The sequence below is a fragment of the Pezoporus flaviventris genome, unplaced genomic scaffold (genome assembly GCF_033815535.1).
Source record: "Pezoporus flaviventris isolate CSIRO_AGI_PZ_B2104156 unplaced genomic scaffold, CSIRO_AGI_Pfla_v1 ptg000025l, whole genome shotgun sequence".
Classification (NCBI taxonomy): Eukaryota; Metazoa; Chordata; class Aves; order Psittaciformes; family Psittacidae; genus Pezoporus; species Pezoporus flaviventris.
In genome coordinates, this window is record NW_026892573.1 from 9,010,346 (window position 1) to 9,154,524 (window position 144,179).

Consider the following 144,179-nt stretch of genomic DNA (forward strand, 5'->3'; position numbering starts at 1 on the left):
GGGAAAAACACGGTGCTGCTACCGTGCTGAGTGCAGCAGCTGCCAGGCTGCTCTCCTCATCTGCTGCAAGATGATGCCCAACATGAGTGTTCAACAGCTTTCATCGGTCTTTCATATGACTTGGGAAATTCTTGGCCTTTCCCCCCCCCCAGTTGATTCAACCAAGATATGCCACCAAGGTTTTGCAGAAGAGGTTTCCAGAAACTACTTTTTCATGGCAGGGTTGCCTATGACAAGAAGTGTAAAAAGTCTCTGCAGATCAGGAAACTTACTCCGCGGTGCAATCTGTGTCGGAAAAAGTTCATTCGCCACTTTTTGTGCTTGGCTCTGCCAGGGCAGATTCAACATCTCGCAGCTTCAATTCCCGCAAAGCACTCTCAAAATATTTGTCACAGGCTGCTTTTGCTTGAAACCTATGAGAGCAGAGCAAGCTGTGCAGCACAGCATGCCAGCATGCTTGTGAAAAACCCCTTCTGGGTGCCTGTCAGTGCTCTGCTTAGCATTTACCTTTGCACTTGCTCTAGCCATTTTCTTGACCTTGTGTTTACCTTCATGGCTCTTACCACTTCCTGGCTCAGCTGCAGATCTTGTTGGCTGTTCAGACATTGCTGCACATGCAGCAATCTGTCAGCTAGAGAGTAGCGCCACTGAGGAAGAAATGTGCTGATTTCCTCTGACATTGGCACATGAATTTGATTAAAATATCAAAGAAATCATCCATTGATGTAGGTGTTTTTTAGACCCATTTCCATGACTCCACAAAGGTGCTCAAATAGATGTTTTTTCTGACCACCATAAGAAAATCTTGGGGTTTCTCATGGAGGCAGTTGCTACCCATGCTGTAATAGCAGTGTTTGGGATGAAGAGTTATGCAATCCATGTGCCAGTGACCCACAGCTGATGATTTGCAAGCCACCCATCAGGCCATTGGGCTACTCTAACTGATGATTTCACAGCACCAGCAACCACTGAGTGTCCTTTCTCACCTGCAGCTGGGTCAAGCTGAAAACTGAAGAGGGAATGGAAGTGGTCTGCAGGGACTTTCTTCTGTGCTGTGTTGGGCCACAGAATACTGTCCTATCCCTAGAGAAACAAGAAATAAGGGGAAAGGTTATAATGGAAATTTGTAATGCTGCAAGACTGCAGGAAGACAAAGGCATATTCCTGAAAACTGTCAGAAAAGGAAATAAAACCAGGAACTGTCCTGGTGAGTCACAAATATTTGGACATTACTGTCTGTAAACTACAACCCTTGATAACCAGTCATCTGCTGAGAAATTCAGTGTACTCAACGGTGAGATTTACAATTTCCCCTCTCAGCTACCACATTTTGATAGCTTTTTAGGAACATGCTGACATCTTTTGGGGCTTCTTTGCCGTTGTCCTCACTCTTTGTTGTCTTCTCCTTCTCTTATCCTTCCCACCCTTCAAAGAGACCTCTATAAGATGACTGAACGCCACCGTCTTCACTCTTTCTCCTCTGTCCAAGTTGCCAGATGTTCAGAACTGGTTCACGCTGGTACCCTGGAGGGTCTGAATGATGCAGGGGCTAACACCATAAGACAAGAAGCGTCAAACACAGTTATTGTCCATCAGTCAGTCTAAGGGTGACCTGGAGACTGCTGGTGACAAACCAGTTCATCTCCCAGCCTTGGGCTAATGCCTCTGTAGCTTCCTTCTCCATGGCCTTGGAGCTCTGGAGAGGGTAAGTCCTTTCCTCACCTCTGTGCTTTCTGGCATGCTGAGGCATGGAGCCTGCCTGGTTTGGGAAGCTGACTTCGGATAGGTTACATGTGCTGGATTGTGGGTGTTGCCCTGGAGGAAGCTGTGTATCTGCTTCACACGACGAGTGCCTCTCTGCTGACAGAGAGCTGGGAGGAAGGATCTAGCCAGGGTCAGACTGGTGCCTGTATTCGCACTCCTGATTTAGTTCCAGTATTAAAAGAAAACCCCTACTCATTAGATTCATATGAAGGAGCAGCAAAGAAAGTGCCTATTTATGGAAGCTGAAGAGAATCCACAGAGATGTGGGCTGCTGTTATTTGTCTGAATGGCGCCTCCTGACATCATGGGTGACTGGAAAGGCTTGCTCAGGAACAACAGAGAAGGCAGCTCTGGCTGGCTGTGTTAAAGCCTTGACAACGCTTTCAGCATTTATCATTGTGTTTCTTCTTTTTCATTACGGAATTCTTATTTTGCAGGAAGCTTGATGTGCAGAGAGGGCAATGCTTTTTGAGTCTTGTGGGAAAAGTATTCTTGCTTGTTTGCAAAGTGACTTTTCAACCACACCACAGAGATTTTATATAGGGTAAGATAAGGTGTACAAGTAGAAACGAGGAAAAAGCTGTAAGGAAAGGTTCAGTAAAGAATAATTATAAGAAGATATCAACTGGAAGGAAAACGTATCTGGTTGGTCTGGAAGAGATATAAGCAGCCCTGCTTTTTGGCACCAAATTTTCTGTAATATAAAAATACAGTTTTGCGATGAAACTGTACAAGCCTCAAGTTTTTAACAAACTCATATATGTTAAAAATTCTTCAAAATTAATTTTTGCCCCTTGTCCATTTTATTTTGACTCCCGAGTCCTTCTCAGTTTTTTATCCAGACACTCAGAGGCCATCACTGCTGGGTCTTCCTGGGCAGAACGCTGGCAAGAAATGCTGAGGGTGCCTTGGCATTTATTCAGGTGGGTCAAGGAGAGGGCAGCTGGCTGCTTGATACACCACTTCATCAAGAGCTGTCAGTCCCTGGCATCCCCGAGCCTGTCAGTCAGAGTGTTGTGCCCGGCTGTTCCGGACAGAGCACTGCTGGGTGAGGGTTCCTTTGCCAACTCCAAATCTCGTGACTTTTTGCAGCACTCTTGGGAACACCACATGGAAACGCAGCCCGGGGGTGCTTACTTGAGACTTGTGGGTGTTGCAGGGCAATGTCAGCCATTCCCCAGGATTAAAGGGAAAGTAAATGCTGACTAGATGATGCATAACAGAAAGGAAGGCGCAGGACCAACTTTGCAGTACACACTCAACCAGCTGAACTTCACTGCAGTGTAAACTGGAAATGCAAAATTACTTCTGACTGCACCAGAGGCAAGAGCTCTGGATCCATTCTTCCATTGAATCTCTGCAAGGTGGGGATGTGAATGTGGCCAGGGTGAGCCCTCTAGAAGACATCCATGCATACCTGCCCTGGATACTTGCGGAGGTTGCCAGTTGTCCGTTAGAGCCACAGCTCTGGAATAAGAGTCCTTCAGTGCCATGTAAGTATTCTTGTGGGTGGTTTGATACATGTTCTCCTTCTTCATACATTGCCCAAGTCTAATTTATTTCATTGTTTTGTGCTCATTTTCCTCCTTTCTATTTTTTCTTCTCCTTTCTCACTTTTTTCCCCCTTGTTGTGACTTCTTTTTCTGGTTTCCTTATTTCACCCACCCTTTCTTTCTCTTTTTATCTCCACTCAGCCCTTCCCTTCTGACCCCTTCATTGCATTTTCTATTCTCCAGCAGCTCTGTCTCTCATCGGAGTGAATGAGGAGTCCCTGTGAGTCTGTGCCTCAATGAACTGATCCCCACCTCAGCAAAAAGGGGGTACAAGAGAGTCCAGTTGCTGCCTGAGACTCTACTTTGGTTTTATTTGCTTGGTGTTTTTAGGGGTTTTGGGTTTTTTGTTGCAAGCTGCTTCACCAGGCAGCAGGGTTGGTAGCCACAAGTGGAGCAAAGAGTGAAAGTGGGAGGCTTTCAGGGAGCCACTGCTGATTTCTTTGCATCTGCAGCAGCATTTCTGTAAGGTGTGGGCGGATGGGTCTGAACAGCCCTGCTACTTATCCCTTTGCATCCAATGCTTTTCTCCACCTTCAGCCCCCTCCTAAATCTCATCAGAGATCCCCATCTCCTTCTTGAATAAAAAGAGAAGCCACCAATCTGTTGCCTGCCACGTGCCTTCCTATTGCTGGTCACATGTCATGAGCTCGTCTCATCCTGGTTGAGGTTCACTATTCTGGGCTTGGCAGATGCAAATGTAAAATTGAAACTGCTGGTTGCTCTTCTTATCTGTTTTCAGGGCAGTACATGGTGTGCCTTTGCCTTTAGGTACAACCTGCCACTGGGACCTTGCTGGTTTCAGTTTCATCAGTATATTCTTCTTGCAGACCAGGCATAAGCAAGGTTTGCATTGGCAGCACCAGATCTCAGAGCACTTCTTAAACTCTTAACCAACAGGGCTGCACTGGGCAAATATTTTTATACCTATTTTACAGAGAGGTAAAAAAGGCAGCACAGAGTTACTTCATTTCACAGAAGAAAGAGGATGTGGCTACCTAGTGTCATCGTCCTGCTGTGGACATTTAAACCATTTATACACTACAGACCTTACCTATTGAGCATCCTCCCCAAACACTGCCTCCTGCACTGTGTTAGTCACCAGCAGCACAGGAATATATGCATGTATGTCAAAATACTGTCTTATTATTGTTGTCTCACCATGTCTGCATCTATATAAATTTAGTGTAAAATATACATAACAATATCATGCATATGCATTTGTGCAGCGTATACATAATGCATTCATTTGTATGAAAATACAGTTGTACACGTATAGAAATATGCTTTTGAAGCATGAATTCAACAATGGAGAAAAATATTCCTTTTAAAAAGTAAGTTTTTATTATACCACAGCCCCTCTGTTGGTTCTGGCTATAAATTATTTTTCTTGTTGATGACAGGTAGCTATCAGTTTTCCAGTGAAACAAAGGAAAGGAAGATGAAATAGTTGTCAAGCACTGCATTGTACCAAGCAGTGAATTTTCCTTCCTACAGGCTGAAGAGAAGCCACTGAATTATATTGTAACTGTCAAGCGTCCTGCTTTTAGTTTATTCCTCAAACACAATAAAATTATTTAATATACAAAAGCTATCATGCGAAGCTAGTCAGTTTTTCCTCCAGCTATACATCAAGGAAAACAAGAAATGAAAAACGCACCTGAAAATGTTGAAACATTGACAGTAGGATGTGGGAGAATATTGTAAGAGATCATATTTACGACAAAACAGAAACCCAACACCCTGGAAAACGTACACACCGCTTGAACTGTGTTTACTTCCAGGCACATTGGCCTTTGCATAGGGGTGGGCCGGGTGATTCAGCTGAATCTGAAACCTGATAAACTCTTGCCTTCTGTTTTTACATCACAGCTAGTGATTGTACATGACACATTAAAACCAGATATCGCTGCACTGACACTACCTTTGGTATTTATTGTATCCATCCTGGTAAGGATTGTTTATTGCCTCTGTTCTTCAGTCTTTCACTTACGGAGGTGTATACAGGATGCAAGAAGGTATCTATTTAAATAGGAGGTGTTGAGCCTAGATTGGGAGAGTTGAGAGGTAAGCTTCTGTCAAATACTTTCTTCAGTTTACCTTCTTCTTCTGTTCATGAAATGTGGCACCACACTGGTTCCTGGTAACTTATGCCTCATTTGAGCTCATTCAGTGAATACAGTTCTGTCCAAATGCTATTAAGAGCTACATTTAATAGGAATTTGAGACACATTAACCAGAAAGTCCTCTTATTATTTCTTTTCTTTGACTGGAAAAGCATAGGAGTGCTTCTGACATGAGCTCTTGAACAAGGAAACTTAAAATTCTGATTCTTTTAAACAGCACAACTTAGAAATGGTTTCCATGAAACCCTGCCCTCAAATCTTGTTTACATTTTTGCAGATGCTGAGAACAAATGAGGTATGAACAACATCAAAGGAAATTGTCCAAAAATACATAGTAAATATTTTTACTAGCTATTTTTAATGAAAAAAACATTTTATTAATGCTAAATTATTTTTTAATTGATGTAACTAAATATTTATTGCAGCATTTCTTTAAAGCCAGGGTGGTCCAACCTCAGCAGCCAGTAGGTCTGTACTGAGATTTCTCTCCTTTTCCCAGTCTGGGAAGCATTTCCCACCTTCACTCCTCTTGATGGCTCCCTTTTGCCCCTCCTGGCAGCAGCGCCCACAGATAGCTCTGGCCACTGTCTGCCGCTGAAGATACTACAGAGAAATCGGGGAAGGAGGAGGTTTTTAGCTGCAGGTTGTTGCTGTCCAGTTTGAGGACTCACTGTCAATTGCTGGTGGTGAAGAAGAGGAGGAAGAGAAGGAGGAGCAGGAAGAGGAGGAGGAGGATGCAGCAGCTGCTGCGAGAGCCCCGGTCACAGCAGCCCAGCTCCCTGCTGCGGGTGGTAAGGAGATGAAGGAGATGGTGTTTGGCAGCTCTCCCACCATCAGCCATAGTTCCCCCTTCCCTCTGAGAAGGGATAAGCTGCCTGGAGGCTTTCTGGATGCTGGAACTGCACCACACTGTGTGAGGATCTGGCAGTTCCCGACTCTGAAACATGTCCAGTGGGGCAGGCAGCCAGCACAGCCAGCGTGTGGCCCTCATTTCAGTCATACAGATGTAAATCTAGAAGGGCCCTGCTGCCTCTATGGGGAGCATTTGGGATTTTCCCCTTTGTGTAGCAGGAGATGGACCTGAGGCAAGGCAGCTTCAACCCCTCACCAGCAAGCACCCTATCAGCTCTTTGGTGACATTAAGTTCTTGAAACCTAAGGTCTGGGTCTTGGCAGACCTTCAGAGTCTGTCTCTGCCTGTGTGTCCTCCGTGAGGTCCTCTGCACATTATGTGGGTTCATGGTGGCCCAATTTGCCCCCTGAAAAGTAGAACTAATTGTTTTGCCTTTCTTTCGCTGTCTCTCCACAGTGCTCAGTTAGCCTGTTAGCCTGATGCTGTGTGGCACAGCCTTTTTCTTGCTGTTCAGCTCAGGAGGGCTGCAGCTCTTCTGTGGTAGATAGGTGCTAGTGTACAGTGGATAACAAGAAATAACGTAAAAGTTTGTGTCAGGCAGGCTGAGCGCTGCTTGTTTTGCTTGAGTAAGTGGTCCCTTCAGATTAGATTCATTCTGCCCTTTTGGCTTGCACTGAGCCACTGGGCACTTTTAGAGCCCCGGAATCTTGGGAGTATGATGGCAAGGGAGTCAGATATTGCACATTTTCCATGTACTATAAAATGAGGGAGGTGGAATCTGCAGACCTGAAGGTAGCTGGCTGGAAATGAATGTGAACTACTCACAGTAAGATCCTGGCATCCCCTTGACTGGTCAGCTCCACCATCTGGGGGGCATATGTTTCTCTCCATTGACCACTGAATGACCCTAAGTGTGACACCCACCTCTCCCTGGGCCAGCTGGACCCCAACCTGCCTTTGGGTACTGCTGTGCAAGGCAGGAGGTGAAGGACAGGATGAAAAAGGAGCAGAGGCATTATCACTACCAAACTGTGGTGAGGGATTACCAGGTCCATAGATTCCCTCTGTGGTTTGTGGGGTTGGTGGGGAGTGATGCCCCCTCCTAAGAGGTAGCTCACAGCAGTACAGAGACTGCCTTTCTCCAGTGGCTGTGTAGGAAGCCTCAGACCAGTTGGGAGCTCTTCAGACACTCTGAACTCCCTTAGAGGGGCATTGTGAATTCTCTGCCTACCCAGGACATGCCCAAACCCTGCTGTGTGGGGAGGCCCTCAGTCAGACTAGGCAGGGAGGTGATGACTGAGGTGCCACACCACCCTTCTGGTACCCAAGCTCCTCGGAAACATGGACTACAAACCATAGTTAGTTCCTTCTGAGAGATGTGAGAAGAAACTGGAGGTACTGAACTCCCCCACCCTTCCTCAGAAAATAAGCTCTTATTCTCCCAGCTCTTATGATACCAGGTGCAAACTGGCATTTTATGATTGCTTTTTGTTCTGTTAAAATGTTTGTACTCCCTCAACATGCACACACATGTAAGAAAAAGCTGTACATAGAGTATGAGTGCTTTCAACTTCATGTAATCTCTAGCTGAATTTGATCAAAACCTCAAAAAATGCATTATACAGACAGTAGTAAAAAGACAGTACAGATCCTTTATTTTGGCTGCCTCAAACACAGTATATGAATAGAAGGCTCTGCTTTATTCCAGTGATGATAAAAGGCAATCTTCAAGTCTTTAATTTGGAAAAAAAAAAAGAAAAAAAAAGATACAAGTCAATGCTAAGGATGATAGGAGATATTGTATTGTAGAGGAGTGGAAAACGGGAGCAGGAGTAGGAGTAGCAAAATGAAAAGGTGGAGTGTAGGAGGAGGGCCGTGGGAGTAGAAAATGAATTGTGGTGCATCCATCAGCATTTCAGCATTGTGGGAGATGAGATAAACTTAACGCTGTCATTTGTAGATGCAGTAAAATTTCTTGTACTGAGCCACTGCTATGCTGAGATGTTTTAGGAGGAGGAAGCCTCCCTTCAGCAGCCAAATGGATGGATTTGTTCACAGCAGCATGTTCTAAGGGTGGTCAGTGGTGTTGGCGTGTACTGGGAGAGAGGGGCTAGAGCACACAGCTCATGTGACCCTCCTGGCATATGTGTCACTTCGTTGCTTTTACTCTAAAATTGGTTGACATGAAGGGATTCAATCCCCAAATACTTGATGGGGAGAAGAAATCCTATGAGGAAAGAAGAGGATCACGTATGGGTGGACAGGGGCCTTACAAAAGGGCTCACTCACCCAGGCGGTGATGCTGAAGTCAGAGCAGACTGTCTGGGTTACTCATCACAGGCAAGTGCACTGCGTTGTCTCATCAACTTTCATCCTTCCTCCAACCCTCAGCAGACCTTGGCCCAGCTGATAGCATGCAATAGTCAAAACCCCTGCTGCAGTGGCTGTTGCATTGTGAGCCATGGGGCCCCACTTGCCAAGAAAGTGCAGCATTTTGAAGGCTCTAGTTTCATTACTTTCTACCCCATGTCCCTCACCCCTCACTGAAAACTGCTTTCTGTATCCACTGCTATGTTTTGAGCTGCAAGCATACCAGTGATGTGGGGCACAAATGTAGCAGAGCCCCCTGAGAAGGCACAGTGAGCAACGGCAATGCCATGTAGGGTAAAGAAAGGGCAATACAGCCCTTACCCTGCAGAACAAGCCAGACTGAACTAGGAACACACCAGTGCTGAAATCCCTTAGCAGTAGCTTTCTTTCCAGTTTCCACCACTGGCATATGACAAAGGAAAGCTGGGGTTTTTTTTCAACATCTGCATACACCAGTAGAGGTCAGGGAATAACATTTCTACTTTTGACAAAGTAAAAAGCAAGGAGTGCAAGACTTAAAAAAAACCCTCATGAGAAAGCCCAGGTAATAAATCCATTTCCTTTCACAGGACAGGTGCCAGCCTGGCTCTTAGGCTGGGTTTGGTTTTTTTTTCAGACACCAAGGAAAGAAAAAGAAAACGTTTCAGTGTTCTTAGGCAGTTCTTTTGTTTTGGCTCCCATTTAAACACGTCCATTAGCGGCGCGTCCCTGGCTGCTCCTCACCATTATATAATCTCTGCTTCTCCAAGGCAGGGTGCTCTCCCTCAGTGCAGGGCAACTACTGTAGCTGAGTTGTGTAATGCTGCCAGATAAAGCTGTTCCAAGCTGAAACGTGGCATGCAAGTTATTAGGTTGAACTGGGGCTGCTTTTCTTTCTCTTTATTTTTTTCTTTTTTAAACTGGAAAAGGGGGTTTCTAAAATCTGTGGACTAAACAATGCACATTTGTGGGTTGAGTCCTTTAAAGGGTTTGGAAAACACAGAAATGACTTACAGGCAAAACGACTCTGAAATTTGACAAGCGGCCAATCTATAATAAGGTATAATCACCTTTGGTATTTGGGAAAATAAACATGACAGAAACAGTGCTTTACAATTTGATCAGTTACACCGCACTTCTGCATATGTTGCACTGACTATGCAGTTAGGTGTCATCACATGTCTTAAAAGGTGTTTTCATAATAGACGGCGTGTGCATGTAGATGTATGATCTGTCATTAAATTACATGCTGTGGGCCTAAATCCAGCCTCATGCTCTCTCTCCTTCATTATTGTTACTCACTTTCAGAAAATATTTTTATGGGAACAATGACCACATTTAAATTCCAGTAACACTCCCTGCCTTGATGCAGAGAGGAGGGGAGAGTAACAGGTTTGCTGGCTCACCGGTGACAGTTACCTCGCTCCAGTGGTTCTTCGACAGGCAACATCAAATGCCATGGCTGGTTGTGAATTCTGTGACATACTAAGCCGTGTCTGAGGTATGTTTTCCCAAAAGCACTCCCTCTATGGAAACAAACCAGATTTTCTGAAAACGATGGTTTGCCAGTTTGAACACGGTGTTGAGTCGTGCTTCATCCCTGGGATCGTTTCCCTAGCGTAAGCAAATGTCTTCCTTTTAACTTTAAATGGAGTAACGCTTCTGTGTTGCCTCAAACATCTATCTCTTTGCACGTTTATGGGGTCGGGAGGCAGAGGTGCCTGTCCTGTAACTTCTGCCCCTTTGGAAAGACGGAATACAACCCTTACTTGTATTCCCAATGTGTATAAGTCTGAAAGTCCCATCAGTATACAGTATTTTCCCGAAGGCCAAATAGCGTGGCCTTGGGCTTTGCCGGGAAAATATATAAAGCATGTTTAATAGTTGACTTACAATGAAATTATCCCGAGCTCCCGTGCCTGCCCACGGAACAAACCACCAGCTCCCGGTATGAAAACACGCTCAGCCGAAGAGGAGGTTTATCACTCCGGGAGGCACACACGCTCTCTGGCGAGGAGCCGTCCTGACAGGGAAGGAAGGGGGGAGGCAGGCAGGGAGGGCAGCTGCCGCAGCCCACGGTTCACGGTCCTAGGGGCAGGCAGCCGGGCTGCTGGGGGATTAGCGGGGAGCCGCCGGGACCCGACCACGTCCGCCGTGCACCCCCTCAGCAGCCCCGTTGCAACCCCGGAATGCCCCCAGATTCCTCCGATCCCCGGTCTCGGCGGGCAGCGGGGCCGTCGGTGCGGGCGGTAGGACCCCACCGACAGCAACCAAAGTAGAAACACTCCCGGGGGCATTTTCAGCGGCCCCCACTGCAGCTGGCCGTGCGAGCAGTTACTTCCCTGGCTCCCGGCGGCCGCAGGGCACTCGCTCTCCGGAGGGGCAGGGGAGCCCCGCACCGCCCCTCCGCGGCGCCAAGACCGGGGATATGTGTGCGTGTGAGGGGACTCCGCCGACCGGCCGCAGCTTCCCAACCCCTCCGCCGCCGGAAAACAAAAACCACCCAGAAACAGCACGGGGGCATCGGCACCCTCCTGCCAAACCGGCCCCGCGGCGGGAGGCGGGCGGGCGGCGCGGCGCTGCCATTGGCGGGGCGCGGGCCGTCCCACCCCGCCGGGAGGAGGAGGAGGAGGAGGAAGGCTGGAGGCGGGCCCGCTCAGGGCGGTCGCTCTAGTCGGTGTGCGCCGGGCGGCCGGGTCGTTGCTGCTGTTGCTGCTACCGCCAAGGAGGGCAGGGAACCGGGAGCCGGACAAGGGCAGGGCGGCGGGGCCGGAGCCGCGAGGGGAGTTGGCGACCGCGCTGTCGGGGCCGCGCCGGTCCACGCCCGGAGCTTGCATGGGGCGGCGGCTCTGAGCCCTGCCGCCCCACTGCCGCCGCCGCCGCGCTCCCGCCCCGGCCCCACCATGGCCGAGGCACCGCAGCTGGTGGACATCGACCCCGACTTCGAGCCGCTCCCGCGGCCACGCTCTTGCACCTGGCCCCTGCCGCGGCCGGAGTTCAACCCGCCCAGCTCGGCCACCTCCAGCCCGGCGCCGTCGTGCGGCGGACAGCCCGATGGGGCGGCCGGGGCCGCGGCTAGTGCCGCCGCCTCGGGAGCGCTCGGCGCCGACTTCATCAGCAACCTCAGCTTGCTGGAGGAGAGCGAGGACTTCGCACCGCTGCCCCCCGCCGCCGCCGCCCCGGAGGCGGCCTCCTGCCGCTGCGGGGACTTCCCAGCGCCCGAGGCCGGCTGCCGACTTCACCCGCCGGGACCGCCGCCGGTCCCGCCGGTGCCACCACCCGTAGCCGGTCTGTCGCCGGGCCCCGTGGCCGGGCAGCCCCGCAAGAGCAGCTCGTCGCGCCGCAACGCCTGGGGCAACCTGTCCTACGCGGACCTCATCACCAAGGCCATCGAGAGCTCCCCCGAGAAGCGGCTCACCCTCTCCCAGATCTACGAGTGGATGGTCAAGAGCGTCCCTTACTTCAAGGATAAGGGCGACAGCAACAGCTCTGCCGGCTGGAAGGTGAGGGGCGGGTGGCAGGGGACACCGCACCCGAGTGGGGCTCCCGGGAGAATCCGCCGCGGCGGTGCGGGCGCCGTGCTCTGCGCTGCACACGGTGCCACCCGGGCACAGGGAGCCGCGGGGCTGCGAACTGCCGAGCGCGCTACCCGCCGCGCACTTTGCAGCGCTCCAGCTCCGTGCTGCTGCTTTCTTTCCTTAAAATACGACTTCACCCGTCCTCAGCGACAAAGCCGAAGAGGATAAAAAAAAAAGAGGTTTTGCCCTCCCCCCGGTGGGGCACAGGAGGGGCTGGGGCTGCACCCCCCCCGCTCTCCGTTCTCCGCCTATCCCCCCCTTCCCCCCCCTGCCCTGCCCCGCCGAAAGCAAAAGTTCACGCCGTGTCACGGCGCCATCCCCGGGCAAACCCGTCGAGAACACCGCCGCCTCCTGGTCCCCCAGGGCGGCCGCCGGGGCCGGGGTTCAACACCCGTGTCCAGGGGTGGCCCTGGGCTCCGTAGGGGCACCATCGCGTCCCCCTGGGGCTGGCCGGCCCCGATGGGGGGTGAGGGGCGGCCTCGCCAGCAGCGGGGTTTGCCCTCAGGTGACGGAGAGGGGGCAGAAGCAAACAGGGATGGGGAAAGACCGGAGGCAGGACAAGGGTTGGAAAAATACCGCGTGTTTAATGAGTAAGCTGCTGTATTTGTCTTGATGGCTTTGTTAAACCTTGGTTGCGGGAGCGTCTTTCTCCTGTTAAATAGTGGGACAGAGTTTCCTCCTGCAGCGCAGTCTGTAGCCGTAGCAGGCGGGCAGCAGTAGTAACCTGTTGGCTGCAGGGATTTGTGCTCAGACCTGCACAGGCTGGGTCCGAGAGGCTGCGTCTGCTCAGAGTCAGGCTGTAAGGCCGGCTTCTGAACGCTGCTTCACCCCCAGGTCCTGGGGGAGCTGCTAGCTGGCCACTGTCCTGGGCACATGGTGTTGCTTCGCGTGGGTCTGTGAGGCCACACTGGCCTTTGCCCACCGTGGTGGTGGCATTGCGAGGCCCGTGGTACCCTCTAGCTCCACATCCCTGTGCGTGGCAAAGCCTTGATGCTGCTGCGAACAAACCGTGCTCCTCGGAGGCCTGTGCAGAGAACGCATCGCTCACCTGTGCCCCTGCTCACAGCGGAGGCAGGCGCGTAGTTCTGCAGCACTGTTGTGTGGGAGCATTGTCAGAATGAGCTTCAGCCCTCTGTGTGAAGACAGAGACTCCTCCACCCTTCGAGGGATTAAATGATGGCAATAAATGTGTGAGCTGCACACATAGCATCGGAGCATTCTGGTGTGTTCGTGACAGTTTCAGTTAGGGCCAGCCAAACTCTTTGCTTTGCTTCTGAGGATCTGTATTACATGCCTTTTCCAAAACGGTGTCAATTCAAACCCTGTATTTGTGTATTTTTAATTGCACATCTGTTTTTAACTGTCACATCATTTTTTTGTAAATTTAATTTTTTAGAGGTAAACAGCATTCTGCTAAGGAAATGGAGTTAATCCTAAACTAATTTTTAACTGGAGGCTTTTAAGCTTTTTTAGGGTAATTTGTTAGTTTCTGTTAATGTGTTTGACTAAAAAAAATGTAAAGGCTAATTGTCTAAAGACATCTTTCATGGAAACCCTTAACAAGAGTGAAATGATTGATAGCTGGCAACTTTTAAATAAGGTAACTTGTCACTTGAAAAGGGTGGTGTTTTTTTTTTCCCGTTGTTATTTCAGTCTCCTTGAAAAAAGCCAGATGCATCAAGTGCCTTTTCAGAATGAGTAGAAGAGAGCTAAAAACCAAACCAACCAAAATAAAATCAAAGCAAAGAAATCTCAAATTCAAGTGAGCGAGCTCCACTAGCTGTGTAACTTACAAGGCACTTCTTATTTTATTGCTGCTTTTCCTGTGGTGCTTTAGCAACTTTTCCACGACTCCCTCTGACAGATTGAGCTCTTCCTTTGCCCACATGCCTCTGCTGTGACAGGGAGAGCCGTTACTGGCATGTTTTTTGGCTGGGCTACCCTCTGGTAGGGTGCAGGACGTACCCTGCCAGTCACTGGTGGCCGATAAATACGCGTGTACTCGCCTATCCAAATGAAATAGTTCCTGTGTTTTACCTTGGACACATGTTGCCCTAAGACCTTCCTTTGGTTGTGTCAGTGCCAGGCTGCTCAGAAAGTTACACACTTGGAGCTTCTCCCACTTCATCGAGGTAAGTGCAAGGTTTCTCAAACACGTTTTTTCAAGTTCAGTTACTTGTGGCCGCTGGGTGTCAATGCTATAGCTGGTCTGGTTGAAACACGCAGCCCGTGCACCTGGTTCATTACCATTTATCCATCCAGCTCGGCTTGAATAGGGATTATTTGTATTCTTGAGTCTGGGAGCTGTTGATTTGCTCGTGCTCTGGTGGCTGGGGGGACCCGCTGTAGGTGCGGGCACAGGGCTGGGAGCGAAGCCGGAGTCAGGTGAGGGCCCGGCAGAGGAGGAGCGTGGCTCCGGCGATGCGCACAGATCAGCGTTCGACTTTCTGCTGACAGAGGGAGCGCGGGTTCGCGTTAGAGCCTGGCACTGACTTGGGGCCGGGAGTGCATTGTGCACGGATGTTTTGCAGTCTGAGAAGGAGGGTGGTTTTAGTCTTCTTTTTCCCTTAAATGAATCTCTGAGACACTTCACTCTGTTGGAGTTGGCATATTTGTAAGTGCAACAAGGCACCTTTCAAATTATATGCAAAATCTAAGAAATACACAAGAAATGAAGAAGAATGTGCACTTTCTGTATAATGGCAAGACTGTGTTTCTCACCCAGATGTTGAGGGCTAACTGCTCTAATGCTTGTGAGTTATGCACTGTCCTGATTTAATATCTGATGCTGAGCTGCTTTTTAATTTTCCACTGAATAATATTCAGCAATGTCAACATTATCTGTTAGGAGCTCAAAATAGCATCTAGGTTCTTCCAAATAATAACATTTGAATAAAAATAGCTTTTCAAATAAGGGTAGTAGCATAGTAGTTACTACCAAAGGTAGTAACATAAAATTATCAGTAGTATCTCATTAAAGTAGGTACAATTGTTCTCAGTTATACAAAGTAGTTTATTCCAGTCTTTCTTAGCAGAAACTCTATGAACAAAACCCCCATTGAGCCCTAGGGAAGCAAAGACTGCATGACCTCTGCAGTGGCTACCTTGAATGAGACACTGAGGTGTGCTCTGCCAGATCTGCACTATTTGTTGGTTGTGAATGAGTGCCAATAGTGGCTGGTGTTGCTCAGACAAAGCTAAAGCAAGAACAAGATCTGTTTCTGAGATAACAAAGAAATTGTTGTGAAAGTTGCATGGAAGAATGACACTTTTCTCCTGGTAGTCATCAAGTGAAAGCAACTTTTTCCCTTACATATGCTAGTGGGAGACATAGGGCTTTAGACAGCGTAGTCCCCCAAGAACTTCACCACAGCTGTAGGTGAATCTGATAGCTTTCTGGCTAATCATTATCTATATAAAATTTGAAGCATCTGTGATGTGCATGTTTCATGATGTCTTTGCTTTATGGCAAGATAGTTGAGATGGATTGTAATGGAGTTATCACAGTTAACCTTTCTTGAATGGTCTCATCCTTTTAGCCTGCTTTTGAAAATGGGTTAGAATAAAAATGTGTAATTTTTCTTGAGTAGAAAATGCAGAGTTTTGGTGTCATTCATCTGGAGGTGGCTGTGTTGTTTATTCTTCACAGTGGCGGGTGTTAAGGTCACGTGTATCTACACCTCCTTGACTTCTAGTCCGAAGAAAACTCGGTCACCTGGATTTATTTGTTGCCGTTGCTGAAGGAACGAGAATAGGTGATATCTAGCTGCAGAAGAATGAATGGATGTAAGCCTGAAATGCTGAGGACAAAAGAGGCATGGAACTGGTGCTTTTGGGTGGCCTTAAAATAGGAACACTGTGGTCATGACTCTGTTTAGTAGTGATTTGCTCTCCATGCAAAATAAATTCTGGGTTGCTGTGTATTTGATTTGAAAGCCACATAGTATGAAGTGTTTGAAGGACTTTGAGAGGACAAGAATAATCTTCACAGAAGTTGTTTAAAGCTTTTGATTCTATATCAGTGAACAATCTAAATCATGGAAATGCATACAATTTATTTAAGTGAAATGAATATGTCTTTGTGAGGTTTTTATTACATGTTTTTTCTTCTCCATGGAAGTATTACAACTGAAGACTGTCTTGAAGAGTTGCTGTGTGTTCCCTCAGTGGTGGTACATTTATCTCAGTCCCTTTAGATGCTTCCCTAGGTGATCTGTGGACCCCTAGAATCATGCATTATATTATACATACACACACATAAGCATATATAAGTATGTATGTTGGGTTTTCTGTTAATGGATTCTGCCAAGTTAAATGCTGTTACAGTCATATCTTCTTATGTGTGGCACTAGTAATAGCCTCAACAGCTGGAAGTTGTAGTTGCATCTGCTTTGCTGGGATGCCTGGTCTCAGCTGGGGCCAAATCAGTTCCAGCTTCTGCCCACCCTGTTGTGAGTTTTACTATTTACTAGCTTGCATACCTGATCACTGCCACTAAAAGTCCTTTGTAGCAGCCTTTGTTGTTTGTCTCTGAGTCACAGGCTTGCATTTTGCTTAGTTTCAGATATGAAAGTTCAGCTTAATCTTTACAGGTGTAAGGTGCTTTCCTCGCCTGAGCCCAAGTAACTCATGGCAAAGCTGTATCAGAATCCCAGCCCTTACCTGTTTGTTCCTTTAAACTTAATTCATTTCTCCTTTTATATTTGCCTTTTTAACCTTGCCCTTGCTTAAAGGAAAAAGCTGCTTCTGAGCTCAAATCAAACACTGCCTGGTTTTGGGGCAGTGTGGGGGATTCCCTGGCCTCATTTCGCAGGCAGGTTGTGCCTGGGAGGGACCAAGCCACTTCTCAGCAGCTGGAATGCTCGTGATGTGCCCACTGCCAGTGGCTTCTTTTGTTTGGTGTAATGTGTCCCAGTGTTCATCAGGGTTTTGAGCTTCCCATCAGGGCCTTGAGAGGTGCTTTGGAAATACTGTTTGTTTTGTTTGCCCATTTGCTATTTGTTCTATCTGTTCAGTTACTTATATAATTACAGGTAAAGATTAAACACCAAAACACAATGCCTGAGTGGCTTTGTATACTGACATAATGAACTGAATTTTCCGGATGTGCCTGATTTTAAAGATCATACAAAACTGAGGTAACTGCTCTCTTTGCCACCTTATTCCTTATGACATGCTCAGCTGCTTCCTTAGTATCATAATTTTTGTATTACTTAGTTTTACAAGTTGTGACCAGTGAAAGTTGGAGGTTTAGGGAACTGGGGCTTTTGATGCCTGGGATAGAAAGGGGAAGCAGTGTGGTACAAAGGGATAAAGATGTTTAGGTGAGGCATGTGAGGGTTTTGTTGTTTTTTTTTCAATATGATGATCAACAGTAAAACAGGCATTGTTTTTTTGTGTTTAAGTTTTTTTTGTAAGACTTCAGAAATGATGTACTCTTGAGATGTCTGTTCTGACTTTTTCTGTTTCCGAAGCATAATGCTACCTAAATATATGCTCCTGTGTTTACACAACTGGTGAATATTTCGTAAATTGAGCACTTGGCTTTTGGAACAAAAATGCTGATACATTTTGCAGCCACAGATTTGTGAAGTATGTAAGGCTGTGGCTACAGAGATTCAACCTTCAGCCCCTTCTGTTTCAGGAGAAAGTTCGTATGTAGCACAGGGATTTCTAGTGGAAGTTATTTTGTAACCTTGAGTAATGAATATTGACATGTGATACAGTGAAGAAACCTGGTATATAGTTTATTGGTTTTCTCTTTCAGAAAGATGTAAAACATGGATATATTTACTTTAATGTCAACTCCTATGTAGAAGGAACTATAAATTTCCTGATGCTATCTGCAGCTAGTCATAGTTAAGGATATGGTAGTGCATACTAATATTTTAATGAATTTTGTAGCATTTTATTTGTAAATCTGGTTTCTGAAATGGGTTCTAAATATGGGGAAACACCATTCATCATAACAGCCTGTACTTTAGAAATGAAGTGCACTGGGAAGAGTCACATTTTGAAGAACAGCATTTGCATGTTCTTCATGAATTAAATGTGAATAGCACTGGTCCTCTGAGATAAATTTAAGTATTATTTCTAAATATACTTATTAATGTTATTCATGTGTTCATCAAGAAAAGGTGCTTCATTCCTGTACTGTAGTTTGTGATATACAGATGTCTTAAGTTAGCAGTGCAGCAGCTGTATCATGATGTTTCCTGGTAGGTCTCCATTCCTAACGGAGGTGGTGGAGGAATAAAAAGAATAAATTGATCATCTTTTACTGGATTGATGATTATCTGCTCAGAACTTCATTAGGCCTGATGCTCATGCTAGATTTCAATAGTGGGTACTGATCTTTACCAGATCACTTAAAGGCGCAAATGTATTTAGTTTTGAAGCACTTCTGCAGTAAATGGGAAAGGTTTAGCATTGCTCTGCTTTGTGGTATATGGGACCAGAAGTGGCTGGCTGGGTTTAAAAATGTAGTCACTGAAAACCCCTGGGACTCTGACAGCTGCTGCATCAGACAGAGACTGGAAATTTGCTGGAGGAGGGGAGGGCAGCACTCATTTTGCTCACACAGCTTACTGTTGTTAAAGGCATCTTGCATCACTGCACAGTATCAATGATGTTATAGTTCTGTTTGAAAATACGTCTTATTCTAGAGTTGATTAAACTTAAAGGTACAAGTCTTCCCTTGTTCTGGTCTCAGAAACTTAATTTTTGGGAATGCTAGGAATCCGTGCAGCTGGAATTGCATTCAGTCCCATTGCCACTTCAAGCCAGCATGCCAGGGATGGCTGTGATTGCATTTCTAAACAGCCCATGTTTCTCCAAGTGTTTTGCTGGTGTGTGCAGACCAGGCTCATGTTGGTATGAGCATGTGGGGTTCTTTCTTCATTTTGTTCAGGCTGTTTTTGTGGCATAGGTCTAAGGGGTGCAAGTTCTGGGGCCTGGCACATGTGTGTTTGAGAGAACATACCGGGTATGTGTGGGACATGGTCTCTAAAGCAGTAAATATTCAGGTTTAAATTGAGCTCATTGCCAAAAAAGGGCTTGCAAGCAGAGGTGCCCTTAACCCATAGCATTTGCTGACTACATTGTCTCCTGGCTGTGCTTTATAATATGTAAAAGCATTTATTTAATTAGCTTTTTAATTTAATTTTAGTTTTTAAATATCTATCATTTAGAGGCCACTTTGTGCTGGGCCTCCATGCTTCTCTTGTGCCAGGATGTGAAACGATGGAATGGGCTGGTTTGTGTTTCTTGCATTTTGGTGTTTCCTGCTAAAAACAGTTAGAGACACCTCCAGTTGGTACTAGAACGAAGTTTTCGTTGTGCCCAGAAATCAGGAAATTAAAACTTTTTTTTTTTTAATGAAATGAGTGGTGTGAGTACATGAAGGAGTTCTACGTGTAAGCAGCCTTTATGCTCTCCATGGAAACTAGTTTCGGGGAATGTTGAAAGTTCATAAAGACAGGAGATGCAGGGGCAGCCACTTTCTGGTGATGCTGATTTGTAGCTCAGTAGCTGAGCAGCCAGGGCACTGTTCTCTTGCTCTGCTGTTGATGTTGCACAGGAGGAGGGTAGCAAGTAAGCAGCACTTACCCCCCACCACTGCTGCTCACCTGGAGCTGGTCTTCAGTCTCCATGTGTGGAGGGGCAGCCGCTGCTACATACAGGCTGTGTCCCTGGCTGCCCCACTGCCCTTTCTGCTGGCAGGTCCACCTCTGGGGAATCCCTGTTCTTGCTGATGGTCTCTGCTTTAATGCTGCAGTGATCTGTGTCTCCTCGCACAGACACGCCTTGTGGCTGTTTTGTTTATATGCTGACCTATTTATATGTGTACAATATAATTCATTTTACTTGTTTTCCTACTTTTTTCCCTCACCGTTCTTTTCAGCAGCTACCGTGAGCAGGCAGCAGAGGGTCTTTGGTTTGTTTTTGCAAGGGGAGCTCTGGAGCATTGGAATATGAGCGTTCATTTTGTAGGAGAAAATGAAAGTGTTTTTTCCCCTTCCTGAGTAAAGGCTATACACATAGTTCAGGATATGGACTCCAACTGTCAAAATCCTGTTGGCAACCCCTCCTGCAATGAGAAGACTGCAACTTCTTCAGTTTTCTTGTGCTTAACTCCAGAAACTGTGACGTGGGTGGAGTTTCACTTAACCCGTCACTGACTTTTCAAACTGCGCAGTTAGATAAGACTGAAGCAACTTGCTTAAATGTGGTGACTTGTTAGACCGCATTTGTTGTGCAAATGAACTTACAGCCTGCAAGATCAGCAGAAACACTTAATGTTTGCCTGGATGGAAATTAATTAAAATTGGGCGACTGAAATTAAAGGAATGGATTTGTTGCCCGTTGTGTTGTATGAAGCTGCCTTTCAGTTCCCACAGTGAGAATTAACACAATTGCAAATGTTTTTTTTGGCATATGGGAGTTTCAAGTCCAAGTCGATGCTAAGTTCTGGCATCTGTAGCCTTCTTAGATTTAGACTAAACTTGTTTCATTTTGTCTGTTGCCCTTTGATAGATGTTCAATGTATTTGAAGCTACTAACAGGAGTAAGGATACTAACCATCTAAAAATATACTGTTGTGGTGGTGGTGAAGGCTGATTTGCTTCCAGTTTGCATTTGCTTAAAACTGATTTGAGTTAATCTGCTAATTTGAATGTAATTGCTAGAATTAAAAGAAAAAAAGTTACCTGTGCCATGCACGTCTTGGATATATATCCAGATTTAAATTTTGATTGCTAAAAGCATAAAGACTGAGAGATCTTTTGTGTTTGCCAACTAAATTATATCTTATAGTGATGCTTTGCAATATATAGAAACTCCTAATTAGATATTCAGAAAATGAAGATGCTGTTATTCAGAGATGCTTCATAGCAGGCCTCCGCAGTTCTCCCCTGTCAGGATGTGAAAGGATTATGTTGCTCTGTGCTCCTGCTCACTGTTAACGTGTTGATTTCTCTTTCCAAAAATATTCTCTTCAAATGTGAACCTTCAAATTAAATGTCATTATTTGCAACCCCCACAAACCCTTCTCCCAGAAAACTGGGCTCTGAAGACATCCTGGTGGCACGCTGAGGGAAGAGGGATCATTCCTGCTGATGTCTCCCTTCTGGAGATGCATAATTAGCAGGTGTAGTTTGTAACTGTTTGGTTAGTGCCCCTCTTCTTGCTCTCATGCCTCCCTCCCCTGAAGGACAGCCCTGTGAGCATCCAGCATCAGAGTCTCTGAGGATGCTCCCAGAGACCCTTAACAGCAGTCCTCTCAGATGCAAATGATGGAAGGTGTGAAGAGGTGGTGAGATGTGAGCAGAAGGCTTTCTGGGGAAGACTGGAGCCTGGCTTCTTCCCTGGCACTGGCGAGGTGCTGCTGTGCCCATCCCTTGAGGTTTTGGAGCCTCTGGTGGGGTCTTGCTGAAATACCACTGTCTCTTGGGCGTGTTTGTGGCTACTTCCCTGTTTGCTACTCAGGTGTGAAGAGGAGGTCAGGGAAAGCAATCTCATTTCCTCTTAGCAGTTACAGGGAGAAATTTGCAGTGATTCACCAAGGAGGTTACTCACTACTTAAAGCACATCCCTTGGCCTCTCGGGAGGATACTGTGCTGCTGCCTTTTTTCCTCAGTGAGATCTTTCAGTGTCTCTAGAGGTTCAGGAGAGGAAAGCAATGCTTGTGCTAAAATGAAAGGTTCATGATGGAAGTTGTTGTTCCAAGATTAATGTTTATTGATTAGCTTCAGTAATACTACTATTTTATTTTTTTTTAATGAGCTTTATGGTGGTGTGAAGGAAGTTTAAATTGCGAGAGCCAGATCTGGCTCAGGTATTTGCAGTTGCTGTTTGCCTGTCACCACTGCTACGCTTGTCCTGCTTCAGCCCTGATCTTGGAACTGAGCTCTGCAGCTCAAACCAGCAGCCATTTGAAATTCAGGGTGAGGATACAGCCTCATGTGTGATCTGATCAAATTGTGCTATATAATTCAAACATAAATAAAAATGCAGTACATGGTTTTATCTGGCTGAGTGTATCTAGATCTTGATTAATATCTAGAAATCTATACTGAAGGAAGCAATACAAAAAGAAGGTGTATTTTGGGGTGTTTTTGGATGTGAAAATGCAGATTGTGACTGCAGGATTAACTCGGAACAGTTTCACTTTTTTTGTAGTTGTTATGGTGTCATTGTCCTGCTGTCCTTGGGATGGTATTAAGGCAGAGCTGGAAGGCACCTCTGTGCTTTAAATGCTCGGAAACCTTGGAGAGGGATGGAGAGGGCTGAACCTGGAGCTTTCTATTTCAGCTCAAGATGGGTGATTTTTTTATCTTGTTTCCCTTTTTTTTCCTGATGAGCATACAGCCTCTGAGTAAAACTATGGTGTCAGATCTTTATGATTGTGGGTTTGCCTTTGCTGCAAGAGCTGAGCATCTCTCTTAACATTGTGAGTGTATATTCTAGTCACTGGAGTATTAATGCTGGTCTAGGGTCTGGTCGCTGGTACTATTGGTGTGTTGTGTCCTTATCTACAAATGTAGTAAATCTAGTAAATGCCTTCTTGAAATAAAAAAGAGGATGGGAGTTTAAAGCAGGATTTTAAAATGCAGCCTGTTGCGATTGATTTTGGGAAAATAAAGAGATGCTATCTTAATGCAGACTTTTCCATGCTTGTTAGGAAACTTGAGTCACCCTTGAATAATCCAGTTTGTTCAGTCTATGAAAACCTGATACTGCACTCTTGCCTATTTCTTCTTTACAGTTCTGTGGCAATAACATAGTAATAAGTGTTAAAAGGAGAAACCATAATCTTTGCTTGCCGTCCAAGCCAACACTAGTCATTCACTGATGCTATGAAGTCATTCTTTGCTTTGAGGTTTCTAAGACTGCTCCCAGCATCTGCTCTGGGTGAGCAGTGGTGGCAGTAATGAGAGTCCTGGTGCCCTCACACTGCCTCCAGCCCCTCCAGACCACCCTCCTCTCCCTGAAGAGACCAGTTCTGCAAAGTCCACCCTGTCCTTTGACAATGATCCCTCCTTCCCCCTCCTGGAGCTCGGGAACAGAAATGAAGATGTAAATGAATTTGCCATGATTGCACAATCCAGTTATGCAATGAGGCTGACGTGGTAGCGTATACATATGTAGAAAACGCCTTTTTGAAGAGATGACATTAAGCACAATTTCATCACCTTCTCCCCAAAGATGAGGGCAACTACGTTACTGGCTTCAATCCCCTGGTTGGTTAACTTGCATATCAAAGAACACCAAATATTCAGCTTGTGCTGACTGAGTATTACTGTTGATGGAGCAAAAAAAATAAGTTGGTTCTTGTGGGCTGTTTATTTGGGAAGGAGATTTTAGCTTGGGGCCCAGAGTGAAGGCAATTAATGTTACAGTAGTCAGTCCTGGGGCAGTGGCCTGCACTGTAGTGAGTTTTTGTACTGTCAGCATAAGCTGAACCATCTAAGTGTGTGTTTTGTTTCTTTTTTTCAAACGAGTGATGGAGTTTCAGTTGGAGGCATTGTGTGCTAGCCCAACAGGTCTGTGAGCAAGTGCTCAGCGTTCCTTGCAGCTGGGATCCCAATTTTAATTTCTCTGGAAGACTATGTGCAACACTGCTGACTCCTGTCTTCCATGTGAAGGAGGGGGGCTGATGGCACAGTGCTCTAACTGCGTTTTTTGGGCAGGTAAGGTTGTCTTGACACTGAATGTGATGCTGGAATTTGTTTTCTCCCTTCCCTGGTGAGTTACCCTGTGTGTCACACAGGCTGGTGGGCAGTGCTAGCTTGGGAGCCTGGAGTGAGACTGCAGCCGAGCAGGGGTGTAATGCCCCTCGCTGTGTTCACTCACTCCCTCAGGGCTGTCTGCTGGCTACACATGTCCTCCATGGGCCTGTGAGTGAGCTGGGGGGCTACAACTGGAGCTCGGGGTGGCTCCCTCGGTGGGTGTTCTTACCAAGCAGTGTCTTGCAGATGTCTTGGACATAATTGCTTATGCCCTGGGACAAGGGAGAGAGTTCCTGTCCGTGTCTTCAGCTGAGCATTTACATTGAGCTGCTGGACCTGTAGGAAATTGTTCTTCCAGTTAAGATGTCTCTTAAAAACCGAATCTATTCAATCATGCCAGAAATGGCTCGTGCTGTCATTAATGTGCTTGGCCTGACTTCGGCTGGTACTTTTTTAGTTACGTGTAGTAAAATAAACCCTTTTGTCCCTCAGTTGCTTCCCTTCTTTCTTCTGTATTAATTCCTGGCAGGTAGAACAAATAAATTATATCATCTTCATATATTATGCTTTTTGCTGATTGAAAGAAAAATTCTGCAGACTAAGCAAGTAGACTGACCTGATGACTCCCCATGACAACTGCCTAGTTTTAAGTTAGCATTCAGAATATTTTTATCCTAGTTTACTCCTTAGAGCCTAATAGAGTGCTGCTGGAGTAATTTTCAGATGAATCATGCCATCTGCCATGTCTGCTTTGCTGTTTCAGCAGTAGGGGAGGAGAGGGAATATATACATAGAGTGGTCTGAAACATTCATTGTAAATCTTACTTAAGTTTTAGAGTTACTTTTTTCTTCCTAGCAGCACTTGATATTTCTTGCTTTGGTTATCAGTTTAACATGCAGCTTCAGCACTGACGTTGCTCTCTTGGGTAGTCAGTGCTAAACTTTTGCAGACTCACAAGGCACAGGGCACACTTGATCTGGTCTGCTAGTCAATTGAAATGGGAAGTTCTTGTTTGAAAACACAATTCAAATGCTGACCCTTAGGGCTGCCGAACTGGCCAGCTGTAATTTGCACCCCCCTAAAAATAAATGATAACAATAAAGTCATAGACAAATGAAACTGGATTGGGTAGTCTGGCAATGCGGAGGGAAGGGTCACTTGTGGAGTGAGTTCTGTAGAGCTCATATGTAAGACCTGTTCTTCCAGGAGCAATCCTGAGCCAGGGGAGGAGTGTCCCCAGCGCCCAGCCGTCTTGGCTGTGGGGAAGAGAAAGCTGTCATTTGAAACTAAAAATTCATAACCACAGTGGAACACTGGACGTGTTGTATCCCATCTCGTGTTTTGTCCAGAAGCAATTATTTCGGAGACAAGCCAATCCGTTAGTAAGATTCTTGGGTCTGGATTTGGGTTTGTAGAGGGCTGGAATCATAATCTTGGAGTTTGTACTTCAACCCTATCCCATCTTTGAGAACAGGGTATGATATTTGATAATGCTTTAATTGTTACCATGCAGAGTAAGTTCTTCTGACATACCAAAAATCTTTCCTTGCTGCCTGCCCTAAAGGTCTAATTTTCTCATAGACTGATCTGGCTGGTGACCTGTTGCAGGGCGAAGTAAAAATAGATTTTGTGTTTTGTTCGTATCTTTAAGCTTTTTACAAGAATTTTAACTCATGTGCTTGGTTCTAGTGCCCTAAAAAACTGTATTTGAAGAAACTGAGAGTAGAATATTGAAGTGTGGCGCAAGTAAACTGTTTTCCTCTCTTTTCATGCAGTTCTCCTGCTCTCCTCAAGGGAATGATATATCTGGTAAACTCCAGAATCAATTACGTAAGGTCAGTTGAAGGCCTGAACAATAGCCTGCTCTCTTTTTCAGGCAAGAAAGGCAATTTTTAAATGCCAGGAATTAAAAGCAAAGACTGCTTGCCTATGGAGAGAAGTTTTTGCGCCAGATATTGAGCTGACATGCAGGCAGATCTCTGCTACCCTTAGATGAGCATTAGTTTATGCCCTGAAGCAAATGGGTTATTAACTCTTGTAATTTTATTTTAGCATGTTTAACAACAGATACGGTTGTTTATAAAACCCATTTAATCCCTTTTTAATCACTGCAAGTTACTTTCCTGCAGCCATGGGTTCCAATGGTTAGTTACTTATGGGGCAAAACAGCATTTGTCTGGTTTTGTATGTAATTTTTTAAGTAATTCTTTAATGCCTTGGGTTAGAGTTAAAAAAAAGAAGGAAAATAAAAGGTTAGGCCTCTACTTCTGTTGTGTTCTTCTCCCTCTTCGTTCCTCAGCTCTTCAAATACCTATAGCAGCCCCTTCCTTTTACTCTTCTACTCTTCGGACCCTCTTGGTTGCATCATCATTTCCCTTACCTTTCCCCTGGCTGCTGCTGTTGTTGATGTGAAACACCAGCAGAAAATCCTGTCAGGTTTTTGTTAGCTCAGGCTTTGCTCTGCACCTCAAGGCATTTATTGATAAATAAGGGCCTTGTATTACGGGATATATAAAAAGGAACATGTGACTGCACTCTGCATTGGATTTGGGAACGCAGGAAAAAGTGGTGACGTTGGTGGCATCATGGTGCCCTTAAAAGAGGCAGTGCCTTTTCTTAGAGCCAAGGGTACCATGGGGGAAAGGCCAGCAAGCTTTCAGGTGTGCAGGAGGTTCTTCACATGTGAAATAAAAGCTGTCAAACTCAAAACTATTTTTGCTTTCAAGGGAGATTAGATCAAGAGCATTTTTGGCAGGTGTAGAGAAGGGGCACATGGGGAGATGTAAGTCTGAGTGGCTCTTCCAATGGATAGGAGATATGGAAGCTATTGGAGCTTAGAAGGTCGGTGGGAGGTGTGGAAGAGAATAACCCACTGTAGTTATTGGTTTAATTGCTGATCTTTCCCTCATGTTTCCTATCTACTCCTGGGGCAGGCTGCTGCAGTATGTAGCACAGATACTCAGCAGACGAGATGATGCTGCACCCTGTCCTTTGGAAACCAGGCTAAAGCAAAAGCACACCAAGCACCTTAATTTTAAAGTTATAATCCAGGTTGAGACGGGGTAAGAAATAATTTCACCAAAATTCATTTACTAGGTTAGGTGTCTTTATCTAGGCACATTGTGTAAAAGTAGCAGCAGATGATGGATGCATAAAACACAGCTCACACTCTGGTCTTCAGGAATTTACCTTAGCCTGTGAGCTAGGGCAGTGCCATGGCTGAGGATATTTCTTCCGAGGTAGCAGTTTCCAGACTGCCTCAGTTGCTCTACTGAGCAGCAGGGTTTAGTAACACACCAGCTGAATGTGCAGCTGTGGCCCAGGGCGGTGTTTTGTTTTCATGAGCCAGCTCTTGGGGCGGTATCCCTGCAGGGGCCCAGCAGTGAGTGTCCCTGCCTAAGGGCAGCTCACAAGGCTGAGGACATGGTGTCCCCATGACTCTGCTGTGCTGCCCTCTGTGAACTTTTGGGCTGACTGACTTGAGACCTGTCTCCCTTCCACGCTGGTGGTCAAGAAAAGTGGAAAGGAGAATTTTGCTCTTCTGGACAATGTATGTTTGGATACACATGGATGGCCCATCTGCTCAGGAAGAGGGGTGGAGAGCACCAAGCCTTTCCAGGTTTTTGCTCAGTCCTGGGCACTGTGCTGGTATCTTTGAGCATCTTGCAAAAATCTGTCCTCTCTGTGCTAGCCACTGGCAAGCAGTGCTGCCTTGCACACGGGGATAATTCTGCGCTCTGTCGAGTGTGTGAAATGGGTGCATATATATGTATAGAAGCCATTTCCCAATGTAGCATGATAAGGCAGTGATAACATTTATATCTTTCTGACTGTTAGAGCTTTGCCTCTTGGCTCTGATTAAGCCAGTATTTAGCCCATAAACATTTTTTTCTTTTAACGTTGGGAGATCTGCTATTGCAAGAGATTTTGCCATTGGGGCTGGGTGGCATAAAGCAAATACCTGACTGACTTGAAATAATTTGATTAGTCTGTCTTTTGCTGAGAGAATCCCTTGCTGAGGCCTATCCTAGGGATAAATATGAATCATGCAGAGGAGAAATTGAAATTGTCAACCAAGGCTTTAAGTTTGTTGCTGTTAAATGACTGTTAAATGAGATTTGCTGTAGGAAACATGATCTTTCCTAGAAATGTCTTTAATATGGTCTGAATTGTACTGTAATGTGGAACTTCCTTCCAAATTTAAGGAGGAAAAAAACAAAACAGAGGGCAGAACGTGCTTTTATTGCCAAAAACTTCTGTCTTATTGCTTGTGCTGCTGATTTTTCTGAAGTACCACTTGCACTAAATTTTATTACCTGAGGAATAGAAATAGAATAGCAAACCATATATGTACTAACCTGAATATTCCTTCTCCCCATTAACACCTTTTTCCTCTGCCATGTAAATTTTGCCTTAATTTTCACATGGGTAGCACCAGTAAGAAAAATGGATCTTGCTTACCGTATAAGATTTGACTTTTCATCTTGTATTGGCGACCTAAAGATCATGCGTGTAACTGCTGAAGGAACTGGTTGTGCGAGAGTCTGATGAGGTTCTCGGGTTCCTCTGCAGCACTGAAGGTTCAAAGGAAGAAATAGAGGTTTCTTCTTTGTCCCTGACTGATTAGCTGGTGTGTAGACCACAGTCCTCTTCTGAACTCCATGTGAGGTTGCCTGAAGTTAGACAGCCTAATAGTTGCCTTTAGTTAAGCTTAGTGGTTCCTTTCCATGTGTTGACTTTTGTGATTCAAAGTACCTCTTGGTGTTGCAAGGGAAGCCCTTGGGTAACAGGAGAAGGGAAAGAAGACAGCTACATATGAGGAGAGTTAGGTAGTCTGCTTTTAGTGTAGGAGGTTGGTCTGTTTGGGCTAGGTAGTCGGTGAAGAATAGGTTCTTGCTCTTAACTGTTCACAAGGAGAAACTTCATCAGGCATGGTGAATAACTCCCTAGAAAGGAGGCAGCCTTTGTGGTCATCCCCAGAGGTCCTTTTAGGCTCGGATTATGAGACACCATCAGTTTAGGGAAAAGGCCAAGGGACAGTTTCTAGTGTTGACAAAATAACCTCATCAAATACAAGCCTGTAGTCCTGGGTGCATGGGATTAACATGGTATCTCAGACCATGTTGTTTCTAGTTCATGTGAGGACTTTTGGCCCAATTTGCCCTGTTGTGCAGATGCTGAGATTTTAGGAATCTCTGGGTTTCTCTGTACAGATTGTATTTTGGCAAACTAATTTGGAACCAAAGCTCTAGTCGCTGTCTTGTCCATACCACAGAAGCCACTAAAGGACTGGGAAAAAGGTTCTCTAAGAATGATTAAAAACGCAAGCATCTCCTAATTTGTAGATTAGGAAGTCATGGGTGTCAAATGTAGAAGCAACACTCTGCTCCTCCAAAGTAGTAGAAAGGTGACAATCTTACATGGAGATTAACCAGTGCCTGACTCCCTGTTTACCAGCACTGGGAGGTCTTAAGTCTGGTTTCTTAAAGACTGAGCACAGCCACACAATTCACACATACTGTTGATGTATTTTTTCAGATAAATAGCACAACTTCCATGCATTTGCAGTCTGAGAGGGTTCCTCCCCTCTTTCCATTTGAAAGCAAGGCCAGGGATACAGAGCAGAGTGCTTACATCCCGGTTACCTATGATGAAATATGCTCTTTGAGTCAGAGATGGCCATGATGTCTGTCAGTCTCAGGGTTGCCCACTCCCTGGGCAGACTTAAGAAATATCTGAACTGGAAGTTGTTTTGTGCTTCCTAGAAAGCCTGCAGAGTCTGGATGGTTTCAGTACAGGGACAAAGGCCATGATGTGCCGGTAACCTCAGTGAGTTGCAGAGAAATTTCCTCATACTTGGGAGTAGTGGAGTTTTGAAAATCAAAGCAAATAAATGTGTTTTGTTTGTGGTGTTTATAAGAAAAGGCAAGAGAGGAAATGAGAAGACTTTGAAGTGTGAGTTAAATCATGAGTGCCGTGAGTTGTTGTGTTCTTGTTTTTGCTTTGTAAAATCCTGCTTTCTCTTGCTTTACTGTCTAAAGAGAAGACAATGTGTGTCACAAAGAAAAGGAATATCTTAAAGGTATGTAATCTGCTATGTAATGGAAGAGCTTGTTACGGAGAAAAACTGCAACAGTATGACATGATAGAATTTCCTATTAGTTAAAAAAACACAATCTTTACCTGGAAGCATGAACTCCTGTTCATGTTGTTTACAATCACATTGTAAATGCAGATGAGAATAAAAGAAAAATATACAGAATTAGATGAGTGTTATAAAAAAGCTGCAATTAATAAGGAAGATAACTTGCTGTGATTTGTAGTTAAGAAAACGGCTATTCACATGCAGAGAATTAAAATACTTCAAAGAGTTAAAGGAAGAGCTTGTGTAACTTGAAAGCTTCTGTGCTTTTTCCAACTTGGTTGTCCCGTTCAAGTTATGATGCCTGTCTGCAAGTCTCATCTTTAGACACATGTATTCTTTTCCATGATCTTTGGGTCAGAAGAAAGAGGGTTTTTTGCTCTTACTGATGTAGGAAAGAGCAGACTTTTGCTTTCAGAAGCAGTGCTGTGTAATGTCACTGAATGGATCTGTTCACGTCACAAGCCAAAATGGGAATAAATAATAATAAAAAAATCCAGAAGCTTAAAATGAACCATTCTTCTTGCATTTTTAAAGGTTGAAATCCAAAGTGTGAAGGGGATTAAAAAATTTTTAATGTTTCTGTGGAATATTTAAAAATCCTTATTTCTTGCCATTCCAAATGTCGGATGCTTGTGCTTCCCCACCAAAATTGTTTTGATTTGTAACACTTTTTGAAGTGTAGCTCTGATGTGGAATGTGCCCCCAAAACTATGGAAACTTTATCCAGTTTAGAAAAAACTCCAATGAGTCACAAGGCAGTAATGAATCCAGCTTCTGTGCTCATTACTGTAATATTCATATTATGGCTGTCACAAAACGTCACACAAATAAAACCAAGAACCCCCCCGAAAAAAAGAAGGTTCAGTTCAAGAGTTAAGTATCCTTGCTTGGGATCTTCTGTTCTGCTGCCAGGGGGTAGCAACTTGCTGGCCAGTCCATGCACTGTCGTGGACCTGGTGGACTCTCTAAGGGACATTGTTTAGGAGGGGGCGAGGGGTGCTGTTGAGTTCAGGGGTTATGTACTGGGGGCTTGAAGTATTCGGGGGCTGCAAAAGATAAAGGAGTGGAAGTGGTTAAGTTAGAGAGTGTGGATCATGGGGTTCAGGTTATGCCTGTGGGAAGTGTGGCATATGTCAGTGGGAGGTGAATCTGCAGAAAATCAGGCATGGCTTGTGCTTTCATAGCTTTAGTCTATGAACCTTTCACTTGCCAATGTTCTCACTTATATTGATATGTGTTTGTGTTAAGGACAGCAAAGAGGAGCAATTGCAAGCAAAGGCAACCCTGAATGTGTCAGAACCACCCACAAAATAGTCTAAAGCCTTGGGAGGCCCAAGAGGAAATGGGTTTTAGCGTCCTCACTGGCAGCGGTGGGGCAGCTGAGGAGGAGCATGGGTCAAAGGAGAGTGCTGGAGCTGTGTGGGGGCTGGTGGTGGAACCTGAAGCTGAATCTGGGACCGTGAGTCAAAGTCCCATGACTCCATTGCAAGACCATTAGTCCTTTTAAGTAGCTGCCAAGAATGAAGGCTGATGGATAGCACCAGAACAGAACTTGAATTATTCAGGGTTTTCAGCTAGAAAGCAGCATGGGGTGGAAACCAACACTGCAGTGTGTCTCACTGGCAAGCTCTGGCACAGTAAAACGTGCATGGGAAGAAAAAGTCTGGCCTGCTGCAGCTGTTGCTCTGAGTCCTGGCCACTGTTACCCAAAAGATCTTGAAATTTTAAAGGTCATGATGAATTTCAGTTACTGAAGCATGCATAAGAAGCTGCAGAAAGGATATGCCAGAAGTGGAAATTGTTCATTTGTACATTTAAACTGTACATTTAAAAAGCTTGCTGTCAAGAAACACCACTTTAAAAACAACTTTGTACTTTTTATCTGCGTTTTTGGACCAGTATTAGACTTTTGGTCATAAATAACAGTTACCGATGCCCAGTTTATTAGCAGGAGTACTCCTGGAATTAACATTTGCTTTTTGTACTCTGTTCTAAAGTATTAGTTTACAATTTGTTTTTCTACATGTAATTGAGAAAACTGTAACATTTTTTTCCTACAGTGAAATACTGGAGAAATTTTATATTCTCAGTACATGTCATTTTAATGTAAAGATTTTTGTATACTTTGTATGTCTAATGTAAATTATTGTCTATTTCAAAGTCATAGAGCCTGCAATTCTTTGGGACAGATATTTTCCTTGGAAACAATCAGGGCTGTCTTTGATACTCACCCCAGATTTTTTTTCCTTTTACTGTTTGTGCAAATACTGATCTACTTGTGTTTCCTCTTCTTTTAGGTATTTTTCTTTAAAAAGGATGCTGCTTAAGACTTTGATATATAATTTCTTTATACATTTTTCTATCTTGCTCTGTTTTTTCTATGTTCTTTTAAGTTTTCTACACATGTAGGCCACTCTCTGTGTGTATACAAATATATGTGCTCTAAATTTGAGCTTCAAATAGCCATCTTAGTGCATCTGTGCTTTTTGCCAAAGTCTGTAAAATAATGATGCTAATTTTTTTTCTACTTGTTACAGTTCTTTTAGTTTGCAAAAGGTGTAAGGACTGATTGCACCTTGCTTGCATTACTCCTGCTGTTATGTATTTCTGTTTTAGGTAAAGGATGAGTATATTTGGGATGCTGGTGTTTCATCTGTCTCTTAATACTTTTTGGTGGGACATTTTGCATGATTTGTGTGTAATGTTTGGGCAGACCTGCCAGATGTAAGGCACTGACTGAGCAGTTGTGAGCATGCTATGAGCAGTGGAACATGATTAAAGACAGCTTCTTGGGAGCAAAAGTGTGAGCGAGGTTAGAGCCTAGACCTTTTCCTCAGCTCAGGCAACCTGTTGTTTACAGGAGCAAAGTGGTGGAATCACTTTGGCAAAGAGGCTGTTTGTCACGAATTTCATATTCTTTGGCTGTGCAGTATTTTTTTTCTTCTGTATTTTTTCCTAAGGTATTGTTTTTGCAGACCATATTGAAAACATGCTGCTTTTTCTTTTCTAATTTGATTGTAATGAGGGCTTTGTTAATCAAAAATAAGTGCAATAAGGCAGAATGACTTGGTTATTTTTATATTTTCCTGTTTAAAAAAAAAAAGCCTCAGTAAGTGAGCCACAATGAGCTGTGATGTATTTCCTCCATCAGGATGGAGAATAAGCCATTTATTATTTCAGCTCTGACTCACAGTGAACCTGCTGACACTGAGACATTTTATAATCATAAAGAACAGGTTAGGGCAGTAACTTGGACGCCAGGCTGGGGATTACCTACTTATTACAGTGTTTTACAACCTGGATGCTTTAGGTTTTCTGGCAGAATGTCCTAAACCTCACACTAAACACCACGTTGTTATTGTACAATTACTGCTTGCAGGTCTTGCTGTAGGTGGTGCCAGCTAGACAGATGCTTTCGTTGTAATTATCCTTTTTACTATATATAAAGATTTCATCCCTTTAATCCATGTAAATTTTACTGCTCTTGAAAGTGACACTAATAGTTATACTTCTCGCCCTTCCTCCTTGTCCTGTGCTGTTCCCAAACCAGCCAGGGCTGGGCTTGCTTAATCCAGAAATGGGAGATTTCCAAGGAGAACCCGGGTTCTGCGGGAAGTGGCGCTCATGACTCAGTAGACAGCACTGGTGGTCATTACATAGTCCCCTGACACAGCCTGCAAGAGCAGCAGTGCTAACTCCAGTGTCCTGGCCAAACTCCAGCTGAATAATTACTTTCTGCCTGCCTCAAATTCCTCTGCAGCTTCAGCTGGAGAAGTTGAGCCTCGTTTCCCTTCTCATAAACAATCCTGTAGTGTTCAAGCGGAGCGGCTGCTTTGTCTCACTTTGGAAGTAACAGTATTTTGACGGTGGGTGAGTGACTTTATCCTTTCACTTGTGTGTGTAGCCCGAGAAATGCTCTGGTGCATTTCTGGATGATAAATCCTGGCTTTCATTCTTTGCATTTGTGAAAGCATCTGTCCTGTCATGTTTGGTGCTTGTATAACTAACTTCAAAATACATGGCCTGAGAATAAAAATAAGCAGAATTTGAGTGTCTGACTGGCCAAAGCAACTCCTAAAATGCTCCTTTAACTATGAATTGTGTGACATCATCTTGTACTCTACTTTTTCAGTAACAGCCTGTGAATACTATTGCATTTACTGATAAATAAGGGTGTCTATGAAATTCATGGCCTTTTGATAGCTAATTGTTGAAATATAACTGGTAAAGGAATATTGAGATCCTCATTACTAGATGAGCTAAGGCTCTTCCCACATAGCTATTTAAGCTTAGTAGGTGGTCTCTTGCTCTTTGATAAGCATCACAGTGGGCAACCTGTACTTGGATGTCTCTAGTCTATTCAAAGCCGCAGCTCCATATATATAGTGAATCCGAGAAGTAGGAGGGTAGATCAGAAAGTCATGTCTACTTTGTGAGTGTCTTCCAAATCAGGAGCATAGTCAGTACTCTGCTCTGGGCCTTGGTATTCAAACAACCTCGTGCTGGGAGGAAGGCTGGCTTGCTCAGTGAGAGGGACCAGTCATGTGTGCAAGTGGGTACTGTACCCCTTTCCACATATGGGGGCTCTGCCATTCTTTCATTACTCTTCCCTCTAACAGCAGAGAGTTAAGGTCTAGTGCTCCTGAGAGAGGAGGTGGCTGGTGATTCCACAGATTGTTTTTTGCTGGTCAGTTGGTTTAATCTGTGTCTGGCTAATGTGTTCCCTGAGCTGCATAGCTGAAAGAGTCTTGTGTGAATTTGATTTTTGAGTGAGAGACAAATGGAATGTGATTTGGATGTGCTCTTACACATTTATATCACTTGCAAGAGGCAAGCTACAGGTAGAATTGGTTGACATGACTGAAGATCTTGGCCCCTTGTTTTTTTTTTGTGGGGGCTCATATACACAAGAGCTTAAACTGCTTTTTTTATGAGGAAGATGGAGAAGTTAACCTCAGACTTAAATTTATGCTGAGATTTGCTGTTGAATTCATCTGACAGAGACTGTATGATCTTTTGTATGCTAAATACTGAGTACATGTTTGAGTATAAACAGTGAATTAAGATGCACTGAGACTTCCTATGCATATATTCTGCAATTTATTCTCCTAAAGAAGTTAGGCTTTGCATGATCCACTCTTAAGCTGCCCTTTAATTGCTTCATCCCATCTCTTCTTGACAAGGAGACTGCTTATGTCTTCTTGAAGCTTGCTACTTATCATCATTCCATAGTTAACCATCAAACCCTCTACTCACATATTTTACCATTTTGCCTTTTCCCTCCCTGGGTGCTCAGAAAGTACACTGATGTTACAGCATTTCTGTCTCACGATACTGGATATATGCAATACCAGATGTTTGATGGGGGTCAAAATAATTGGTTGATTAACCAATGCAGGTTGTCCACTTGGCTGCACACAGCAATCTGAGGAAGGCAACAGAAAGACTGCTTGATAAGTTTCCAGAACAAATTCTACTTGGTGGTTTGGTTTTAAATGCTTTAGGAAGCATGTGGTACTTAATGTGTTGTCAAAATCAGGAATCAAGAAAACATATGGATTAAAACTTAGCAGAGAGAGCCTGATAGCTTCAGGCTTCTTTTAGAAATGGCAAAATTGGAGGTACGAGCAGGTCATCATAGCAGTCTAGGAGCTTTCACGAACTGTATTGAAGCTTAATAAGTAAATGTTAATGCCAGGCTTCATAACTTGTATAATAGAAGAGGCAAACGAAGTTATCAGTCTCCTTGCTTTCCTTCTTTTCTTTTTAATTTTTTATCTTTGGAGGCCGAGCAGCTCTGTGTATGAAGTATTTTAAGCTGCTGCTTTGTAAATGCATAAACTCTGCATTTTTGCACACAGAAGAAACTCAAGTTTACAAGCAGTGTAGTTCTCCTTGAACTGTCCAAGGATCCAAATTCTTACTTGGTTTTCTGTAGGCTTGTAGCTCCCAGTGCCATGTGGGATCTTCCAAGATGAAGAGGAAATACTAGATTCTAGGCTAAAATACTGGCATATCTAATCTGACAAATCACAGTATGGAAACGGCAGAATACATGAGCAGAAAGGTGATGTGGGCCCAAGGAAGAATTCGTATTATGAAACCTTTATTTATCATATGAACCGGGTTTGTAATCAGTAAATTTATTTATTTATCTATCTACCTATCTATTTATTTATTTATTTATTTGGCTTGAATTCATGTTGAAGGGAAAACTGGAAGGCACCAGTTCAGTTTTGAACATATTTGGACTATGTTGTTTGCAGAACCAGGGGGCTTCTCCCAGAAGAGGATTAACATGTGAAGGGCACTGCAGCTCCTTGTGAGAGACAGGTACTAGGTATGGAGATGGAGTTGTAGTTGGGTTGGGAGGTGGTAATGTGTATGTGTCAGTCTGATTTAAATTTAGAGTAAGAAATTAGCCTGTATGTGTATCAACAAAGAATGTGTAAGTAGGTGTTCCTTGGGAGTTACAAGGTGTTTTTTTAGTAGATTTTTGTGTTGCCAAAATACTTTGTATTTTCTCCGCTATTGTTACTTACTTTGGCTGTAGCACTGCTTCGCTTATTAGTTACCACACGTCCTTTTCTGAGCAAGGCACGTATCCAGCTAAGAGAATTTTCTGCTTGATACTTTTCCTTTCAACTTCAAAAGACTGATATGAATAATTATTTATGAAATAGCAAAGATGTTAGTGCACATGTTTTGGGAGGAAGATTGTTGAGATAAAAATGAGTTTCAGGACTCAATTCTAGGTACCTAAATCCAGGTTAGTAAAGAGACATACAGGGGTTTACGTCTTCCCTTACATGCATAGTGCTGGATAATGAGCAGCTTTGTAGTCATACGGCAGGAATGCACTGATGATTAACTCTACACATGTCAAGCCTCTTTCTACTACAGTTATTTGATATTATTAGCTCCACACTTACTGTGAAACACTGGTTTAAGGCTAACAATGAATTAAATCCTCCTATTCCCATATTACCATCAATTTATCAAGCTAGGTTTGTATGAAGCTCAAGTGTGTGGACCTCTTTCAAACTATTTGCTTTGTAATAAGAATTTTTGTTGACAAACTGTAGCTGAATATATAGACATATTTTACTGTATATTACTTGGGAAAACTTGGGAGCATTCACTAATAAAAATTTTAATTTTTCCTCTAAGAGCAAGTATTTATAATTGGGTCGCTTCTGGATTTGTCTTAAGTAGAGACTGAAGAGGTTCTGTAAGCAGTGTTTTGCTATAGCCTAATTGTGGTAGTTTTTCTAGGAAGCATATTATTTCATTAAAAAGACTACAGGGAGGGCACTGAGCTCACAGTGCAGAGAAAACCCAAACCATAATGTGTCAGAAACAGTGGTGTGATCCTTACTGCCCCCGGGTCTCCACTCACCTCATTTCCTTGAGCACTTGTTTGCTCACCACTAAACATCTAAGAGGCCTTTGCCCCCCCCAAGATGATATCCATGGAAAATCAGAGAAGGCAGCAAAGAAGTCTTAAGCAGTTGCAGTATAGGATGCATTTAGGTGTGGCTTTGAGTCCTTCTGGGACATGGAAGCAATCCTCTATGAAGTGTATTGCCTGCACATAGTGCTTTTCTTGGGATGGAGAACCGCATTACTTTGTGTAACCGTACCTCATTCCTTCCCCTTGGACAGATGTCGTTAGTTGAGTCTGGGTCTGAGAAGATAGAGGAGGGGCATGCTGCAATGGGACTGTGTGTGAAGTAGACAGATGGAGGATGTCATGCTGCAGGGAGTGGAAAACAGCTTTTGGGGGCTGTTCTCAGCTTCCCACTTACCAACCTGGTAATGCCACCAGATTCAATTTTGCCTACGCTGTTGAGAAACCTTGAGCTGGTCCTAGGCAAGTATCAGTCACACATACTTTGTCTGGGTGAGGGTTTGGTGCCAGAATTGCTAATCGGATCAGGAAGTCTGGGTATGCTTTTTTCTACAGTGTGGGCAGAATGCTGTGCCTCCTGCTCCTGAGGGTGATTGAACTTGCTGGGGTTTATAGCTTTGAGACTTTGGCCTCTATCACATGCATCAGCATGGAAGTGGTGCCAGGCTAGAGCTTCTCAAAGAGGCGTTTATGTGAGGAGGCTGAGTTCAAAACCACCCTTTGAGTCACTGGCTGCAGCAACATGCTAGAGGGGCTGTAAAATAGAAGGGAAGCTGTTAGCAGAAGTATGAGAATATGCACAGCCAAAGTCCGATGTTTCTGCTGTGAATGGCCTGGGCAAACAGAAATGAGGTAGAGAAACAACTCAAAGTTGTATCTTTATTTCAGTATATATAGGCAAAGGAATCAGAAACACTGCTATAGCCAGGACGGGCAGCTTTTAGAGGGTTTTAAGCTTATGTTTATATTGGAATTTGAAAACATATAAATAAATGGCATGAAGTTAGAAACGTGGAAAACAGGGTAGACACATGACTAAGTGTTTATGAACATCTGTCCCGTCCCAGACCTGCAGCACAGCATGTGATGTTGTTGTTTCTCCTCCAGCAGAAGGTGAGAGGAGAAAGAGCAGTCACTAGAAAGAGGTGAGCAGAACTTGGTTTAACACAATCAGAAATCCTTCCACAAGGATTTTCTTTAAATTTAGAGCACATAGTGCTCTGAATCATCTAAACCAAATGTATTTCTTTTTCAAAGATACTTTTTAGTTCACTCTTATTGCACAGTTTCTGTTGTAGTCAATGTTTAATGGTGTTGGAGATTGCAGCAGCTCTCAAATACACCCTAGTCCCTTGGAAGCCACAAGTCTCTGTTTTGGTTTGGCAGATGCTTTTGTTTTAAGGGCTAACTTGTTTCCACTGTTGGAAGTCATCTTGGGAGCCAGAAAAGCCCTTCCTCTGAGGGGGGTGGTGTTGAAATATTTTCCAGCTTGGGTGAGAGAGATGCTTGGATTCCTTGCATGGTGCCAAAAGGCTGTGGAGCAGAGCCTGCTGCGAGTTTTGCAGCAGTTCAAAGCCACGCAAAGTGGACTTTTCTAAGTGTGAATCGAGGTCTTTTGTAAATGCAAACGTCCTTCAGCCTGTGCTGCACGGCGGCTCTATGCCACCGTGTCCTTTCATTCCTTTAAAATGGTAAAGAGCAAAATACATTTCCTCCATCCCTCCAAAACTTGCAGCCTTGAGAGGCCCCTTGCCAGCTGGGGCAGGGTCCTGGTCTCAGCATCATTTCCTGCGTGACCCTCTGCCCTCCCATCTCAGGGCACCATAACTCTGCAGCCAGGCTGTCACAAGCTCTCTTCCTGTGATTGTTATCCCAGCATCTCCCCTCCAGTTTGTTTTACAGCACAATGATAGCAAATGCAGGGAGGAAGGAGCTGGGAGGAGCTCCAGTTGTAAAAGGTTTTCTGCCCCTAGTATCGCTGTTTGTCCAGGGAAGGCTATGCCTGGCTTTTTCACCCACTGGGGGAAGGACTGCTGTACAGGGAGGAGGCAGGCATGTGCCATGGCAAGGGATCCATGATATGGAGCTGGTGAGAACAGATGTTTGACCCATCAGGCCTGATGTCACAATTAAAAACAACTGATCTGAGTGCACTTATCACCACCTGCCTCTAGGCTCTGTTGGCTACCTGACCACAACCAAATGATGTTTTATAAGTGAATTTCAGCATGTAAAAATGGCCTTTCATGAATTAGGCCTAAGTTCCTTATACTCCAGTCTGGTCTGTCTCTGGGGCCTATTGTGTTTAGAGTTTAAGATCAAGGCATGCATCCATCCAGTGAAGCACCTTCACATTCAAGAAAGGGCTTTGAATTTATTTTGTGGAAAGCGTGTAATTATAACTTAGATAGGTAGCTGGAACACACTGAATTTTCAAGTTACACCCGTATCTTCATAAATGTGATATTTTCATTTTCTTAATTTGTCACATTAGATTAAATGAACAGAAAATAACGCTAACGGTGTCACATTGGGCTCCTAAAATATAGTGCAGTATTACTATCACTGGTGTGCATAAAATGCTTGTTAAATTTTACAAGCTGAGAACCTTCATCAAGAAGGTACTTGCTGCTTTGAAGCTTTCAGTCATATTTCTTGGTAAGAGGAAGAAATCACAACAATATTAAATAAAAAAAAATTGGACCCTGCTGGCTGTCTTAAAAAAATCACGCACTCTGAGGGTCTCCAGTCTTTTAGATTAACTGTCATTAAAACCATTATAACTTAGAAATGATGTCTCGTGTATACTACCTCATGTCCTGCAAGCAGGAAGGCAGAATAAGGCTGACTTGCATGTGCAGACATGCCTGCAAATAGCAATAAGGACAGAGTTCACTCATCAGCTGTGAACAGGACTTGTAAAGGCAAATTAAAACACTGGGTTAATGAAGTTAAACCTTTGGTTAAATATGAAGTCAGAGCAGATGTGGTACACAAAAAGGAATTGAAAACACATGCCAGGCAAAAATAAGTATTCTAGAATTTGTGTGTTGGTATGAGCTTTAGATAAAGTTATCTGAGCCTGCCCCAGCTTATTCCTTTGGGAGTGGCGAAGGGAAAAAGGAGGTGTTACCAGCTGTTGTGCAATGTAAGTCTGCAGGATGCCTCATCTAAGCCTCTGAGGATATATATACACATACACACATATAAGGAAATATCTATATAAATATTATATAGATATGCATGTAATATTTATATATAAAATGTCGGTGGTTTGCTAATTTGCATATGATATGTTTATATGTAAAAACCCACATAGAACTGCCAATGCACAAATAATGGTGCTGGTGCAAAGGCAGATGCTTTACTTCTATGGAGTCTTTATTGTCTCCTGCAATTCTATGCAGGAGACATGTAACATTTGTGCTAAAATTCTGTTTATGCAGGAGTTACTTTCACGTCATAGCTGTGAAGGTGGAGCAAATGCGTTATGTCATTGTCTAAAGATTAAGGTGGATCAGACTTAAGACATTTTTATTGTTGATGAGGTCTTTCATTTCTGTAGTCTTACTGTGAAGTTTCCACACATAGTTTCTTTTCGAATAGAAGCATTTGTTGGTCCCATCTTTTGTCTGGACCATGGGCCATATTTTCAATCTCCTTTAATAAAGCCCACTTTCATAGGAAGCCGCTGAGTAGGAAACACTGTTTGAAAGGTAAGACTTGGCTGTGCTGTACAAGGGGTTGTTTTCTGTTCTTAGGAGGTTGCTACTGTATTTAATGCACACCCTAGGAGAACTACTTTCAGTAACATCTACGTAACTGACTTGGCTTTACCAGTGTGAATGGAACAGAGGTATTCCAAGATGCAATTTTGTGCTTAATCCATTTCCCTTACTCATTTTTTCACTTGGTTGTTAGGGCTAGAAAATACTCTGGAAACAAAATAATATTTGTGGAATTGGAGGGAGGAAGAGGGATTTTTGCTGGATCATGGGCTGTAAATAAGAGTACGCTATAAATTTTGCAGGTGGAATTATATGCAAAGCCAGAGCAGACTTTTAAAGGAAACATTGTAGGAAACAAAGCTTCAGTGTGTGGTGCTGTTAATGAAGCTGCTAGCTGTTATGTGCAGAAAGTGAATGCCCAATTTGATTTTGCCTTTGAAGTGTGGTTTTCTGATGCATAAAGAAGAAAATATATTGAACATAAACTAGTCCTCTCTGCCCTGAAAGTCACTATGGTTTCTCGGCACAGTGGGAGGCTTTTGCAGTGCAGATCCTTCCAATTATGGCTTGCAGAAGTCTTAATGGGTAGATGTAGTGTATTTGGGAGAAGGACTTGTTTCCAGTGTAGTATATACCCTCAGTCTCTTTTCATAACCTGGTTGTCCTGGGCTGTCAGCTCTTTGGGTCACTGACTCTAAAGTGTCTGTGCCTGCCACAGTGAGGCCCTTTCTGCTCAAGGTCTCTGGGTGCTACTGCAGTACAAATATTTAGTGATAAAACATACTTATCTCCCGCCAAAAATCTGGCAACATCCCTATCGAGATATTATTAAATTGTCAGTTCAACCATATGCCGAGCATTTTAGGCGAACAAATGTTCACGCTGGCTCTCACGCAATCCGTGAAGACTTGGAGAGAGACAGGTGGCCATGTTTACACCATCGAGTACTGCCTGGTTCCTTACAAACAAAAACTTGCATTAAGCGACTCTTGTTTTATAGCCACGTAAAAATTTATGGACTTGATACGCTCGAGACCGTGTTAATTTGATTGCACTTAAAATGTCAAGTGTAGATTGGTGGAACCTACACAGTGTGTGTATTAAGGATGTCTCTGCATTGCCCACGAAAAAGAAGTAGGAGAAGTAAATTTATCAGACTGTCCTCACAAAAAACCCCACCCTTGCCAATGATAGTGCAGTTTAAAATTTAATGGTATTTTTTTCTGAGTAATTAATTAAAAATGCCTTGATAATAAATTTCACTGTTTCTACTATTTGCCTTTGATAAGTGCTCAGGAAAATCCTGATGCTTTTTTAGACACTGTGTTCCATATTTTCATCCGCTTTCTCCAGATGACGTCGCATATTATCACACCTTGGTTCTTGCAGTACATGAGCTTTAAGATTCAAGAAGTCATTTGTCAACTCCTTCATTCTATCTTCTGTTTGTCTCCTTTTTATGAGTGAGAAGTGGGGATGTTGTACTGTCACTGTACTAGCATTTTTTCCCCCACACTTTTATTCTTGGAAGGTAGCCTGTCTGGCAAAAAATCAAAATAGGCTGATTTTTGTGAACATGCTTGGAATTTTCTTTCAGAAAACTGTAGTAATATTGCACAGCCTTAGCTGTGGTTAATCAAAATGATGTTTTGATTCATTTCAGTGGTGAAGGTTTTTTTTTCTTCTCTGCTTTGGTCTTGCTTTAAATATGTATTAATATATTAGTCCATTGTTCAAGCTATCTAATATGACAGGTGTTTGCGTTACTTTCATTAAGACTTGTATTCTGTTATGGGTGCCTGCTAGAGCTGTGGGATTTGATTGCCCTTCTTTTATCTTTCTTTTTTTTAAGAATAGACTTTGTACCAAACTTCTGTAATGATAAATGAGAGAAGAGGGAGATACTTCTGCTTTCTTGCTTTTATTTGTTGATGGCATTTGAATGCATTGGGAGGTAATGAGCTAAAAATGAATTAGAATTTCTACTGAACATTTTCTTCAGAAGAATAAATGCTTTTAGAACACTTAAAGCATATTAATTTGAAGGAAATTGCTGATCTGTTTTTATTGATGGATATTATTTTATAATAATTCTGCTTTTTCTGCCTGTGTAATTTCTCCAGGAGAGAGAATTTCACACACCAAAAGAAGTTTGTAAGTACAAACATCAAGAACATTAACATTTGCAATCTTTGACACTGCTTTAGATGAGCTTCCCATACTTGAAGCACGAATTGCTTTGCCAGTGTCTTCATTATCTTTTTGACCCATGTGTTAGTCTTTTGCTGGAATGAGAACCTATGACCGTAAAGCTGTCCTGCAGCTCCAGAATACCAGGAACAATGTTACCCAGCCGCCTCCTAACACCTTCCTTGCAGGTCGAAGCTAGAAGACCTAGACACCTCCATTGACAACATGCACTGGGTCCTCTCAGGGAAGCCTTGTGGTTGATGGACATCCCCAAGGGCACAGAGGGAGCAAGGAGACACTGCTGTTTTGAGCTGAGCTCCTCAGTTGCATACCCATAGCTATTACAGGCCCGTTATAGGTGAATGAAACTTTATACACAGTAGCTGAAACACAGCTTACAGCGGCTATGTCTGAGTGCTGTCATCCTAAGTAGAGAGATGGTAACATCTCCTCAACCCCTCTGCTCTTCAATCCATTGCGTGCTCTATGGAGAAGTCATTGTTTGACGACTGTATTCTGCATGGAAAGTCTATTAACTCTCTGAAGCCAGCTCCAGAGCAGTGTAAACCAAAGCTGAGCTGGGCCAGGTCTGTTTCAAGGGGTGGGTAGAGTACATTGGAGCCGCAATGTCATGGTTTTGGAAGGTTCAGACAGTGATGAGTCAGTGTCCAAGATGGTTTGGGAACACGAGGCCCCTTGTAATTTTCCATTTAAGTATTTGAAAGTCTTCTATGCTTTTCATAAAATACAGAGAGTGCAATTCCTTTGGAATCGCTGTGGACCAGGCTGTCAGAAGATCACAGAGGCAGTGTGGATCAAAGTGTTGTTTAAGATGGGGTACATGGCCATCCCTCCTGTGGCAGTGTTAGAGCCTCCAGGGTATACAAGAAGACCATCAGTGGAGATAGTCTAAGGGAGGGATCACAGAATCACAGGGTAGCTGAGGCAGGAAGGTACCTTTGGGACATCATCTAGTCCACCCCCTTGCTCACAGCTAGATCTGCTAGGGCTGTGCTCAGGACCAGGTCCAGTTAGGTTTTGAGTATCTCCAAGGACAGAGACTCCACAGCCTCTCTGGGCAACTTTTGCTACCGTTTTACCACCTTCACCGTAAGGGTATTTTTCTTGAAACAGGGAAAAGGTAATCCCTTAGGGAAAAGGGGAGATAGTCCCAGGAACCCGATGGGTTGATGTTATGAAAGCAAATGACAGCTTTCAATTTTGCTAGCGGATCTGAAGCATGTTTCACACAAATTGGAGATCACTCTTGACCATCTAGAAGCTGCTCTGAGTTTGCACTGTGCTTCTAACCATGAGAAAAGCACCATGCTCATGTCCCTTCACAGTGTGGTTGCAAAGGTGGTACCTGTACCCCGTACTGGGCCATGCCACATCCTGCCTAACTACCTCCTCCCCTCCTTCTGTCTGTCATGTCAGAGCTGAGTCTTTCATCTTCACTTTCAGGGCCTCATTTAACCTCCTGTTATTTTCCCTTCCACTTTTACTCATTCCTGTGATGCTCAGGCCAGCCTCTAGTTTGACTGCAGTATCTTTTGCCTACTTGATGCATCTGTACTAAACCTGTTTTGGTGGTCTCTTATTGGAGAGAAACCATCTATGAAACTGCTTCATTATCCTCATTCAAAAGCCTATTTCAAGTCTTTGTAGTGTTTTAAAGATCCTGGTAACAAGCTGGGTTGATTGCTTCTACTACTCCCTTGCAGATGCATGTTCCTTCCTTGATTCAATGTTATATTGCTCCCATACTGGTTTTCTGTTGGTATATTCCCCTATCTCAGGTTGTAACCCTCTGCCTTAGAGGTCACTGTTTTGTTCCCTCTGCAGAATGCCCAGTAGAGTGGGACACAATCCTTATGTTGAGAAGATCATAGAATCATAGAATGGCTTGGGTTGGAAAAGACATTAAAGACCATCTAGTTAAAACACCCCTGCCATGGGTAGGGACACTGTCTACTAGACCGGTTGCTCAATCTATATATAATTCATAGCAGGAGAAAATGATGGTAGATCTATGATGTAGAGGCCTGATTTGTTATCTAGGTGAACTTGGATGAACAGCTGCCTTGAGCAGAGTGCCTTGTGGTCCAAAGGGTCCAATCAGCTGGTTTTAAGAATTAAAATGAAAACACAGAAAAGGGGACAACAGAAAAATCTTACGTATTCTTGTGAGGTGACCTCTGTTTGATGAAGAGGCTTGAACTTTTAAAAATGCCGCAGCCTGGCCTTGATTTGGGTGGGAGTGGAATGTTTGTGGGGTGATTTGATCTATGCAAAGCTGCTCTGCATCAGTTTGGGCAGGATTGTCAGGGAAGATGAGCCAGATGAAGCCCAAAGAAAAAATAAAGCAAGGCTGGTTGCTGAGAATTTTGGCATAACCCCACATCTGTGCTCCAGTGTACTCTATCCCCAGCTTTTGGGTAGTAAACTGCCCTAATCATCCTTGTGCTTGTGGTGGCAAGAAGCTGCCTGTGGTTGGGCTGGAGGCAGGAAAAAATAACAAAGCTGCTGATGGGTTGGCCTCGGTGTCATGACCTGCTGAATTTGGGGACCATTGGTGTTGCCCTGTCTTGCCTGTGATTATGTTATAATGGAAAGCACCCTCCAGCTGGCAAGATTAACTGCTGTAATAAAGTTTCTAGATGATGCTTTTCCCCTTTCAAGAGGTGTAATAGTGGTAACCACTATATAAAGTGATTGGTCTTGTTGCACTAATACAAAAAATGATTTTTTTCTTCGTAATATATCATCTTCCTGTGCCTAAAGCAGAAATGTGTTCTTGCTGTGATTGTGATACTACAGAAGTAAAAGACACTGAAGTTAAATGAATCAATTTAAAGTCAAGTCACCATTACAGCTGGATGCACAAAGGTGTCTCACCACAGCTATGCATAGGAGTTTTACTAGCAGTAAATCAAACTTCAGGATATTTTACTAGTCATACAGGCACCACAACTGTTCAAATGTTGCTTGTGAATATCTGAGCTCTTTTTTAAGGGTTTCTCTTCATTATGAAATGACTTCTGACTGAACTGAAGGTTAGTAGTGCTTTATCATAAGGTTACTGCTACACTGATGGCTCCAAAATGCTAATTTTAATGTACTTATTATTTTAAAAGGTTTTCTAAGAAATATATTATTCTTGTTATTTTCTATTCTCACTGCAATGCTCAGATGCAAAATTAAGAATGGGGGTAGGTAATTTGCTGTTAGAAGTTAAGCATGTAGGAGCTCACTTGCTTGTCTTCAGCCAGTTCTATGGACAGGAAGTTTCAGGATGAGTGTGAGGCTGCTGGTGTCTTCTTACACCTAGTATTCACATGCACATGCATTTTTTAGGGTCTGTCTTTTGCCTTTCCTTGTACCAAAGGAAGTCATCTTCAGTTTACCACTTTTTAACCTCATCCAGTTTTGCTGAACTTCAGCCCTAGGTGAGATAGGAAAGGAGCAGCGTGCAATAAGGTCTTTCTTGATCATGTTGCCAACAGTATTCTTATCAGAGAACCTCCTTCCCATTTCCCTTGAAATCCAGAGCTTCTGAAGCAGAGCTTGTGTTTCCATGGAGCTGAGGAGGACTGTAGACTTCATTTTGGTTTGTCACTGAATGGCACTTCCCATGCTTCTCTTACAAAGAAAGAAATATCAGGTGGAGTTGGACTGTTTTTCACTGGTCCTTGAGTCACTGCAACTTCTCTTGTGCTCATATAGGTTGTTTCCTTATTTCTTATTTGAACTGTTCAAAGCTGTGTGAATTTTGTCACCAATTTGAATTGGCATGTATACTGCCTGTCCTGTGTAAGCCGGGTGTTTAGTAGATCCAATGAACACTCATTTAGATACAGTGAGTATTTGTGGCAGAGCCTTGCCAATGAATTTAGGCATATCTCTTGTCAGCAGTAATCTGTACAGTTATCTGCAGATTCTGTCCAGTGATTTGACCTGCTCAAAATAAAGTTACATTGGGTGAGCATTAGCACAAACCTTCTTGTGTATGTGTCTTTTTTTTAAAAGAAATTTGCAGTGCAGCTTAAATAAACCTTAAATGTGTTGAGGCAATGAAAATTGCACGTGGCTATCCTATGTGAATAAATGTATTTAGTCAAAGTAAGATGAATATGATGGAGAGCCATTAAAATACTGGAAAATGGTTGAATTTCTGAAGTTACCAGCTTGATGCATTAATGTTGACTTTTTGGGGGCCAGAGATTAAGTTTTAGTCTAATTGTCATTTCCCAATGTTGAGAATGGTGTATACTGTAGATGGCTGCTGTGATAACACCAACAGCTTGGTGTTTTCTTGAAAACTCAGGATTGTAAGTTGGAAGTTTACACTGCTAGAGAATGAGTAAACTTCAGTGTGTGGCTTTGTAGTTGTTACCGCTGAAATACAGGTGTGTACTGTGTCTGCTGATCTTATGAGGTGTTGAGTTTTTCTGTTCCTCATATCACATTCCTTTGGGCTCTATTGAGTAAGACAAAGCTTTTAGTTTAAGCCCTGGCTTTTATGTCATTTCTTAAGCTTATAGAAAACCTGTTTCATTAACTTCATATATAGAGGGAAATGGGGAGTGGATGAACGGAAAGGGAGGGCACTCTTTGGTTATGTACACCAGACTGTAATGCTCTCTGTTATCATGAAATGCCATTATCCCATTCTTGTTTCACTTATCTTTCTCTGATATCCATATTATATTTTAAAGTCTTTTATGCAAAATACATCAAGCCAGTTATTTAATCATCTTAACAGAAAAGTTTGGTCTCGGTCGAGTGCCACATTTCAAATATTTGTATTGGCTTTTTTCGTCTCAGGCTAGAGTGTACCCAGCTCCTACCAAACATCATCAGCTTTGCATAGCCTTTATGAACACTATTTATATATATGTAGTTGGTTATTGCAAAGGAAGACAAGCTAGTGGTGGAAAGGCTGTTGAAGGCCCTAGATTCTAGGGATTGGGAATATATTGACTAAATATGTCCTTTAAAATAAGGTTCCATTTTCTTATTCTTGTTTCAAAATATCCTGGAATTCCCTGTCCGATCAATAGCTATTTTAAAAACAAAAGATGTACAGTAAATGTGGCTAAGTAAGGTTCTCAAAGCCAAACAGAGCATTGGAAGCAGTCATGTCCCAAAACCCAGGAATTGTTTGAAGAAGGTCGGTACCATGAACCAATGAACTTTGCTTCTGATTCCTTTTGAAAAAGGGGAAGAGGAGAAATACCCTACAGATTTTAAATTTCTCCATCCCTATTTATAAGAGTAGTCTCAGACATCTGTTTCTGCTGTGGTGCAGTCATGCTCCAGTACTCCCCCCACCAAAGCATGACATGTCTCAGTGCCTCAGTTCACATGGTGCCTGCCCCAGTGGTTTGGGGAGGGTGAGCGTTTTGGAGGTGGTCCCAGCTGTGCCTTGTCAGGCTGAGACCTGACTGGCATCCCCACATCTCCAGCCGTAGGCAGAGGTGTTCCTGGCCCTGCTTGATAGGATGGTTCCTCTCCTGCTACAGCTCCAAGCCTCTGTAGATGGTGGCTGCACTATCCTGGCTCTGTCCTGATGCTCAAGTTTGAGCCCATCAGCAGTAAAATGGCTGACCACACCATAGTGTGCCATTTTCTGGGTTACACGGACAGGATGTTGGACTCGGTTGCATGTTCCCAGTCTTGCATATTTAGCTGAAGCTCAGATTTCGGAGGCTTGTGGTTAGCAAGTGTCTTGTGTGTGGCAAGGGTGGGACCCTGGGGAAGGACTGCAGTGCCCTGCTAAGTGAACATCCAGTTTTTGTTTGAATTTAACTCTTCTTTTTGGAACCATGGGTGACTTATTCTTGGAACCCCATTTTTCAGAAACCCATCTGCACACAACGTTGCCAGGATTTCTGGTACAAATATTTTGTCATTTGCTCTTGAGACAATCTGTTGTTTCAGTCCTGGATGAAGTTTTGTAATATGTTGCTTGAGATATCATGGAAAAATATCTAAATGGTGGTGTAATCTTCTAGGTGAAAACACGCAGTCATAGATGATTTATATTTTTTTATTAGTAGAAAATTGATTATTTGGCTTCATCAATGAATAAAATCTATAAAAGCTTAAAAATCCCCAACTCTAGTGGACCTGTTCTTTCCTTAGCTGATTGCAGTAGTTGAGTTAGAAGTGTGCCACCTTTTCTTTTCCAAGGAATATTTGGAGTTCTCACATTTGATGCTCATTTTGCTCAATCCTTTCTCACCAATTTCACATGCTTAGAATATTCATTGTGCCTGGACCAAGCTCATTTGTTTAATTTGACTTTTTTTCCTCTGAAGGCAGACTTTATTCACTTCATGAGTACCTCCCTTAGTGTACATACAAAAGCCTGCCTTCGCTAGACAATGATATAGCAGAAGAGTTGCTGAGAACTTTTAGAAGTTGGAGGCTTAAAAATAAGGCTCAATCTTTACTTTTGAATGACAGTTCTTTATCAGATTTACTTGTGTGGCACTGGACAAATCTCTCAATTTCCCCCATATCTATGTGTACAGAGATAGGTGGTACTTTGGTGTGCTGTTTTGATAACAAATGGCAGTATGCTACACCTAAATTTCTTAGGGAACCTAGTCTGAATGCTGAGTCTTACAACCAGCTGTGTTGGGTTGTTAGTGTTGACCCATCTGGTGTTACAAACAGTGTGATCTCCCCTTGAGCAGCCATGTAGGGGGCACAGGAAGATACTGTAGGCTGATTGCTCACAGTAGCACCATGAGTAGCTATCTAGCAAATGGTTTAAGATTTCAAACAAATGGAAGAAAATTCTCAGTCTTCCAAAATAGCCTTCTGGAGGCGAATCTCATGGAACCTGCAGACAGGCAGGTCTAAAACCTCAGCAAGCAGCTCCAAGATGTTATGGGAGAAAACTCTTAATGAAGAGTTAGATCAGCTTTGTGCTGATAAAGCTGTTGCAGATGAGGTTTCTAACTGTAAAGAGAGAATTATCTCCTCCCACTCCAAAACTGGAGCATGAGTCAAGTGGTTGCCAGGTTTATTTTGGCAGAAGAAGCATTGGAGGTGGTGGCTGATGCTAAAGGTGTGCTAAGAAAAGCTTCTTTCCATGATGGGTGACTTTGAAAAAGTTTCATGTACTCACAGAATTCATGTAGAGTCCTTACGAATACTGTACCTTTTGGCACTTGCTCCTCTTCCCATTCCTATAGTCGGGCCTAGGAGAAGGCAGGCAGTGCTTCTCCTTGCATGGCCATTGCCAAGCAATTCTTTCTCCTGGTGCTTTGCTTGTTCTTGTCTTGCCCTCTGGATACCATGTGCTTGGCAAGCTTTCAAGCACTGGTAGCTCCTCCATGCAGGAGAGATGGGCAGGTCTGACAGCACGTAGCTTTGGTGGTGTACTTAACTTTCACTTGTCTTCTCCCTGCTAAATAAATAAAGAATTGACGCGTGAAGGGGAAAAGCGTGGGAGGAAAAATGTCAGGAAATTCAAAGGTGAAGCTATTTCCTCCCTCAGTAATATTTTTCTTCTGCATGTTTTCTTCTCTTCAAACAATGGGGTGAGTTTGAATCCATTCTTAACTATCAGCCTTGCCATTGTTTATTTAAATCCTTTCATGTGTGTGACGGACCTCAGGAAAAACCCACACTTCCATTGTGAGTCCTCTGGGCAGGCTCTCTGTAGTATAGTGCCAGTACAAGAGGGCTCCAGTTGTCCTTTGGGATCCCTGAGTGCCAATGATTTCATATTGATGGGGAAGCATATAATGGGTGTGATTTAAAGGTGTAGGATGTGAAATTTGATAACTCTGGCAAAGCTTAGTTTTTTCCAAAAGCAAATAAATATTCCACATGCTCAGAAGGAGGATTTCTGATGTTAATCATTTAAGTGTAACAGTGTTAAATTCTTGCGTGCGTTTGTGTGTGTACACACACACTTGCTTTTGGGGAGGGAGTGTTTTGCTGAAACAGGTGAAAGTTGGTTCTGTAGTATAAAACAGGAAGCAGATGGGTACTAATTAAAGCTCTGTTGATGATAAGAGGGTGACTGAGCTTTAGAAGCATCTGCTTTCCTAATTTTATATATAGCTAGTACATACTTTATATAAGAGCCAGCCTCCCCACACTTCATTGTTTTTGTGAAGCTGGAGGAAATGCGTGTGCATGTGCGTGCGTGCTGCATGGCTGAGGGATGGCGCTTGCAGCATTTGCTGTTTGCTTCCTTCTCTGAGCTAGAGAAAATGGTGTTTTCTGAATAGCTACCAAAAATGCCAGCCACCTTTTCATCTTCCTGCTCTTCTCCCTCCACCTTTCCACACGCAAATAGGCAGTGGGCTGGCAGTGGTGCTGTATGTAGATAGGAGTGGGCAGCTTACTGTGTGTTGCAGGTTTTTGTGTCTCAGCTCATCGGGGAGAGCTGCATCTGGGAGGGAAGGTTGTTCTTCATGGCTGTTTGTTATTGCTCTGTTAAGACTTTCACAAAGTGGTTAAGAGAGTCAACAACCAAAATAGCAGTGGGGATGTCAGCCTCCTCTGTGTGTGACCTATGACCATCATTATGGTCTTTAATCTTCACAAGTACTCTTTATACTGCCTTTACTGCGTTTTTTCTTACCTTGAATCTTATAGGACTCATCTTCCAAAAAGAAAGCATATTGTATTTAAATGTAAGCAAATGAAGAATAACACCAAAGCAGAGCAGATCTTCATATGGTTGAAATAGCAGCAGTAATTATAATATTTTAATAACCTCAGTCGAAAACTGGACATAGAGAAATAAATGGAGAGTTTCTGCTAACTTGAGTAGTGTAAGTTTTGTCCCTGTGTTGAATCACTGAAAACTGTTTACTGGCAGGTTTTTCTGCTGGGAATTGGTGTGGGGGAATGGTTTCCTTCTTGGGAAAAGTGCCAGTGTTCAGTCCTGGGGTTGGAGATGTCATCATTCTGGTAGAAACAGAGTAAACTTAATGTGGGCAGGAGGAGAAAGAGAAGGAGGAAAATTTTGGTCAGCAATGGGCCTGAGTCCAGTAACATGCAGATTCAGGGCATCGCAGCTAAGGTGTGGAGACGTATCATCTGTGTGGCCACATTTCTCGGTGAGCAGTGCTTGAGAAATAGGATTGTGTTTAGCTGAAACTCTCATAAGGATGCTCTTCAAGTGTCTAGTTGAAGAAGTAGCCTTTCTACTTTGAAGCTGCTGCTGTGGCTGCAAGTTCCTGATTTCATTTGAAGCAGAAATGGCTTAAGTTGAGTGGCAGCCTCTGCTCCTACCACCCTGTTAGGCCCATGACTGTCTTGGAGGAGATGGAAAACCCAAAGTAGGGAGTTATTGCCCAATTGGCAGCTCCTTCCCTTGGTGTCAATGAGCAACTGGTATCTACTGTAGCTTGTTGAGCAGCTACAATGGAACTGCTGTACAATGAGCCATGGTATTTCAATCCTTCTCTGTTAATGCTGTTAGTGGGGGTTATTCCCCCCATGTCTTTTTACTCTTCTGGGAAGATTACCACAAACTAGCAGAGTTTCCAGACCTGGGACCTGCTCTTATTTGTTCCCTGCAAGTGAGGAGTGGCCAACAGGTCTTTCCATAGGAATGATACCAAAATCTTCTTGCCCTTCATAGTAGGAATGAGAAGAGGCAGCCAAGTTCACCTCTTTCTCTGTCCCTTGCTAACATTGCTGATAGGTTTTGCATGTCCCCTTCTAAACAGGGCACTTCATTACTACATCTCTCCCTGGCTCCTTGCAGCTGAAAGGAGAACCACGTGGTCCCAAAATGCATGGAACAATGGCAATGTCACCTTCTCCATTGGACAATATGTCTCTTAGAGGATTTTCTTATGCCGAAGTCATCTGGGTTGTCTGCATTTCTAGTTACAGGAGTTTGTAATACAACACAGCTCAGTTGTGCTGCAACCAAAACTACGTGCTGGCATTTACCGGGTGCCAGAACCTGGTCCAGGAGAACTTTCCTGCATGCACAGACTGCAGGGTTATGAATTATCTTCTGCAATACTGGTTTCTTAAATGTTCTGGGTTTTACAACCCCACAGTGTTTGTCAAGAAGCATTTGTTGTTTGAGTGTACTTTGACATCATACTTGTGATAATCTCCTTTGGCTTACCTTTTAATCAGCCTTTTGACAGTCTGGGGACTGTGTTTAATCTTAGGTGGTTCTTGCTCTTTTCCTATAGTCAGCAACTTAAAATTGTCTGTTTTCTTCCTGTGGTGCAGGTGTATTTAAGCCAGGATTACAAGAAAGCCAGTGCAATCAGAGAGAGGACATTTGACTGCCACTACCTCCCCTAGCTGCCTTCTGAAAGATTGTGGAAGTATTTAGGAGGCCCTAATAGTCTATGTGCTTCAAGATGAGAACAACTACAGTTGAAAGGATACTATTAGACTTGATTTAAAAAGTTAAAAATCTGCATGCTTAAGGCTATTTGAGAAGTGGTGATGCAGAGGCGTCCATGTAAGCTGGTGCAAAAGGGCACAGCCCTTTGCTGTGCCAGGAAGCCAGAGTTTTGTCACTGCTGCTCTCTGGCAAGTTCTTGCTTAGGGTAGAGGGCCTTTAAGCCTTTTTTAAAAGTGTTTCTGTGGTTTTTATTAGCCAGCCATGCTGTGTAGAAATCGCTGCAGCTGAGGGTTTGTAGGAATCACATGTAGGTTTCTCTACAATTCTCCTTAGGGGTGAATGTTTATCTTAATGCTCTGGTTGATCACACTCAATCTTGAATGTTTTTGTGTTTGAATACTTCACACAAAAATAATGAGAATTGGAAAAAAAAAATCATATTTTCTGTTTATAATGTCACTTAATATTTTAAAGATCTGTAGAGCACTGAGGTTTGTCTTTTTGTCAAAATTACTCATCTACTACTCTGCTTGGAAAATCAGTCAAATGTGTTGAATGTGTACGTGTGTGTGGGATGGCTTCTGTTGTTAGGCAAACTTTGATGAAGGTAATGCTCAGCTTCCTTATCAGATCCCCCAGAGATGCCTGGCATTGAAGGAAGCAGGCAGCAATGGAGGAGTGAATGAGGGGTCTTTGAATAATTGACAGAGAAGGAAAAAGGAGGATTGAGCCCATGTATGTTTTTGCCATTGCACACACCAGGTTCAAGTAATGTGTTTTTAAGTGGTAGGTCCTGAACTCGGCTAATGTACTGAGAATTTCATTAAAAGGAGTGTCTAGGGGCTACTAGACTTTGTTAAATTAATAACTGATGCCTAGGTATCTTCTAAGTACTAGGTCCAGATCCTATTGCTATGAAGCTGAGTTTTGGATGTACCTTTTTACAAAGCCAGTTGTAGAAGAAACGTTCTTTCCCTCAGCTCCCTCTCCTTTCTAGGTAAATGAGGAACATGTAGTTAAATCAGAGCAGTTGTTAATTGTAGTTGCTTTAAAAGATATATAAACTTGATCTTGTGGCAAACAACAACTAGCTGGTAAGTGCTGAGATCAACACTGCCCTCTGAGCAGATAATTATTCTGTTGTTGTTTTCTCTGTTTTTATTACTTTTATTCCAGGGGAAATAGGGAGTAAGGGAAGATGGAAGGATGGAGAAAGGGTAGAGGAGGTAAGCTTTCCTTTTATTATTTAAGGCCAAATATTGTGGAATAGATACATTCAGTGTTGCTCAAGTATAAAAGCAGATAAGCGGCAATTATTTATTTACTCTCAACTTCTACTACCGTTTTTTTGAAACTTCAGGTATGAAGTTCGTCAGACAGAGACTCCATTACAATATTGCTCTGTTGGAGAGGCTTCTTTGTGACTTTGTCGAGCTGGCATCCTTCAGTATAAAATAAAAGTAGGGGAGGGTGATGCCTGGTGTCAAGCCTTGCATACATACACCTGGCGGTGGGAGAGAGAGGGAAGAAAAATTAATTGATGCACATAGTTTTATCTTTAGGAAAACTGTCTTTGTCAAACTATTATTGCCCAGTTGTCAATAATTTGACTTAGCCCAATCCGCAGTTGCTAAGTTTCAGGGGCTGACATAGCAACTTTGGACATTTACAGCTCAAGAAGATCCATGAGTTCTTCTGATCTACAGACAGGCAGATCTGCTCTTTCTTGCACATCTTCTTGTACTCTAATTTACTTACACACTTCAAGTTTGGGGGTGGGGGGAAGGAATTCTTCTGATGTTGCTGGTTTGACAGAAATGTTCTGTAGGTAAGTTGGTACATGTGTTCCACCTCCAAAAGAAGAATATTTTTGGATGGCTGTAGCACACTGAGCTTTGCTTGGGTAGACTGTAGATGTTTGTGGGGAGAGGGAGTTATCTTTCCAAGCAAGTTTATTTTTGAGTCAGAAGTCTGTTTTCCTAGAAAATTAAATCTTTCAAAGTTCCTGTTAGAGGGATCCAAAATGATGTGCTTTTTAGGTGGGGTCATTCACTTTGCCTTTTGAGTACAGAAATAGTTGAGGGTATTTTTTTGAGCCTGTGTGTTTGGAGGACTTGAGGCATGAATATGATGTTATGTCAAAACTCAGACTCTTAATTTTTTTCACAGAGATGGCCAAAGGAAAACACCTAGTGAAGTACTCATGTTTATTTCCTCTTATTTATTGGGATTCCTATGAGTTCTGTAGTGGAAGAGAGGCAGAAATCCAGCTACATGAGAATTAAATGCTTGAGAGATAATGTCCAACTTAACCTTATATAAAAAGTCCTTGAGAAATTCCTGAAATTTAGCTCTGTAATTTCTACTTTAGTGCAGAGACTGTGTGAATTGTGTGACTTTTAAACAATGTGTCTAATCCAGAGGGCATGTTCTTGGGAGTCATGATGTAATTGTAATTGTGTCTGCAGCAGACCATGATCCGGATGAACAGTGGGGGTAGCATGTAGTTCAGAGTTTCTTTTCTAACTCTCTGCCTTCGTGTTAGGGTGAACATAGGCAAACAGTGCCTTGCTGGGGCTCTCTCTCTTCATACTGTACCTGCAGTGTCTGGGGGTGTGTGACCTGACTCCAGAAAAGCTTTGTTGGTTTTCCTATGATTTCAAAACCAAATTTAAGCAAATACAGTTACTTTATATTCCTCTCTTTTTAAAACATCCTGTTTCTTGTCTATGTTTTTGTTTGTGTTTTGTTCTGAGCATGCTTGTGAATCAAATCATAGCTGTGTTTGTAGGTTGCAAAGCTGTGTACAATTATGAATTATCTTCTTGCTGTTGTAAGTCAACAGTGGACAGGAAGAAAGCTGAAAATACTGAATAGGCAGCATATTGCTGTGTAGGCACTTAATGTTGTTGCAGTGGTGTCCTCAACATAAAAAGGACATGGAACTGTTGGAACAAGTCCAGAGAAGGGCCACGAGGATGATCAAGGGACTGGAGCACCTCCTGTATGAAGACAGGCTGAGGAAGTTGGGGCTGTTCAGCCTGGAGAAGAGAAGGCTGCGTGGAGACCTCATAGCAGCCTTCCAGTATCTGAAGGGGGACTGTAGGGATGCTGGAGAGGGACTCTTCATTAGGGACTGTAGTGACAGGACAAGGGGTAATGGGTTAAAACTTAAGCAGGGGAAGTTTAGGTTGGATATAAGGAGGAAATTCTTTCCTGTTAGGGTGGTGAGGCACTGGAATGGGTTGCCCAGGGAGGTTGTGAATGCTCCATCCCTGGCAGTGTTCAAGGCGAGGTTGGACGAGGCCTTGAGTGATATGGTTTGGTGTGAGGTGTCCCTGCCCATGGCAGGGGGGTTGGAACAAGACGATCTTAAGGTCCTTTCCAACCCTGATGATTCTATGATTCTATAAGTTGAAATATTGCTTATTTCCTCTTTGCTGTTCAAAACAACCTGAGCATGTTATGACCAGGGTCTAAACAATAACCGAAAAAGTAAAACCAAACGTTTTAACAGAGAAGGGCATGGCCTGCCAAATATTCTGCGTGATTTATGACTACATGAATAATCAACAGACAAAATACTTGAAAACACCTGACTTTCTGGGGGAAGACTTTAATTTCTTTTTAAAACAAAATGAGAATGTGGAAACATTCCCTGTAATATCTTCAAAACTGAGAATAATCCAATATTAAATAAAAGCAGCAAGGGCTGCAGGGTCGGCTGGAGTTTGGCAGCAGTTTAATACTGCTGGATGTAATAGATGTATCAATGAGAAATCATTATAAAACTTCATAAACAAACTTGATGACATAAATAATATTGGAAAACATGCCTTAGTAAACACACTTGCTTTTTATGTTTCATCCCTGTTTTTAAAGAGGCCATTATGGGATCCACAGAATAAATAACTTCCTGTGTCTTGATAGCTATTGCAAATGACAGCTCCTACTGCTGACATTCCTGCTATTTTTAATCTGATGTAAGGTTGTGTCCTGGAAATTTTTTATTTATTTATTTAAAATGAATGTCCCTTTCTGACCTACAAAGCCAATTTGCTCAAGAAAAGAGCTTGTGCATCTTAGGAGCTGCACAAGGGGCTGTGTTGCTTCTCTTTCTGTGAACATTTGCAAAAGGGAAACCTAAACTGTGGTACCTAAAAGAAGAAAAAGCTGTCAGAAGGAGAAAATACTGAGTATGCCCCTGTTGAGTGTCTAAAGACTACCTTGTGGCAGCCCCTTGAATTGATTTTAGGGCATTTTAGCTCTCTCAGCTCTGCTTTTGCCATAGTGCTTTAGTGCACATCTGGGGAAAGCTGGAGGAGATCTCCTCATCTTTGGGCAAACACATGGGAGGGATGGGAGCCCCATGGCAGTCTTTGTGGTTGCAGAGTTGGATTTTGCAGTCCTTACATCTGAATAACTAGCCAGGCAGGCTCAGGCTGCCCAGTTACCCATGGGCTTTTCATTGAGGGAGCGATAGTGGTGAAGTTTGCACCAAGCGAAGACTGTGACCTCCAGAAGGAGGGAGCCTAATCCAAAAGCTGATAAGAGTTTTTTAGTTTGTGGGATTAGTGAAGGGGAGTTGGAGGCTTTTCAAAACCAGTGTCATCTTCTCTGAACTGATGAGAGTGATGGCAGCATCCTTCCTGGGACACCTTCTTTTGCAGTGCCCAGTGCGCACAGACCCTCCTTGTGTTCAGGGGCTGTCTGGGACAATGAGAGTGAGATCTGCTTTGAGTAGTTGCTGCGAGGCCAGCCTCCTTGTGTATATCAGATTGAGAGAAACAGTAATCAGGAGGGGTTAATTAGACCTACTTAACAGTAGAAAAATAGCACCCAAAATGTCTAACAAAGCTTGGTTTTGCATCCCACTCTGGGAGCTGTTTCATTTTGTGTGCAGTGTGGTCCTGCATCTCTCTAGCAGTGTTGTGTATGTCAAAAGTACCAAGCCATAGTGGTGTGACTTAGTTTCCTTTTTATTGTCCTCATTGTAATATTTTACCGTTTTTTAAAATAATTAAGTTTGGGTGTTGCGATGAATGCTGGTGCACCAGAGCTCTTGCGCCTTACTCTTTACTTTTCTTGTTTGGGAAAGAGGAAGGCAAGTAAATGCAGAGCTGATGGTTTAAGTCACTGTTGCCAGATGACATTCTATGGGAATGAAGACTTGCCAGTGTGTAGATTGTAAATAGTCCTTTGCTTTAGTAAGGGTCTCTGAAGTACAGAGCACATCCTACAGTAGTGAAGGGACAGGAATATTTCCAAAAAGGTTGTGAGGGAAGAAATTACCCTTTAGATTTCCCATCTCTATGTATTCAGCTTGCTCTTAGAAATAGTACTGTGCCTCCCGTGGCCTACTGAAAGCTGTGAGCATGTCTGGGGCTACCTTGGTTCAGGGTTGGTGCTACACTTTTTGCAAGATTGGGTGACTGTTGCTTTATAATGCTGAACAGATGTCATTAAAAACAGTGACAAGCGCCAGAGTTCCTTGAAACTGCAGCCTGGAGAACATCACAGAAAGAGTGTTCAAGAGGAAGACACTGGCATGAGCAGCGCAACCACCCATCAGGAGTCCTTCAAGTCCCGAGACCCTCTTGTGAGAAACTAAAACCCCTTTGAGTATAAACCACACCTTATGTGAAAGAGGGTGACCGCAGCTGGCTAGACAGTGGTGAGGGGCAATGTACACTGGAATATAGCTCAAGGCTATAATGATGTTTGGATGAGGGTTTTTTTGTGGGCACTGGAGTAGTAAATCATGTGATGTAAAAGCATCTAGGCTATGGGAGCAAGCTTGAATTGGAAGGAGCTCTCCTGTAGAGAGTGTGCTGGTGGTCTGGCATGTTTCTGTGGTGAGGGGAAAAAAGTACCAAGGCAAACTGTCCAAAGAAGCTGAATAGAAACACAATACCTGGTATATGTGCTGCCTCTCTAGAATATACAATATATGGGGAATTGGTACTTGCTTCTTGTAACTTTGAAGTAAAGGACAAGTATGAAAAACAGAACACACAAAAAAATGAACAAATATTGACGACATAAAGCAATGTACTTTATGTATTTCCAGATGATACAGTAAAAAGAACTTAAATCTGATCCTGTTTAAACTCCTTTATAAAAACTTAAATCTATTTTTTGATAATATTTTCTTTACAAGGGAATTATATTTCATTTTCTTTTTATATGTGAGACAGGTTAAGAGAGAATTGGCTAGAGGAAAAACAAGTAGTGAAAACACTTATACAGTGGACTGTATTCATATACAAAATAAACTAAAGATAAATGTCCCTGTCCTCTTTCCCCAGTTTCTCTTGGTTACTATAGCAGCATTATGTATTTACAACATTAGGTGAAATCCAGAAGGTGGTTGTTATTTTTAAGCTGACACTGTCCCCTTACGAATGTGAAACCTTCAGCATCTTTAGTACTAAATGCAGTAAAGGGTCTCTAAAGATGCGCTAAATCAAACAAAGCCCCCACTCAACTCCATTTTGTTTTTCTTTGTGTAGTTTTGGAGACTATACTGAAATTTTGCTAGGCTATCCTTGCACTTGCTGTAGTCAAAATAAAAATCAAACACACAGTGAGATGTAGCGTAAGATACCATTCAGCCTGTAAATGCAAGGCATTGCCCTTCTTGTTACAAGACTTGCAGTTTCCTTCAGCCAGGGATTTCCTGTGGGGCACAACTAACCCTGCTGCAAAGGAAGCTTGCTGCTTTCATTGACTCTATTTCTGAAAAACTAGTATTCAGTGTCACCCATGTCTGCAGAATCTGAGTCCTTTGCTTGCCAAAGGAGAGGCTCCCTCTATGCTAGTACAAGGTATTAAGGAGATGTATTTCCTTTTTTTTTCTTTTCTATTAAACTACACAAAGACTCGGTCAACCCAGCTTTTAATATTATTGGATCTGTACATCCCCTCCTTGTATGTTTCTTCCCAAGGTAAGAGATACAGACATGCTTGGTACCTTTCCAGCAAACAAGCAAACACCTCTCTGCTGCCTTTGTCAAACGAGCTTGTGCATTGTAGGAGTTGTGGGTGCAGTGCTGCAGGTGCACTTGGCTCCATTTGTGGATCCATGGCTGCAAACTGGCAGCTGCTACTCCTCGGTGTCCCTAAAGGGAGGTCTGTGGTCAGGCAGTGGGCTTTGTTGCAGGTGAATTAAGTCCTCAAGCCCCTGCAGCTACAGCTAGCCTGTGGGCAGCACAGCGATTGGGGTGTCACAGACTTAGCCAACTGAGGCAAAGGAAAATGAGTTAAAACTGAGGCTGGTAAAGCAAAGCAGTACAGCTTATTGTGGGTAGCCCATTGCTTGTGAATCCACTAGGTTGTGACAATCATTCCAACCTTTCAGGTTATCAGTGATTTTGTGAAAGTAAATAGTCTTGATCCATGAAGAGGAGATGTGTGGCACCTTAGTAAAGCATCCAGCTGAAGCCAAGCATTTAGGGTTAGGTCTGCTTGTGCCTTTACCTAGGCAAGTGGCAATTGACTGCTTAGGTCATTATGCAGGACTTTTAGCATGTAAAGCATACGTGACTTCTCAGGGAGGGATATTTGCAATTGTTTCACTTATCCTAGTAAAGCTTTTGGAATAATCATGTGGTCACAAAGGCCAATGAAAAAAATGAGCCCCATTTTCCAACTGTGATGTTTCTCACCTCTGTGGTTTACACTGAGACTTTGGCCTATTTCTCACATTGTTGCTTCTTACCGGTGAGAACATCTTCCTAGTGATCCTTTAAAGATTAGTTGCTCGTCTAATTAGTATTGATATATTTAGCATGTATGCACCTTTGTACCTCTTCATTAAAGCTAACAAATGTCAATAAAAGGCAGCTTTGTTTTAGAAAGAAAAAAAGAGGGAAACTTTCTATAAACAGAGCTGTAGTCTTCGTGATGAATTGGGTGTAACCCTGGAGAGTGGCAGAGGTGAAACAGGCTGTCTGTTAAACAGGAAATGAGTTATTAACAATTTTTGTCCTACTGATCGTAATTATTCCTGCTGGCTGAAAAAAAATAAACACCCCTTGGTCTTTCTTTATTGTAGTTGCAGAATAAAATTTTAAGCTGTTTGTCATTCTGGCACTGTGTGGCTGAGCTGCTACTTTACTACTCCAAATTTTTACTTATTTTAATAAACTTAGATTAGAATTGTGACTCTTGCTTTCCTGGCAGTAACCTGCTTGTGCCCTGCATTCAGGGACAAACTTGCTTCAAACTGCTGTGGTGGCTGCATCTCCTATATGGTCGCATTCCTGGTTGCTGCGCTAGAGCCTGCAGTGCACAATTGTAAGAGGGCTACCCATCACGAATCTCAGCATCCTTCCTCATGGCTTACTGCACTACAGATAATTTTAATGGTTTTAATCCCTTTCAGCACACGTTAGCAGTAGTGCTTGGTGCTAATATTTGCTGCGTTGTCATTCAGTGTGGCAGTGGCCTATCTGCAGGTGTTCTCTCACTTACCTTTCTTGAACAAAAGATGTATTTTTCTTGCACACATGATGGCCTATATTTTTGGGGGACTATTTTGAAAGACATTAATTATATGCCTGACCTTTGATGGTTTATTAATTGCACCCTTTATCAGCTTTTCTATGATCGCATCTGAGACTGAATGTCAGGTCATCCATGTTATGCATGGGTCCTCCTGCTTTGCTCTTTTTGCATTACTGACATAATTGCAGCACAAGCTGCTTGAGAAGGTCTGAGAATGCTTAAAGAGGGAGGAAAAGCGGACCCAGTTTTAAGAGCATCCTGACTTTGCAATGTTCTTCTTCAGTGAAGGCTCAGCGTTGGCCTCCTGTGTCACTAGTGAACTTGGGAAATGCTTCTTCAGCATTAAGCTATGCAGACATATGGATATATATGTTCCCTATCTGTGGAAACCAGAAATGTTTATTTACAAGTATGGAACCCTTATATTTGTTAAACACTAGCTTTCCATCTGTTGGAATAGAAAGCTTACAGCATCAGTTTTGTAAAGGCACTATTAGGATTTATCTGGGTCACCAAATACGTAGTTATCCCTGCTAGCTTGGAATTCTTTTAGTCTTCCCTTATTTTCTACACTTAACAACTTCTGTTTTATCCTGATGGCTATTTGCCTTTTTTTTTTTTTTTAATAATACTGTGTTGCCTTCTTGCTATTGCCTTTCCTTCACCCCTGAAAACTGATCCATTTCAGACAAACCTGTTGGCTGTTTTGGCTTCCCAGATGATTTTACCAGAGAGGGAAGAAGTTCCATTTGACAAATCCCTTTTAAAAAAATCTCACCATTTTCTTATGCATCTTCGTCTGTTGTTTTTCCTAATCAGTGTCACTTAGTTTCCTTGGCTTTGAAATGCTAGCAAATGTTTATATATTTGGTGTATGCTGTGTTGATACTATATCATGCCTGTATTGTGGTTATAGAAATAAATGTAGTTATAAAATGGAGTATGGGCACTAGTGATTGTTAACATGGTCGTGGTTATGTCTCTCTTGGAGGTACAGAAAACATAAGAGTGGTCGTAAGCAGTTTTGGTTGGGGTCATCACATGTGGAAGAGTATCCAGGTGTTTGCTTATGTTGTGTGTACAGTTCTTACACTGTGTTTTACTTTGCTCATGTTTTTTATACTCATTCTTTCTAAATGCCTCTGTAGGGAAAATAAGGAGCTATTACTATCTCATTAGAAAATCTACACTGCTTTTCTGGGAAAGTTATGCAGAGGATTCTGCCTATAATGAAAAGGAAGGTGTCTGGGGATAGCAACTGGGAATTACTCAAATACATGTCAGTAGAGTTGCCATTTCTGAGATGTAAGTATGCATTGCCAAGTCCCTTAAACATCAATGTCTGGAGCAGTGCATGTATTTTCTGTTACTACATACTATGTTTCAGAGGAGAAGGCTCCAGTGTTTGTGAAATACTGTCCAGCCCCTGGCACCACGTGTGGTAGCAGGATGCAACCTGGAGGATGGCCAAGCCCTTTTGATGTCCAAAGATTTTTAGTCTTCTACATCTGTGAGAAGGAAGTGTATGAGAGTATAAATCTGAGGAGTTAACTGCAAAAGGCAGAACTGAGGTTAATGCCACTGACATGGTCACAGGAGAGCCCCTTTGTGCAGAGAGACATGTATATCAATCATATAGTGATAGCATATAGTCTGTCCCATTCTTGTACACTCATTCATGGAACAAGGGCTTCATTGCCAAAATCTTATCAAATGAAACAGTCTTCATGTTTGCAGATAACGTTTCATGGGTGGTGATCTGGGAAAGACTCTTGCTATGCCACCATCTGTAAGGAAAAGCGCAGAGAAACAGTGAAAGATGCCCCTAGTAAGACTGAAGCGTTTCTGCACTTTTTCCAGCTGACACTTCTTAACTGTGTAGGAGTACAGGACAAAAATGAAGTAAAACAAAAGCACCCCCCGAAGAACAAAGGACCCAAAAAAGCATGACCTGTTTGGGAGGAAATCCTGCCTTTCCACCATCTTGCAGCTGCAGGTGGCAAATTGCCAGCATCTTCTAAATATGACTCTTTGACCTGAGGCTAAGTGACACGCTTTCTGTTCTTGCTCTTATATGACAATGGAGAAGGTTTCTGAGCTGTAATCAAAGAATGTTACAGTTGGGTGGCAAAGATAGCTATTTCATTAGCATTTGGAACTTCCAACAGTGCAGCCAGATATGCAGTTGTATTGGTGAGCATGGTATTACCAGGAACCGTTTAGAGAGAGAAATGTGGCTAAGGCTGTCTTATAACAAGTGTGCTATCTGTTGACCCAATGCTTTTGAGTGTCCAACACTAGCTCTGCGGCAAACCGAAGCTCCTTGTGCAGCATCTGCTTCTGAACTTCTTGTATCTCATAGTCATCAGATAAGACAAACAGGTCTGCCTTACAGTGGACTGTTTTACCAAAGGAAAATGTGGTACATCTGGAGTTATCAATGTTCTGTTTTCTTCTTAGCCTCCTCATTTTGCCCCTGCAAACTTGGCAGGATGATTGGAAACCACATCAAAGTGGGAGCAGGCAGTGTAACTATTCCAGGTAGACCTGCCTGTTTCACCAGGCATGGTCTAACTTAGTCTTGGATAGATGCTACGTGGCACCACTTGCCACAGTTAGATCCTGCTGCTACTGTCTGGCTTGTTAACGCTGAAGGAACCCTGGGGATATGTGCTGGTGAACTTCCTGTCCTTTGCATACTTTCCTAGGAGGTTTTTTTAATGACTTCTGTTCAGAGTGCTGCTTGCCACTGAGGCTCCAAGAGGAGGGTGATTTGGGTGTCTGGACCTGCTGTAGAATCCCCATACACAGACCTTGAGTGACAGTCTGATGTCCTCTGTAACAGCATATAGAAATCCTGATGTCTTCCCTTTTCTGTTGCCAAGCTTTTGCTTTGGTGTTGTTTCCACAGAGGGACTCTCATGATTCTGAATCTGCTGTAAGCTGTCAGTAACAGGACACACTAACACAGCTGGCTTGTGCCAGCCACCACTGATGACAGCAGACACCTCTCAACAGTTATGATGTTAGCTGATGGGTCTCTAACTTCTGTCCTACCAGTCCTCAAATGTGACTTTTTTTGCCAGGCATGTTCCTATTGCAGTATTCTCCAACTATCAGTTAAAATAAATAAATAAGCAATCTCACCCACTTTTCTTTCTTCTACTTTTTTTGAATTGTCAATATTTTAAAGGGTCATAGCAGAAGCAGTCTTGCGTTCCATATTCCCTGAAAGTTTCTCTCCAGCTTCCAAATCTGTTTCAGATATTGTTTGGTGAGATCTGAGAACTATAGGCAGATATTGTGCACCAGTCTGTATTTACAGCCATTCCAGCTGACTAGCAACATGTGTAGACTGTTTCCTTGGATGAGGTGCAGGAAGCAGTGAACTGCTGAGATGTCTTCTGAATGAAGAATTACTGGGCAGCCATTAGACTGTTAGTTTTAATTGAAATGCTTGACCTGTGCATTATGGACGCAGTCTTGCTTTTACAGCCTTCCACTTTGTGTTATGACTGCATCTTTCTCCAGAGGCTGACTCCTTCTGGCTTTGTTACTAGTTACTGGTAAATGTTTTCTGAGATGCCATGGCATGCTGCATTGCAGTGCCATCAGCGTATGCACCTTGACAGCAGATCCGCTTCTTTTTGTAAAATATATTGACTGTTGCATCTATTCCTTGCTCTTCCTTTTGGTGGCTGTCACAGCACTGAAGCTGAATGGATGATGCCCAGGCGCAAGTGTTGAGGGTATGAGGGTGGAAGAGACCATGGACACTCTTAAGCGCTCTTACAAAGTCTGGGTCTTGCAGCTCCCCAGATACTCACAGATCCACAGCTAGTTCCTGCTTGGAGAGGTTTGCAGTGGGGTTAAACAAGAGGTCTGCAGCAGGAACTCTGCTCCGCTTTGCTCTCCTTTGTATGCTCCAAGGGCTGGGCTGGAGGAAAGATGGTTAGTGTGACTGTATGGTCTCACTTCAGGTTTACAAGGTTGTCAAGTTTACAGCGCAACTCTGGCTTTGGGTGTTTCTCCTTAGTAAAACACCAAAACAATTTACTGAAAAAGTAAATACCTTAATATTGCAAGTAAAGAATTGTAACAGGAGTATGATTTTTTTTTTTTTTGCAGTAAGGTTAAACTTAAATTGCATTTTTTAGTGCGTATATCTTGGTTTAAATGCAATATTAGGTATCAGCAGAGTTATTTACACACAGGGATTAAATGGCTGAGACTTTTATTTCTTTAATTGCTTTAAAATTGTAAAGGAGTTTGAGGTTTCTTGTTGCTTAGAGGAGTAGCAAGAAGGGCATTCTTGTAGCAGTGGCAGTCTGGCTGTCGGAAATGTTGGAAGTGTAGCTGAATAATATATGTAGATTTAAAGGAACCATTTTCTTGGTTTTATAAGTTTTATTAGCTGGTCTGTGCTCATCAGATTGCATTTAGCAGATAATGGGTTTGCATATTTTGTCTCTTAAATCAGTGAGCAGTGATAAGCATATCGACAGTTCCTGGTCTATATGCTGAGGTATGGCATGGAGTCTGTTCAGACTAGGCGGGAGTGGAGGCTCTCTGTGCCTTATCCAAAGGCAGAAACTCAATCCCAGGAGACACCCCACAGGTGGCAGCAGCCCTGCTGCCGTCCTGACAAAGGTTTGATAAAATTCCAGTGTGGATGCTCTCAGAGCGAGCTGGCACGTGTCGCTGCTGCTCACAAACCTGCCTCAAAACGCAGCCGGCTGCTTTTCACCTCATTCATGCCAGGTTTTTGGAGGCTTTGCTTCGAAGTCCCACCAAAAGCCATGGCTAAAAGCATCTCGCAACATGCTGGGGCTGGTGGTGCTGCGGAGCACCCTGGCTGCTGACAGCCGTGCCACTCCTCCAGCTGCCAAGATCCACTGCTGAAACTGTACTTTTTTATCAGGTCATGTTTGTGTCTGGCAAAGATTTGTAGACACAACATCATTAACAGCAGCGCATATTTTCACAAGATTTACCTCTTCAACACTTTTTCCAAGTTAGTAAATCATAGCTTCTTTAATGTCCTGCTGGCTGCGTGAAAAACAGGAATTTATGTAACAAGCTCCAGGCCGCAAACCTTTTCCTGTTAGGAAAATTTTTTTTGCATTGCTGGCAGCGTTAGGAGACAGCTCTGTTACTCAAAGAGCGACCTCAGATGTCCTCAGTACAATAATACCAGATTATAACATTTTTGATGACTAAGGAATAGCAGTAATTTCTTAAATATTTAACTCTTCTGGTGCAGAGAAGAGGGAACCGAGCCTTAGCACAGTATTTTCTCTGCCGGTGTGTTTTGTGTGTTTGATACACCTATTTTGATAGTAAACAGTGGGCCTGAGCCAACTGGGTATGTTTACAAAATACTGTAAAAAAAAAAAAAAAAAAAGAGAATGAACTGGTGCAGGAGGTTTTTTAATCAAGAGAACAACTTTCTTGCGACATTTCTAGAGCTGGACTTGGGTCAGCTGGGGATTCGGCTGTGGCCCTTGAGTGAAAACAACAAGCTGCGCCAGGGCGGCCTCACAAGGCTTCTTGGTCAGCCCTCGGGGCCACGGGCAAGTCCAAAGATAGATGTTTTGGGCTTACCCTCCCAATGTGTGAGCTGCACCTGATGAATACACAATTTCAAGGCCTTCCCTGCTGCTCTGTAGTAGATAGAGGATGAGATTTTGATGGCAGGGTTACGTGCAGTGAAGATGTACATTCCTACTTTAATTAGTTAATATGAGAATGGCTTCCTTTCTAAATTGAGTAAGGAAGCACTCAAATCATCACTGGTGTTTGTTTTACTGGGATAGTTTATTAAAGATGGTTCTTTGGAGGGGAAGGAGATGTTGGAAAGACTCTGAGGTTAGGCACATGGTTTCACTTCTTGTGCTGGTTGAACACCAAGCTAGTTGAACATGAGGCCATGTTGTGGCATCTTCTGCTGTCAAAGAGCGCTTTGTGCCCCTGTTTGGGGTGAAGCTGCTATCCTGTGGGGGTAGTCCCAGAACACTGCTGCCTGGCTGCCCTCATTTGCAAAAGGACTCCTCTTCAACCCCAGAATAACCTTTCCTGTTGAGCTCTGTAGATGGCCAGGCCTTCATTGGATGGTTGGCTTCCTGTAGTCCACGATGTGTCATGGCCCTTGCAGGTTGTTTGAGCCTGTTGTCCCTGGTTTGAGCTGGGCACCATGAGATGACTGGTTTCACCTGGCATGCCTCCTTATGGTCTTTGCTCCTGTTCTTCTGTCAGCTGGATGTGTAAGCAATGCGGAAAGATGGGCATCTTTGAGAAAGCAAATGTACACAGGAGAATGGGTAGAGAAGGTGAAGGAAGATATTTCTGGAGATGCTGCTGTCACAGGGTTGGGAAATACAGCAAAAGCAGCCAGAGCAGTGGCTGTGTCCCTTGTCCTCTGGTTTGACTCTAAGGCATGCAAAGTGCCATGAGCTGTATCATCTTCTTAGTTTGGTGTTGTAGTGTGTCCAGGGTGTCAGATTAAAAACATAATTAATAAGAAAATTAAGATAGAATGGGAGGAGGAAGGTAGGAAAACAGGGAAGATGGAACTTTTGATTGTCTTGATGTGCTACCAGGGGTTTTGTAGATCTGGCAGCCATTTAGTGTTCTGAGATAAATGGCCTGATGGTCAGGATCAACTTTACTACTGCTTTCTAGAAAGTCTTTCTGGTTTTGCTCCCCTAAATTTATTTTTAAGACAACATGCTAAGAAATGATTATGAATGGAGGCCAGCTGCTGGCTCACTAATTTCTCTGCCACTGAGGTCTCATTTCTGGTTTACTTATTTTATGCGTTGTTTCGTGTTTCCCTCCTACTTGCTCTACATGAATTGCAGTCCCAGCACAGACCATGGGTCCCCATGTAGACTGTGCTACCATCCCACCACCTTCCTACCAACGTGTATGGATGCCTATTTCAGCACTCCTTGAGACTGAGACCTTTTGTTAGCAATTATGTCAAAATATAGGACAGCTTTTCTGTTGATATAGTGTTCTTTACATGTGCTCAGCAGAAAATTACATGAAGAAAAAAGTGTTTATCTACAGCTTGGTAATGCAAAGGGTAGTCTCTTATTAACAGGTCAACCTGTGGGCTTGGAGTTTTGATTTTGAGATTTTTTTCTTTTTTGTTTTTGTATGTAAGAACAAAACGTGAAGCTTGTGACTGAGGAGATAATGAAAAGCTTCAGTACCTCTGGTCAGTCTTGGCACAAGGTATCTTGTGCCCTCTGGTATTAGAAGAATCAACTTCACATATTAAAATGTTAATTTTGAAAGAGAGAGATGGTTTTCAGACTGAGATTTTAAATGCAGTTTTGTCTATTTTTTTTGTCTGTTTGCATTCCTTTCTCCCTTATGATTTCTTAGGTAATTTGTCATGTTTATTTATAAAACTTGGAACTTAATCCTCAACTGATTTTCTATATATGTTTTCTCACGTAACACAAATAATATAAACCTTACTAATGCTCAGTGGCAATAATCACAGGCTGGCATGTTTGCAGGGTTTTAGGGATGTGCAATGTGAAAACCTAATATAAGGACCATAGAACTAGATCTAGCGTTCCCGAACTTCATGTAAAATAAAGAAAAATAAGTAAATCCCTAAATGCAATCAAGTTCATTTGTTAGAGTGAAGCTGTTAATGAGATCTTCAGTCATCTCCTTGGCCTTCTAGTATATTTTGTCTCCTTTATGAGGAATTTGTATTTCAAACCAGCTCCTTCAGTGTTTAACCTTTTATAGTGCCAGATGTGATTGGGCCACGTGACAGTCAAACTGACATAGCAACTCACTGCAAGCTCATGTCAGCCAGTTCTGAGTGGTGAGCTGATAAAAGATATTTCCAGATAGGCATGGTTTTCCATTTCATGATTAGGCCTATGTTTTCTAACAAAATTAAAACATATTTGGAGTGACAAATATTTAGTATGTCATAAAAGATGCATGTTTTCTCTATTTCTTACACCTTATTTTGTTTTTCAGAATTCAATCCGTCACAACCTGTCTCTGCACAGCAAGTTCATCAGAGTGCAGAATGAAGGAACAGGGAAGAGTTCCTGGTGGATGCTCAATCCTGAAGGAGGAAAGAGTGGCAAATCTCCTAGGAGGCGAGCGGCGTCCATGGATAACAACAGCAAGTTTGCCAAAAGCAGAGGCAGAGCTGCCAAGAAAAAAGCATCCCTTCAGTCTGGTCAAGAGGGAAATAGTGACAGCCCTGGATCGCAGTTCTCGAAGTGGCCTGCAAGCCCCAGCTCTCACAGTAACGATGACTTTGATAACTGGAGTACATTTCGACCTAGAACTAGCTCTAATGCTAGTACGATTAGTGGAAGACTTTCTCCTATTTTGCCAGAACAAGATGACCTTGGAGATGGGGATGTGCACTCCATGGTATACCCATCACCAGCCACCAAAATGACTTCTACTCTACCCAGCCTTTCAGAGATGAGTAATTCTGAGAACATGGAAAATCTTTTGGATAACCTTAATCTCTTGTCACCTAATACGTCAATGACTGTGTCAACCCAGTCTTCATCTGCTACTCTGATGCAGCAAACACCAGGTTACTCTTTCGCATCCTCAACCACAAGTATAGGTTCACCAAATCCAGACTACAGGAAATTCACGTATGCTCAAGCTAGCATGAACTCTTTGCCCCAGATTCCTATGCAGACTCTTCAAGACAGTAAATCAAGCTATGGATCGATGAGCCAATTTAACTGTCCCGCAGGGCTTCTGAAGGAGCTACTGACTTCCGATTCTCCACCGCACAATGATATCTTGGCATCGGTAGATACTGGTGTTTCCCAGCCTGGTGGCAGGGGGCTGGGCCAAAATGTGCTGATGGTTGCTAACTCAGTGATGCCAACTTATGGCAGTCAACCACCCCACAACAAAATGATGAACCCTAACACCCGCCCTCACCAAGGACATAACCAGCCAACACCTGCAGTTAATGGTCGTGCCTTGTCACACACGGTGAACACCATGTCACATACATCAGGTCTAAATCGCTTGTCGACAGTGAAGACTTCGTTACAAGTGCCTATGAGTCACCCAATGCAGATGAATGCTATGAACCCGTACGCCCCTGTTAGCAGTTGCAATGGCTACGGAAGGGTGGGAATTGTTTCCCTCCACCAGGAGAAGCTTCCCAGTGACTTAGATGACATGTTAATTGAACGGTTGGACTGTGACATGGAGTCGATTATCCGTAATGACCTTATGGATGGAGAAACATTAGATTTTAACTTTGACAGTGTATTGCCTAACCAAAGTTTTCAGCACAGCGTAAAGACAACCACACACAGTTGGGTGTCAGGCTAGGATGTAGTAGGAGGTAAGCTGTGCTTTTTATAATAAATCTGAAAACCACTAAAGGGAAAAGAGATGTCAAAATGCATAAAATCAGGGTGTCTTCTGTGTTGGCATGTGAAGTGCCTTTATTAATCAGTCACTTTCCAGCCCTTTGTTAGTTTCCACCGGTGCATTAGGATTGCCATGTACCAACTGCTGTTACTTCATGTGGAGCACTAATATTTTGCCATTAATACTTTAAACAAAAAAATTGCTGGTAGCTAGCAATTGCTGAATACTTTTTTTCCCCACCATTTAAGGTAACTTAAAGCTAGTTTTAGCATATTTTAATAGATTTAATCTTTTGGTGTGAGTGTTAATTTGTTCTTTTTGTTGTTTTTTTCTTTCTTCCCAGGCTACGGTTAAATTCTCCAGACTTGTCTGACAGCAGGAACTGAGAAAAGCAGTACAAAGATGTCCTTCACCTTCCTTTTTAATTTTCTTGACAAAGCTGTGCGCTTGCACTAGCTTCTCTTGGGGGTCTTTTTTTTTTGTCTTTTTTCTTCCTTTCGTCAGAGTTGGCAGCAGACAGAGTATTTTCCTGTACAGGATGTTTGCCCAAGATTTGCAGGTTATGTGCTGCTGTAGATAAGAACTGTGCCATTGGAAATTTCATTACTCTGAAGTGCCAAATTCACTACACCATGTAATCACAGCAAAGACTCTTAACTTACATCATGTTGTGCTTTCGGTTTTGTACAGTATGATCTGTAGAAGAAGAATTGTTTTTTAAGACTATCTGTTTTGGTCCAAGAAAAATTTATAAACTTTTGTAAGAATACTGTGATGATCTCATGCCCTAAGTAAGTTTAACCTTCATTGATGTTACCTGTGTTTTGATGAATTGAGATAACTGTGGACTTGCCTTGCAGCAGTACAAACTGCATTATTTTACTCAAATTTGCCATACATTTCATATGGGAACAGAATAGCCTGTTAAATATGATCCTAATAAACTCACTATTCAAAGCAAACAGTAGGTTAAATGCCATTTGATAAGTTACCTGTATTCATGTAAATTTATGCAAGAATATATTTGGATTTCATTGTCAGACTAATGACTATTGTTGGACTTAAGATAATTTTTGGAATACTTTCCAAGCTATTTTTCTTATAGTTAAAGTCTACTTTTGTTACATAGGCAACCTAAAAAAGATAAAAAATATCTGAGATCTGGCAGCATTCATAACCTCTTCATTTTGTACAGTATTTTAATTGGATTAAGTACATGTTTTTATAGATTTCCCTAGCACTTGGGAGTGCTAATAAAGGAAAAGCTTAATAAGGATCTTGAATACAAAACATTTCTGTCCCTTTTTTGTTGTGTGATGTATAAATATAGACAACTTTATGTTTAGGAAATATTTAATCATTTTTATATATGCATTTTTAGAAATGTCATCTGCTTCTACTATCATTTTAACTCTGACTACCACAAAGTGTTAAGTATTCATTGTTAGATGCTTGTACAATGCTTCACATTTATATTTATTTCATGGAGGTCTCATAATGTTTGTGCACTCAAGAGCAGGACCTTTTGGAGAAATTCCTCATTTTATTCGTATATTATTATCAATTTTAGTAAAATTGATGACAAAATTGTAATTTGTCTTAATTAGCGCTAGGTTTAAGGTTTGTTGGTGTTCCTGTTGTCAAGCAGTACATTTGAAGAGGCAAAAATGCTACTTTTGAGTGGGATACTAAAACTTCTGTCATGCCCTGTTGCAGGACAAAATATTATTTTTTTTTTACATAAGAAAGATAAAGTAAGTTGTGAAGTTATACAAATAGGCGAGTTTGAGGGTAGGGGCGAGCATTAATGACAGAGGCCTTGTTCCTGTGGGAAAACCTGGTCTTGCTGGAATAGGCACGCTGACAGCTACCTGAGTGTTTTCAGGATTGGGTCTCGAATAAATGGTTTCTGATTTTTTGACGTTGCACAGTGCAATTTTCATGGAGGTGTGGATAAGAGGCCTCATCTGTGTTTTCACTGGTTGCTAAACACCACTGTGTTAGAGAAATCCTTGGAGCTTTTTTATGCAGTGACAGGATGAACATCTTTTGTGCTAGGACTGGTTGTTGTGAAGAAGGGGAGAAATAGATATTTTTCCATTGATTTTTCTTTTGTCTACATAACCCACAATTGGAAAACATTCTAATTGAAACTTATCTTCCCTGTAGTGATGGCATATGGTGGAGAAAGAAATGGGATGTGCCAAGAAAATTAAGTTTAGTAACAAGCCATATATTTAATGATCCTGTTATGACTTTCCTATGGCTCTGCAATGTATTATTGATGTGCTAACATTTAGCTCCCTTTTGGCTTATATCACTACCAATTACAGCTGATCCTGCTTTTTTACATATCCTACTACAGTTGTCAGCAGTTCCAGAGGCTGATGTTGAGCTGTCCTGTGATACAGGTCTTCCCCAGCATGAAATTGGTCTTTGTACTTTGTTGAGCAAAATGAAATATTCTTATTGCTGAAGCCTCAATGAAGCTGCCTGCTTTCACAGGCAAGTATCTCTAGTAGCATCTTCACCATCGAATTCATAGTGTCTGAAATGTGACGAGAAATCCTGGCAGTGGAGCAAGCAAGAGGGCTCACATATGAGTTTCTGGAGATCCGTCTTTCTGCTGCATGTACAAAAATGTTTGTTCCTAAATGGGCTCTGATATGCATAGGTCAAAGCAGTTGTAAAATTCACCTCTGCATGCAAAGCAAGCATCTTAATACTAAACGCCATGGGGTTACAGCTGAACATGCTACATTTAACAATATACCTCCTGGTTTTTATTTACTGCTACTGTATAACTTCCTGTATAGAGGTATTTTCTTAATTCCCTTTTATAATTATGAATAACCTGAATGTAGCCATTCCTTAATTACAACAGTTTGCAGGAAGCCCCTTTAAGTATTGTGAGAAAGCAGTTGTAGATAATCATAGGTTTGGGCTGTGTGGTCATTTTTTTGTTTGTTTTGGTTTCATTTTTCCTTGTTTTCTTTCTTTCTTTTTTTTTTTGTTTGTGCCATTCTAATATTTTGCAGTTGTAATTCTGGAATACTGTGAAGTCTGGTGAAGAGGCATGTTGTCGGCCTTGAAAACAAACATTATGTGACCTCAAATAATAAATCCTTTTTCAGTAAAAGTACCAAGTTTCTGGAGTAACTTAGTTTGTCAGAATTGTTGTAAATGATTGGTTTGTGAATTGTGCAGATGATCTTACCTATGCAGCCTTGTTTTTGACTTTTCTCTGGTTTGTACTGTTATTAAAAGTTTATTGTATTATAGAGCTGTTCAGATATTTTAAATATAAAGATGTATTGTTTCCATAATATAGCTATATGATATATGTTTAGGTAGTAGATGCATTAATTGGAAAGCTCTGCTTTGATAAACTGACAATTTGCCTACACTTATAAGCAAAAGTTATATTGCTTATTATTGGCTTAAGTCAACAGAGCATCCCTAAGAAGAGAAGTTAAAATTGGACCAATTATAAAACAGTATAAAATTTGCACTTGTTAAACCACTGGATGTATGTTAGTACTTTTTTATTTTTTTACTGATTTGAAATTCCTATTTTCATGGTGAAATTGCTAGGATCCTTAATTTATGACTGATTTTAAATAAGGTATTCTCATTATTATTATTTTGGTAATCATAATGTAAAATGAAGCATGGTTTATGCAAGCAAAAAAAAGCAAATTACTTGGCGTTAAAACTGGCCTCCTTTTTTGAGGGTGTTCCACAAACCAGCAATATCGAGAGATTGGCATGTACATACTGCTAGTTCTATTTGCGAATGGTGTGACAGCTCTTCAACGCTTCACTGCTCTGACTTAGTCACATTGCAGGATTAAAATTCATATGTGGATATTTTCAGCAAAAGTGCCTGATGTACTTCTACAGACACACGAGAACAATCCCTGACAGTTTGTTGTATAAAGCCATAAATGTATATAAATTATGTTTAAAAAGTTTTGTGTCCTTTTTTGTATACAGAGAATGAGATTTGTACCAGGATTCTACTTGTGATTAGTAATCCTTCTACTCCGACTTTGTTGTAATCACTTTCCTTACCGCGTAATCTTTTTAATGATGATGATGATCATTATCCGTTTGGACAATCCTGATGACATTAGCAATTTTATATGGAAAAATACTTCATGGTACCAAGTCTTGCCTGGCAAGATGATACCATATTAATGAGCGAACACTAACTGCAGAATAGTTAACAAATTTTCCATTACTTGCTATAAAGGAATTTCTCTCTCTTGGCATTGCTTCTGGAATTGGAACCGTAGCAGGTACAGGAACCTAATAGGGCTGTGTTACCAGTGTTTTATCAACATAATGTGCTAAAAGTAACTTGTTTACAAGTCTTTGAGACTAAACACAAGAAGAATCCATGCCTGACTTGTAGGCCTTGCTGTGTAGAGATGCTTTGTTACTGGAAGCTGCGTTAGGCAGCATCAGACCGTGTTGCCAGTGCTTCGAGAAGCGTAGTTCAGAGAAAATGACAAAAAAACTCCTGAAATCTTTTCAGAATGGGTATTTGTAAGTATAAGCTCTTAATAAAATTGCTATGACATGAGATGTTAATTAGTGTATCAGAATGTTATGTAGTACATTGTTAAAGAAGGAGAGGACAAAAACCACCAAGGGACGCTGACATACTTCAAACCACAGGAAAGAATTAGTCATTTAGTCCAAATTGCATGTTAGATCCTAATGCTGTTAAATGTGGGAGAGCACGGGCTTGGGAGAGACACCTTTCTCTTCCCACCACTCCCCCTGTTAAGGTGAGACAGTTCATGAAGTCCTCTCATCCTTCTTATCTTCCATTTTCTCTTCTTGCCTTCCTCTGCCGTTCCTGTCTTCCTGAAGTACATACCTTTTCTTGGAGTAAGAGTTTTTCATTTGCCAAACACTTGGTCTATATAGGCCAGCCTGCATGGTGCTGCTCCTTTCACAGTCGTGCTTTACACTGCAACAGCAGGAGTGCTGATGTGAGTACAGAAAGGAGGAATGTCTAATTTTATATTTTTTCCCTTTTTTTTTTTTAATTTAGATTGTGTTTCAAAACAGAGCTGAAAGAAAGGAGAAGAGGCTGCCAAAACAGACAGCCAATAACACCCACGCCACAGTAGTCTTGTGAGGCCCAGATCCCTGCTTGCCTGCAGGTGGGGAGGGAGAGGAGTGGCTTTAGATGAGAGAGAGCAGGCTTTAGATGAATTGCTGGCAAAAATGCTAGTTTGATCTTAAAGTGAGCAGAGGTAGACCTAAAGAGCATGAAAGAATACATTGTGCATAAAAATAGAAACATTTAAAGATATTTTAAAAATAATTCCCCCTTGTACTTTGCAGTTCCATCTTTATTTTAGCTAAGCTTTTTTTTTTTGTAATTCAGCGTTCATTTCTGACAGGTTTTTGCACATTAGGGGAAGCTGAGGATATCTTCACATTTTGGAAAGCCTGATTTCTGGAATCAGATGGGTGTAAGTTCCAAAGATACTCTCTTTGGGTGTTTGTGAAGCCATTGTTGGAAAGGATGCACATCTGATTGGTACATGACTAGTTATTGCTGTCAGGAGAGAAAGTCAAAGCTTGACTCTTGGGAAGGGGCTAGCTAGCATTTATGCCAATCTGTCACCAAGGGATTTGAATCTGCTGATCAAGGACCGAAACTTCAAAGCATCTTTGTGCTTTGAGTCAGTTCGGCATCAATGTAATAAACATGTTTTTGTGCAGAAACATCAACTATTATGTCAATTGATAATCCAATTAAAAATACAAATAACATTAGATGTCATGGCCCTTTGTTGTGCAGCTGGTGTGCAAAGATGGATTTTCTGAAGATCCTCAGAAGGAATAGCTTGCACTGATCAGTGTCTGTGGTTATGCCCACTGCTGGAATTGCATGCAAATCCTTGTTCATTAGTCAGTGATGTTTTGCTTGGGGTAATGTTCTGGCATGTGCCAAAATGATAGCTAAAATGAGGAGGCAGGAACAGCGCCCCATCTTATTTTGTGTTTTTCTACTTGCTGTTGGACCCTGGGGCATTCAGAAATTTTGCATGTACTTTTTTGCAAGTAAACTTCTTGTGTGGGTGTTTATCACTGAGATAATGGGAAAAGGTGTGAGGGCTTCGTGCAGTACAAGGAGGAGCACTGCAGGAAGCTTCTGATGGCTACAATAGGGCTGTGGAGCAAAGAATTGGACCAAGAGCTCATTCATAACTTGGAACTGCAACATTTTACATCCTTGCTTTGTGCTCATCTATCATTGCTCATGCCATCCTTAAATGAAGAGGCCTTTCCAAGCGAAGTAAGTGTTGGTCTTTTCTCCCAAGTAACAAGGGACAGGACAAGAGGAAATGGCCGCAAATTGCACCAGGGGAGGTTCAGATTGAATATTAGGAAAAATTTCTTTGCCAAAAAGATTGTCAAGCATTGGAACAGGCTGCCCAGGGAAGTGGGTGAGCCCCCTTCACTGGATGTATTTAAAAGATGTTGTGGATATGGCATTTAGGGACATGGTTTTGTGGTGGACTTGGCAGTGTTAGGTTAATGGTTGGACTTCATCTTAAAGGTCCTTTCCAACCTAGACAACACTAATATTCTATGGTTGCATTTTTTTCTCAATTCCCTAGAGCGATGCCACCTGAGCAGGCAACTGCCCAGATCTTGCACATGAGTTTTGCTGGGTTTAACTGTGGAACTGTGTTTGGCAGGGATATCTACATTTTTTTGGAAATATTCCATCTGCTTAGATTTTACTGAAGTCAGAGGAGTTCATGGAAAAGTCCGTTATAGAAGTACATGTACGTGCATTGGAACGGGAGAAATTCTGCAGGTATGAGCTGCTTCTAGAATGCCAAAGCAAGAAAAGTGATTGCTTTGAAGGGCAAAGGAAGCTGGGGTAAGGGCTCCGTGTGGCAAAAAATAGCTTCATTTCTCTTTGATTTTGAAGTTGTGTCCGGTAGCAGTCACAGACAGCACAATGTCCTTGCCTGATTTGTTGCTTGGGTCTTTCTGACCAGGTGAAAACAAGTGACAAGCTGTGAAAGCCTGTGAGAACTGGAGTTTCATTTCAGGAGTCCAAATAAGTTACCACTTCCTGCTCCTCCCTTTCTTTCCACTTCATCCCATCAATTTGCAGCACTTGAGAAGAGTGTTAGTGTTTGGGTTTTATTTTTAATATCTTTCCACCCGGCTCAGAGGAGCTGAGCTAGGCAATGTCCTCTGTCCTTATTTCAGCCCCGGTGACAACGGCTAAGGAGGTTCTTTGCCTCTTCCTCCTCTCTCAGCCTGTACAGCAGACCTCTCAATGCCCAAATGAGACCCAAAGCCAAAGCTTATTTACCCTGTGGATGGCCCCAGGAGCTCTATGAGGTGGGAAGGTTCATCTGCCTGAGGCTCTCCTGCTGGGCAGCTTCTAAATTAAAAATAGTCCTGGGATGGCAGGGTAAGTCCTGGGAAAGCGGCTTGTCTTGGAGCCATGCAGCTGCTCCACCATGGCCCTATCCCACTCTGCTTCAGCCTCCTTTAACCCTTCCACTGAGCCTTGTTGGTGTGCAAGGCAAGGCTTTCACAGGAAGCCTTTCTGAGCAGCTTTTCCCTCAGCCCAGACGTCCCATTCTGCCACAGGCAAACTGCTGGTGTAAGCCCATGTGTCTGGAAGTTTATGTTCAGCATAAAATAAGTGAAGGCTTCCTGCCTACAGACTCCCTCAGCAGCTTTAGTCTTCATCCTAGTGGTCTTGGTGTGGTAGGTGCAGAAAGACAAGAGCCTGCTGGTGATTGAGCAGCATGCTAGGCAGATGGGGCTAGTATTGACTCCAGAAATAACATTGAATAATAATATTCAATATAATTATATTGAATGTGCTGGACTCCAGCATAACTGCTAGGGAACCTGTTGCTTAAACAGGACTTCTTGCCAGATAAGTTAAAAAAATGGTGTACTGGTCTTTGCAAGAGGTGGTAGCACAGTCGAAAGAGGTGTGCTTGACTTCCACACCGGGTAACTTCACAGAACATGTAAAATGGACTCAGCATGGAGTGACTGTGAGGACAGAGTGGCTGTGTCCCTGCTGAAGAGAGCTGTGCTTCACAAATGGGGCTAAGTCAGCAAGCATGGACACAAGTGATCAGTGTAATCTGTTTGGGCTTTCAGTGGCTTCAGTAATTTTCCTCATTGAGTTCCTGGGACAACAGGGATTTAATGGACATCCTCAGTGCCTACAGGCCATTCAAGTGCAAGTAGCACTTGTCTTTTCCAAACTAGGGAAGCTACCATTGCCTACCCCCATGGACCTGTGCTGCTCAATGAGTTTAAACAACCATCAGCAGAAGCAGTTGATGACCTGAATTGCTGAGTGCACCGTTATACAGCATAGTGAAATATCAGGCTGTGCCAAGAGCTATGGCAGGGTTTCAGCATATTTTGTGCCTAGCTGATAAACCTGCAGATATGATTAAGTGTTGGTAAATGTGAAATAATGCACAAGGGAGAGGGGGAAAGTGAGTTTAGTGCATATGGATGCATAATGAACCCTGGATGATGTGCTATCACCATGAGAAAGATCTTGGAGTTGTTGGAAGGTTTTTTTTGAGGTCTCAGCTCACAATTAGCTGTGGGCAAAAAGAATAGAAATAAGAGTAGGAGAAGAGAATGGAAAACCTCTGTTGTACTACTGCTTGCATGCAAATTGCACCTGTATCAAAAATATTACATGTTGTTTGGCTTTCAAAGAGAGTATTGCAGGGCTATTAAGAGCAGAGCAGAGACTAAATAGAAAGGATGAGTGAGGGTGGGTATAGATGAGTGAGGTGATAGAGGTTTGTAAAATTTTGGATGCTGTGGAGAAGGTGACTAGGAAACGATTAATCAGTATTTCTTGTGACACAACTGGGGACACTCAATGAAATGTTTGGGCAGCAGGTTTAAGACAAAAAAGAGGAAGTACTTTTTCACACAGTTCACAATTAAAATTTGGAACTCATTGCAGCGGGATGTTGTGGAGGCCAAGAGTAAAAATGAATTCAAAAAAGGATTATACAAATTAACAGAAGATAGGTCCTTTAGTAGCTATTAAATACAGTGGTCCAGATATGGCTTCTAGCTCAGGAAGTCTGTAAAGGGCCACTTGCTGGAAGCTTGGAGCGTGTACCATGGAAGGATTACTCACTCTGTGACCCATTCCTTATGCTCTTCTCTCCTACTCTTCCGCTGCGGGCCGCTTTGAGGGACTGGACATTAGCATAAGTCTACCTTAGATCTGACCTTACAAGGGTAGTCTTCAGATTCTTAGTTATGCTCGGAATAGGTGCAGTCAGAAACAACTGCCCAGCAAGCTTCTATGAGGAAGTTTCAAACATCCATGTGTCCGTTTCCAGTTCTCTGTCAGTGGTCATGGATTTGCTATCTCTCTATTGAGAGTCTCATTTGGTACCTTTCACTGGGAGGCATCAACTGAGATTACAGTCTCGCTGTAATAAGATGTAACGTAACAAATGCAAAATACCTGTTTAGATTTGTAAGCTTTTAGGGGAGAAAAAAAGTGCACAAGGAAGGCAGAGCAGGGAGAGACAAAATCTCTGTTCTCCTCAAGTAGCTCTTTCCTAGCAGCTCCATGGAGGCTATGCTGAGGGCAGGATAAGTGCATTACAAATCCAATCCTCCCTCCCACACCCATGACTATGGCACTACATTTTTTGCTTTTGTTGTCAGGTAAAGGGTTAAAGTCATTCATATGTGGGCATGTGAAAGCCTTTCAGAGAGAGTCAACAGTAATACTGGACAGTGAGCATAACAGAAGTGGTCTAGAAGTAATTGTGTGTCAGTGGTAGCAGTTTCTCCAGTGCTGACTGCTGAGGTCAGCCAAAAAAGAAATGTGTGTGAAATATGCAGTTTTATCTCTTTCTGAGTATTATTATGATGTAGGGTGGAGTTCTAGTGGAGGGTAGAACAACATTTTCTTGCCAGATCAGTAGTATGAGCTCTTTCCTTTGTATGTTACCAGAATGACACCAGGCTTGTTACCTCACCATAACTGATTAAGAAATGCTGACCTAAAGATGAAGGAAAGGTAAGGTTTGTTATCATGCCTGTAGCTGAGATAGCCCATTATAGGACTTCATGTGAAGAGACACTGAATAGACATTGCAACTGAGTCTTGGATGCCAGCAGCTATAAATACTGTGTGAGAGTGAATTTATGCTGTAGCACATCAGTCAACATGCAGGAAATCACAGGTTTCACTGAAGTGTTGAAAACATAATGCTAATGGACTACCATATGTATTGCAAACGTAGCTTTCTTTCCTTGGATCTGTATCCAAAGCTGCTTTCTCTGTGAAGCTTTGAAATGTGAAGTCTGATCAATGCTGACTCTTCTCAAAGCATTCAAAAAGAATTTTTAAGAAAGCTGTCACCTCTGTATGTTCCCCTTCAAGAACCAGTGGTTATTTTCTCTAAATTTCCACCATTAAAAAAAAAAAATGGAGATATCCAAACCTTCATAAATGCAACCTGTAAGTTGTTTAAATTAACTTACTATTTGGTACTTCAACTGACTGAAACCTGGACTTTTAAATGTATTTCAAATTAAATAATAGAGAACTGTATGTTTTATAAAGCACTGGTTAGGCTTTATTATTAAGCAGATCCATTCCCTTTTCCCTGTTTTTCCCACCCACCTTCTTATTGCCAGTAGGTTTGACAATGACTTGGTGACACCCAAATCATGGGTGCAATGTTAAGAGACCAGGCATCCAGAGCTCCTTCTTGTTTATGTTGGCATCTGTTATAATTTAGCAGCTTCTCTTCTGCTCGCTTTTATTAATAGTGCTTGCAAGGTGTGAAGCACTTTCCAAACATGGTGAAAATATTCATATTTCTGAAAAAGCTTGCAACTGAGAATTTGTAGTAAGCAATGACTTTGTATGCTGCTTTTGAGAGCTGCTATACCTTTCCTCAAAATTTCCTAGTTTGTCCTGAACCCTGTTTTGTCTGCATTAGCCATTAGCAACCTTAAGATGTGTTGAGGTCATTATGAGAGCTTCGGGAAGCTCTCTGCTTCCCGCTCCAGAAGCTGTGCAGATACTTGTTGCAAATGCAAAGTGAAACATGTGAGCCTACTCCCTCTGAATAAACTTAATTCGGAGGTGATTTGTATCAACTTTTCTTTCTTCCTTTTCTTTTTTTTTGTCTTATTTTCTCACGTGCAATGGTCTGGTGGTATTTACACTGTCATTTATTGCAGCTCTGTGGTAAGTGGTAACTTCTATCAAGCAGAAGCTGTGACTTCTTGCACCTTTGCCCATGTAAAGGGAACCCACAATCTAGCTGACTGTGATAGCTCCCTTATTTATCACATTTCTATGCATCCTCATAATTTGACTGAGGAAGGACTCATAATTCCCTAGTTTAAGAGGCAATTGCATACCAACGTTACAGTTGCCTTTTGCACATTAGTTAAACTGAGTGATGATACAAAGCTGTTTCTGGCAGCCAAGGGGATGAAATCCAGCTGGCAGACCTGCTGCCTTGGGGTCCCAGTCAGGCAGTCCTGCTCACTGCGTTTCTGGTGCTGCTGTGCTAATTGCTGGAATGTGGCTCCTACCCACAGTGCAAGGGGGGAGCATGAACTCTGTCTGGCAAAGGAAGGCTTGCCTAGCCCACTGAAGAACCCTTGGCTGCCCCCAGCTCCAAATGCTGCTCTGCTTAGCTAAGTTGCTCCTGCAACTTGGGTTGCTACACACCAAGAGACCTGAGCCCTCCCTGGTGATGGCTGCATGAAGTGAGTGTTCCTTGCAGGGTTCACAATGGCATTGATCTTCTGTTTCATTTTGAAGAATTTAGTTTACCCACTTGGAAAACACTCATCAAAGGCAGAAGGTAGGATGGTCTCTGATTCTGCACGTTCAGGTTCTTAGAGGCTTTGGTGGTGCAGACATAACATATTGTGCTCAGCAGCTGCAAGAGTAGCTTCTTACTTCAGTGGTGCTGGAAACCATGTGAAGACAGCATCTGTGTTTAGTGGGGGTGCTCTCTATCTGTTGAAAAAATGACCCACTTCTCTAGGGGACATTTTTAAGGGAGTACTGTTTTAAAACTTCAAGTGTGATTTTTAAAGGTCAAGATGCATTTGCCATGTTCAAAAGTTATTTGCTTATTACTCAGATGAGAATGGATTCTGATATAGTGGTAGGAACAGGTTTAATGAGAAGGAAGGTGATTTTTGAGTTATTTGTCTAAAGAAAAAAACATGGTTCTGGTCAATGAATTCAAATTAAAAAGAAAGTAATCTGTATTTCTTCATGCTCTTTTGTATTTCATAGAATCATAGAATAGTTAGGGTTGAAAAGGACTTTAAGATCATCTAGTTCCATCCCCCCTGCCATGGGCAGGGACACCTCACACCAAACCATGCCACCCAAGGCTTCGTCCAACCTGGCCTTGAACACTGCCAGGGATGGAGCATTCACAACTTCCCTGGGCAACCCATTCCAGTGCCTCACCACCCTTACAGTAAAGAACTTCTTCCTTATATCCAATCTAAACTTCCCCTGTTTAAGTTTTAAGCCGTTACCCCTTGTCCTGTCACTACAGTCCCTAATGAAGAGTCCCTCTCCAGCATCCTCGTAGCCCCCCCTTCAGATACTGGAAGGCTGCTATGAGGTCTCCTCGCAGCCTTCTCTTCTCCAGGCTGAACAGCCCCAACTTCCTCAGCCCTTCTTCATACAGGAGATGCTCCAGTCCCCTGATCATCCTCGTGGGCCTTCTCTGGACTTGTTCCAACAGTTCCATGTCCTTTTTATGTTGAGGACACCAGAACTGCACACAATACTCCAAGTGAGGTCTCACAAGAGCAGAGTGCAGAGGGCAGGATCACCTCCTTTGACCTGCTGGCCATGCTCCTTTTGATGCATTCCAGGATACAGTTGGCTTTCTGGGCTGCAAGCGCACACTGAAGCCGGCTCATGTTCATTTTCTCATCAACCAACACCCCCAAGTCCTTCTCCACAGGGCTGCTCTGAATCTCTTCTCTGCCCAACCTGTAGCTATGCCTGGAATTGCTCCGACCCAGGTATAGGACCTTGCTCTTGGCATGGTTAAACTTCATGAGGTTGGCATCAGACCATAACCCGAAGCATGTCTTTTGGGTTATAAACAATTCTGAAACACATTTTACCTCTATATTTGAATAAGGCGTTATCACATTGGTGTGGAGAAATAGTCAACTTGTTTTTAGTGTGATACCGTTCAAAAGAAACTGTGGGGCACTGATATAAGCATAGTCCTTGAAAGGAAACTGTAACATGGGGCACAGATATAAGCATAGTCCTTGACAGATGACAGAAATCAAGGGGTGCTAGTCTTTCTGTGTACCTGTTTTCTATCACATTCCTCTGGTCCTCCCCTCTTTGAAGAGATTTATACTGCTGTTTATCAGCCCTGTATATTGCAGAACAGGGCCCCACTGGGCTGGGTGTTGGAAAAACCTAGCTCCAGGAAATCATCTCTGATTTGCAGCCTTTATTGTCTTTGTGGTGAAAAGGTAAGCAGGGAGGGAAAAGGGAAAACAAAGAAATGGATTGAGTAGCATGATGGCCACGAGTGTTATGGTACAAGTCTTTCATGTGTTTAGCAAAAGAGAAGCTAAGGGGAAAGAAAACCAAAGCATGTGAGTTGCAGAAAGGAGTGGAGGGAAATGAAATGGGGCTGGGGAGGAAAGGTAAGCGCCAGGTGGAAAAAGAAATGGGAAAGAGCAGACTCTGTTGCTGGTCAATGCAGAACAGAGAGAGCTGGGGAGAGTTACGAGGGTTTCAAACCAGTGGCTGGGCAGGACGTTCCTCGTCTGAGAGTTAGTGTGGTGCAGAGAGCCAGCAAAAGTTGCTGGGAGAGCATGATCTCAGTCACATGTCCAGGCAAAGCAGCTTCTCAGCCAGTATGTCCTATGTGGCAGTGTATGCTGTTTATGCCAAAGTAACACAAACCAATGAGCTTAATGGAGTTACTCATAGTAATAATATAATAAACAGAGTGTATTAACAGTCCTGTATAAAATGAATTGTCTAAACTATGGAGAGTGTTTGGCCACCAGGCTGCTGGAATCCATGGATGCCCAGCTCCTGGAGGTGTCATTAATGGTATTTGTGGGGCTAATGAGGTGTGAACCATGAAAGTGAGCACATTGTCAGTTGCTGTGAGAGTCTGGCACCAGCTACAGCCATTCTCAGTGCAAGTGTGGTACCACTACAATCATAATGAGGCAGATGGCCATGGGAATAGAGAGTATTCAGAACTAAAAGAGGCCTTTGAAAGACAAAATGTTGCCTGAATCCCTAGGGCTACAAGCAGGGATAAATCTTTGGTTTTGTTTCCAAGACATCAAATCTGTTCTAAATACATCTTTGGTTGCTATATCAGCTTCTATCATCACCTATTGCTCACAGGGTCAGGGTGAAGCAGATGAATTTGTAGCATCTAGGTAGACAGTCTCAAGAAAACAGCAGATGCATACACACCTAAAAGACCTGTTGTCAGGGCTGTGTGTGGGGCTGCTTTTCTGCTCATCTTTAGGGAAACAGGAAATGGGATTCATGTAGCAAGTGCTGAGTTTTGGGATGGGGCTATTAGTGGTCTGTGCAAAATGACATTCACCTACAAAAACAAACAGTGGAGACGCCTTTCTGCTTCAGCCAAACCCAACACTGTCTCTGGCTCCACATGTTGGTGACTGCTGAGTGTAAGAGACTTCAGCTACTTGTCCTGGCCCATTTGCTGACCATGCAGGGCTCAGAGAAACCAGCTCAAGGAGCTGATTCAGCCAAAAAATAACTTGCCAGAAAAAAAGTCTTGGGAATTATGGAGCTGGAGAAGAGCAGATGTGGTTAAGAGATGGAGCTACACCAGGTCAGCATTTCCTCCAAAGCAAGGCACAGGGAAACCCAGGCATTAACATGCAGCCTTAGAGGCACGTGCTGAGACCTACACCAGTGACTGTGCTTGTGAACACAAGTGACAGAGAGCACTGGCCAGACAAGAAAGCTTTCATTGTTGTGACAGCCCCAGAGGACTGAACTTTAAAAATCACATGCCTATTGCATTTCTTTCCTCTGCAAAGCCAGATCCATTTGATTAAGAGAACTCCAAACAGTGCTCCTGGTCTAGAAGTTTTGGAGTCAGTTCTTCTTTTTATCTTTTTACCAGCCTATTTCAGTTGAGACTGAGCTGGCTGGAAGTTAAACAAAAGCTGAGACCTTAAAGCTGAAACAGGTTGTAGGTTTAGCAGCTTGAATTTTCTAATGAATGCAGCCAGCCCTGTCTGACTTGGGGTCTAAACTGACTCCGGGCATGGAAACTCCCCAGTCTGAAGTCTTCACAGTTTAACCCTCTAGAGAAACTAGTAGAAACCAACTTACACATACTTTATAGTATAGAAGGATTTCTAGGAGGCCCTTTACTTTTAGACATGGATGGATCTCTGCAAAGTAAGACTATCCGTGCACAGACTGATGCTCAAATTTACTCACAGCTACTCATAATTCTGTTGGAGAAAAAAAAGTTTGGAGGAGAAGACTGAGGCTTTTTCTTCCTCCTATTCCTTCTCCATGTCATGTTCAGACTGTGCAGTGTTGTCACTTTCTTGCAGCCTGTGATTGGTAGATTTCACTTTCAGAGGGTTCAGCTTCTCCTTGCAATGGTCAAGCACTCCATACCCAGGTGTAGCAAGCTGCTGTTTCTAGTCTAACGACCTGTTCAAACATGACTTGCTGATAAGGCATGAGCATGCCCATAACACATGATACTTGGAATAGGTCACTGTTGAGATATTTTGCTGTGCTTTTATTAAACTGGCTGATGTCCTCAGTTTGAACTGTCTGGTTCTAGCAATAAAATTCAGCAGCTGTGAAGTCTATCAGGTGCTGAGGGACCTTTAAGCATAGGTTAAGCCCGATGTCTTTAGGTCTGAGACGTTCAGCTTCAGAGACTTCATGCTATAAAACTGCATTTGTTGGAAAATTTAAGCTGCTAAAGCCACAAATGTGTTCTAGTTTTAAGGTCTCAGCTTCAGCATTTGTTTAGTTTCCGGCCATCTTGCTCCAACTGAAATGGGCTTGTATTAAGTTTAAAACGACACAAATGACATCAGAGCTTCTGCACCATGTCCTCAAAGCCATGGGGCTACCTATCTATGTCACGGGAGAGTTTAGGAGGTTAGTTAATAACAGCTTCTAAATATTTTCAGTTCTTCAGATAAAACTACATGTGTATGCCTGTATGTTGTTCCTACAGAGATTGCTTACTTAGGTTAGATCTTCCCTCTCACCTTCACACACACGGTAAACAGGAGGTCTATGTGTAAAAGAGACTTGCACAGGAGAACTGAAGGAGCCCTTTGGCTGTTCCCTGATATTTCTGAGGAACTGGGCAGATAAATGCAGCAGATGATTGAGCTAACTTGAAGTCTTGGGTTCAGAACAGACACAGAGGGAGAGAAGTGCCCGAAAAACTCCTCAGCTTACAATAAACTATTTTTTTTTTTTGATCACCTGGTACTACAGAAAGGGACCAGACGTCCTCTGTTCTGAGCAACTTTTCTTAGTAACACTATCCTCTCTCCCTGTGGCAGCTCAACCATTTGTCACTGGATCAGATTCTTGTTAGGCAGCTGTTCTTATCTTGTATAACAGTGACCCAACAAATCTGAGCTATGCGCTCTATTGAAGAACAGATTTCACTTGATAGCTTGAAAATAGCCATGTCGCTTTCTATTTCTTTTCCCATTGCTTTATTATCTTTGTTCCTAGTGCTACCAGGACAGTGAGAGTCCCAGACCCAAGCTAGCATGGACACGTTAAGCTAATTATTTGCTTCATGGTTACACATGGAACAGTAATTGCCCTTAGCTGGGTTTAAGAAAGCAAAGGAGTCCAATTCTGTGGCAGCTCCACCCCAGCCAGTGATGAGGGAATTATTCTCCCCAATTTACCATAGCGAGAGCAAATGTTCCCTCCCACAGAGTTGCAACACAAGACGTGAATTGGCCTAGCTAACACTTGCGTTTCATTCAGGCTCTGCTTTGTGCCAATGCAGAACCTGAGGAGCAGAAAAACAAGGAACTGGTGTGAATGTTATTAGAGGTGCTAGGCTGGCCTTTGTAGATATCTTCTTTAACAATCTCAGTTCTTACCAGAACTGAGCTCTTACTGGGAGCATAGACAAACCATGAAGATATGCCAGGAAGAACTTATGTCCAAACTGACAGTGCTTGCGAAATAATTTAAATGGTCTTTTTTGATATATTTCTGCTGTTGCTCCTGTCTTGCTGGGTTGACGATAAACGGTTGTTGCTTCACAGGGATCAATAAACTATATTAACAAGCTTTCTGTTTTTTTCCTTATACTATATGTCAGCAAACTTGTGACCCTTCATGACTGCAAGTGTCTGGGTGGAAACTGTTACTGTTCTAAATCAAGGGGCTGCTTGGTGAAGACAGACACTAACATCTAAGATCTAAGTGTACTGGAGTGAACAGGTATCTCTAACTTGCTCATTGTTGACCAAGATCCAGGCATAAACCTACAAAATATGTGTGTATATATACAGTTATGTGTTATACACATGTCTTTACATAGGTGTACAAAAGCACACATACAGTGTTTATTTCAGCCTGCATAGTGTTACATGACAATAGGCAGTGAACAACGACCAATGGCATAAATAAATGGAACGGCTCATATGAAAAATTTAAGCTACCTTGCAAGAAATGTGGCCAAGTGTATACTGATGGAAGGCCAGAAGGAAGCACTGCAACAGTGCTGCCTGTCCGCTTGCATAATGCAGGTCATGGGACTTGTCACAATAGCAACACACACCTTCTGGCTCTGGTTTAGATGGTTGCTGAAGGGAAATCTACTGTGTCTCTTGGTATGTTGTCCCAGTGCTGCCAAAAGTGAATCTGATTCAAAGTTAGGTTAGTGGGTTCTCTCCCTCCTGACTTCAAAGCTCTACAAAAGGGGTGTTTACATTCCGGCTTATATTCCTCCACCCCAGATTCTCTCTCTGGTCAGTGAAAAGATACAAGCACTTTTGGGGTATGATGTATCTTATCCAAAATTATACATCTAAAATGGGCACAGGTGATCTGTATCTTGTAAGATGTTGGGTGGGAAGCTTGGAAACTAGGCTATAGAATGGGAACAATGATTTCCAGAAAAGTTGTGGTTTGTCTGCAGATCCATAAAGGTGAATACTTTTGACAAAAATTTAAGCCATGTATGGACTTTTTGTATTATTAAAGCCTAAGTTAGTGATTCCTAAATTGAAGTTCATGGATCCTAATGATCTCTGAGGCCATGCTGAGTACCCTTTGTATTTCACTGGCACGTCAGATTTGCCAGCTGCAGTGTGATGTCTTGTCTTATCTGAGAAGATGCTATGATGCTGATCTGTGTGCTGGGAGTAGTTCACCTTCTTCATCCCCTTTGAACACTGACCCTTCACTCTGTGGCACAATCTCCAGTTGTGTAGGAAATCACATTGCTTTCTTCTCTGACATACCTCTCAGCCCATCAGAAATGATGGACTCTGCTACTACCCTCCTTGTGGTTCTGAAATGGTTTGAAATGGTTCATGGGGGAAAATGCCCAGGGAACTAGGTGTGTGGGATTGCTGTTTGGTGGTTGTCCTAGGACCAAGGCATAAGCTCTTGACAGGAGTGAGTTGAGCATCCTTAGCTGTTTGCAGCCCAAAGGCTTCTGCAAAACAGGCCTAATTATCACAGAGCAGTCACCTAGAGGCACTGAAAGGCATTGCTGTTTCCTCTAAAAAACAGGGTGTGGACAAGATACACTGCTAGATTTTTGGAGACAAAATTAAGAGGCCATCTACAATGTAAACAGTCCCAGAAGAGTTGGCAGAGTCACTGCTAGAAGCTAGTGAAAGTCAACCTAGCTTATGTTAGCCCACTGACTACATTAGTTTATTGTCTTGAAGTTTAATCCTCTGCAAAGGGTTTAATGATGTTGCAGATATTGCCTTTTTAGTTGTGTCTTTGGGTTCTGAGGGTGTAGTAGGCTAAAAGGATTTTGGAGATAAAGGAATAACCCTCTAGACCTGTCTGACTGGTTAAGCTTGGAGGCAGGACAACTATCTAAATGAAAAATATCCTTCTAAGGATATTTTATGATGGAAATTAAGTTGTTTAGTGGGAGGAAATGGATATTATCCTGTGGAAGCTATTGCCAAGGTCCTCTCATTATTCACAGAATCAACATATCCCTACCTCTAGGGAGAGGTACTCCACCAAGTAGGGTTATAATCCACAAGTTATTCTTCTGGCAAAAATAGGAAATTCAGAAATATCAAGAAAAATGTAGAGGGAATAGAGTATTTGCTCTTCAGGACAGGTGTTTTTGAACAGCTCAGGTGCTCTCTGTAGGAGGCTCCAGGCATGTCTCTGCTGGCAGAATCCAAAGCTCATGTCACCCTGAACACCTAAACAGCAGGGTGCTCTTGCCAGCTGGGAACTCCCAGTCAGGAGGGAAGCCACTGAAGTTGGACCTGTGCTGTGTGCATGAGTAAAGGGGACCATTCCCATAGTTCGGAAGAAGATAGAGGACTAGCAGGGAGAGCCTACTGGTTTGGGATAAGGACTCATACCATCTGGATCACTTCTAGCTCAAGATGTAGTGTTGATTGCCCCAGCGACATCCCAAAGCAGTAGATTTTAGCTCTGATGGGGAAATAATGGAAAAAGCAAACCAGACAATGAAAGAGGTCGTTCAGGGGTTCCAAGAATCTGCTTTGAAGTGCTTGTTGGTGTCTGGCAGCTAATACTTTGAAAGTCTACCTTCACTCAAAACAGAGTTTTAAGACCACCTTGATGCTGATTTTCAATCAAAGTAGCAGCTGGTAGTGCATGTTGGGAGAGGGAAAATGAAAAAAAAAAAAATCTAAAATGCACAAACCCATCAGAAACTGAGGGCTTGCTGGTGGACATACTGCTCTACTGTGAATTTTGTGTCTGCCTGTAGATCAGAACAGGAAGCAAGGCTTTGAGAGCTTTTGTCAGAAAACCTCAAAACTTTTGATGGTATTATAAATGTCAAGTATATTTTAAAAAGGAGGAAAGTACCAGCCCCTGTTCTGCACAATACAATAGAGACTTTATAGTATTACAGAAAGCTGCATGTGAGAATTACAGAGAAGTTAAGGTCTGTGGTATTAATGCACTGTAATAACTGAGCTCTCAACACAATCAATTTATCCCTCTGTCAGTATATTGCCAGGCACATGCAGTATCACAGTGAACTGTGAAGTGTAGACTTGTCATTTAAAAAACACTTAAAAAGAATTGTTCCTCAAGTTCCAGTCCTCCTAAGTGAAAAGGTTAAAATAAAACAATCAAACCCAAGCTCTTATGCTTGATTGTACGTCAGGTAAGTTTAGCAGTAGAGAGCATTGTCTTTAGTTGCTGGTCTTGAAAAAATGAGAGAAACAGCTGTGATAGGAGCAGGGAGAGTGAAAAGGTAGGCTATTTCTGGGCTCTGCACAAGAGGTGAGCTGGTAATTGTTTCTATCCCAAAGATGTTTCAAATAAGCAGGGAAGTAAAAACTTCTGCCTCAGACCTGGATATGGGCTGAGGCAGAACATAAGAAGCTAAGATCACAATACGTTTGAACACACTGTAGGAAGCTCAGAATAAGAAGTGACCCTGAAAATACTTCAGCAATCTGCCACTCCTTTGCTGCTGGCCTTGTATCAGCCTTCTATGATTCTGTCTTAGATGAACTGAAGCAGAACCTATTATAATCCACCCAAAACTAAATTGTCTGTAGATAATTGGACAGTGGAGAAACCGAATTACAAAGTACAAATGTATCCATGGGAGAATACAAAAAACACATTAAGGAGTCCTGAACGAGTGTTCTATCTACTTTATTCAGCAGCATTTAAGAGCATTTTTTTTTGTTCTTCATTTCTTACCATAGATTGTTGTGGGGAAGATTTATGAGCTGGTAATATACATGGCCTGAAAGCACTATGTTATACCCTTCAGAATCTTTTTCTATTGTATACCAGATGGCCAATGTTGACTGTGCATAAAGATGGATATGTGAAATTAAAAAAAAATTCAAGTTGCCTGTGTAAGCTGAGAGAGAGACAGAATAAAAAAATGGTATGAACTACCAGAGCCCACTGGGGCTTTATTTTGTTGCTGTGAAACGTTTATCCAGTCTAATGAGTAGTAGGGGAGAAAGTATCCTGTTATCTTAAGGAGCATCTTGCTGTTCTAAAAACATTTATTTATGACCTCAAGAAGAAAACCCCCTTTGTCACCTTTTTCCAGTATTATCCTTTTGCACTAGCCTTGCTAGAACATGCCAGCTCTCCCAGTCCAGTAAATATGAGAACAATAAATGTGGTGAGGATAAAATTTCCTGAATCACTGGTAAGCACAAGGTTGGGTTGTTGCTTACAGCTGCCTCGTGTTCTCACCACAGGAATAAACGCCAGTCTGCATGGCAGACTGCAGCATGGCTCAGAACCCCAGTGCTCCTTTTCCTTGTATAAAGACTGCTTCTGGCTGCTGACTTTTTTCTGCTCATATCCCATTTTGGAAAAGAGTCATGTGGGATGTCTTCTTGATGGACTCAGTTACCTGCTCTGCCCTTCCTTCTTGGATTCTTGTGTCCCTCACCCCCCTTGGTGACCAAAACAGTGCCCAGAAGAGACTTGCCAGCCTCCTCTGACAGCTCTCTCAGAGCTTGCTTGTCTCTGTCTGCATTTGTAGTCATTTATAGTAGCAATCTTCCCAGGTCTAACCCAAAGCCTACTGCAGCCAGTATCAAGCTTGTGAGCTAGTGGGTCTATTCCTGCAGCTAAACTGAAGCATGTACATGACGGATCAGGGCCCAGGACTGGACATCTATGTATCAGAGGAAGGTGTCTGCAGGTCAGTAAGGACGGGATGCTGCAAGAGAATCAGTCAAAGGGATTGTTTAGATTGGTGTGAATTCAAATTCACTTCCCAGCTGACACCAATAGGACTTGATGGTGTACTCAGGTGTGTGCTCTGTGAACTGTGTCTTTTGTTGGTAGGGAAGGAAGAGCAGAATGTAGGAATAAAAAAAGGCATAATTTTCAGAAGCTATTTTTAAGCATTATAGAACTAGCCTTTTAAGTCCAAGAAGCTAAACTTCACAGAGATATTTTGATTTACACTTGTGGATTGAGATTTATCATGTCAGCAACTTGCACTTGGGTAGTATTACTTTCTTGACTGTCCTGAATCTTTAGGTTTTATTAGTCAGATCAGATTCCTGGTGCCTGGACTGGGATTTGTATAGACAAAGAATGAGGAAGATTGAAGTCTGGGTAATCATTATTATTTCAGCTCTGTTTTCATGCCTTCAGAGGTCATAAAAATCATCTCTTGCTGAAGATATTATTTTTCACACACTGAAAGGAAAGATTAAAGTAGGTTTTCTTTTTTTGTCCTGGACTTAGCTGAAGACTTTCAGGAAGTATATTTCCCTTTCTCAAAACAAAAACATGGGGTGGTTGAAATGCAGGGAATCATTTTCATATTGCTCATTTCCCACTGCAGCACAAACAATTGTACTTTGGAGCTCCCCAGATCATAGAGATTTTAATAATGTTAGAGATATGCTCAAGAGCCAGTCACCCTTGAGTTAAAAGGATGCAAACTTTGTCTAGCAAACATGGCATTTCCATAGGAGATTTGAATTGGTTTGCTTTTGTAGCGCTGTTGCAAAACAGGCACACGGAACCACCTCACAAGCAAAACAGAGGCATCAGAAAGACAATATACCTTCCTTCCTGAGGCACATATTTCAGGAGTTGGGGAAACACAGCTTCCTGTGCTCTCACATGGATTTAGGTAATGAAACTCTTGACAGATTCAGAAAGAATAGAGCATTACACAGTTGCTTGAAAATATTACGATGTTATTGTACAATGTGCTGTAGCATTAAACTGCCAGGTGTAGTGAAATCTTCTGTGTACATGTCATAGGAAACAATCATCCCCGAGGCTGTGACTGGTCTTTCCACAATGTGCTCAGGCTGGGATGGGAGGAACTGCAGAAGAGTGGCAGATGGAGGGGGGGAAGGTGTAGCAATAATGAACTAAAGTGATTAGAAATGGCTGGTTCATTTCTGTTCTTTTAAAGACGTGATTATAGGTGGGGCTGGTAGCTTTGATTATCATTAAAGTTACGTGATACCTGACAGCTCAGTATTCTGTTTTTAATTATTACTCACATTCTTGAGGCTGAACTATGTAGGCTGAATTTTCTCCCCAGTGTGCTGCCATAAAGTAAGTATAATAATATAGAAAAGCTTTTTCCCTCTGTCCAAAGGCGAGCTCAAAATAAAGTCAAACTTTAAAAAAAAAATAACATAATTTTAGTGATTTTTCTTCTTTTTTTTTTTAATGCTCTTCTTTCTATTCTTTGTAGCAGAGATTAAAAATGCAGTAGGAAATGGTTGCTTTTCTATTGAAGATGATTTTTTTGAATCCCTCTGAAAATCTCTCTTGACCAAGTAATAAGACACTGTTGGAAATGTGTAATCTGCGTTTTGCACAAATTTGGGCTGGAAACTTGCACGTCTTTGTAGAGTTCAAATCTCATGAAGATATTTTCATCGCTGGCCATCTTCCAGCCCTGTCAGTGTCCTCATGTGCATGCTCCATCCCTGCAAAGCATTTGAGTTTATGGTGGGCTAGAAAGCATCTTGTGTAGTAGTGTTTGGAACTATTGTGGGCTTAGCTGGGAACAGGGCTGGAAGTGAGAACAGGGTGGAGAACAGCTCTTCTGTTCAGGATCTTTTCCTGGTTCTCCAGTAGTATGGAGGAGAAAGCTGTCTTATTCAAATATGTGTGTGTGTGTGTAAAATAGAGGATCTCAGCAGGTAAAGGTGACAAGAAGGGAGAGAAATTTGAGAAGTTGAATGGGGCAAAATTCAGTTTAGGTGTATGAAGGATTTAGACAAGAGGGAGGTGAATGGAAAGGCAGCTGGGGTGAGAAAGAGGAGGCAGGGACTGACCGAGCAAGGAAAACTGGAAACAGTAAAGGGAGGGAGATGGTCTGAAATATAGACTAGGACCATGTAGCTTGAGCCAGCACTAACAAAGATAGAGACAGAAGCATTTTGGAAGGGTTTGGAGGAAATATTGGCCAGTCTATTCACACTCACCTTCAAATCCAGAATTCCTGATTTTTTTCAGCTCTCTTGCTACTGGCAGGTCATTTCTGTGCTATCGAGTCTGCATCGTTTCCACTCAGTCACAGTCCTTTTAAACAAGGCTATGCTGCTCAAGAGGAAGGAAAGTTCTGCAAAATTTCAGCCTTCCACTGTCTTGAATTGCAAATGATAGAGACACTACCTGAAAGTTTATGGTGTGTAATTCTCTACCCAGCGTATGCTATACTATACAGATAGATGGGTCCATCTCCAAATTTCTTTCAGTCCAAAAGCAAGATGAAGTGAGAAGCTAATGCAATAAAAAGGATCAGGAAAGTACATGGCAGCCACGGCTACACGCATGGTGATGGCAGAGGTTGCACAGGCCAAGTCTGTTTTTTACGCAAAAAGAGACAAGCAGCTACCTTTTTTTCCCCTTCCCCCCCGAGTTTCTGCAAACCTTTTCATGCCTGTGAGTTAGAGCTTGAAGCAGTAAAGACCACTCACAGGATGACCATGAGTCTCTGAGTCAGAGCAGAAGTTAAAACTTGATGCTTGAGGTCCATGTGGCCCTGGTGCAATAGAAATATTCATTGTCCAAGGCTGGATGTGTTCTTCCCCATACGAATGATGACAAGGGCGAGAGCATTTTCTCTTCAAACAGGAGATTGGCCTGGGACATGTTAGCTCCTTCTCAGGGTCCTGGTGAAATAACCACTAAGCAGGCATGCTCTGCTGCTTCTGCTTCAAAATAACCGCCTTTTTTTTTTTTTTTTCCAAGCATGTGAAAACATGGAGAACCATTGCCACTCATGGTCATGCGGATTTGGCAGTATGATCTCTGAACACCTGAGGGTTTCTCAGTGCAAGATGACAATATTGCAATATTGCAGTGATTTGGGAAAAGAGCAGAAAAGGCAGGCTTTGACTGGAAATGAATTCCTAGACCTCTTGAAATATTTTCATTACTGCTGATACATCGATGGAAAAGAGATGGGAATTTTTATCTTTCACCTGATTCATGTCAGAGCCTTGCTGGAAAGCAGAACACAACACAGATGTTATCAGGAGACTTGAGTTCATATTCACTTGAAATATTTGATGTACGTGACGCTGAGCAGTGTTGAACAAGCACTGCATCAGTGGCACTGCTTGTTGGGCTTGCCCAGAGCCTCTCAGCATCAGGCCTGAGACAGCTTTTGGATAAACAATTTGTCCTCACTTTGAGGGCATTACCATGCCATGTTTCCACGTCAACAGAAAAAAGACCTTGCTGAAAACCAGCTATTGAATTTGGGTTAATGGCAAAATCATGGCACTTTAAAGCACTTATAATTAAAAGATTGCCTCTGAACAAGCCAGCTAAGGTAAGGTAAAGCTGCACCAGTGATTTGCTGATGGGAATGTGAGTCTACAGAGGATGGGATACCTCTGATTTTAATGGGGGTTTCTGCTATCTAATTCTGCTGTAAAATGAGGGTCCCTGCTTAATTTTTCTTCTCCCATTTCCTTTTTGTCAGTTCAACAGAATTAGAACCAATGTGTAAAGTGCTTATATTACTAGGAACAACAGTAGGAAACCCTTTGTTAACCTTAATTTCCCATCTAATATTTCTCTCCAGCGTCAGCCAGTCTCCAAGGAGATAGGGTTGTTGACAATAACTCCAAATTGCTATGTAACTGTCAGATTGTGCAGCTTCTAAAGAGCAGTTTGTTAATTTTTCCCCTGCTCATTTGTTGGTGTTTTCATTCTTTCCCCAGAGATCGTGCAATATCCAGAACTTCTTGCATCTCTTAATTCACAAACCTGAGTTTCCTACCTAAGAAACAGTGTATTTCTATCAAGGACTAAATCTAGCAGGTTGATGAGATCTTATTGTAAAGCACTGAGAATCCTTCACTTTTTAGGAAGTCAAGGGAAGGTGAGAGCACTCAGTCCCACAGGACTTAAAAAGTTAGTTGCATGATTTAGATTTTGTCTTTTAAGACGGGGCTGCTGGTGACTTTCATTCTCCTGGCAAGATGGAGTGTCAAGACTTTGAAACCTGGGTATTTATTTTTCATTCAGGAATTTTGAGAAGGTGGTCTGCTTATACCCATTGCTGACATATGAAAGCAAAGCAGAGGCCCAAAATAAGAATAGGTCTTATCTCTGTGGCAGAAGAGCTTTTCTACCCCTTGGAAATGTGGCAGGTGAAAGAGGAGTAAAGCACAGGTCTAAATTGCCGTTCAAGCTCCATCCAACTCCATGAAAAGAATGTAACTCCCCAGGAGATACATTTTATGTGAATTAAAGCACAGTCAGGGTTAGCATTTTTGTATTTTAGCTGCCCTTAGCCATTCATTAGATTTATGAAGGCTGGAAAATTCAAATGTAGGCTCTGGAACATCAACATACTCTTGACAAGGAGAAATAAAATACACAAGAATGTGAAAAGAAAAAGATGCAAGGTAAGGAAGAAAACAAAGTTGACATATTCCTTTGCTTCACTACTGAAGGAAAAATCTGAGGCAATTCATAGGGTGACTCAGAGCAGTAATGATTAGTGAAAGAAATAATTAGTTTATGATTAGCCTTTTTTTCCTGCGTGTTCTTATGTTTGGGTAAAGCATATTGTTCTTATAAATGTTGAGCGGACATTTATCACATCCTCTGTCATAATTATTAGTGACAAGTCAAGTCTGAATGAAAACAAATGGAAGAAGTAAGTGTTTATCTCACTATGAATTCTTTCTGATAATGTCTCACGAAATTCTTTCCACCTTCTACTTCTGGGAACTGAAAGAGCATTTTGGCTCAGGGACATACTGGGTGTATTACCATCATTAATTTAAAAGAGTATCCCCTTTATTTCCTCTAACAGTAGAGACCAATTTCATTCCCAGGAACTTTGCACTTCTATTGTTTTCATTCATTTTTAAAATGGGAATTGCACTTTTTTGGGGTTGTACGATGTACCCATTTAGTCCTTCTTACCTACTTATGAAAAACCTAGAAGTCTTGCCCAAGTTACACTGGAAGAGTTAAGCCTGGATGAGTTTCACCCCAGTATGAACTGGTTTTCCAGAAGAGGAAAAGTAAGAGAGGAGCTAGGATTTCCTCTGGTGGGTACTCAATTTAGGAGGTGTGGGACGGTATTCTGAGGAGTACTCTAGTGCCCTAAAAGATGAGAAGAGATGAAGCCTCTGGCACTACTGTCATTGAAAACCTTTCCTGTTAGTGGTGCATTGATGTTGGGAGTAGTACTGGCTATCAGCAGAGGAAGGAAGCAAAGCTGTTCAACAGAGAATGGGATTAATGCAATTACCATGATTTTACTCCAACAAAGAGGCTAGACTGGGATAAGACAAAGGATCCTGAACTGATACTTTATTTTGAAGCCAGACGACCCCGGGGGAACCCATCTCACAGAAAAGGGCTCAAAAATTGTGTGAAAGAGAGCTGTTAATTTTTCTTAATGCTTAGATAACATGCTCAAAGGATTTTATTTACCTTTTTTTTTTTTAATACTCTTTGAAGTTTTTCATTCGATACAGGCTATATCAACATTTCCCATGGGTTTAAGAAATACAGTACACATGCACAAGTTAGCGTGTCTGATAATGACTCATGGACTTGGTTGCTTTTTGTGCTGTTCTGTGAGAACCACTGGAGATTACTGTATGGAACACTGGGACACTGTAAGTGTTTGACTACAGGATATTAGGTCACTTCAAACTGATCATGTGAGTCCTCATGGGCTTTCACTGCCTCTTCATTGCAGGACTGCTCTCCAGAATATGCCAATTGGACTGGGAGAATGCAGAGACTGGGAAGAAGAAGCAATCTCAGAGGAACAGCTTCTGGTTTGGGCAACAAATGCCAAGCTGTTAAAGCCAGTCCGCTTTGAAGGGGAAGGACAATTTCACAGGCAGGCTTAAGAAAGCTGCTTTTCACCTACAAAATGTGCCAAAAAGTGTTTTATCTTTATCTGCTTCAAAATTTACCAATCAACATGAAGCAAATAACCAAATCAACACATTTCTGTGGTGATTGCTCTAAAACCAAGCACCTTAAACTCTCTGCAGTTCTAAAAGTCTCAGGATCTTGGTTTGGGCTTCTGAAAGTTGAATGCACCAATGGTAAAAAAAAGGCTTCTTTTCTCCTTAACATGTCAAGAAACATCCTTGGTGTCCTTTTAGACTGGCAATACTGACATCTGGATGCTTTGTTATAGGGTGGGGTTGTTGAGACATGGGGATAAGGAGAGTTGGGAGCCTGAGTGTAAAGTCTGAAACTTCAGAGAAATCACTGCAAGACTGTTACCTAGATGGCAGTTAGAGCAGATAAGGTAGAGATTACATACCCGGAACATGAACATAAAATATGAGTCCTGTCCAGCACAGTAGGCTGTTGTGTAGCAGCAGTGTCAGGTAGGTCAGGTAGTATGTGGGTGATTGTGGTTAGGCCCTATAACATGGCTGTGGTAGAAAGAACCACCTCTGGAACTTGGTAGCTTGTCTTTGCCTTGGGACTTCTGTATAACCCCATCACTCTCTGTTTTGGAGGGGACAGGTCAGAGATTCCTCTCCCTGCATTCATTTGCTCCCATATTCAGTACCTTCAAGGTATATCTTTGTGACTGGTCATGCAGCTTTGCCAAGCCAACTGCAGGACCTGTCTCTGGCTCATACGGAAACTCAGGGGACCCCTGAATGCTGGTGTGGAATAGGAGACATCCAGGTTGTCAGAGAGAGGTGCTAGCCATAGTCCCAAGCAAATAACGTGTACCTGGGTATGAACCTTTTGTCTTTAAAAGCCAGTTGCTATTTAGTTTGATTCATTTTTGAGAAGTTTCCTCAGCAGATGAATTGGGAAAAGAAAGAAAAATTAGGCCACAGCCACTCTGGAAAAAAAACTGAAGGGAGAACTAATTGATGATGGACTATGTGAGGCTGAAATCAAAGGAGCAAAGAATTTGGTTGTAGCAACAAATGATCCTGGGTAAGTCTGTGGCATTGTAACAGTTTGAAATGGACAGATCCACGTTTCAGAGAATATATTATATAACGGCCCTTAATCAAACAACTTTCCTGAGGTGAATGAACTGAGATGATTTTCAAGTCACACTCTTTAGTTTTCCAGTCCTCACAGAGCTGAAAATACAGTAAAAAATAGTTCTTTCTGTTTTTTTTCACACAGTATTTCAGTATTTCCCTCCTGGTCTGAGCATAGGAAACAAAGAAGAATTGGAAAATAAATAGAATCAAGCATTTTTTTTTTTCTGGAGGATCAAAAGAGTTTGAGTTTCTGGACAGAGGTTTCAATTGTTTCTTATTTTATATGAGTTTATTTTCCTTCCACCCTGGCTCTGAAGACTGTGTACTTTCAAGATAACATTGTTCAAAATCTCATGAAATTTACACATAAACTGTCTTAAATGAAAGGGAATATTTAAATTTGGAGATGGTTGTAAAGTATTATGATCTAATTACAATAGCATTTTCGAAGGATAGCAAGTGTCTAATGAAATAGGCTGGATGTTATGGAAAATAAAAGTGGGCCAATAATCTAAAGCTAGCCAGCAAAATTAAACATTGGGGCTTTTCCTTTGGAAGGTTTTAAATCAATTTAGTGTTGGTGAAAAGCACCAGATTCATAGCAGAGGAAAATGATGCCTTTTATTTATTTACAGGCGAGGCTGGCATGCGCCAGTGACAGCATCTCTTCTTTAGACTGTTGCTGTACTTAGACACTCAGCTGAACTGACCACCAGGAAAAGCAGCTGAAAAGTCCTTCTGTCTCTCTTCCTTTCTGTCCTTTGAGCTTGCCAGCACCCTGACTACTCTTTACTTTTGAAAGTGGTTTTGATCATGTGGATCTATCCATCAGGAGCTAAAACGAGACAAACGATTCCTTGCATTCAAATCCAGGAACAGCTGTTAGTTAAAAAGAAATCTCAACTTTAAAAAAGCTTTTATTTGCATGCAAATTTGAGTGCCTGTGGATCAACGGATGGGCTGGGGACAGGGTTTCTTTTTATGGAAGATGCAGTTCACACCTACGTTTGTTCGCGACGTATCTCCACTGTGCTTCGGGAATCATGGGCAAGGACACCCTCCACAAATATCTACCCTCCAGTGAGGCAACATGGTGAGGGGGCTAGTGAAAGAAAGTGATGGTTTTCAAACTGCTTGTGAAGAGTATGGATTTTTAACAGCAATAAGTGCATCTTTTCTCAGTTCTTCAGAGCAGCTTTCTTTCAGGGCTGAGCCTTCAGAACTGGCTGATGCAGTAGGACCTGCAAGCTTTGTACAGTCCCTGTGGGACTTCTTGTGGCAGTCCTCAGGTGGTAAGTTAAGTTGGAAGATCAGGGACTTTTCCACAAGACATATTTTTTTTCAGGATGTTTTACCTCCTACTGAATGTAGAACTGGGCTAAACAAGGGATTTTTTTGTTGGATGTTCAGGGAAAACAGAGTCCTTTCAAAGGGCACCAGTTTCAGTGGTGGGGCTCTGTCACGTGGTGAGGAACACCTGGCTGCTTAGAAGCCTCTTTAAATCCCATCTCCTCTCTGAACAAAGTTCAAAGCATCCTATGGCACATGGAGAAAGTGTTAAAGTATCAAGCATGTCTCATTTTGAGGAAGATCCCCCAGCCTTGTAGGCTCAGACTCCACATTCTTGACTCATAAGAAATCAGACCAGAGACGCTTAATGCCTTAATATGCCATACGGAGAATTGCGTGCCGTGCAGGGGAAAAAGGCAGTGCCTGTCTGCAGCTGCAGATGATGCAGTATTGAATCACCAGGACTAATGGGATCCACTGACTAACTGGGTGTTTCCAGAAGGCAGCCACTTGCCAAGGAGGTGAGGGAAGGGAAGGTGTCTGTCAGGATTTTGTCTCCCTCTGGCATGTGGTACCACAGGTACTGTAAAATTTGGCCTGAGGTAAGGCAGGGAAGTTGCTTGGAGCCAGTCTTGTGTCTGGGAGTCCAGAGCTTGTGTATTAAAACAAAGGCTGAAAAGGAAATGGTGATCTGGTTTGAAAATACAACACAATAAGGCATTGCGAGGAAAGATCGGAGGGGAAACTAGTGCTCAGAGGGCTGTTCTCAAATGTCAGAAATCAAATTCCTAGGGAAAGGACAAAAATAAACAGGAGGGTGATTGAGGTCCAGGACCTGTTGTGGCCTTGGTGTGGATCAGGGAAGAGAGGTCAGGTTTTGCGCTGCCTGCTGTAACTGCTGGTAGAGGGATCCCTGCTCCTTGGGGTTCCAGCCCCTTCCTGGGAGTTCTTGTATTGCAGCAACCCTGGTAAGGTCCCTGTGACTTGCAGCTTCAGGGAACTGCTTTCTCTCTTGAGCAGAAAGAAAGGTTCACTGCAGGCAGCCCCTGATTCCTGTGGGTGCCATTGCTGGCTTGTATGCTGCTCTTGGTCTGCTGGCCAGTCAGGGGAGGGCTGATGGACGGCAGCCTGCTGCCGAAGAGTTTCCATGCAGACATGTCACTGCTGGGTCTTTCAGGAGAGAGAGATGGCTTCCTGCAGAATTCAAAAGGAAAACATGAAAGTATTCCCCCTGCCTCTGAGAAGAAACTTGAAATGGCCAAAGGAAGAAGTACTTAGCACTCGCAAGAATGTTTGTCTCATTGAAAAACCCCAGAGACAGCAGCACTTTGCTGGTTTGTATAGAGGCTCTGCACTGGTAAAGGACTGCCCCACCAATCTAAATTAATTTGAGATCTTTGGGACTGACTCCAAAGGTGATAAAGGCAGTCAGTTTTCATTTCCTTTCATTCTTTGATCTCTCCCCTGAGGCTGCCTTCAGTGGAATATAATGAATTGATTTTATTGTTATTCTTGATGATGACACAGCCCCAGTGGGAAAAGACCAGAAATCAGGAGAGGTTTTTTTTCTGTTTTTTCTTCCCCCCCCCCCCCCCCCCCCATGTTAATGTTAATTTAATGTTAATTTACTGGAACTATGTTTTAGAGAGCCTGCATTGCTCTCTACTGATCTCTTTCATTCACATGGAAGCTGGGGCTTCTTTGTCAAGTGTCCATAGCTGAGTGAAGATGGACCACTAAAACTCTACAGCCACTGTTGTGACCCACTCCTCCCCCCCTTTTGAGGGAAAAATACAGAAAGTGGTTATCAAAGCCATATTTGTGTTTTTCTGTGATGGACAAAATTTACTTTTGTTGAGGAAAGAATGTATTAGAGCCTTGGGTGACCTGGTTTAGTGTGAGGTGTCCCTGCCCAATGCAGGGGGCTGGAACTAGATGATCTTAAGGTCCTTTCCAACCCTAACTATTCTATGATTCTATGATTCTATGATTCTATGATTCTATTTGTGCACTGCCCATATATACCAATTAATCAAAAATGTAATTTGAAACAATCTTTACATCCATCTTTTTCCACACATCTTAAGGAAAATTTACATTACTTTTTCATATTTCATATTTTCATATGACAAGACATCACTTAATAACGTCTACCATTAGCCAGCTCTAAATCTTTGTCCCTCTGGACACCGGCTTTTGGCTGGATGACTTTGGCACTAAACCACAGCATCATAACCAGTGTCACTAGGCTGAATCTTCTGAGGTTGTCAGTGACATTAAAGAGCCTGGCAGCTCTTTGACAGCCATGGTAGAGGGAGGTTTACAGGACTGGTCTTTTTTTGAATCGTGGTTGCCGTCTCTACAGGCAATTTGATTAGGAAGATTTTTTACAGTTTCTGCCTGTGAGACAGGATCTCTTTGAGCATACGGAAATGTCTCCTCCCAGTTTTCTGACTTCCCAAGAAAAAGAAATGTCTTGAAGTTGCCTTACACTTCTTTGAAATATGCCTGTGTTATGCCAGTGTATACAATGTATACAGTGTATACCTTTGAGTAGTAAACTTTCCAAGATGCATCCTCTAGTGTTTTGGTCATATGTTGAGTGATGAGGAGAACTGAAGAAGTCTGGAGGCTCCTTTTCTTTTTTTTTCTCCTTTTCTCTTTAATGTGACAGTGAGGTTTTGTAAATACTGAGGCCAGTGGGAAAAAAAACCCTACCAAAAAAGCCTCTTATCCCAAACCAAACCATTTTCTTCAATTTATCCAGTGCCTAGTTCCACAGTTCTGTTACCTGACCTACTATAAGCTCAGGTATTTGCAGTAATGGTTACTCCAAGTTTGTCTACACAAGGAGAAATAAATGAGGGGATTACTCAATCCATAAATAATTGCTTAAATGATTTGAGCATTTAAGAAGTATTGAATTATTTAAATGGATAGGGATTATGTAACCTGCTCCTCCCACTACTTCACTCTGTGGTAGAAGGTTTGATATAGGTTTCATACTCCCATGTACTTGCCCAAGCTAATTCTTCATCTGGTAATGGCTTATAACCCTAACCAGCAACAAGCTTTACAGCCAGTCTTGCTTCCTCTGCCTTCACTTCAAGGATGCTTTCTGTAGCCCTCTAGATCTTTATATGCAAAGAAACATACTCCATTCTAAAAGTAAAACGAGAGGTATTGCCCTTGGGAAGGCCTAAATGGAGCCTCAGAGGAAGCTGGTATGAAACACCTTGTATGTTACTAAATGCATACCTAGGTGGGGCATTCTTGTGTTACGAATCTGCTGGTACTGCATGCAACCATCCTTTCAGAAACTGACTATGCCATATTTTGGAACAAATCTTACTTTTACCCCCCTTTCTGTTGAGAGGCTGTTACAGGGTCTCCTAGTCTCTGGCTTCCTTCTAATCACCAGTCTGAATATTGAGGCTTGATTTACATCCAAACCCAATCTATATCTTTGTCATAACATTGCCTTTCCACCTCAATAACTCTGTTCCTTGCCTTGTGCTTTAAGTGAAATGTACAGAAAGGAATCATAACTTTTCTTTTAAACTCAACTCACATGATAGACTCTTCATGTCACTCATTAGTGTAGCCTGATTTTGTACTTCAAAGTGAAGCTAAAGTTTCTTGGGCATGGATGGCTGAATTAGACGTGCAAACATCAGTTTTACACTCAGAAGGAAAAAAAAATCCCCATCCACACCAAATGTAGGAACTATTAGAAGCAGAGTAGAGTACACATAGCCTTTACACCACTGTTTAAGCCCATGACTTGACCATGCCTTGCATGCTCAGTGTAGTCCTGCTCTCTTTAGTTTAGAAAGGGTGTATTGAAACTAACAGTAGGGCTTCAGGGATGATCAGGGATATGGACTGGCTGAATATATATGGCCTGTTCAGCCTGGAAGAGACCACTTGGAAATGTGTGATAGAGGTTTACAAAATAGGGGAAAAGGTTGATGTGGATTGACTGTTCCTTGTTTAATTCCACACAAGGGTTAGGGGCCACATGACAAAATTATTGGGAACTAGGTTCAAAACAAAAAAAGGGTGAGATTCTTCATGTGATAAGCAGTAAATGTAAGGAGTCCTTGATGAAAGACACGGTGGATTCAAAGAATTTACACTGTCTCAAGGGTAGATTGAGAGTCATTTGGAAGAAAAATCCATTGTTGGTTGCTTAATAGTCAAACCACAGCTAGTGAAGGAAATCCCCTGAGCTGAAAATGTTTTGAGGCTATGAAAGTACCAGAAGGAAGTCTTACATGTGCTTGTCCTATTCTTATTCTTCCTGTTCTTACTCTGGCCATTGTTGAAGAAAGGGTAATGGGCTAGGAGGACCCTTGGTCTGAACTCGTACTGCAGTTTGTATGTTATTACCATTCTATATTGCAGCACTGCTTTATGCCATAACAACAATTACCTGTCTCCTTTGGAAAAACCTTGACTGACATATCCTAGGATCACATTTGCTTTTCTTGTAGTTGCATCACTTGGTAGCTTAAGTCATACTATAATTAACTAATGCTCCCTGCTTCTTCTCCTCCTTAGTCATCTCCAGTTAATGAACTCTCAGCTTATGGTAGCAGTTGTCACTATTACTCCATGAAAATATGATCTTGTGTTGAGTATCTTGGAATTTCATCCCATTTTTGTGTCTTCAGCAATCTTGCTCCTCCAGTTCTTGGATTTGCAAGCCTCTCCAAACGAAACAGGACCGGTCTCCTTGATGCTACGAGCAAATAACAGCAGCACACTCTTTGTATGTCAAGGTCACTTGCAAAAACATTAAACAAGATGGGGCCAATACTGCTCCCTGAGTAATTCTATTAGTAGCTTCTCTACAGACTGGTACTTCCCCTTTCATCAGAATTCACTGCTGCTCGTTTTCACCTACTTCCTTCCCACTTCAAAGTTCTGCTATCTGGACCCTCACTTTGCACGACCTGTGCATTTGCAGGACCTTCTGTGCTGGCTCTTCAAAGGCAGGCAGCACTGGCTTAACCTTGCTCAACTGAAATCAGTTGCAGTCTCCCTGTGCCATTGACTTTAGTGCTGGTGGAGATGAGCCAGCATTAATATAACGAAAATGTCATGCAGGTCTCTTTTTGAAAGAACAGATTTGCTTTTAGCCAAGTACTTGGTTTCTTCCTTGAAAACCAGGAAAAACTACAATAGGTTCAAATTATGCTTCTGTCCCATTTAGAAAAATGACACAGTGGCCCTTAAAACCTTTGATTAAAACTTCATTTGCTTCTGAACTACTTTTTGCCTATGCAGCATTAATTGGCACGCTGTGAGTAAAGCCAGAAGACTTTCTATCTCATTGCTACAGTTGCATGTAATGTAAGGTAAATTAAAGGGATGATGCTGTATTCTTTTAAGTCAAGAAATGTTTCTAAGGAGAACACAAGACCCTTAAAAAAAGGGGGAGTAGAACCGAATTATTTTGCAGATGAAGATGAGGACAGCACTTGTAAAGATGTCATCTCCAGGGACTGAATTTCGTTTTGGATCGGAGTTGCAGAAACATCTAGCACCTGAAGGTGCACTTGGGTGTTGGAGATGATGGTTTCCAGGCACCTGATTTGACTGAGATGGGAACCTCTGCTGTGCTTGGTTATCTATTTTCTTCCTTCCAGCCTTCTGGGTACCTCTCTATGTTGTGAGAGATATTTGAAATTGTCCAGTAGGCCTGTGTAGGTCCTGTGCAGTTATTTCTGTGCACACCGAGTAGTGCTACTCAGGTTTGTGTCAGAGGAACAGTGTAGGCACTTCCAGATGCTAACCCAGGTTTTTCTGGATGAGCCTCTCCTGTGGGATTGCTCTTAGATAAATTGTAACCCATATTTAAGACTTGTTTTCTTAATGTTCAAAACAGGACCAAGAAGTAATTTCAACATAAAGAAGTTGGTTGATGTTGTTCTTTGTCCTGGGGGGATGCTCCTTGTTTCTTGAAAAGTAGCATTTTAACAGAAGAAAGTTTGGCAGACATGGGTCCTGCAGCCAGGTGCTCACTTCTCAGATCCTTATTTACAGGAACCAGCCAAAGAAAAATTGACTTTCTATGAAGTTGCCATGAGAAGTAACATGGGGCAGGACAAGCGCTTCAGTAAGAGACCAAACTGAATCCTTTAAAATTTCTTGCGTCAGCTGCTTTTTTTGGCAGGAGTGTGTAACATAATTGTAGCTTTAAAAAGTGAGCTCAGTGGAAGTGTGGTTAAGGAGGTGAGTGTTCCAGAAGCTCTCTGTGCATGCATGAGCACAGCTGCAGGATGGTTGCCCTCCTGGCCAGCCCCTTGCTGTCTTGCTGGTGCTGCTCACTCTATGGATTCAACAGCATCGCCCAAGGGAAAACTCAATTACTTGGAACTTATCAAAAGGTTGCTTGGTTACTTAATCATTATAATGGCTCACTTGTAATTTCCTCCAACCTGTGGTATAGGTGCTTGCATTTTACAGAGGCTTGAACAATGATATTCACTTTGATTATAATTGGATAGACCTTCCTTTGGCATAAATGGACAGAATGCCACAGGACTTAGGATGTGCATCTTCAAGTAGCAGTGGAGGATCCATAGTTTAAACCATCTGCCTGCAGAGAAAGGGAATTTTTCTACTGTGTGCACTCAGTAACTGATTGCCCTGTGGCTGTTCATTGATTGAATACAAACCCATCCCTCTGAGAACACTTGCATTTAATTTGCAGGAGTGTGATAGAAGCTTTTTAGTTACATTATCATTGCCACAGCTGATGTGCATGGAAAGAGCTGTAATTTTCCTGTCCCTAGTTTAAAAACAACTGTTTGGAGCATTTAGTGCTAGTGACACTGATTTCTAAACAATGTAGAAACAGCATTTCTTCCTCTCATGACATCTGGTCAAGGGTGATTTACGAGTCTTTCAGTGAGTGAATGAGAAGGAATTATCTTTTCCTCCTCTACTCATGGCAATGTCTTTTCCTCATTGCTAGAGGAAATTCCAGCATGGTGGCTATGTCTCTTTGAAGTGATACAATCCCTCAGTTAATACTTAGCACTTATCTAATGCTTTTGTGTTTGTAGATTTCCAAAGAGGGTAAATATTTTCACCTCTGTAAATTAGGCTGACAGAGACCTAGTCAAGTGATTTTTGCTGGAAAGAACACACTCTTCCTGACGTTTATGCACTTGCCATCATCTCCAGCTTATTATGAATCACAGCTCAGCTCTTTTTAAGTGAATTAAAGTGGATGGAGCTCAGCACCTTCCTTCTGAGGTCCTTTATTCTTGGCTATGGTGAAGCAACATCTAGTGGAAACAAGCTTTGCAAGCGGACACAAAACTCAGTCTTACATGTAAGGTAATACATGAGGTTTACGCATCAAGACAATTAGGAAATAAACGGAGAACTTTAGGAAGCGATGCAGTCTGTCAGCAGGCTTGAGCTGTAATCAGAGAAACAATGGCCACATGTGCCCTGTCCTGGTTAAGGTGTTCCCAAGGGCTGCCCCAGTGTCTCTTTTCTCCTTCTTCCTCTCTTTTTTCCTCCCCCTATCCTTTTCCTTCTCCCTTTCCCTCTCCTTCTTCTCTCCAGTGGATGGCTTTAAAAGAGACCTTTTGAGTCTCTGTGGCAGTCCCTCTGGTGATGTTTGCTGAGCTGTCAGAGGGCCTGGGTGGATCTGCGATCATGCTACTTGTGAAAGCTAATTCTTGCTATGTATTGCGTGACACAGCTGAGGGGCTGGGATCCTGCTTGTTAGTGGTCTACCTTGTGGATTTTGCACTCTTAAGAAGTGTCCCTCAACATTTCCTTCTGTCTGTCACAGTCCCCTCTTCCCTCTGTATCCCACTGTGACACATGGGTAATCTCTGCAAAACCATACTGGCTGTAAAAGGCCCTCCCAAAACTGTGATCCTATGTATATCTCTTCCAAATGAAGAAGAGCGTATGGGATTTTTTTCAGGACTATGTGACTCCTGTAGGTGATGGGCTGCCTTGGCATGGTCTGAGCAGCTTGCTCAGGGTCTAACATGAGAGAGCTGTGCGTCATGAGAAACACCCTAAGAGCACCTGGAGGGGTGAAACCAAAGGTGGGCAGGCAAGTGAATGCTAAATGGGCACCTAAGTATGTGGATTTGAAGGTCAAGTGAATGCTTCCCTGGAAAAGTTTTCCTGACTTTCACCTGTCCAGGCACTTCGTACTTGTTCAGTAGCTTTTTAAACTGTTGTCAGTTGTGAGGAGCACAGCTGAACCCTCTATGGGTGTGTGAAGAATTTCCTTTCATTTGTTTGGAATCTTCTGGTTTCATAAAATGCTCCTAAGTTCTTTGAATATGAGGGCACAAAGGAAGAAAAGTTCCCTGTTTTCTCCATACCACTCAGGATTCAATACATGTCGTTATATATGATATATTCTGCCTCAGTCCCTGTTTTTGAAATGTACTTGTCTCCTTGGCTAGTGCTTATACAGAAGTTGCTTCACTTTTTTTTTGTTTTATATCAGTCCTTCACACAACCCTTTCCAGTTCTGCTATATACTTTTTGAGATAAAATGGCCAAAATATGCCCAGTATTCAAGATGAAGATACGTGGTAGATACACCATGACTATGTCTTGCCTATGCTATTTTCCACAGGCCTGAAGGCATGGGGTTCCAGGGCTTTGAGATGTTCATGCCATGGTGTGCACTATATTGTACAGCATTGCGTGGTCTTTGTTGGCCCTGCCTCTCTCTTGCAGATGCCTGGGTGCATCACCTGTGTGCAGAGAGCACAAAATAAAAGTACTTGCAAGCTACTTGGTGTAGCAAGGGACATGCTCACTTGATAGGCTGAGGAGTCTCCAGAGACTGGATGAGTCGGTTCCCTCCAGGGATCAAGGCCTGGAAGGTGTTGCTGTGGGCATCATAACAGGAAAGTGCAGCACACCCAGGGATATCGTCTTGCTCTGAGCAATTGCCTTTGATATCATCAGAAGCCTGTAAATCACTGCGGGTGCTGCTCCTTTGCTTCCATTTAATCTGTTGGGTAAGACATATGAGAACTGTGCTTAGAAGTAGATAAAACAATTTTATCCCCTCCACTGATCGTGATGTAATGAAGCCAAATTCTTTGTTGTCCCTGGGTGAAATATAGTGCCCATTGATGTGGCTTGCTACAGAACAACTTCCTTATTCTTTCAGCTATTTAGAAGAGTATGCAGGGTTTGCTTTTATTTTGAAAAAGACAGGAAAAGAGTAAGAAAACATCTCATGCCCATGCAAAAGGCTGCGAGCTCATCTTGCTATCTTAGATTTTGCTTAGTAAAACAGACATTACTGTGCTCTGCAGCCATGGCCTTGGAGATGGGGACCTGACTCCCTGTGCCCTGGTCTCATTAAAACGCCATTTTCATAAACACTTGTAGTAATAACATAACCTAGGCACATCTTTTTTTCTGCAAAACACAGTATTAACTGGGAAAATAAGGATTCATGTTTGAAAGTAAAGTATGAGCTCTGTGTTGAATCAGATAAAACTACTCAAGGACATTGTAAGAATTATTGTTCCAGATTAGATCTATGGCAAATAGTTGTCAGCACTAGGATCATTAATGCCTATTGGTCCTATGCAGTAAAAAGCTTGTATATGCAGAACAGAACATGTCCTTCACATTTCCTAGTTATGCAAAAGAAGTATTTTATAGAAAGCTTTATTTTATCAATATTTTATTTGATTTTTTCAGGTCACTTTGTAGAGCCTATTTGACAGAAAACTTGCAGTTTCAGGTACTGAAGACTGTATGGCTATATGCACTCACTGGAGAATAGCTCCTAGCTGACACTACTACAATTGATTCTGCCGGTGTATTCCCTTGGATCACGTGCATGGTTAGTACAAACTCTTGGCTAATATGGATGGTGCTAGTCCTGACTCTAGGTCAGGTGGATCACAGTCCTTTTCTGTTTCTTTGTTTCACAATCTGTAAAATGGGTCAAATACAAAATTTCTGTACAGGAGAGAGTTAGTGCTGTCGCTTGTATCAGCAGGAAACGGCTTTTTCTTGACAGTTAAATCCACCCAGCTGGGGCCATTCTTGGGTGACTCTCACAAAGCTGCTATGCTGAGCAGCTGGCTGAGGTAGAGAGTGTCCCTCAACCCTGGAGTCTGCTTTCTGCAACCTGGGGCAAGCAATGGTTGGTCATGCAAAGGTGCTGAAGACACATTTTCAATGTTTTATTTCTTCCAGCAGCACTGGATAAAGACCCATCCCATCCTCTATCACTGCAAGAAGTGGGGATTTCTGTGTGTGTGTAGCTTCAGCTGCACTTTGCCTGTCCAAAATAACCTGACACTTCTTTTTCCTACTATCTGATGTGTTCTGTAGACATTTCCATATAAATACAGTGTGGCTCCTTTCACTAACACAGACCTTGAAATTCAAAGTGATAACCAGGAATAAGTGACTGGGAGCTGCACTTTATTTTTCACCCCAGATGACACCTGCAGACCATGCCCTTCCTGGGTGAGAGGCAGGAAGTCTTCATAACCCAGCATGCATGCTCACCCGCTCTGCACACTACTAGTGTCACTTTCCTAAAAACAAGTTGTAGGCTTGTTTTGTACAGAATCGGTGGGGAGGGTCTGGCCATAGGCTGTAAGCAGCAATCATGAGATGGGTTTGCTCACTGCATTGAGTTTTGTACCGGTGAGGTTAGCAGGCTTGCAGCCTCACCTCTAAGTTACGAAAGGTTTTGTACAGTCTCTTGTTGTATAAGTTTGCATCGGGGCTGATATTCACACAGATAGTGTACCCCACGTACAAGCAGATCCTTCAACAGATGTACTTCTTTTGTAACGGCTTCATCCCTACTGTTTTTCCCAAGCATGGGATTGGCCTCTCAAAGCAGTTTTGTTTCAGCATCATGCCTTTGTCTGACTAGACCTTTTAATCTGGCAGCATCAAACCGCTGAGGCCTTAATGGGGCCATGTTTAATTTTCTCCTATTGCTGCATCTCTTTGTGCTCCCTGACAGCAGCAAAGGTGCTTCCCTCATGTGTTTCCTCTGACAGAAGCGGTATATTTTTATTCACAAGAGATACAGACCCTCAACAACTCATGGAAATGCATCTTTTAATTTCCCTAGGTGGTGGTTCTCACAATGCTCTGTGCAGGAATTTCTGTTTCTACCATGGTAGAAACAAGACTACCAGGGTGGCAAAATCTGCTACTGAAGGCTGCTGCCATGCCCCCATTGCATAAAACCCTAAGGCAGTCACTGGCAATTTGGTGGGCTGGAGCACAGGACTGGAAACTGGGATCTGCAGCGGACTTCCCCTCTCCTGCTATTTCACAGGGCTACAAAGCAGGAATAATGTCTCATGGGGGGTGAGCCCAGCGCTGTCAAAGCTGCAAGAGCACAGACTGCTCTGGCAGAAACGTGCTGACCAGTAGAGCTTCTCAGGAGGCTCTTGCACCAGGCACAGATGCTGGACCACTCTGTTGTGAAGAGGTTGCTCCCACAGCCCCTCCCAGCCCTGTGGTTTGTGGCTTTTCAGGTCTGCTGGCAGCGAGGGGCGGAAATGTACGTGCTGCTCATCCTGCCTCCCCGGGGCTTGCAGACCTGGTCCTGAGATGTTAACAAAGTGTGTGTGCTCCAGACAGCACGCTAGGGGCTGGCCAGAAGGCCCCCACAGGCCTTTAGTGGCTGGTCTTGCTCACACAGTGCCTGTGTTTCAGCTCCTTCTAACTCCCTATCAAGAACACAGCTGTTTTTCAGAGACATGCCCTGGGAGTTCATGATGGCAAGAGTAGAGCTTGCCTTTCAAGTAGCTGGAGATGAAGTTAGTTTTGTCATGCAGGGAGACCTGGAAAGTGTGTCACAGACCATCCTGCCAATTGGCAGCGTTTGTTGCTGTTAGTTGCTGGTTGGTGTTAAACCATGACAGTCCTAGGATGCAATGTTAGGAGAGGCAAGGGTGTGATCTTAATGTCAGGATAGTTTCCTGCTCTACTGCCTCCCAGGTGATAGGGAATTTGTATTTACAATGCATTTACCTTCTCCTTTTCTAGGGAAGTTTACTGCTGCTGGGGATCTTTACCTGTGGATTTGCTGTGTGTTGGGGAGCAGCAGTAGGTGAGGGGTTCTGGCCATCACAGGGATATAGGGCTGTGCCTTGAGCACTGTTGGGACATAGGGCTGCTCAAAGGTAGGGCTTTTCTTCATGTGACTATGGCCTCCCACATGTCCACAAGCACCATATTTGGGCTCAGGCTCCTAGTTTTACAAGTGGATAGGAGATCTCTTCCTTTTACCTGTCCCTAGCAGAAAAAAACCTTCTGTGTGGAAAAATCTATAATGAGCAGGGTAAATTTCAGCATATGGTTTGGTGCAGATATAGTTTCATCCACAATTGTTGAGGAAAAAAAGGATTTGTTTACCTATTATTTTTATGTGACATCAGTGGCCAGAATCAGACTACAAAGATCAAGCAAGGAAAGAAAGAACAGTGGACAGGACTGGAGTCCTATTACATTGCCCGTCCCAATCATACTGAGGAAATATGGCGCTTTTGTAACAAGTGGTGCCTCTAATCTGCCCTGTCAGAAGAACGTGGTCATTAGTTTGTATCTAGCAGTGTGGGATCTGGGTCAAAATGGGTCTTCGAACTGGCCTGCCTCATGGCAGCAAAAAGAGGAAGCATCAAAAACCACAGGCAATAAAAGATGTTTTCCTAAAACTTGCTGATGTGAGCAATGGACTGAGATCTTCTCTCTGAGCTGGAAAGGAAACACCAACAGCTGATGAGATGGAAGAAAGGGAGGAGGTAGGTCATTTGACTGACACAGCATTTTGACTGAGCAGGTTGCTTCCACAGGGGTACTGTTTGCCATGATCACTGCACTGTACCATACTCCTGCTGTAGGAGTGAATGGGTATGTTTATGCTAAGATGCTTAGCATATTCTAGCAGCTCTTTATAAAGATCATTATCTATAATTAGGTAAGTGTGAGTAACTGTTATTGCTCTTGTGCTAAAAATTGCTGCAAGTGGAGCTGAGGAGGGAGAGGATTATAATTTAGACATCAGATAATTGGACTTAATTTGCTTAAGAGAACTACTAGTTGTGGCTACTTGAAACTGTAGGTCTTAAACTCAGAAATAAAATGCTTTTCTAAAAATACTGAGTGTTACTGTTCATATACGTGTCAGTATTTCCACTACAGATAAGTGGTTTTGTGACTGAAACTTAGCATATGAAAATGTCAGTCAGTGCACTGCTGAACATAATGGTTTTGATTTTGCCTTTTCTCACAGACGTTCTGCTGAACTATGATGAAGTTCATTGGTGTCTTTCAGACTGATCAGATTTCCAGGCAGGGTTTAGAAGTGCATTTGCTGCTCCTGTGGCCACATTGTGGTAGTGGTGGATTCAGCTGTGGTTCGTAAGTGCACCTATGAAGTTAGTGCCTGTTCCCTAAAGGCTAAAGTTCACCACTGTGCACAAGCTGGGCTCTAGGTCTAGATTTCACCCACTGTGAAAGGCTGTGCTGCCTTTACTTGCTTTGGAAAAGAATCACTAAGCAAATGTAACCATCCCCAGTGTCCTCTGCTGTATTGCAGTGGTACCCAGCTGCCTCTTCATTTCCTGAACCTGCTCTGGGACCAGCACTGCTCCTGCATGGGGTGGCTACAAGTGCTACAATGTGTGTGATGGAGGGTACTCAGGACTACATGGACTGTGGGCTTCAGTGAAGCCCAAACATGCTGTAGACATCTGCACAAGGATAACTTTTGCCCTTACTCTCAGTATTGCAGGTCTGAAGCCTGTTCAAATGCCTTTTTGTAGAATCCTGATGTGCTTCTCACTTCCAGAGAAAATTGACCCAGCTCCCAAGCTTTTAAAGCAATTATTTTTAAATGCCTGTACTACATTCTCAGTTTTGTCACTGAAAATTTAGCTGGTTCTTTTATGCTTTCTGTTTTATTCTGACAAGTCTGGAGTGGGAAATTGACTGCTTGATTTAGTTGATATGTGAAATAAATAAATAAAAAAAGTCTATGCTGCTTTTACAGAGCTGACACGGTGTGATATTTGGGGCTTTGCACTATCTTCTGTGTGTGAGTCAGTGCTGACTAAATAGTTGTTCATTTTCTTAGGTTCCTGTGCTGGCGCATAACCACTGGTGCATGTGAGCAGTATGGGCTGATGGGCTCCATGGACAGGCCTGTGATAAATATCAGGGGTCCTCAGGGATGCTAGCCTGCTACGCGCTGAATCCTCTGCAAGCCTTGTGGCAAAGTTGCGCTTCTAACGCCAGAATGTGAGAAATCCCATTAACATGAACCTAGAGTTTTCATGGGGTATTAATCCAAGGGAGGGGCCTATATGGATGAAAGCTCTGTCACCAGATAAGCTTGCGAGATACGGCATGAAAGCCATGGAGAACAGTTCTTTACATGGGCTTTTCCACCCATTACCACAATTATGCATGAGGCCTTGAATCTAGAAGTATTTCAACTAAGTTGTCTTGGTGTCTTGAAAATCATGGCTATTTAACCTAGCAAATCAAATCCTAAGCATGCACATAGGATGGGTGCTAAGCTGTCTCCAGTCATGAGATGGATGCTCTCTGGTCAAACCTTAAGTGTGTGCTCAGAGCGTATCTTTTCCAGCAGGCAGCAAGAATGGAACCGTGGCAGTCAAAAGCATCCTCCCTCAGGTTCAAATCCTTCTCTTTGATCTAAACAACAAGGTGAACTGCTGTCTGTGGAAAATCATGGGGTGAAGCTTTCTTAATCCTGCCAGTTGAACACTGTACAAATGGGTTATGAGGAGGATCTGATCCTCAACCTCTTGTATGTCAGATAACAGCCCTTTTGAGCAGATTATAGAGCCAACCACCAACTGACATGAGATAAGGAAAAAAGTAGTGAAATAGCTCTAGCTAGAAGCCCACTCCCTGGACTAGAAGCCCAAAATATCTGAAAAGCTTAAGAGATGTGTTTAGTCTATTCCAGCTCAGGTAGAAGACTCTCCTACAGATCACCAGGTAAGTAAGCAAGGGCATTCATGCGCAAAGATAGTTTATAAAATACTGTCTTCTGAGAAAACTATGCAAAAGTCTTCTGAGAATATGTTCTTGATAGCTCTCCTCCCCTCAGCCCCCAGTAAGTTTTAAAGATTAGATACCATTAGATAATAGTATCTAATTTCAATCAAGTTCATCAAATTGAAAGAAGTCTCAAGAATATCAGATTTCTTCAATAGGTCCTTACACTGTATAGCCTGGAGATCATTTATGGCTCCTAAACCCGTTTGTTTGTTCCACAAGAATAAGCTGATAGGTGGATGTCATGAGAGCTCAGCTGGACTGCTAGCAAGCGTGTGAATGCTAACAGGCTAGCAGACACGTACTGCTGATCCATTTAGCCTCTTAGGCTGTGTCTGTCCTGCTACTGCTGTGTTCATGTCTTTCTTACCTTGTTGACTTCTACAGAACAGCTCCTGGGTGTGAAGTAACATACATGCAGTATGCGTGGCAAGGGGAAAAAACGGAGGAGCAAGCATGGGAGCTAAGCTGTTAGATAACGGAAACAACACTTAAATACCTTAAGCACCATCTTTTTCCTTTGTGTCTTTGCTAACTTAAGTGAATCCCAAGTTGGCTGATTTCCAGGATCTCTTTCTTCAATCCATGTGCCTTGGGAATCACATGCACTTGGGGATGAGGTTTCTACCAGAGAGTGGGGTTCTGCGAGGTCAGACTTTACAAAAATACCTTTGAGGACACAGTCTGAAGTGAATGGTGCAGTGAAGGATGTGAATGCAAACATTTAATCTAGAAAAGATGCTGCATACTCTTTTTTTTGCAGCAATGATTTTGTAATGAGTCTTTATGCTCTGATTAGGTGTGTCTGTGGCAGGGAATGCTTCATCAGCCAGCCTGAGCTATTGCAGCCTGACAAAGAAATGACTGAAGACATAACTGTCTACTCCAGAACCACTGTGTGCTACCACCACTTGCGGAGGAGGGAGATACGAGTGAGTATCCTTCTGCAGTAGTTGGCTTTTTGGCTTGATTATTCTCCTTGGATACATATTCACTCAGCCGATCACAGCAACCCCAAAGAGATTAATTACATGTATTTTTAAATTCCCTAAGTGCACATTTACATAACTAGCATTTTTAAATATTCATAAATACATATTTGCTTGATAGATTGTAGCGGCATTATTTGCAGCTTCAAAAGGGACCTTCAAGTAATCAAACCAGAAATGTTAATCATTTCTTGAGGCTCAGACGTATGATCAGCATATTGTAGCACAATAAATACATTGAGGATCAGCTGGGGCATGGTAACTGAGTGCATGTTCCTATCCTATGGCACATGGGAGGAAATCTGACCCAGCTTAACCCCCTATCACTGTGGTTTAGGCAGCCCTTTTTGCATGTACTACAGACAGAAAGCAGACTCATAGATAACTGCTATGGATCAGCTCATTTGGGTTAAGTAGATCTTACATCTTTACTAGCTCCACTTTCCCAGTAACAAAAGCCTTGCAGGCATGCCACTGTGCACATTTTCGGGGAGGGTGTGTGTCCACATGGCACTCTGCACTCTCAGCCTCAAAGTGTTTGTCCATAGTTTTGAAAGTAAAGGCCAGGAAAGAATCCTGAGAACTGAAGCCATGAGACAGTTTAACTCATTCCCTAGCTCTCTTGTGAAGTCTTGCAATGATCTGTCTCGAAGATATAACCCCATCAGAGTCCTGGGAACAGCTCATATTGCCCACCGAGAGGGCACCAGGTGTGAGTACCTTCACATTATGCAGTCATTCAGTGTTGTGATCAAGGGCTATGTATCCTCAAACATACCCACATACCTTCTTGCCACCCTAGGAGTATGCAACATGGACTCTTGGTTCAATAACACTATGTCCCTGTGGCAGATCCAAGTCCTCACTGCTTCACGCATTTTCAGCCAAGAAAAGCATGAAAAATAGTAATATTCACTCGCTGCAACAGCATCCTCAGGGATCTGGTCACGGCACCAAGCCTCTCAGAGTTCAAGGAATGGCTAGATGAAGCTTTTAGTCATATGGTTTAGTTTTAGGTAGTCCTGCAAGGAGCAGGAAGTTGGATTTGATGAACCTTACAGGTCCCTTCCAACTTGAGATACTCTGTGAGTCTATGATACTGTTATTGGAGACCACAATAACAGAGATGCAGGGTCTATGCAAATACAGACATAGCCTGCCTGCCATCAAAGCACATTGTGTGTGTGGGCTGGTCTGCTCATCTGTCCCCTGCAGCAGCACAGACAGAGCAGCTGAAGCTGATGGCAGCTGATGGGGCTTGTATCTCAGACACTGGCTGACGCGTAATTCCCTATTCTCCACTTGGCCTGGCTGCATGCTTATTTGACTCTGGTTGCAGGGAAGTAGTCCTCATTGTCTGCAACTTGAGAGAAAGGGGAGTGTAACTTTTATTCACCCAAGCAGAGTAGGACCAGATGTCACAACCAGAAGGGCTTCCTCCCCCTGCTTTTCCTTTGCATTGCTATATGAAGAGTCTTTGCAGTATCAAAGCAGGAAACCTCAAAGCAGGGTGACAAGGAAGTTAACTCCTTCTGGGCCTGCCTGTGAGGTGGTGAGTCAGATGTGAAGGGTGGTCCCTTTGTAAGCAACTGAAAAGGAAAAAGAAAGATTACAGCAGTTGCCACTAGCTGAGTTTTGAGCTCAAGCTCCGGAAGAGAGGAGCATGAATTCATAACACACAAGAAACACCGAAGTTTGCACTTGCATGTAAAAGCTTGTGGCTGGGAGGTATGAGAAGTGAGGCCCTGGGATTCAGAAGTCCACTTGTGACACAGGTTTGATGGGAGCAAGGTGCTGGGGGAAGGCAGAGGGACAGTGGTTGTGGGGGAGGGAAGGAATAACCCAGAAAGAGGAAAGGAAGATGATTCACATGCATCAGCATCCCTGAGCTCACAAAGGTCTCTGGCATCTGGGCTGTTGGTCCCATACCCACAAGTGCATTTTTGGGGACAGCAGTGACTGAGCATTTGCACATCTGCTGTGCTGCCCCGGCTGTAGGCTATGTGACACCCTGAGAAGCTGCCACCTCACAGAGTGTTTGCCTGGGAGGAGGAAGGCCACAAAAGGGGAACCAGTGACCTGAGCTTGTGTGTGATCCCTCCTCAGCAGACCACATCCCTGCAGCCCTGTTCTGCTGAGTCAGTGTGGGACACGTGCATTTAAGTTTTCTGCTGGGTGATATTGCATAAACTGTGACATCTCCACCAAATCAGATCCTCCCTGCCTTGGCAAGTGGGAAGTGAGGCTTTGAAAGCAAAGCCTGTTTGGCAGATTGCCGCAAAGCCAACCTTGTGTCCCAGTGCTTGTATTTTGAAACACTTCATAGCACCACATCTTAACAGAAGTGATCTCCTGACTTTAATCCTTCAGGGCAAATTAATTTGGGGAGGAAAGGTTGTTGGGGCTCACTAGTTGACAGCTGAATTCCTTGTTGAGAAATTATTGTAGTTTGGTCCATTGCAAATAAGAGCCAAAATGCACTTACAAGAACATAATTTTATTTAAAAATGGATACTCATTCATGGCTGGATACCAGCCCCTGGGCCCTAAAGCATCCCCTGTAGCCAGTAACTTATTTTGGAAACAGACAAATTCCAGCCAGTCAAACCAACAGTTTGATCACTGAGAAATACATCACCTTTTTGATAGTAGCTGAAATCCAACCTTAGCCGGGTATCTGTGAATAAATTTCTGTCAGGAACCTGTTAGCCTTTTGAACTTCACAAGAGGGAATGGTGGAAGATCCCAAGGCATCAAAGTTTTTGTCAATTGTCTTTCATTGCTGACAGTTTCTTTTTAGAAGGATAAAGCCACCTCTATTTTTAATTGGAGCTGTAAAGAAGACCTATCTCTGCAGTTCTGGATGAGTCAAGATTGTGGTGGCAATGAATGATTAATATTAATTCCTGCTTCAGTAGTACTGAAATAAGCACCTTATATCAAACAGGGAAAGCAGCCTTACATGGAACAAGCCTCTGTGACCTGTTTTCAGCATGGAGCAAAACGAAAAGGGAATAGGGACATGGATCTTTGCTCTGTAAAGGTTTGGTATCTGCAGGAGAGGAATCTTTGAGTTCCCACTTGACTAGCTTACCTTTGGATGTACCTTTTATAAAGGCTGAACTCATAGGGGACCATAGAGCTCTGACCCACCCTGAAGTGTCAGACCTGTAGCTGGGCTGGTTTTCACCAAGGACTTACAAAAATGACTTAATGTCAGTTGCTCAGCATAACCTTTCAGGAAATTGTGACTTTTTTGGCCATTCTAAACCTTCTTTGGTTCCTGCCTGAGCAAATTTATTTCTGTCATTAGCAGGTAATCATGGTGCAATATGAAAGTGTATGTACTTACTCTTTATAAAATGAGCTATTAACTAGCCCTTAGGATAAGGAACTGACTCTGGATGACTTGATGGTGGGAAGGAAAAAGAGAGATAACTTTACTGGTTTCTTTTTCTTCTTTCCCCAGTTATTAGTGACACGAAAATTTTTGCTGTTCAATACATGAAAGACAGACCAATTGACAGTTATAGGCTTATAATCTTTAGTTTTTCAAGCAAAAAAATTTAATATCTGCATCTAACCATAATTTCTAGGTCTGTTTATTGTTGAGAAACGGGATCTCATGGCAATGTATGGATTGGTTATACAAAATTTTTTCTTAATTACCAGTCATATCCAAACTAAGATGAAATAATTAGAATCATAGAATGGTTTGGGTTGGAAGGGACCTTCAAAGCTCATACAGTCCAACCCTCCTGCCATGGGCAGGGACATCTTCAACTAAATCAGGTTGCTCAGAACCACATCCAGCCTGGCCTTGAATGTCTCCAGGGATGGAGGCATCCAGGCATCCATCACTTCTCTGGGCAATCTGCGCCAGTATTTTACCATGCTCATTGTAAAAAATTCTAATTCTTATTTCTAATTTTTTTCAATCTTACAGACTCAGTGGTTTGAACAAAATAACATCTATGGAGAGGTAAGGACCCTCTGCTTTCACTGCATTCACATCTAGCTGCTATCCCTTTTTCTGTTTAAATGCAGTGGCTGGGATGGGGTGAAGGATGGTGATGACAGGTAAGGTGCTCCCAGACTTACGTGCTGGTGCTGCACTGGTGCCTGATTGGAAAAGGCCTTTGGGGGTGCTCACTCCCCAGCCAGGCAGGAGCTGCTTCAAGGCCAGGCTGCTAGAGGCAGAGAGCAGCTCTCCTGCATGCAGGGCTGTGCTTCCGCCGGACCGCACCGCCCCGGGGCACACCAGGAGCTGCTGTCTTGGTAGCCCTCTGCGAGGTAAACACCAGAGCTGCTGCAGCCTGAAATACCAGCCTCGGGCGGGGGACAGAGAAAAGAGGTAGTCAAGCAGGCAGCTGAAAAACCACAGGCTGAACCATACCCATCCTGTGACTGCTTGCCCTTGGTTGTCTGGAAAGGCTGAGTTTAAGGGATTTAGAGGATTCTGCTGCAGCGTCTTCCAGGACTTAGCCTCAGCGCTGCATAATGAAGGGATCTAGAACAAGGAGTCTTGGCTGTAGCCAACCATAAGCCTTTTTTAATGATCACGTCTGCAATGTGTGAACACTACCAAAACGCTAAGTTCTCCTGCTAGAAAATGAGGTTCGATCTAAAACCCGGGATTATTTGCGCTTGGTCTTGACTTTGTTTTTTCAGGTCTTTGGTGAGGAATCTGCAGGAAAAGTCACATGCAGACGTGCATATGTGTGCAAACACACACAGAGCCAGAAAGTAGATGCTTAGCTTAGTATTAGTTCAGTTTTGCTCTAGGACCTACCCTGTTGACATATTCTAATCACAGCTACAGAAGTTAATTGATCACCTAGCCTGCCAAGATGGAGACTATATGTAGCTATATAGCCAGAACCAGATGGAGCTCCTCTGAATGCCTTTGTGGTTACAGCTGTCTTGCAGGAGAAGTAGTCGGAAATGCCCTCAAGCAGAAGGAGGGCTTCCCCAGAGGTTTCTTTATTCATGGGGTGCTCTCTGTGCAGGAGCTCCTGCATTGCCTTTCTCCACCTGAGTCCTGAGGAGACAGGATTGCAATCTTGTCCAAGCCCTGAAGAATCTCAAAGTGGTAAAAAGACCTTTCTGTGCTCTGGAGTCAAGCTCTAAACTTTCTTAGAGGTTATTTCTTAGAACAGGTTACAGGCCTCCTCACTTTCATAGGTTCCTGTGTCCCTCAGTTGCCATCACACATTACACAAGGCATCAAGTTGCTTAGCTTAGATGCCCAGTTTGCATTCCACAGTGCAGTAAGCCCTGATCGCATTCTATCATTGAATCATAGAATCATAGAATAGTTAGGGTTGGAAAGGACCTTAAGATCACCAAGTTCAAACCCCCCTGCCATGGGTAGGGACCCTCACACTAAACCGTATCACCCAAGGCTCTGTCCAACCTGGTCTTGAACACTGTCAGGGATGGAGCATTCACAACCTCCCTGGGCAACCCATTCCAGTGCCTCACCACCCTGACAGTAAAGAATTTACTCCTTACATCCAATCTAAACTTCCCCTGTTTAAGTTTTAACCCGTTACCCCTTGTCCACGTCTAATTTAGGAGCCTGGATGCTTCAAACTTCTCCTGTCAACAGTGGTGGAAAAGCGATACATCTCAGAGCAACATAGGTGGGCTGGAAATATCCAGTCTTCCTCCACTGACTAATGAGGTCACCAAGGGTAAAGGGGCACTTCAGTTATGTGCCTGAGACAGAGAGGGTGAATTCAGGCACAAGTCCTCTGGAAGTCCAGTATGGGACCACTGAAAACCACTGCAGTGTTCATCTGCTCTCACACTGGCTTGTTTCATGTGTGACCTGGTTCATTCTTGGGGTCATAGGATTTTCCTGTACATTGTAGCCTCCTTGCACGTGTTTGAGCCTTCATACAAGCACAGAGTTTCTGAATTTCTTGCCAGATAATAGAAGCCAAAAAGTAGGTGGCTCAGTGGGATCTCTCAGCCACCATTTGGATGAGGACCAAGTGAGTGTTAGGATCTGAATAGAATAAAATTTTAATGCAGGGTTTTGTGATTGAGATCTGGAGTTTCTGTTTGCTTCTTTTTTTTTTCTTTTCTTTTTTAACTCTCATTATCTGGTTTCCATGGAAAACTTATTCAATAGAGAAGGGAACAGCTTCAACATTTTTCTTACAAAAGTTAATGAAGAAAGATGCATCTCTCTCTCTCTTTAAAGTCAGTAATCTTAGGCATGAAAAACTGAATTAGCCAAAATGGACTGAGTGATGAGTTTCTTCTGGTCTCCATTTTCCTTCTTGGAATGTGCACATCAAGAAAGAACTGGTCAGAACACCATTGGAAATGCCTTTACTCCTGTGCCATGGAACAATTTCTCTCTTTTTTTTTTTTCCTTAGAAACAGCCATGAACGAAATAAGCAGGCATTCACAAGGCTGCCTGTCACTGAAGTGATTTGATTATGTTGCAGGGAGGGCCAGTTTCAATTGCAAACTCAGTAGGCCTTCTTGGAAGCTTCTTTTTGCTCATTGGCAAAAGAACTTGGAATATATATTTGGCCTAATCCAGTCTAATCTGATCTGTTTCACAATGCCATCTGGATCTCATCAGGAGCCGGATGCTTTCAGTATTTGATCTAGGCAATTCCACCCCCCCACCCCCCCCTTAATGTCTATTCTTTAAGAAGTAAGTATTTTGGAGAAGTGTTGGTCCCAGTTCATTCCTATTCATTGTGTGGAAGATATCCAGGAGCAGCCACTGAGATATTTATTGCCTCTAAGGAGCCAACAGCTAATTGAATCTGAATTGCTTGCTATCAGTTGTTGTCTTGGGAGGGGCTCAAAAATATTTCAGTATCTTTCAAGAATGGTATATCCTTGACCAAATGTTAGGCCTAATCCTGGTGGATTTGGATGACAGCACAGCATTATCTCAAAGCAGTTCTCAGTGACTGATATGTCTTCCAGTAGATGATCCTACATACTGGAAAGAAAAACTTTGTAATGATAAGATTAGTCATGCTCTGGCACAGGTTGCCTAGGGAGATGATGAAATCTCCATCACTGGAGGTTTTTAAGAACAGGTTAGGCAAGCAGCTGCCAAGAACAGTTGACCTATGGTCCATTCTGCCTTTGGGCACCCCTAGATGACCTCCTGAAAGCCCTTTGAATATTTTGATCACTGAGCTTAGAGCTGAACAGCAAACTAATCGATGAGAAATTACAACCCAGAAATTGGAACAATTCTTTTTGTTTGTGCAAGAGTTAAAAGTACAAACAGAATAAAAAGCACACTTTGTATGTGACACTCTGTTATAAAAAATATCTGAATTATCAAAGAAAGAGGGATCTACAAAGACAGATACCTAGGAAGATAGGAGCAAATGTAGAGAATCCTCATTCCAGAAAAAAAATGGGGAAAGCCTAATTACTGTCTAGAGATTTCATTTATAGGACATAAGGGAGAGACATGAAGTCAGAGCACGTGTTTTGAGGTGGCATGTTAAAGTATATTTAGGTTACATAGGGATACCTGTACTTCGCCACTTACCCAGACCTTTCAGGTGTAGAGGGCTGCATGTTCCAGAGCCTTAGACCCATCATATAAGACAGAGCATGATGGAGACAAAATCTATTTCACAGCTTCTTATATAGGAGCCTCCCATTCCAAATGTATGACAGAAATAAAACATTATATTGCATTCTAAGAGGCTTTGGCAATGTAAGGGCATCGAAGTGTGATACTGAAATATAGAACTGAGACTGTTTATATGTCAGCTGAGGTAAAGTTCACCTTGTGCAGAAACCCAGGGGTCCCTTGTGCTAGAATATGTTCCCCTCTAGGTTCCAGGGCATAGGATAACTCTCACCTTTGTCCTTTGGCACCACAGCTTTGAATGAAGGCTCACTGTGCATGTGTTCCATGTACATCTTTGAGGTATTTGGCAGTGGGCTTAAAGTCTCATTCAGGAATGTGCTGGACGTATTTCCAGGATGCTGTATTAATAATGTGTTTTTAAGTAGCAAACATTAACCACTGGACTAATCCTACAGCCAGAATTGATGTTAATTGTTTAATTGGTGAAGATATTAATAGATTACTGCATTTATACTATAAACAACAAATGTGCCTTGCTTTGCAACCTACAATTGAAATTAAAAGGAGGAAAGTACATTTCAAACCATATATCATGACAATCATCATAAGCCATATGTCATGACAATCTTTAGAGTGAATTAGATTTCTTCTCTTATCTGAAGAGTAAACCTCCAAAAGCACAGTGCCTCAGTTTTCCCAACAGGCCCTGCTCTGGCTCCAGCTGAGTGGCCCTCCCTGCACTGCTGATTCAAGTATCCTGATTCTAGTGCAGATAGGAATGTGATCTGGTTTGCTACTCATTTGCATGGGCAAAAAACTCTCTGTTAGCATTTCTGATGGTGTCTCATTGGACAGATTTGTCATTCTTTTTCATATTGCTGCTTTCTTTTGTGGTACAAATTCCAGAAGTTCTTAAATCTAAAATGCCTATTTTGAGAGGCCAGATTCATGACCAAACAAAATGTATAAGCCTTTGTTTGAAAGTTAGAATTGAAATAAGAAGCCAGAAGCAAAAAAGAAATTATGATTTTTGTTACCTCTTGGATCTGGGCACAGAACTGTGGTGTATGATGTGCACAACATCTATTTCACTTTATTTTGCATGAGGTGACGGTCCCATCCCTTTTGTTTCACTCAGCAGGTGTAATGGCTCATCTGCAAAGTAGAACAGGAATTTTCCGTCAGATTTTCCTTTTTCCTCTCCTCAACAGAGATTTTGATAATTTAAAAAATTGATTATTGGATTTATTTTAAACCACTAATAATTCAATTGGAAAATAATTTTCCATTTCAATAATTCGCCTTCCTTCCACTTCTCTGCAGTCCCACCTTCTCAGATGCATAAAGTCTACTCTGCCTTGCTAACCTCTCCTCCAAACCTACCTTTCCCTGAGTGTAGCAGTCAGTAGTATCTACTCACACTGCCTTCTTTTTCTGCAGTGGTCCTTGAATTCCTGTTCTGGCAAACCCCTTTGTGGGCCTGGCCCTAGATCCCACAGGAAGGTGGGAGACGGGACTGGTCCAGCAACCACACCCTGCTTGCCCCTGGCTCCCCATGGCTCGGTTAATCCTTATGGTCCTCAGGCACCTGGCAGAAAGAGGGTAAAAGGGGTGTTGGGTGAAGCCTGGATAGTTCTTCTTTCCCCTGCTTATCCATTACAAGGACCACGGAACTAAAAAATCCTTTGCTATAGTTGCTGTTTCATTTTGACATCTAAGGTCCTTGGTTTTCTGTACAGAATGCATAATCTCTTTTTATTTTTCACTTCTGTTTAAGTTGGAGGCACTTAAAATATTTCTCCCAGCATGCTGGTGACCCTCTTTTTATTTTGTTAGGAAGCACTTCCATAGACTGACAATGTCATCTGTATTGTGCTGATTTATCAGGTTCTTTCCTTGGCTCTTACCCAGTCTTTATTCAGGCTTCCCATTAACTCCCTGAAATCCATGTGAGGTAACATTGTTTTCTCTTTCTTATCCTTTTATGTACTTTTATACCTTTGAGGACTGCTTGTACAATGAAATAGCTTTGATTAGGCCAGTCTAATTGACTACATAAATCTCAGAACTGTGTAGCAGCAGGTCCGATGGGAATTTAGCTAATTAATGAGTAAAAGGATGTCAGGGCTTAGCATGAAGTGGATAACACATCTTAATAAATTGATGTGTAATGCAGAAGAAGCATTGCTGCAGCACTGAAAAAAAAATATTTTAGGTGCTTCACTCTCTTTTGAGTAGTGTAAAGAGGTAAGACAAAGGGTAATATCACACATTCTTACTGGCTCATGAGCAGGGTGCTCTGATCCCTGCTTCAGAGTAGACCAGTGGCCCCTAATTATAGGCTGGACTTTGTCTCATGAATCTTTATTATCAGTTAATTTGTGCACCAGCATTTTGATGTCATTTATCTGGTGCAAATACAATTCTTACTACTGTAAGATTTAGACCAGAAGCATCTTGGGTGTTAAAGAGGAAACTGATTTTCTTTCATATGAAGGAAATTTGAAGTTCAGCATTATCAAAGATAAGGATGTTTTTCCACTCAGTTTTATATCCCACTTGTCATAATCAATGTGATAATGGGGGTAAGAGGTGATAAATTTGTTTTACAATCTGTTGCTGTTGTAAACAAATGATCCAGTAATGCAATTCACAAAGGCCATTCAAACGAAATCAAATGCTTTTATAGGTTATGCATAATCACTGCTTTTAATTAGCAAGCAGAGCTGGGCCATACTTAAGGCTTAGATCAATTGGATTACTTCCTCCAGCTCCTCTTCCATATTAAATGCCAGGTCTTTAGAATGTGTTGTATCTTAAACCCACCTCTATAGTTTGAAATGAATCTGCCAGTGTCCATTAGGTTTCTTGCTGTCTTTCATACCTTTTAAATGCAAGCCTTTTCTACAGCCTGCAAAGCTTTGACACAAGGAATATCTACTGAACCTTGCTAAGGGGACGTTTTGGGGTAGCAATAAAGACTTATGGGAGTGGGCACTGTAGCAAAAGAACAAGAAGGAAATAAGAACATTAAGAAGCAGAGAGGTAATGAATCTGAAGCTTTAGAGGGTAGGCAAGGAAAGAAAGTTTATTGCAAGGACAAAAATGTAAACAAGAAACACGTCATGCAAGGGCTGTGTGTGAATGCATGGAGTCAGAAAAGATGGATTTGTAGGTTGGGTGTGTGCTCTGCCATACAGGTCTTGGAGCTGATTAGCTCAGGTACCTAATATGTCTGTCACTTGGTTTTCTATCTATAAACCATGGATGATAAAACCCTTTCTAACTCAACAGGATATTTCGTGACTCATTTGTGCTATTTAGAAACAGGGTGTGGAACAAGGGCCACCAGTGTGGCAGGAAGAAGGGAAGAAAAAATCAAGACTAAACAGAAAAAAATTGGAGGGTGAAGCTTCAGGAAGACTGAATTAAGCCAGAACAGGGCTGCTTCAGCACCTTTATTAGCAATTTTTCTTCCAAAGATACTTCACGTACTCGGTGTGCCTGCCTGCAGTGGCAGCTGCTTTTGGGGAGAGGGAGGGTGGGAAAGTCAAGGCATTCAGCAGCTCAGCTTTGCTTTACAATACACCAAAGTCTTGTTGAAAGCAAAGGTACTTAAAAGAGTCTCAAGGCTATGGGTCTCCCTCAAGGATCTTACGGATTTAACTATTTGCAGCAGTAAACCCTTGTTTCTTTTCACTACCAGCAACCAACACAAGTTACAGTTGTTGTTTGCCTCTTTCAAACCCCCTGGCTTTCCTTTCAGCTGACACTGAAGATTAGCTTCAAGCTCTAAGCTTGTAAATTCTTTGAGGAAAAGCCTTAATGAGGATCTGATCCCTTCAAACTCTGATCTAATTACTGTTAGAGCAATGTTTCTATTTTGGATGCCGCAAACAGATCAAGTTTGCATGTTTGAAGGTGGCACTGTTCAGTGGACAAGAAGCAAACCCCACCCTGTAGGTTAAATAAATTTTCATACATAAATAAAAACATGAATAGCACCTATGTAAAGCAGCTGGCACTATTTCAGAGGAAGTTTGGGACCTGAGCCTGGGGAACTACAGGAATACAGAAAGGTTTTTTTTCCCCCTTGCTGTATGTTTACTGGTTGAATGGCAGCAGATGAGACATGAGGCCACAGTGGTGTGTGTTAATTTTTTAAGTGTATCAGTAGGGAAGAAGGGCAAAGAGGACTGAAAACTACAGATCCAGCCATGAAGGGTGCTCTGGAGTGCACAGTGTTACTCAGAGCATGACTGAAACCTCACAGGCTCTAACTCAGTAACAGAAAAGAAAGGTAAGGCTCAGTCCTACAGGCCGACACTTTCACTTGATCTATTGCCTCTTTCAATTGCTTCAGTGTTTTGTGTGCTTTTATCATGTGTTTTTATCGCTGTTGTTGTTGAATCAATGTGCTGAGCTCCAGACAGTGCACGAAGATTGCCTCCCCACTGTTGTCACATGCACTGGGCAGCTTTGCCCATTGTGGTGCATATGCATGCATGTCCCTGAGCATGTAACTGTGGCAGAGAGGACCCATCCAAGCTGCAGATGTGGATACGGTCAATTCACAGTCTTTGCCGGAATCCCCCTATGCTTTGTTCAAGAGGTGGAAGAACTTTGCTCACTTTCCTGGCTGTAAAACTGTCACTCATTGCATGGATCCCTGTGCTGGTGTTTGACTTGGCTGGCAGCCTTTGGAGTATGAAATGCTACCACTGGCAAGCCAGGTGTGAAGTGACTTTGCTATGTTCTGCTTAATGGGGTGTTACTTTAACTTCAAACCCTCGTGGTGACCACTTCTAGGTTAACACCCTTCAGTAACTAACCAAAACACAAACATTAAGCAGGAGAAATGGTAAAATGCTATTACGAGCCATGGTTTTGTCCAGTTAGCAGACTCTGCTTTAGGCTTGACTCAAAAGTGGCTTGTCTATATAAGGATGCATTAGTCATTTTCTTTTTTTCTTTCTTTTTTTTTTGTCTGTAAAAACAACAGATGTGATGCTCTGTGGTCAGCATAGACAAGAGTGATTCATGGCTAGGCATATTTAAACCTCCAGGAGAAAACTATCCATCTGAGACCCTCTCCACCTCTTCCTCCTCATTTCAGACAACCAGAGCCAAAAGCACCTGTCACATGATACATCCTGAAATTCATTAACCATTCTTTCCATATGTCTTAGTTTTGAGGTGGCCAGGAGACATCAGCTGTTCCTGCCTACTCTCTTGGGCCTGCATGGACTTTAGCAATGCTAGGACAGTGATAGAGGAGAAATTCTTGTGCAGCAATGATGTGGGTGAGCAAAGGAGCTGTTATGGCTGAGCAAAGATTAACTCATACATGCTAAGCTGGTCTTGTGTAAGGTGGCAGGTTTTGACTCCAATATCTGTCCTACAGCCATCACCGGAGCACTTTACTAATGCTGAAACCAGTGCTTTCCACTGAGGATGTGAGAGAGGGATGGGCTTAGAAAGTAAGGAAAAGGGGTTGTGGACATGGAGTATGGAAGAGGTCAGCAATCAGTGCTCCTTCTGAGAAGTAATTGCAGGAGGAGCTAGGAAGCAGGACTTGAGGGACTGTGACTGTGTGTGGAGTGGTAGGGGTTTGGGAAATGAGAGAATCAGAACTCTATAATGCATGGGGTAGGGTTCCTGGCTTGAGGAGCTGGCATTTGAAGGGGAGCAAGAAGAGGGCTTCCACCAGAATAGGCAGGAGAGACAAAAAGGCTGTTACCCCATGAGCATTTTGGTGGCAACACTGAGGCCACTTGGCTACCCCTAATCCATAACTAAATCTGTGTGGAATTGCCTGGAGCCCTAAGGAAAGTCCTCTGCCCAGGCTGAGCACACCACCAGGTGCTGTGCAAGGAGCTTAGTCTTCCTTGTGAAGCAGGACTGGAAAGCTAGGGCTGCATGTATTACTGCCCTCCTATCAGTACAGCTGTCAGGTCTGTTCTTTTTCCATTTCAGTAGTACCTGGCTATCCAGTGGCTTTTGAGACCTGCACCCCCAAGGAGTGGCCTGCTAAAGAGTCTGCTGAATGGTGGCTTGTGGCTGAAGGTGACATCTCCAGAGGAAACTATACTGATGACCTGAGCACCACTGAGAAAAGAAAAAAACAAGAAGTAAAGAAAAACAATAAGTAAGAAATAGGTGGAGAACATAGCACAGTTAAATTCAATGTAGGTAAAAATAAGCCAATCCTCTAGAGGTGATGTAAGGTCTCCTCCCACAGAAAGGAGAAACTGGTGGAGCAGTACGCTTGAAAAACTAGGATGGAGGACAGGTAATGGAGATGAGACAGCTCTGACAAGCCTTGTCTGACAACTGATCAGATGTGAGATTAGGTACTGCAATGAGGAGCGCAAACAAGACAGGCCAATGAACTTTTCCAGCTGAAGAGCCAGAAGCAGTACATCAGAAAGAAGGAAATCACTGGTTTTTCACTCTTGACTTCTTGCATAGAGTAGACTGAACTCATCCTGTGCTACAAAATACAAATGTATACATGCACAAAGCACGTTACAAGAACTCCAAGGCTGGAAAATTCACCTCTTCCTTGTTAGATCAAGACTGAAGGTTCCTTCTGGGTTTTTAACTTAATCAAAATTTCTTAGGTTAGTCTCTTGGCATAGTCTAAGGACTCAGAAGCACTGCTTACTTCAGTGTACAGGATCATCATATTCTTCTATTTTGTTCTGTGGCAGACCTGGCTTGTTCCATATCTCTTTCTCCATGTCCAGCCAGCTTCATTCTCACATTTTCAGCAATCCTATTTCATGTTCCAGTTTCCTTATTCGGCAGGTCCTTCAATGACTTTCCACTGCAAGTTCTCCAGTTGGTTTAAGAACCTGAATGTGCTCAAGCCCATGGGACCTGATGAAATCCATCCGTGGGTCCTCAAGGAGCTGGCAAATGAAGTTGCTAAGACACCGTCCATCATATTTCAAAAATCATGGCAGTCAGGTGAAGTTCCTGATGACTGGAAAAAGGGAAATATAACCCCCATTTTCAAGAAGGGGAAAATGGATGACCCAGGGAATTACAGACCAGTCAGTCTCACCTCTGTGCCTGGCAAAATCTTGGAGCAGATTCTCCTGGAAGACATGCTAAGGCACATGAAAAACAACAAGGTGCTTGGTGACAGCCAGCATGGCTTCACTAAGGGGAAATCCTGCCTGACCAATTTGGGGGCCTTCTATGATGGGGCTACGGAACTGATGGACAGGGGTAGAGCAGCTGACGTCATCTACTGGGACTTGTGCAAAGCATTTGACACTGTCCCACACAACATCCTTGCCTCTAAATTGGAGAGACATCAATTTGATGGATGGACCACTCAGTGGATAAAGAACTGGCTGGATGGCCGCACGCAAAGAGTTGTGGTCAATGGCTCAATGTCCAGCTGGAGACCAGTAACGAGTGGTGTCCCTCAGGGATCGGTGTTGGGACCGGTCTTGTTCAACATCTTCATCGCTGACATGGACAGTGGGATTGAGTGCGCCCTCAGCAAGTTTGCCGATGGCACCAAGCTGTGTGGTTCGGTTGAGACGCTGGAGGGTAGGAATGTCATCCAGAGGGACCTTGACACGCTTGTTGAGGTGGGCTGATGCCAACCTCATGAAGTTTAACCATGCCAAGTGCAAGGTCCTACACCTGGGTCGGAGAAATGGAGAAATCCCAGGCACAGCTACAGGTTGGGCAGAGAAGAGATTCAGAGCAGCCCTGTGGAGAAAGACTTGGGGGTGCTGGTTGATGAGAAAATGAACATGAGCCGACAGTGTGTGCTCACAGCCCAGAAAGCCAACCGTATCCTGGGCTGCATCAAAAGGAGCGTGACCAGCAGGTCAAAGGAGGTGATCCTGCCCCTCTACTCTGCTCTTGTGAGACGTCACTTGCAATATTGTGTGCAGTTCTGGTGTCCTCAACATGAAAAGGACATGGAACTGTTGGAACAAGTCCGGAGAAGGGCCACGAGGATGATCAGGGGACTGGAGCACCTCCTGTATGAAGACAGGCTGAGGAAGTTGGGGCTGTTCAGCCTGGGGAAGAGAAGGCTGCGTGGAGACCTCATAGCAGCCTTCCAGTATCTGAAGGGGGCCTATAGGGATGCTGGGGAGGGACTCTTCATCAGGGACTGTAGTGATAGGACAAGTTGAACAGGTTAAAACTTAAACAGGGGAAGTTTAGATTGGATATAAGGAGGAAGTTCTTTACTGTAAGGGGGGTGAGGCACTGGAATGGGTTGCCCAGGGAGGTTGTGAATGCTCCATCCCTGGCAGTGTTCAAGGCCAGGTTGGAGAGAACCTTGGGTGGCATGGTTTGGTGTGAGGTGTCCCTGCCCATGGCAGGGGGTTGGAACTAGATGATCTTAAGGTCCTTTCCAACCCTATCTGTTCTATAATTCTGTGGTTTTGACTGGAACCAGTCATTCCCACTTGGCAATGCAGAACTTTGTTTTGCCATTAATTTCTCTTTGCTGCTGAGTTCTTCCCTTTCATCATTTCCCATCTTCACTTGTGCTCCTGGTCGTCTATCTCTCCAGACTGCCCCCATGGGCTTATCTCCTTCTGGAGCTGCTTGTCTAATATCAGTGGTTTGCCGAGTGTGAATCTGCCCAGTTAGGCCCAGTTCTCATGTGCAACATGTTTTTGTCCTTTGCCTTTCCCTCAGCCATCCAATCATGTGAAGTGAGGGGCTCTCCCCATCTTTCTCCAGTCTCAGGCATTTTTTTTCATCATTCTCTCGCTTTTGGTAGTCCTTCCTATTTCCCTGCACGCTTTCAATTTCTGTCATTAAGACATGGGAACATTTGTTACAGCCTTGCAAAGGAAAGTGCAGGACTTTTTAAACTGGAGAAAACAACAGGTGAAGCAAAGACATCAATCCTCCCCTTTGCTCAAGGTGGGAGGAATTCTCACAATGCATTGACCCCTCCAGTGCTGCTCAGAATCTCTGGATTCCTTGTGATCTGTTCCCATCTGGGCAAACTATAAGCAAGGATTCAGGATCCTGGTGTAGTGTGGAGTTCATGCAGACTGTCTGCTCATCACGAGGTCAGACAAAGGGATGCACATCTGCACGTTTGCTTCTCGCAGAAACCAGCCATGTCGGAGGCACGGACTGTATGGTCAGTGAAGCATCATGTGGCATTAGAGTTGCTGCTTCTGAAATGAAAAAGCCCAGCCGATCACAATGCTGTTCCTGCCCTGCTACCCAGAGCCTCCCCTCTGTGTGGAGCAGGCAAGGTCCATCTATTTTCACTTGCTCCCACAACCCTGTCTACTCTATTACTGCTTACCCTGCAGCCCTGCTGCTTTTGGACTGGCACAACTGGTTGTTCACTCATTGACTGAAAGTATCAGTGTTCTCCTCTGCCTCTCTCTTTCCATGTTTACATTGGGGTCATGTTATATCTTGTGGCAATGTTGAGGGAAGAACTGGGTAAACTAATGATCCCAGGACAAAGCATATGGCATTGCATCTATTCTGGGAGGCTGAGACCCAGACCCATGTGAGATCCAGCACTGAAGATCTTGTCTATTTTTGCACATATTATTTCCAGTTGTTGCTAAAGTAGTTAGGGTATAAACCAATCTTCTTTTAAGGTTAATATTTCAGTTGCTGTTCTTGTTTTTAATAGTTCCAAAAGAAAATTCATTATACATTTGTAGAAGGTAAAGAACCACGATTTGGTCTTTCTCAATTGCAAAAGCTGAAAAGTGGGATCAGAGGCACATTTCATTTATTTTTAGATGTACAGAACTTAGTTTAACTGACCAGAAATGGAGATGATCACATAAGAACTGTTTACTTTCTGACTCTATGCCGGTAACGCAGCAAGGTGGCCCTCAGCACCTTGAGTAAGCTCTCTGAATTGCTCTGAAAAGATTTTGTGTCTGTCAGACTTTACTGATTTTACTGAACTTAGCTAAAATTCCACTTTATCTGCATGTAGTCCTTCAAGCAGTATCCCATCTGCTTTTTGGAGAGCCTCACATGAGCTATGCCTACATACCACTTCCAAACTGTATACTCAAGCAAGCTGAGAGCTGAACAAGTTGCTTGCTACCCAAGGCTGGAGGGCTGGCTTTTCATCCAGCCAACAGAAATGTAGGGGCTGTGTTTTCTAACTGAAAGTGCCTTATGTGGACTCTGTGGCTATTTATCTCCATGGGCTCTGTGGGGAGCCAATTCAAAGTGCTCCTGCTCCCCTGAGCTTTGGCTTTTGGAGGTGTTATTTCAGGTTGTCTGAATATAGCCCTAAGCAAGTGTTTATTATATCAGCAAGTAGTAAATGGTTGGAATTAATAATGGTACTAAGTATGAGTTTTTATAAGTTTTCAGAAGTCCACTATTACCTTAGTACTGTTGGAGTTTGAAAAAATACATTAAAAATATGCAAATGTGGCCATACTTTCAGTCAGGCTTTCTGAGAGAGTGGGCAAAGAATGAAGACAAAGACAGGGTACTCATGTCAGTGTTGTCTGAGAGACAAACAACAGGGCAGATGTATCAGATATTATCTGCTTAACAACCAGAATGTTTGCTAGGTATCAAGAATGATGAATATACAACCATCAGTTAGGTTAATCATTTTTATTTAGCAGCAAGAAAGCTCACTGTGCTGTTCCATGTCAATAGGCTACTGATGGAACAAAAAGTGAGTTCTGTTTTCATACATGGTTGATGACATCTCCTGCGCTCGTCTAGAGAAACAGAAACAGCAACAACAGGAGGCAGCTGGAGGCTGGAGTGAGCACCAGGGCTGCCAGTGACGGGAAGGTCTGAGCAGGTCTTCACATCATGGAGCTCCTGGCAGTCAGCACAGGACACACACACGTGCCTGCTGTGCAAGGCCACCCCGAAGAGCAGCACTCTTTCCTCCTATTCAGGGACCTCCACAACACAGCTCCTGAGCCAGTCCTGAGGGCCGGTGGCTGGGAGTCAAACACAGGCCATGAACCATCCTTGTGGTGTAAGTGACTGAGTTTCTGTGCCTGGCAAAGTTCCCCGTTATATAGGTGCAGCCTGCTCGTGACTGTTGGAAGGGCTGCAAAAGACCTCTTTGCCAAAGGACAAAGGAAGCTCAGAGAGCACCTCTCTCTTATGTGAAACATCTATATGAACCAGACTTAGACCTTCCTGACAACTGGAGTTATTCAGGTCTGAGTTTTACTTTAGGCCGCTCTCAGTGTTGACTTTTCTTGCATTTGGACTGTCTAGGTCAATACTAGATTTTTAAACCCCTGAAAGCACCTTTTTTTAGTTAGCAAAGGAGACAGTTTTGATTTATTTTTGGGAAAAATGGTCATATAAAGGTGGGTTTAAATCTGCCTATCCAGATACTGTCCTTTGGCACTACTGCAAATATATTAATGCTTGGTATACTTTTGTCAGCCCTTCTTATGACCTGTTAGCAAACGAGCTGCTCTTTCACAAACTAAAATTGATTTGTTCAGTAAATAAAGATGATGGATCTGTTTCCTGTATTTCAGCTTAAAATGCTAGAGATTTCAGGTCTCTCAATTTTAAAAAGTCAGCTTTAGTTTCATTGTGCTTATTATTACCTTACTCTTACAATTATTGGTACTAATTATCAGTAAGAATATTAATGTAATAGTGGTATAATCAGTAACACTAGTAGATTTATTGAAATATATCAATATTTTAAGTATCCTATTTTATTTTCAGAGCATTTGGAGGCTCCAAGTGGGTCGGGACTCACTGCATGGAGTATTATGTAGACAAACAGGAAATTCAGATTTCTGCTACAAAAATCTTGTGATCTTCACTTAGGCTTTGTTTGGCAAAATCTATTAGCTTATAACAAACTATGATCATGAAGTTTTTCTCAACTAGGGTAACATATTTATCTTAAAACCCATCTTACTATATTTGAGTCAGGATAAGTACCATGTAGAGGACAACTCTAAGCTGTTCCTTTGTAATGAGGGCCAAGTGTTTTCACACAACCAGTAAGTGTGGTAGTGTTGATGAAGCCCTGGCAGAAGGGTCCAGCATCACCCACCTTTGCAGCTGGAAGTGCAGCAGAGCAGAGGAATCAAGCTTTGTCTTTGCTGTCAGGTGAAGCAGCAGCATCTGTAGAACACTGCTGCAATGCCTCCACTTCCCTGAGCTCCACAGGAGCAGAAGAAAAATCTGATTCTGCTCTCTGAAGTCATCTTCAGTTCTATCTGCTTTCAAGTACTGCAGGTTTGGATTGCACATTCCCTCTTGCTGAACTTGCCCTTGAGAGATACACAAAATGATGGGGGAGCAATGTGCCACACTTCAACTGGTAGCTGTGGTTATTGCTCCTTCTGCTTTCTTATGGGACCTGAATGTTCCAACAGTCACCAGGTCACTGAGCATTTTCAGATGGTTTCTTTCAAATTTCTTATGTTCAGGCTGTTCAACTTTGCACGAAGTGATTAACTGGAACAGTGAAAGCTGTCTGGATCCCTCCATCCCTGCTTAAATGCTGTGATATTCAGTCTGTAGGGTTAGTATCTGGGCCATGTTTCCTCCCATGAAGCACCAAACTGTTTCACAGCGAGGAGCATCTCTACCAGGGACTGAGGGAGACTTTCCCATAGCTCTCCCAGGAGTATTGGAATGCACTGCACATCCTGGCCCCAAACCCGAACACAGCACCCAGCTGCAGGTCACTACATCCGTGCAGTGTTTTCATTAGTTTCATTAACTCTGTGCCACTCCACCAGTGCATCTTGGCTGTTTAGAAACAATCCACGAATCTCACAACATCTACCAATGGTATATAAGTGCTCAGCCTTGTTTGCTTCCTGGTCTCTCCTCCATTTGTTTTGCCACATGCCATGTAGTAACTACATATAAGAGTTGATCTAATAAAAGCAGTCTCTATCTCTGCTTAAGTGGAGATTAAATATACAATGTGTATCTAACCCTTACTTGGGTAGCATTTATCCCATATTTGTTGGAATAATACCAGATTCTCCCTTGAACAAAGGAATTTGTGGTGCATCTGAGTGTTTCTGTTGACAATCTGACAGTCACTATGTCATCCCTCCTACAGTCCCACTGCACTAACCCGTTCTGGTAGCCCAAGCCTCTTTTATGTCCTCTCTGAACTGCCTGCATTGCCGTTTGGCACATTTATCAATAAAACTGCTTGATTCCTTGAATTTGAGTTTCACAGACTAGATTCACGCTGCTATTCCTGAAAGTATATTTTCCTGAGATAAATTGTGGAAAATGATAGCAGAGAAATGTCAAATTTAGAAGAAAGTGGGTGGAAACCTGAATTTTGTCACCAATTTACTGCTTCAGCTGGCACTAAATGGGAGTTTTCAGCTCCCTGCTCCCTCCCTCACCTCCTCCATGGCAGAAGTGTGACTGTGCCTAAATATGATGCCATGACGGGGTCACGGTGAACTCCTCTTCCTACGGTCCAGGTGGAACACAGTGTACGGAAGCGCTGTTGCACAAACATAAGTGCTTTAACACTTGCAAATGTTACACCCAGCTACGGTTACAGGGGAAGGGTTTCCATGATGAACTCCTGGTCTTCTGACATAGTTGCAACAATCTATATGCATGCTGAGGCTGAGGCAGGGGAGTTTGGGAGTATTTTGGGAAAAGCTGCTTCCTCTCACACACCTCACTAAGCCTTGCACACAGGGATGCTGTGGTGTGGGGCTGCCCTTTGCTAAGCAGCAGCAGCCCAGACCTGTAACCTCAGCGCCTGCTCTGATTCCTCGCTGAGGAGAAGAATGTTTTGCTCTAAGGCAAAGGTTTTGTGTGTGGTTCGGAGAGAATGTGAAAGCCAATTTGGGAGTATTATATAAGCAGAAATAGAGATATGCCAGGCCTTGCAGTTTGAGGGGATGATGTGAGTGAGGCTTGCAGCCTGCTGAAAACCGGTAAGCGCAGGCACGCCAAGTGCACAGCCGCCCTGAAAGAGAAACTTGGCAAGATGCCCTTCTACAGTTTGTGGTCCTGATGCAGCAGCCTGACTGGTGCCATCGGGTGGGGATTACCAGCTCCCAGGAGAGGTCTGGTGGCTATTCTCTCTGCAAGGCACTCATTCCACATGCCAAAAACGAATGTCCTCCAACTATTTAATCACAAGTCACACCTTGGGGCCTCTTATCAGCTCCTTCTAACATTGGTCCAGGGTGCACTCTACCTACCCTTCTTTGTTGCCTCCTGAAGGGCATGTCTTGTTTCTCTCACCACCCGGGCAGGCTAAGATAAGTGCCTCAGTCAATGTTATAACTCATTTTCTGCCATACAGCCTTGACAGGGCTGTAAGGGTCATGGTAACAACCCAGACCTCATGGCAAGGCACATGCTATTAACTAGACATGATACCTCTATTTGATGTGCATGGAAAAGTCTGGCCTGACATGCTCCATGAGTTGCCCATCCTGACCACTGCTAGTTAAACCTCAGCTATGACATCTGGTTTTGGAGACCGGGCTTCAAGGCAAAAGTAGGTGTGTGGAAGGCCATGCTAGTAGCCAGTAGTCTAGGAATCCCGTGCTGTGAAGAAAATCTGAATGACAGGGGTGATTTAATGGAAAGAAGAGTATTGGGAAGTAGTAAAAATGATAATAACCTTCAGATATCTGCAAGACTTATGCATACTGGAAGGAAGCCATCTGTTTTCCATGTGGGGAAGATAGGTAGGGTTTAAACAGCAGCAAGGAATGCTGAGGTTAGATCAGCAGTGGGGATAGTGAAATACTGCAGGAGATTGTGTGGATAAACTGTAGATGCCCAGCTCTTGGTATAGGTGGGATGCTCAGAAGTACGCAGACAGGGGTGACCTTACTTTGGACAAACTCAGTGACTGGCCCTATACTGCTGTGTGAGAAAAATGGCCAATACAAGAGTAAGTGTAGGGTGTCATAGGTGTGGGAAGTGAACAGAAAGTAGACCAGGGTGGAGAACCAGAACACAGGGAGCAGGTTCACACGCTCACATACAAGAAGTGCTCCTTAGAAGTACATGAGGATATCTTCCTAGCTTTTCAAAGTCTTTTTCTTCATGTTATCCTCGCACACTTAACAAGTTTTAGGAACATCACTGTGGGTTCTGTGAAAAAGGCATGTTGCAAGACACACTGTGTGGATACTGAGCTGAACTTCCCCAAAATGTGGGTTGTGTGGACTCAGTGTTTCAGCTTACTCACATCTACTGAAACAGGGCCAGGAATAAATCAGATAAAGACCCAGTGTGGGCAATTTTTGACCTTGATTACAGAAGATTTGTCATGGTTGTCTATGAAGTCCATCTCATTGTGAGAGCAGAATTTGTCTATTGGGAAGCAGGGGTAGAAGGTTTTAGAAGCAGTCATCTGAGCTTTGGAGATGAATGAAATTTATGAGTAAACTATGCTATGCTGTGTTTTAGTAGTTGTGAACAGCAGTGTGAACAGCTCCACTACTATAGAAGTTGCTGGAGACTGTCCTCATAACCATGGCAGAATTTCCTCACCTGCCTCAAGTGTTATACTGATGCAGAGGGATGTAGGGAAGGAAAAAAAACACAGCCAGAGCCATCCATTTCCAAGAGGAATGCTGGGGATGTAAGTGCTATTTCATCAATATTGAAAAGTTCCTTTGGCCTTTTCTCTGAGAACTTTTGCATCCCTCCCACTGTGACATGGATTCAAAATGTGGCAGAAGGGTGGTCTTGCATTACGTACCTTGCATTAAATACCTCCACATATGTGTGAAAATCAGTGGTACTTGCAAAACTCCCATCCTTCCATAAATAGCTAATTCAGCAAGGCATCGTGACTTACATCCAGCAACAGGGATTCCCCCACAGTCTGACTGCTGCCTACCCTGACATGTCCATGTCCAAACACAGACACTGGGACCAGTGAGTGGACTTCTCTTTCAGTCTCAGTACTGCACTGGGGAAGCAGGGCAAGTTTTGGGAGAGCTGAGTGAGAGGGATGGCTGGGGAAACTTGGCCTGGGTGAGAAGGGATTGAAGAAAGGGAAGATTTAGGAGGAATCACTGCATGCCTGAGAAGATGGTGTTGTGGGGTGGCTGAGGTTGGAAAAAGGGTCACAGAAAAGGGCTTGGGAGCTAGAAGGGAAGACAAATATGAGCTGTGGCTCTCATTGCTTAAGAAGAATGTGCTTTCTCTCTCTCTCTCTTCCTTTGCTTCATAAAAATAAGTATAAATAAATACATTCCCTGGATATGTGCACAGGAAATTAAGGAGCTAAAATAAGTGCAGTTACCCCTCCCCCCCCAGAGTGGGAGAGACTTTTACTATTTTGTTAAAGGACAATAATATTAATAATCAAAACCCAGTATTTATATAACATTGTACTTAAAGAAGATTTATCAGAGCACAGTAGGTATCATTATTGCTGGCCTGAAGAAGAGAGACTTGCTAAAGGTCACTAGGGATGGAATTAATCTCACATAATCATACACATTCACCTAAACCAGACACCTACACTCCCTTATCAGGCAATTGAGAGCAATTGGTACTTGATGAATTGACTCACTTGACCTATTTTAGACACCTCCTCTAAGGTGAGGTGAATCTCATCTTAGAAAAGCTGTTTCTCTGCATACCAAGGGCAGCCCCTGGGTGACTATCTCAGCTGGTAATGTCTCCTCTGTAGAGGTTTACAGTCAGGTGAAATGAATGCCATCCCTCAGTCAGGGCTGGTGCCAAAGACATGGCAAAATGTTGTACTGGGCACCATGCTGGTTGAGATGAAACCTGGTGGCTTCAACACACCGGCCTTGCAGAAGGTGGCAAGTGTCTGTCCCACCTGGCGGGAGGATGCCATTCAGGAGCAGGGACAAACACTTTCCACATCAGGCTTTTCCTCAAGAGCACATGAGGTCCAGGTGTGCATGTCCCCTCTCCTGGTTTCCTTGTCCAGCACTGTCTTGAGCTGCTTCTTGTCCAGCATGAGACAACCAAAATTGCAGAACAATCCTGTACTTCCACCTCTGAGTACAAACAGACTGCCAAACTGGCTTTCTTTTCCACTCCAGGCCCCAGGTGGTACGGCACCAAATTGAAAGTGTAGGAAAACTGGAGTCAGCAATGCAGGATGGGATGGTTCCCTCCAGGAGGGCCCGAGTCCTTTTTTTTCAGTAAGATCTCTATCTCTCTAAGCAATCACCTCTTGGCTAGTGGATTGCCTACATTGCTCACTTCAATTCAGTGGGGAGTTCAGAGCAGGTTTCAAACAGAACCACATTGACCTCATTCCTAATTCAGTAGAATTACTACATCGAGTCAAGACCATTCAGAAGAGTAAAGATTCTTGGTTCAAACACTTCCAAATAACTTTACAACCTACCAGCTCCAGAAATACCATCCACAACTGGAGAACAGTGCTTGCTTTCCCTCTCCATCTCTGTATGCATAGGGGGAAAAGGGAAGTGGAGGCCAGTGTGCAGTCCTGTACTCCTTGTTATTCTTACATTTGTTTGATATTTTCCATTAATTCCTGTGTTTAATGTTTCAGCGCCTTTGTTTTCCTTTCCTCTCTTTTGGGGAGGCTGATGCTGAGGACTATGTTATTATTAGGTTTGGCTTTACTTGATTAATTTTTTTCTTCTCTGCCTCTGTGTTATTGGGATTTGTTTTTTTCCTGCCTCTGCAGTGTAATGTTGTATTTGTTTTTACAGTCAGCACCTTGCTGTGCAGTTGCTTGAAGGAGAAGGAGGGCAGGCACGCTCCTTGGCTCTTGTTTTGTGAGACTTTTGTAGTGCCCCTCTGTGTTAGTAACCTGGCCTACCTCTGTCTCCTGGCCTTTTCCTCTTCTTCCATCCACTTTGGATGGATGTGAGCTAGTCCTGTTTCTAGGACTGTGTTGGTGTTAAGACCTTCTGGTCAGTTTGGATTGATTAAGAATAATGGTTGCAGAGGGAAATGTTTGTCAGAAATACTGAAAACTGCCACCACCACCACCACCCCAGAGCAGTTTATAAGGACTAGAAACAGCTTTGATGCTGGGGATGCAAAAAATCTGTGACATTTTCTCATTATTCACTCCAGCTGAGCTGATTTATGAGCAAATACAGCCAGGTAGAAGATGTATTTTAGGAGTTAAGCTAGTGAATTTGCCCAGCTAAGTTCCCAGTGTTGCCGCTTTGGTCTTTTGTGGCTTGAGGGTAGTGCTGATGGCTGCATCTCTCACACCAACCAGGAACCACGACCACCCCAGCTCCACCCAAAACTGACTTTTTTGGCTCTGCATTCATTTCACTCAACAGAACAACATGTTCCCTTCTCCAGCCAAGCCC

General features: G+C 42.9%; 1 protein-coding gene across 1 annotated transcript; it reads left to right on the top strand.

Moving 5' to 3' along the window:
• Positions 1-11,466: 11,466 nt before the first annotated feature.
• FOXO1 (forkhead box O1) lies at positions 11,467-76,274 on the top strand. The gene is made up of 3 exons (XM_061457437.1): positions 11,467-12,144; positions 70,293-71,649; positions 72,022-76,274. The coding sequence occupies exons 1-2, from the start codon at positions 11,545-11,547 to the stop codon at positions 71,634-71,636; spliced, it is 1,944 nt and encodes a 647-aa protein (XP_061313421.1). The 5' UTR covers positions 11,467-11,544; the 3' UTR covers positions 71,637-71,649; positions 72,022-76,274.
• The last annotated feature ends 67,905 nt before the right edge of the window (positions 76,275-144,179 follow it).

Bases quoted from the DNA above. Each gene is read 5' to 3' on its own strand.
- FOXO1 (XM_061457437.1), top strand. From the start codon at position 11,545: ATGGCCGAGGCACCGCAGCTGGTGGACATCGACCCCGACTTCGAGCCG. The intron at 12,145-70,292 runs GTGAGGGGCGGG...TTTGTTTTTCAG, and splicing joins ACAGCTCTGCCGGCTGGAAG to AATTCAATCCGTCACAACCT.